Here is a 144,179-nt window from a genome sequence, read left to right as displayed (position 1 = left end):
AATCCCACTGGCCTTCAAAGTCAAATTCCCTGAGGGTTCTCAGTCCCTTTCCTAGATCCCCAGGTTGGGATATCTGTTGTGGGTCCTAGAACTTTCTTAACAGTGCAAGAATTTATTTGGTTTAAATTTTCTGCAGTTTGTGTGTTGTCTGCTTGGTAGCTCTATGGTGGGGTTAATAGCAACCTCCTCCAGAGGGCTTATGCCACATGCTGCATAACCAAGGTCTGTTGCACCCAGAGCCCCTGCCCTTGCAGCAGGCCACTGCTGACCTGTGCCTCCTCAGGAGGCACTCAAGCATAGTTCTGTCTCAGTTTCTGTGGGGTCTCTGGGTCCTGGTGCCCACAAGGTTTTGTTTGAGCCTTACAAGTGTCTCTGGCAGGTATGGTGTTTGATTCTAAATGTGATTTTGCCCCTCTTACCATCTTGCTGGGGCTTCTCCTTTGCTCTTGGATGTGGAGTATCTTTTTTGGTGGGATCCAACGTTCTCGTCAATAGTTGTTCAGCAGTGAGTTTTAAGTTTGGAGTTCTCACAGGAGAAAATGGGCACACATCCCTCTACTCCACCATCTTGTGTTTTTTGGATAAGTTTTAGAAGGATAAGTGTTCTTTTTGCTGCTGCTAAGTCACTTCAGTCGTGTCCGACTCTGTGCCACCCCATAGACGGCAGCCCTCCAGGCTCCCCTGTCCCTGGGATTCTCCAGGCAAGAATACTAGAGTGGGTTGCCATTTCCTTCGCCAATGCATGAAAGTGAAAAGTGAAAGAGAAGTTGCTCAGTTGTGTCTGACTCCTAGCGACCCCATGGACTGCCGCCTACCAGGCTCCTCCATCCATGGGATTTTCCAGGCAAAAGTACTGGAGTGGGGTGCCATTGCCTTCTCTGAAGTGTTCTTCTTAGCTCTTCTCTAAACATTTGATAATGCTCAAAATTCTTCAAGCCAGGCTTCAACAGTATGTGAACCGTGAACTTCCACATGTTCAAGCTGGAATTAGAAAAGGCAGAGGAAACAGAGATCAAATTGCCAACATCTGTTGGATCATCAAAAAAGAGAGTTACAGAAAAACATCTATTTTTGCTTTATTGACTATGCCAAAGCATTTGACTGTGTGGATCACAATAAACTGTGGAAAATTCTGAAAGAGATGGGAATGCCTGACTACCTGACCTGCCTCTTGAGAAACCTGTATGCAGGTCAGGGAGCAACAGTTAGAAGTGGACATGGAACAACAGACTGGTTCCAAACAGGAAGAGGAGTATGTCAAGGCTGTATAATGTCACCCTACTTATTTAACTTATATGCAGAGTACATCATGAGAAACACTGGGCTGGAAGAAGCACAAGCTGGAATCAAGATTGCTGGGAGAAATATCAATAACCTCAGATATGCAGATGACACCACCATTACGGCAGAAAGTGAAGAATTAAAGAGCCTCTTGATGAAAGTGAAAGAGGAGTGTGAAAAAGTTGGCTTAAAGCTCAGCATTCAGAAAACTAAGATCATGGCATCCGGTCCCGTAACTTTATGGCAAATAGATGGGGAAGCAATGGAAACAGTAACAGACTTTATTTTTGGGGGCTCCAAAATCACTGCAGATGGTGACTGCAGCCATGAAATTAAAAGATGGTTGCTCCTTCGAAGAAAAGCTATGACAAACCTAGACAGCATGTTAAAAAGTAGAGACATCACTTTGTCAACAAATGTCCATCTAGTCAAAGCTATTTTTTTCCAGTAGGCAATTGGAGATGTGAGTTGGACTATAAAGAAAGCTGAGTACCAAAGAATTGATGCTTTTGAAATGTGGTGTTGGAGAAGACTCTTGAGAGTCCCTTGGACTGCAAGGAGATCCCAACCAGTCCATCCTAAAGAAAATCAGTCCTGAAGGACTGATGCTGAAGCTTAAACTCCAATACTTTGGCCACCTGATGCAAAGAACTAACTCATTTGAAACGACCCTGATGCTGGGAAAGGTTGGAAGGTGGGAGGAGAAGGGGAAGTCAGAGGATGAGATGGTTGGATGGCATCACCAACTCAATGGACATGAGTTTGAGTAAACTCTGGGAGTTGGTTATGGACAGGGAGGCCTGGTGTGCTGCAGTCCATGGGGTCACAAAGAGTCAGACATGACTGAGTGGCTGAACTGACTGACTGAAACATTTGATAGAATTCGCCTGTGAAACCATCTGGTGCTGGACTTTTTCTTGTTGGTATATTGTTAATTACAGTTTCACTTTCATTACTTGTGATTGTTCTATTCTTATTTTCTATTTCTTCGTTGTTCAGTCTTTGAAGGTTGTATTTTTCTAATAAGTTTCATGTTTCTTCCAGACTTTCCAATTTATTGGCTTAGAGTTGCTTCAAGTAGTGTCTTATGATCCTTTGTATTTCTGTGGTGTCAGTTATGACTTTTGTAAGTTTTAATTTTATTGATGACTCTTAACTAAAGGTTTGTCAATTTTAACTTCTTAAAGAACCAGCTTTGAGTTTTATTCATCCTGCTATTGTTTTCTTCATTTCTATTTAATTTGTTTCTGCTCTGATCTTTTTGGTTTCTTTCCTTCTACTAAATTTGGGATTTTTGTTGTTGTTGTCGTTCTTGTTGCTTTAGATGTAAGGTTGAGATTTTTTGTTTCTTGAGCTGAGATTGAATTGCTGTAAACTTCCCGCCTCAAACTGCTTTTGCAGCATCACATAGCTTTTTTATGTGTTTAGCGGGCAGCTGTGGGCTCAGGAAGAGTTTTGGCAGCCTGTGTGCTGATGTCTGGGGCCGTGTTCTATTCCTGCTCTGTTGGTTATTTGCCTGAAGCCTCCTAGATCTGGAGCCTACAGGCTGTTGGGTGGGGCCAGGTCTTTGAGAAAATGGCAGCCTTCTGGAGGGCTTATGCCCGTGAGTACTCCCCAGAAGGACTGCCAGCAGTGTCTTTGTCCCTGCAGTGAGCCGTCACTGCCCCCCACTCTGCAGGCGGCCCTCCCAATCCCAGCAGGCATGTCTGGGCCAGGCTGTTATGAGTTCACTTTTTACCCCCTGTGTCCTGGGGCACCTGTGACCTCACGTGCTGCTCCCTCCAAGAGTGGTTTCTAGTTCCTCCAGTCCTCCGGAATTCCTGTGATCTAACCCTGCTGGACTTCAAAGCCAGATGCTCTGGGGGCTCTTCCTCCTGATGCCAGACCCCGGCTGTGGCACCTGATGTGGGGCTCAGAACATTTACTCCTGTGGGGGAAGCTCTGCAATATAATTATTTTCCAGTTTGTGGGTCACCCCCCCAGGCAGCAGGTATGGGATTTAATTTTATCATGACTCTGCTCCTGCTACCATCTCGTTGTGGTTTCCTCTTTGTCTTTGGATGTAGGATATCTTTTTTGGTAGTTTCCAGCATTTTTTTTTTTTTATGATTGATTACCAGTTCATTTTTATTTTGGTGTTTTCGTGAGAAGGGTTGAGCTCAACGTCCATCTTCTCTGCTGTCTTGTCTCCATCCCTTAATTTAACATTTTTATGTTTATTTTCACTAAGCAACTGATATTTCAAAAATATTATTATTATATGTATATATACATATACACATTCTTCTCATTATAAAGAAATGTTACTACTGACTGAAACTTTTGTGTGAAGAGCTGAGTCTTTATGGATGACTACCTATGGATGACTGAGTCCTTTCCACAGGGAGTCCATATGTAGATAATGCTTCAGTCTACAGCTGTTAACAGAGTTGTCACTGAGAATTTGCCCCTTAAAGTCATTCTTAGCCCCAGAAGTCACTTTCAGAAGCGCTGTTCTGATTTTTCCTGACTTTATGCCCTGTTGTGTTCTTCCTGCTTCTCTTTCCCATCTCAGAGTTTTCCAGCTACAGGACAATGTTGGGAAGTTCCCCTCAGTGCACACCTACAGAACTCATCAGCTTCTTTGTTGAGTTTCTGCTCACCTGGCTTGGTTGGGCTAGGGAATGATATCACTGCTCATGTGTTCTATATATATACACCTCATTGGTTTTCTTATAATTTACTCTTTCAAAGTACGTGTAAGAAAACTGCTCTAGAAGCAAAACATCAACTCCATTTCTGGTATGATTTAGGATTGGCAGTACAATATCATCATAATCTCACCAACTTCCAAATAACTTTTGGGCAAATATTTGTTTAAATTTATTCCAGTTGTTTAAATGATTATGGACACATTTTCTGTTAAGTAAAATTAAACTATGTATAGAGAAGCTGTTAGTGGGCTAAAAACAATCATATTGAAACCACATCTGTGTATCTTCCAAATAAAAATAGGACTTCACCGTGATGTTTTTCTGTTGCTGGGAAAGGAAGGTACATTTAAAGTAGCAGTTTTCATAGCTCCCCCAAAAGAAAAATGGAGGTATTACACAAAGGGGAGAAGGGAGAACTGATGTGTCCCACGGTGTAAGTGTGCGGTGTACGGAAAGACTTAATACTTTCTAACGAGATGACTTGTGAAGTTTTCAAAATTTGAGTAGTTGTGAGAAAAATATATTTAGAACATGGGTTCTGTATCTTAATCTAAATTTGTGAACCATCCAAAGTGGTATTAATCAGTTACCATCTCGAGGACATCTATACCTGGTTTATGTTGTGTGAACTAGTCATCTCTATTGAGAGTAGAATCTGCACTTAAAAAGGACATTGAGAAGGGGGAGACATTTGTATGTAGCTATTGCTTATGTTTTATAATCTAAAGGAAATCTTGTTTCTGTCCCCTTTTATTTGTGCAAGAGACTGAAAGCAAAGCAATAATTCTTTATTATTGTTACATAAAGTTAATGTAATAGACACAGACTCTTCTGGATATATTCTCTTTTCCCCTTCAGATCCTCTCTCCATTCTTCTCTACTCCTCTGTGGCCTGGAGCACTGGTCTCCAATGCACTGCACCATCAGGGCTGAGTCTGTTCTATGAGGTGTAGCAGCCAACAGGAGATCTCCTGGAGAGTAGGAGAACAGCAAAGTCAAAGTCTTTCTTCCCCTTCCTCCCTCCCTCTTCTACATCCTCCCTAGACCCAGCATTGTGGCAGATACCACCCATACCCACCACGGCTACTAGACCTGAGATGGACAGAATTCTTCCTTTGTTTCTTTCGGTGAAAGTGAAAGTCACTCAGTCATGTCTGACTCTTTGCGACCCCATGGACTGTATAGTCCATGGAATTCTCCAGGCCAGAATACTGGAATAGGTAGCCTTTCCCTTCTCCAGGGATCTTCCCAACCCAGGGATCGAACCCAGGTCTCTCGCACTGCAGGCAGATTCTTTACCAGCTGAGCCACAAGGGAAGCCCAAGAATACTGGAGTGGGTAGCCTATCCCTTCTCCAGGAGATCTTCCCGACCCAGGAATCAAACCAGTGCCTCCAGCACTGCAGGTGGATTCTTTACCAACTGAACTGTTCAGGGAAACCATCCCACTCTAGTGAGACATAGCTGTCCTGCATGAAGTCTGAATATTGAGCTAAATTTAATATCTGCAGGACAAAATCATAAAACAAAACAATTTCAATCTATTGATAAGATAATGCTTTCTTTGGGAATCAGTTTATAAGTAAAACTATAAAATATATGTAAATTTGATTTCCTTTTACAATAATGAATATATGTAAATAGCTAACTTTAACATATTTTTAAATAAAATAATCAAATATACTTAAACATGATAATCCTTTGTTTTAGAAAGTGTTGCATGAAAAAGCATCATGCTTGAAGTACATTTGTTTCAAGTGTCTACTTTCCAATAATAGTATGCTATTAATAAAACGATTTGCATGACTCTAAAAAATGCAGTTGATTCACAGAATGTGCATGTATGATTAATGCTCTTTATTTTCACCCTTTAAGTATATTCGTTAATTGTGACACTCCATAAAACTTAGTATACACAGGGTTTTTGTTGTTGTTGTCTGTCAGTAAAGGCACTTTATATATGTGTTGAAGATACTGAGATGAGCTAATTTCCTCCATCAAAAAACTCAGAGGCAAATGTGCTAAGGAGGGAAGCACATGAAGTAATACTTCAACTCAGGGACAGAGGTGCTGATTAGACATGAATGTCCATGGGTTGTGGCATCACAGCCCAAGAGTGGCAGCAATAACAAACAGCACCGTCTGTTACAGCTTCTGTCTCTGGTTCTTAGATCCATGAGGAAGCTGGAGTGATCTATTCCCCCCACAATCACTCTTCAGCTACTCTGCTTGTTTCTGTTGCTTGACAGCAGTTCATATTTATACCATCTTAAACAATGTCAGTTAAGGTATTATATCTATAGGAAAAGTCAAATCTATTAAAATTTTACCTCATAACTTCATCACAACAGGCATGAACATGTACTAAAATTCTTAAAGAGAGTATGTAAAAATAAAAGTAAATGACCAAAGAGAACCAGAAGGATTATTAAATGGCCACTTATCTATCAAAAATGCAAGTCATGTTTCTAAAAACTACTATTAATAGTGATTTACATTCAGTAGTACTTTGTTGTCATGTTTGAAATTACATTATTTTCTAAAATCACTATTAATGATAAACATAAAGCTTTCTAATGTAAAAATTTCATATGTAGAGTTTGTATTAATGTTCTAAATCAACATTTGGATACAGATCTATGCTTTAAATAAAATGTTGAAATACAACTTAAAAAGTACTTTAATCGTGCATGATTTAGGGATATGCTTGGATTTATGAGTTTATACCAATATCAGCAGTCATTAGGTTATTACTTAATTTAATTAAATTTAATGAACTCTCTGAAACCCAAATTAAGTATTATAAACATATTGAATAAAGAGGATTAGAAGAAGATTAATAACAGGGCTTTTAATAATTGATGTTTTCCTCTCATCTTTATTTCATAAGGTGACAAAATGATACCTTTGTCTCTAGCTTGCATAACTGGATGGGGAGTGCTGCCTTTTATTTGGATGCACAGTAAGTGGTGAGGGACAAATTTGGGAGTATGGAATGATGAGTTCAGTTTGGTCATGTAAACCATATAGTATGTGGAGGCTTTCTGGGAGAGTGTCAAACAGGCAGTTGAGGGCAGGTTCCTCATATGGGAGGAAACACTCCTAACCATCCTCATGCTGGTGAGTTTTGTTTTCAGTGTTGGCTTGTGTACATCTCCTTCAACTATGTTTAATCCCCAAATAAAGAGAATAACACAGTCATATTTTAGCCTAATATGATACAACTATCCTGAGTACAACAAACACATCACTGGGTGATGTTCACTCCCCTTGATGACCTGTAATTTAAATATTACGATGTAAAGCCAACATGTCTTATGTATCATGGTAGACAGAATTATGACCTTGTCTTTATTTGGGAATTATATATGGCTTGCTGCTGCTGCTGCTGCTAAGTCGCTTCAGTCGTGTCCGACTCTGGGCGACCCCATAGATGGCAGCCCATCAGGCTCCGCCGTCCCTGGGATTCTCCAGGCAAGAACACTGGAGTGGGTTGCCATTTCCTCCTGCAGTGCATGAAAGGGAAAAGTGAAAGTGAAGTTGCTCAGTCGTGTCCGACTCTTAGCGACCCCATGGACTGCAGCCTACCAGGCTCCTCCGTCCACGGGGTTTTCCCGGCAAGAGGACTGGAGTGGGGTGCCATTGACTTCTCCTATATATGGCTTAGGGAGATGTTTATGGGTAATAAGTTAACAAAGGGTACAACTTGCAGTGGTGAATTTTGTCTGTCAACTTGGCAAGCCATGGCACCAAGATATTTGGTCTACATGTTCTATGAAAGTGAGATTAACATTTGAATTGGTAGTTTTGAGCAAAGTAAATTACCTTCCATAATGTGGGTAGGCCTTATCCCATTCGTTGGAAGTCCTTAAGAGAAAAAAAAACAAAACAGCTAAGTCTTCCCTTCTCTTTTTCTCCATACACATACTCACTCCCTCTCTCCACCATTTTCACCTTTTTCTCTGGAGAAGCCTCATATAATCCTCTTCTTGTGCAGTGTCACGGCCATTCTATTTCACGTAGCATAGGTAGGGAGGAGTATGAAGTCTAAGTTCCATTCCATCTAGCCAGTTTTAACTACTATGTCTTGATATTAAACCGTCTTTTTCAAAACTGCCATGGCTATTTTTACTTTTACAACTCCATTAGGATTATAGTATCAGCTTGTCAAATTATGCTGAAATTCCTGGGGCAATTTTGATTAGAATGCCAATGGATTTTTTTACTGGGAGAGAAAACTCTCCCATTTCCTTCATCTGTTAGTTTTTCCTCATTGCAGGTCTACTTATATGGTTTGTAAACACTGACTGTGAGCTCATCCTCAGTGTGGTTTTTGTGATGGTCCCATGTGTCTTGGGCTTGGGAAAAGTCTCTAAAGGAAGCTTTATGTTTTTCTCTGAATGGGACCACTTGCTCTCGGTTTTCAAAATTTTAGGCTTTCACACTCACTGAGATTTACACATATTAGAGTGGTATGAATTTGATACATCTGTTTGAGGATCCTGACTTCTCAAGGATGTTTCTTATTAAGCCCAGCCCCTGAAGCAGTGCCAAGCTTCCTTGGTAGTTCCTTTATACACTCACTCTATGACTTCTGATTTCCTCAAGATAGCTTGGCCTCAGGTTCCATTTTTGTCTCGTGCTTCCTAAAATCCTTGTTCCATGTGAATATCAAAACCATAACTTCATGCCTTCACCTGATTCAGATAGTCCCCCAATACATTTACATCTCACCTCCTATGTACTAGACTTTATTTTTCCTTTGATTTAATGTATTGTAATTGCTAAAGATATACTTACCTTTTATAGTTTTCTATTTTGATTTTCCAAAATAAGTCAGTTCTTGAATTAATTATCAATACCAAGGCTTTTGGAGTGGTAACTTGGCATGGAAATTTAGAAAATGGCTGTGAAATGACCATGTTAGAGTACATAAAACAATCAGTATTCTAGTTAAAAAAACAAAAAACTTGTCTCCTCGACCTCCATTTTCTACCTATGAAATAGAAATAATGCCATAATAAAAGTCACGAGGATTGTTTTGGATACCATTTGTGGCACCTCACAAGTATTTTAGAACATATTATACTTAACAGGAAGCAATATAGTCTTCTTACTTTAACCATCTGTGCATGAAGAAGAGGAGAGAACAAACAGGAATTATTAAAAAAGTATTGATTAGTTAGTTTTGATGTTTCCATCATAGAGCCCATTCTCAAGAATGTGCTTGAGATAGGAGATGTGAATAATTAGGCTTATATAAAATAAATACACAAATAGAGAAGGAAAGGGTGTGAGAAAATGGCTTCTAGAAACAGTTAATTTATATTTTCTCCCTTATCCTCAACTGAGAAAAACTGAGTTGTTACAATCAAAAGGGAACACTAAAAAACTACTGTGTCAGCAAATCTCTGTGGGAAGTTCAGGTGTTTGAACATGTCTGATATTTCCTCTTTATAGCTGTCACCACAGAGAATGTTATTCTATTTATCAAAAAGCCAAAACTGAGCTCCTGTTTAACCTCCAAGCATCAGTTCCTTCTGAAAAGTGAAATATTGATGAATAATTACAGAGATGATCAAATTAGGTATTATTAAAATTAGTTTCTCTCATCTTCATAAATTACTAAGGTTAGAATTTTATGCAATCAAGAATTTCTTTTCCTCCCTCCTTCCCTGTCACTGTCTACTTATGTAGACACACTTCAGGTATAATTTTTTAATTTAACACTCCAATTTGCTGAGTTTAAATCTTACATCACTTTTTTGTCCTTTTTTCCTTTAAAATATAAGCATATAAAACTAATGAATATATCAACTGTATTATATAGTGTGTAAATTTATAATTTTATACCGTGTGTTTTGTTAATATAATTAATTTTGGCATTGATCACAAATTATATATTTTTTTAACTTTAAAATATTGTATTTGTTTTGCCATACATTGACATGAAACCACCATGGGTGTACATGATTTCCCGTTCCAGAAGCCCCCTCCCAGCCCGTCCCCATCCCATCCCTCTGGGTCATCCCGGAGCACCAGCCCCAAGCACCCTGTATCATGCATCGACCCTGGACTGGCGATTTGTTTCACATATGATAATTTACATGCTTCAATGCTATTCTCCCATATCCTCCCACCCTTGCCCTCTCCCATAGAGTCCATGATACTATTCTATTTATCTGTGTCTATTTTGATGTCTCGCATACAGGGTTATCTTTACCGATTGACTAAATACCATATATATGTGTTAGTATACTGTATTGGTGTTTTTCTTTCTGGCTTGCTTCACTCTGTATAATAGGCTCCAGTTTCATCCACCTCATTAGAACTGAGTCGAATGTATTCTTTTAACTGGCTGCGTAGTATTCCATTGTGTATATGTATCACTGCTTCCTTATCCATTCATCTGCTGATGGGCAGCTAGGCTGCTTCCATGTCCTGGCTATTACAAGCAGTGCTGCAGTGAACATTGGGGTACATGTGTCTCTTTCAATTCTGGTTTCCTCAGTGTGTATGCCCAGCAGTGGGATTGCTGGGTCATACGGCAGTTCTATTTCCAGTTTTTTGAGGAATCTCCACACTGTTCTCCATAGTGGCTGTACTAGTTTGCATTCCCACCAACAGTGTAAGAGGGTTCCCTTTTCTTCACACCCTCTCCAGCATTTATTGCTTGTAGACTTTTGGATAGCAGCCATTCTGACAGGCGTGAAATGGTACCTCATTGTGGTTTTGATTTGCATTTCTCTGATAATGAGTGATGTTGAGCATCTTTTCATGTGTTTGTTAGCCATCTGTATGTCTTCTTTGGAGAAGTGTCTGTTTAGTTCTTTGACCCACTTTTTGATTGGGTCGTTTATTTTCCTGGAATTGAGCTGCAGGAGTTGCTTGTATATTTTTGAGATTAATTCTTTGTCCATTGCTTCGTTTGCTATTATTTTCTCCCATTCTGAAGGCTGTATTTTCACCTTGCTTATAGTTTCCTTTGCTGTGCAGAAGCTTTTAATTTTAATTAGGTCCCATTTGTTTATTTTTGCTTTTATTTCCAATATTCTGGGAGGTGGGTCATAAGGATCCTGCTCTGGTTTATGTTGGAGAGTGTTTTGCCTATGTTTTCCTCTAGGAGTTTTATAGTTTCTGGTTTTACATTTAGATCTTTAATCCATTTTGAGTTTATTTTTGTGTGTGGTGTTAGAAAGTGTTCTAGTTTCATTCTTTTACACGTGGTTGACCAGTTTTCCCAGCACCACTTGTTAAAGAAATTGCCTTTTCTCCACTGTATATTCTTGCCTCCTTTGTCAAAGATAAGGTGTCCATAGGTGCGTGGATTTATCTCTGGGCTTTCTATTTTGTTCCATTGATCTATATTTCTGTCCTTGTGCCACTACCATACTGTCTTGATGACTGTGGCTTTGTAGTAGAGCCTGAAGTCAGGCAAGTTGATTCCTCCAGTTCCATTCTTCTTTCTCAAGATTGCTTTGGCTATTCGAGGTTTTTTGTATTTCCATACAAATTGTGAAATTATTTGTTCTAGTTCTCTGAAAAATACCATTGGTAGCTTGATAGGGATCGCATTGAATCTCTAAATTGCTTTGGGTAGTATACTCATTTTCAATATATTGATTCTTCCAATCTATGAACACGGTATATTTCTCCATCTATTTGTGTCCTCTTTGATTTCTTTCACCAGTGTTTTATAGTTTTCTATATATAGGTCTTTTGTTTCTTTAGGTAGATATATTCCTAAGTATTTTATTCTTTTCATCGCGATGGTGAATGGACTTATTTCCTTAATTTCTCTGTTTTCTCGTTGTTAGTATATAGCAAATGCAAGGGATTTCTGTGTGTTAATTTTATATCCTGCAACTTTACTGTATTCATTGATTAGCTCTAGTGATTTTCTGGTGGAGTCTTTAGGGTTTCTATGTAGAGGATCATGTCATCTGCAAACAGTGAGAGTTTTACTTCTTTTCCAATCTGGATTCCTTTGATTTCTTTTTCTGCTCTGATTGCTGTGGCCAAAACTTCCAAAACTATGTTGAATAGTGGTGGTGAGAGTGGGCACCCTTGTCTTGTTCCTGACTTTAGGGGAAATGCTTTCAGTTTTTCACCATTTAGGATAATGTTTGCTGTGGGTTTGTCATATATAGATTTTATTACATTGAGGTATGTTCCTTCTATTCCTGCTTTCTGGAGGGTTTTTATCATAAATGGATGTTGAATTTTGTCAAAGGCTTTCTCTGCATCTATTGAAATAATCATATGGTATTTATTTTTCAATTTGTTAATGTGGTGTATTACATTGATTGATTTGCGCATATTGAAGAATCCTTGCATCCCTGGGATAAAGCCCACTTGGTCATGATGTATGATCTTTTTAATATGTTGTGATTCTGTTTGCTAGGGTTTTATTAAGGATTTTTGCATCTATGTTCATCAATGATATTGGCGTGTAGTTTTCTTTTTTTGTGGCATCTTTGTCAGGTTTTGGTATTAGGGTGATGATGGCCTCATAGAATGAGTTTGGAAGTTGACCTTGCTCTGCAATTTTCTGGAAGAGTTTGAGTAGGATAGGTGTTAGCTCTTCTCTAGATTTTTGGTAGAATTCAGCTATGAAGCCATCTGGTCCTGGGCTTTTGTTTGCTGGAAGATTTCTGACCGTTTACAGTTTCAATTTCTGTGCTTGTGATGGGTCTGTTGAGATCTTCTATTTCTTCCTGGTTCAGTTTTGGGAAGTCGTACTTTTCTAAGAATTTATCCACTTCTTCCAAGTTGTCCATTTTATTTGCATATAGCTTCTGATAATATTTTCCTTTGTATTTCCGTGTTGTCTGTTGTGATCTCTCCATTTTCCTTTCTAATTTTGTTGTTCTGTTTCTTCTCCCTTTGTTTCTTGATGAGTCTGGCTAATGGCTTGTCAGTTTTATTTATCTTCTCAAAGAACCAGCTTTTGGCTTTGTTGATTTTTGCTATGGTCTCTTTTGTTTCTTTTGCATTTCTTTCTGCCCTAATTTTTAAGATTTCTTTCCTTCTGCTAACCCCAGGGTTATTCATTTCTTCCTTTTCTAGTTGCTTTAGGTGTAGAGTTAGGTTATTTATTTGACTTTTTTCTTGTTTCTTGAGGTGAGCCTGTATTGCTATGAATCTTCCCCTTAGCACTGCTTTTACAGTGTCCCACAGGTTTTGGGTTGTTGTGTTTTCATTTTCATTCATTTCTATGCATATTTTGATTTCTTCTGTGATTTGTTGGTTATTCAGCAGTGTGTTGTTCAGCCTCCATATGCTGGTATTTTTAATAGTTTTTCTCCTGTAATTGACATCTAATCTTACTGCATTGTGGTGATAAAAGATGCTTGGAATGATTTCAGTTTTTTTGAATTTACCAAGACTAGATTTATGGCCCAGGATGTGATCTGTTCTCGAGAAGGTTCCGTGTGTGCTTGAGAAAAAGGTGAAGTTCATTGTTTTGGGGTGAAATGACCTATAGATACCAATTAGGTCTAACTGATCTATTGTATCATTTAAAGTTTGTGTTTCCTTGTTAATTTTCTGTTTAGTTGATCTGTCCATAGGTGTGAGTGGGGTATTAAAGGCTCCCACTGTTATTGTGTTATTGTTAATTTCCCCTTTCATACTTGTTAGCATTTGCCTTACATATTGCAGTGCTCCTATGGTGAGTGCATATATAATTATAATTGTTATATCTTCTTCTTGGATTGATCCTTTGATCATTATGTAGTGTCCATCTTTGTCTCTTTTCACCGCCTTTGTTTTAAAGTCTATTTTATCTGATATGAGTATTGCTACTCCTGCTTTCTTTTGGTCTCTATTTGCATGAAGTATCTTTTCCCAGCCCTTCACTTTCAGTCTGTATGTGTCCCTTGTTTCGAGGTGGGTCTCTTGTAGACAACATATATAGGGGTCTTGTTTTTGTAACCATTCAGCCAGTCTTTGTCTTTTGGTTGGGGCATTCAACCCATTTACATTTAAGGTAATTATTAATAAGTATGATCCCGTTGCCATTTACTTTATTGTTTTGGGTTTGAGATTATACACCCTTTCTGTGTTTCTGGTCTAGAGAAGATCCTTTAGCATTTGTTGAAGAGCTGGTTTGGTGGTGCTGAATTCTCTGAGCTTTTGCTAGTCTGTAAAGCTTTTGATTTCTCCTTCGTATTTGAATGAGATTCCTGCAGGATACAGTAATCTGGGCTATAGATTATTTTCTTTCATCACTTTAAGTATGTCCTGCCATTCCCTTCTGGCCTGAAGATTTCCTATTGAAAGATCAGCTGTTATCCTTACGGGAATCCCCTTGTGTGTTATTTGTTGTTTTTCCCTTGCTGCTTTTAATATTTGCTCTTTGTGTTTGATCTTTGTTAGTTTGATTATTATTTGTCTTGGGGTGTTTCGCCTTGGGTTTATCCTGTTTGGGACTCCCTGGGTTTCTTGGACTTGGGTGATTATTTCCTTCCCCACTTTAGGGAAGTTTTCAACTATTACCTCCTTGAGTATTTTCTCATGGTCTTTCTTTTTGTCTTTCTCTGGGACTCCTATGATTCGTATGTTGGTGCATTTAACATTGTCCCAGAGGTCTCCGAGGTTATCCTCATTTTTTTTAATTTTCTTATTTTTTCCTCTTTGTTTCATTTATTTCTATCATTCTATCTTCTACCTCACTTATCCTATCTTCTACCTGTTATTCTACTGTTGGTTCTCTCTAGAGTGTTTTTGATCTCATTTATTGCATTATTCATTATATATTGACTCTTTTTTGTTTCTTCTAAGTCCTTGTTAAACCTTTCTTGCATCTTCTTCATCCTTGTCTCAAGGTTATTTATGTTTTTTAAAAAATTTGGTTTTGTTAATTTCTAAATATTTGTGATAGTTTATTTTTATATATTTATAATTTATTCTAATATTTATTCTATTTATTTTCACAATTTCACATTGAGAAAAAACTGTTTTATCTGTGTGCCACCCTTTTAGAAACTAGTTTTTCAAGTGTTCTATAAACTTGTAAGATCCTAAGTTACATTTTCTTTGCCATGTTCAATTTTCAACATATTAGTAAAACCAATCTTATGATACTGTTACCAACCTCTGTTTCCTACAGTGTGCTTCATAGATCTAAATTGGTTGTTAGAAGTGGACATTACTGGTACCTCTTCTGTTTCTACTGATTCAAAATCCATGGATATATTATGAATCACTATCATTATCCACATTCCTAAATAATTTCCATGGAAACTGAAGTTTGAAATTTGTGGTTCTCTGTCTCTTTTATATTTGACAGTTCGTTGTATAAACCCTAACACTTAAACCAGAACAAGCAGTAGTAGTAGGCACATTAAGGTATATTTTATTTAATCCACGATAACCTTATTGTGGTATTAAGAATTGGAGTGCTGAAGCAGTTTATACACACTCATACTGTGCTGTGCTTAGTTGCTCAGTCATGTCCAACTATTTGTGACCCCATGGACTGTAGCCCACCAGCTCCTCTGTCCATGGGGATTCCCCAGGCAAGAATACTGGAGTGGGTAGCCATGCCCTCCTCCAGGGGATCTTTTCAACCCAGGGAGTGAACCCAGGTCTCCTGCATTGCAGATGGATTCTTAACCATCTGAGCCTCCAGGGAAGCCCAAAAATACTGGAGTGGGTAGCCTATCCATCCACCAGGGTATCTTCCCAACCAAGGAATTGAACCAGGGTCTCCTGCATTGCAGGCAGATTGTTTACCAGCTGAGCTACCAGGGAAGCCCATACATACTTATCCCTTTAGTAAATTGAAGGTTCATTCCAGTCTCAGGTCGTATGGCTTCAGTGTCCTTGATCTTAATCACCATACACATATGGCTCTCATTTGAATAGTGCTGAAAACCATGCATCAAGTAGAATCACAGTAACTCTGACTCTGTCAAGGTGTTCCTGATTTTAAAATAGTAATTAATATTTTGTAGACAAGCCTGTTTTTAAGTGTATGCTTAATTAAAATAATATATAGTCTTTGCTCCATTTTACGCATTTCACACTGTTGTTTAATAGCTAAGTTCTGACTCTTTTCCAACTCCTATAGGAGGTATTTATATCACAGTGTCTGCCATTTTCATTTGCTTTTGACTGATCTCTATTTGTTCAAGCTATATTTGGTCATTTTGATTTCTCCCTCCTTCTTATAAACAGCATATGCCTGACTGGGTTCTCTACCTATAGTTTGCAAAAACCAAAAAGAAAAAAAAAAAAATACTGTCAGCTGAAAAAAATGTACCACCTGAAAGTTAGGAATAATGTTTTATTTGATTCACAAAACTGAGGTCTTAAGCATGGGACAGAGCATCTCAGGGAATTCTGGAAGACTGCTCTGAAGAGGCAAGCTGGGGAGCCAGGAGTTTTTGCAACAAAGACCAGGCAGTCAGAACATCAAAAGATGATTACTGTTCAAGAAAACTAGATACCTCAGTTATCTAGCGCTTTTCTGTGTTTGGGAAGATGCAAGAGTCTGGGCTCACAGAAATCATTCCTTTGATTCGTATCTCAGCTGTGTGAGGCCAGTATCCTGAGTCTCTTCGGGATGTGCTCTCCAGGGATGACTGCAGTGTCTGATGAGCACTGTGGTTGTGAGTCCTCTCAGGGCTCACTCAGGGGGGCTGTGATGTGACGACTTGGTGGTGGCATCATGCTGTTTACTGATAAGAGCAGGCTGTATTTTTCATTCGGAATACTTTTGTGTTTTATGTCTAGAGATTGGATTGGTGGGGAAAATGGACCTACTTTAGTTTGTTTTCTATGGAGTTTTGCACAGTTTTGCCATAGAGGTTTAGGTATTAATACAATTTGAGTGTGTTTTCGTGCATCCAGGATGATTGCCCAGTCACTTTTGTTAATGGTTGCCTTGAGATGTTGCCTCTTTCTATGTTTTGGAATTCATGAGTATTTTAACCAGACTATGACAGAGAAGTCAAAAATCACAAATAGTTTAATGCTAACAGTAAACTAGTATAGAATTAGTTCAGTTTTGTTCTTAAAAATAGGAAATATGACAGAAACGTAAATAATACATTTCTATCTTGAAGTTTAATTTTGAATACAAGGGAGAGAAGGAGTAGCTACTTCTAATTCTTAAATAACACAGACAGTATATGAAAGGGGAAGTAAAACAATCACAAGTCTCATCTTTATAGTATAAGGGGAAGCAGATTTCACTTCACTGATGCACCCTGGTTTTCATCATCCCTGGAAAGTTAAGCAAATTGACTGCTGAGGCTCTCTATTTGGAGAACCCCTTCGCTGATGAAGACAGACCCAATGTCTTGTTAAAGAGCCTTTTGAAGTATAGGTTTTTGCACAACAGGGGCTTATTCCTTTTTCCTTAAGGGTTTAGATAATGAAAATAAGAAATAATACTTCATGGGCTAATGAAAATAAGAAATAATACTTCATGGGCTAATTTTTATCTACCCAACTGAAGGTCATATATACATTCTGTTACCTACCAAATATAAATGGCGGAGTTTTATTTTGAATGTATAGCTTTCAAGTTAGAAAACGCATCAACACAGCTGGATTTGAAATGTAAAATCAGTTTTAAACAGTTGACTCAAATCAACTGCAAACTAGTAAACAATTGTTCCACAGGTATATCTATCTAATTCTTACAATTGGAACAAATTCTTCCTTCTCAGTTTTTATAGCCATGTCCTTCAGCCTCCCCATCTGATATCAGGAAGACCAACATAAATACCACTCTCTAACTTAGCTTTTAAAAGAGTACAAAGTGATATATCTGTTATTTCATTATGCTTCTATCATGTTCATTTTATTCAAGAGGTAAGAATTCAGGTCTGTCACTTAATGGATACCTGAAAAATGATTTTATTCCATAACAGTGTCTATTTCTTTAAATCTAAGAACATAGATGCAAAAATCCTAAACAAAATCCTAGCAAACAGAATCCAACAACATATTAAAAAGATCATACATCATGACCAAGTGGGCTTTATCCCGGGGATGCAAGGATTCTTCAATATCCACAAATCAATCAGTGTAATACACTACATAAACAAATTGAAAAATAAATACCATATGATTATTTCAATAGATGCAGAGAAAGCCTTTGACAAAATTCAACATCCATTTATGATAAAAACCCTCCAGAAAGCAGGAATAGAAGGAACATACCTCAATGTAATAAAATCTATATATGACAAACCCACAGCAAACATTATCCTAAATGGTGAAAAACTGAAAGCATTTCCCCTAAAGTCAGGAACAAGACAAGGGTGCCCACTCTCACCACCACTATTCAACATAGTTTTGGAAGTTTTGGCCACAGCAATCAGAGCAGAAAAAGAAATCAAAGGAATCCAGATTGGAAAAGAAGAAGTAAAACTCGCACTGTTTGCAGATGACATGATCCTCTACATAGAAACCCTAAAGACTCCACCAGAAAATCACTAGAGCTAATCAATGAATACAGTAAAGTTGCAGGATATAAAATTAATACACAGAAATCCCTTGCATTTCTATACACTAACAACGAGAAAATAGAAAGAGAAATTAAGGAAACAATTCCATTCACCATCACAACGAAAAGAATAAAATACTTAGGAATATATCTACCTAAAGAAACAAAAGAAACAAAAGACCTATATATAGAAAACTATAAAACACTGGTGAAAGAAATCAAAGAGGACACAAATAGATGGAGAAATATACCGTGTTCACAGATTGGAAGAATCAATATATTGAAAATGAGTATACTACCCAAAGCAATCTAGAGATTCAATGCAATCCCTATCAAGCTACCAACGGTATTTTTCAGAGAACTAGAACAAATAATTTCACAATTTGTATGGAAATACAAAAAACCTCGAATAGCCAAAGCAATCTTGAGAAAGAAGAATGGAACTGGAGGAATCAACCTGCCTGACTTCAGGCTCTACTACAAAGCCACAGTCATCAAGACAGTATGGTAGTGGCACAAAGACAGAATATAGATCAATGGAACAAAATAGAAAGCCCAGAGATAAATCCACGCACCTACGGGCACCTTATCTTTGACAAAGGAGGCAAGAATATATAATGAAGAAAAGACAATCTCTTTAACAAGTGGTGCTGGGAAAACTGGTCAACCACTTATAAAAGAAAGTGTTCTGGTTTCATTCTAACACCATGCACAAAAAATAAACTCAAAATAGATTAAAGATCTAAACGTAAGACCAGAAACTATAAAACTCCTAGAAGAAACCAGGCAAAACACTCTCCAGCATAAACCACAGCAGGATCCTCTATGACCCACCTCCCAGAATATTGGAAATAAAAGCAAAAATAAACAAATGGGACCTAATTAAAATTAAAAGCTTTTGCACAACAAAGGAAACTATAAGCAAGGTGAAAAGACAGCCTTCAGAATGGGAGAAAATAATAGGAAACAAAGCAACGGACAATTAATCTCAAAAATATACAAGCAACTCCTGCAGCTCAATTCCAGAAAAATAAACAACCCAGTCAAAAAGTGGGCCAAAGAACTAAACAGACATTTCTCCAAGAAGACATACAGATGGCTAACAAAGACATGAAAAGATGCTCAACATCACTCATTATCAGAGAAATGCAAATCAAAACCACAATGAGGTACCATTTCACGCCTGTCAGAATGGCTGCTATCCAAAAGTCTACAAGCAATAAATGCTGGAGAGGGTGTGGAGAAAAGGGAACCCTCTTACACTGTTGGTGGGAATGCAAACTAGTACAGCCACTATGGAGAACAGTGTGGAGATTCCTCAAAAAACTGGAAATAGAACTGCCGTATGACCCAGCAATCCCACTGCTGGGCATACACACTGAGGAAACCAGAATTGAAAGAGACACATGTACCCCAATGTTCGTCGCAGCACTGTTTATAATAGCCAGGACATGGAAGCAGCCTAGCTGCCCATCAGCAGATGAATGGATAAGGAAGCAGTGGTACATATACACAATGGAATATTACACAGCCATTAAAAAGAATACATTCGAATCAGTTCTAATGAGGTGGATGAAACTGGAGCCTATTATACAGTGTGAAGTAAGCCGGAAAGAAAAACAGCAATACAGTATACTAACACATATATATGGTATTTAGTTAATCGGTAAAGATAACCCTGTATGCGAGACATCAAAATAGACACAGATAAATAGAGCAGTATTATGGACTCTCTGGGAGAGGGCGAGGGCGGGAGGATATGGGAGAATGGCATGGAAGCATGTAAATTATCATATGTGAAACGAATCGCCAGTCCAGCTTCGATGCATGATATAGGGCACTCGGGGCTGGTGCACCGGGATGACCCAGAGGGATGGGATGGGGAGGGAGGTGGGAGGGAGGTTCTGGAAGGGGAAAACATGTACACCCATGGTGTATTTATGTGAATGTATGGCAAAATAAATACAATATTGTAAAGTTAAAAAAGAGATATCAAACTAATTTAAAAAAATAAATAAATCTAACTATCTTCTTCACATCTGTGAATCCTCAGACAACTAAATAAGGTAACAATATTGTCCCACCGTTATAGTTTGTGTTGTTTATACATAAGAGAACACATAAGAGAACGTGTTTTCTTTAGCACAGCAGCAAACTAATATTAACCTGCCCTTTGGAAGCATGGTGAGCAGTCCGGGAAACAACCACCTAACATCTTAGATTGGGTCCTATTCTTTTAACTCTGATGAAGTAAGATCTATTAAAAATAATGATACCATGATAACATTAATTTGGCTTGTACTGGTGTCCCAAATCAGAGCTCTAGCTAGCAGCAGCTGTACGTATTTTATTGAAAGCCAAAGTAAATTGGGGCAGTTCCCCTAGCAGTATAAATTAGTCAGAACCTTGGAGACATAAGTGTATTTTAGGAACGCAGTACTGAATTCTTTTTCTAAGAATTATGTCACCTTAATTCAGTAATTTGGTATGCCTCAGGGTTTGCATGTATTTTAGAGATACTGTAATGAAGCGTGTGAGTATTCATTTAAACACAGAGGTCCCCCAAGAATAAAAGCCATGCCTAATTCACTGGAAATGCTATCATTCTCAGAATGTTTCCAGGAGTAAAGCAAACTTGAACTAGCTAGGTTAGATAAGTTATTAGGAGCATATGGGGATGAAATAGGTAAATGTGCTTGAGAGATCATTGAAAATTAGGTCATTCTCAAATGAGTAAAAACTAGAGTTTACAAACTGAAAGACTGCACAGTGGTTTAGGTCCCTATGCTTTTTCATTCTGGTCTCTGGCTTGGATGGAATTACCTCACTGTTTCAAAGTTTTCAAATGCTATATGTTTTAGTGATCTGATCTAAATGCTATGCATGAGAATGGGATTTTGCACATTGGAGTAATATTGTCTCATATACTGGTCTGAGAATCAGTGAAGTATTTGTTCAGTGTTGAAGAAAATAGTGATACTGATATGGAGTAAAACCTTTTTTGTGTAACTACAGTTTAGTAAAATAATACAATGCCAAATAGGTTTTAAATACTCCATAAACTGTTTGCTTAAGATCCCTTTTTTCCTTGTTAAACTGCTTCAATCTAGGAAATGCTTTCTTTTGTCCTGCACCTGACCCATAAACTCCAGCTTTTACTATAATTGTAAATGTAATTTTGTATTTTTCTCCTTTTTATTAAATTTTAAACTAACAAAAAGAATTGTAATGTAATCAAGTAGCATAGGTTTTGGAGTTAATGCTTTTATATTGAAACCTTAATCTTCTCTTGCAGTGTTAACCTGGGTATTTTTCCTTAACTTAATGAAGCTTATTTTCTCCTTTCAGAAATGGACATTACATGTATGTGCTGAGAAAACTGGGTTGTAATGTTTTTATTATTATACACTTCCAAAGTTAAGTCTGCAAAATAAAATTCCCTTTTCTAATTGTGGGAGGGAGAGCATAATTAATGAGAAGAAAAGTCTTTGTCCCATTTTCACTATTTCTATTAAAAGCATATGTTCCTACTTTATAAACAATGCATACTTTTCACCACCCTACTAAAAATGCTTTGATGAGAATTTTAAACTTAACATTATCAAATAGATATTATATTATGCTTTTAAAACTCTGTTCAAGATGATTCAACCTTTTATGGTTTTAGAAAATAAAGATGAAGAAAACACCAGCAGTGGGCAGGTCTGTCACATTTACAACATCAAGGACCTGCATCAGTGCCAGAATGCTCCCTGATAGGTGGATGTTTATGCTGGAAAGAAATGGATAATGCTGCTGGCAAAAAATCTTCAGACTAGGTCCAAATGATACAAACATTTACGTAGTTAAAATGCAAGAATACAAGCCTGGTATTTTGATTTCTATTTAAGCAACTAGATAGCCGATTAATATATTTTCACTAATGTCATTGCAGTTTGTGTCATGTAGACACAGGCCATGTTAGGCCAGGAAAGAAAGCATCAGAAGTGTTACACTTGAAGCTTTTTCATCTATTTTAATTTTAGCCTAGCTCCCAGTAACCCAAGCTGGAAAAATTAAGCAACAAATTGTAGTAGTATAGGATTTTAACCCAAAATATAAAATAAATATCTGTGAGAGTTCATACTAACACAAATAATTATTTGAATGAATAAATAAGGGAGAATATACAAATATCCCATGGAGAATAACTCTAAGTCATTTATGCAAATACTCGGACACTAAAGGGATGGAGTATAAATTCTCTCTCCTTAAGCACAGGTGGCATGTATTAGTATTTTTCCAAACAGTACAATATGGAAGAGATAAAGCAGAGTAAGATTACAGTGAAGTAATCTTTCAAACACTATGTCAGCAAAGTGATCACAGCCTAGGTCAACACTGCAACTCATGTTGCTAGAACTTAAAGTGGTATGAGACAATAACACTTACCGAAAAATGAGAACTTTACTTCTGTGGTCTCCCTCCCCAAATACCCATATATAATCATGAGGAAAAGATACAAGATCAGAGAAATCCAAATGTGTTTTTCTACAAAATACCTGACCAGTACCCCTCAAAGCTGGCAAGGTCATTCATAGCAAGGAAACTTTGAGAAACTGACATAGCCAAGAAGAGCCCAAAGAGTCATGATGGCCAAATATCATGTGGTAACCTATACAGAACAGTAGAAGGACATAGATGAAATGTAAGAAAACCTCAGTAACAATGGACTTTAGTTAATGGTAAATATTGATACTGGTTCATTAATTATAACAAATGTGTTGTATAATTTAAGACGTTAATAACAGAGGAAATTGAGGGTTCAGGGAACTCCATTAAATCCTTGAAATTTTTCTGTTATATTTTAAAAATTTAGTCTATCCTTTTGTTCAATGTGCATATTAACAATGAAATAAGCTGAGCAGACAAATATGTGCATGCTTTTAACAATATAAATAAATTTTAATGTGCAACTTTTTCTTCAATTTCTTTACTTTCCTTTTTTATACAGGCCTAAAATGTGGTCAGTTGACCTAATTACTGCTAGAAGTGGAAGCAACTCTTATGCAGTGGTAAGTTCATTTCCCTTCAAGGAAAAAAGCTTTAAGAGGAGCTCATTAACAATTTCATTTCACCAAGTTTGTAGCTCATATGTAAGTTTCTCTTTCTTGCATTTGCCTAACCCATTAGAGAGGTAAAAAAAGGAAGAAAATATTGTGACAGCACTGTTTATCAACTGTGATGTGACAACATCCTGCCACCTGAGGCAAGATAGTGCTTAAAGACATGATTCTGTGGCAGTGATTGGGTCATTACTTTAATAAATTTTATTAGGTACCTAAAAGATACCTCCTGTGTGTTCTGCTTCTTAGAAGAGGAACCTAACTGAAAATACACACTTCAAGTTATTTCCCACAAGAGAAGTATGGATATTATCAATAAATTCAACACATTAATTGATGCCTCATGTGTGCCAGGCAATTCTAGCCCTAGGAATGCTTCAGTGAGCAGAAAGATGAAAATCATTGTCTTTGTGACTCATATCACTGTGTTTTTTATTTTGGTCTATTTTATATATGGCTTTTGAAAGCAAGAAGTTAGGGAAAACACTAGAAATTTAGGTTTCTTTGGTTCCTAACAGTAAGGAAAATAAGTAAGTAAAACCTTTCCCTCTAGAATGTAATGTGTGTGGTTTTTTTTTTAAATCTTTAACAAAGTTAAGAATTCAAAAACGAGAAAAGGTAGCAACAGGCTTGTTCCATGGTCTGTAGAAAATAAAAAACCAATTTTTTAAAGAGAGAGAAAAGAACATTTTTGCCTCCTCCCTCATTCCTTTCTTCAGGTTTGGTAACATTTTTTAAAAAATTCTTTAAACAAATACTTATTGAATACCAATATCATATAATTTGTGCACTGAACACTAGGAATAAAAGGCTAAAGATACTGTTTCTACATCAGATATTTTATGAACTGAATCAGAAATACTTTAATACATTGTAGATTAAAAATGCAATATGTTAAAAATGATAAATATTTGTCCCTCAGTTGTGTCTGACTCTGTGACACCATGGACTGCAGCCTGCCAGGCTCCTCTGTTCATGGAATTCTCCAGGCAATCATATGGGAGTGGGTAGCCATGCCCTTCTCCAGGGGATGCAATAAATGTTATTAAAGTCCATTCTAAATATTTTGGGGGCCAAGGAAAAGACAACAAATAAAATCCAACATATCACATGCCTAAAATTTATGTTATACTTTGCTTTTATTAATATTTAATTAATTGGAAAGCTTCATGCCTTTTTAAGGAAGCTGAAAAATATTTTTCTATGGGTTGATTTATTTCTGCTCCCCAAAATAGATATATTAAGTCCTAACCCATAGTCCCTATAAACTTTATTTGGAAATAGGGTCTTTGAATGCATACACAAGGAGACTTCCACGTAAAGACATGGAAACACACAAAGATAGAAGATGACCATGTGAGAATGGGCGATGAGTGGAGTTATGTGTTTGCAAGTCAAGGAGCAACTGGAGCTACCAGAAGTTAGAAGAGGCCAGGAAGGATCTTCTCTCCTAGACACTTTGGATGGAGCATAGTCTGCCGCCATCTTGATTTCAGACTTCTAGCCCCTAGAACTGTGAGAATAAATTTCTGTTGTTTTAAGCATCTAGCTTGTGGTATTTTGTAACAGCCATTCTAGGAGCTTAATGAATATGTATATAACTATTTTTTTGTTAAATGTCAAAAATTTAGCAACAAATCAAAGAAAATATGTCATTATTGTATGAGCTAAGCTGTTCTGTTAATGCATGGATGGTATTTGGATACAAATGAGAATTAACACTTTAATAATTCAAAAATTAACATTTTTTCAAGTTATAATTATTACAATATATTTCTCTTGCCTTTGACAAAAGTCACTTTATATATTTATAATCAAGATTTACTTAATTTGTACTCTATTAGCAATAGTTACTGCCATATACTTTTAAAATGATAAAAAAATCTTTATAAAACTATTCAAATTTTGTAATCTGAAATATATTTATATTCATAATCATTTATACCTAAATATTTTAAAGTATGTAAATTAAGTATAAATATTAAAAATTACTGCTTTTCAAAAACATTACTATTCTTTAATATTCGAAAATTATATATAAAATTTTTTAATGGATACAATTAATGACTTTTAAAATTTAAGTAAAAATTACCTAGATAAACATGAAATGTATATTTCATTTCTGGAAGAAATATTTCATAAAAATAAACTTATTTTTAATTCTGCTATTCAAGGTGAACCTAATGTGCTCATGTAAAGAATCAGTTCTACATGAATGTGAAATAGAAGGCTCAGCATATTTGAATAAAAATTTGTTTACTCTTGGACTGATATTCAGATAGTATCATCCAACAGAAGCTCATCAGAGAAATGATTGGATTATGTGTCAGGTGACTTGGCAGGTGGATTCACAGAGGGAGTTCAAGAACTACGCACTAGTTTCCCTTTTCCAATCCCTTTTACACAGTCTTCTACAATGATTATCTGGGCTTACCTCTTATAATTTTCATCATTACCATGATGTATAATATGCTGGAAATTATTTATGATTCATCAACTTTGATCCTCTATACATAGTTTAATGGCATTTCATAGCACTTAAAAAGTTCATGGTTTTCTTTTATGTTGGGATAAACCAATAAATTTCCAAATAGCATTCCTTAACAATAAAAAAACCCATGTGACATAGAAAAAAATATAGAAATATACTGTATAAGAAACTACCAATATTTCCTTTAAACAGGGATTTGTAAATACCTATCATAATACAAATAAGAGGATTGCTTTTTAAAGCAAATGTTTAATCATAAGAAACTAATTGAAAGCAAGTTAAATTTCATAAATTGGAACATTTTATAATGTATACAGTTTTACAGTGCAGCATTGTTCTAAATCCATATCACATAAAAAATGAAAAAAAAATACATTCTATTGGTTGGAGAAAAAGAAAATGACTAACAATAAAAAAAATTCTGTCTACTCAACTTTTGTCTCTTTCAGAGCAACAAATAGTTGGCAGTGATGCTAAATCTTTAATTTGCAGGTCTCCAATGGCCCATGTTACACATTTCAAAATACATACCAAACTCCTATAATGCAGAAGGAATTTCCATTCTATCCCTAGTACACTGTGATAAATTTCTTGAAACTGTTTCTTCTATTTTAGTTGTTTTTATTTTGTTTTCAAATTCATTCTGTAAGTCTCAGATATAAGAAAACAACAGCAGTAACTACTCTGTAGCTTGAAATGTTTTTACCCAAATCTGATAGATGAAGCTAGCTAGCAAGATTAAAATGAGTGAGATGTCTTTATGACCACATTTTGGAGTGGTCAAATTTTTTTCTGAAATATTTTGGCAAATTGTTAATTAAAACAATTGACACTATCCATTTTAACTGACACTATTAGAGATCTCCCGATAACAGCAATGCATTCTTAGAATATGTTGAGACAAGAGGAGAGAAGAATGGATAAGCCAGTCTGCCATGGTATACATTTAAAACTATGGAAAGGCACCTGGAGAAATAGTACTATTTATAATGAAATGTACAAATGTTTCCATTATGTTTACTGCAGCTACATATAACATCTGCCACATGGTTCTTTAATTCCTATTCTTAAAGTTATAATGATTCCAAGAATTGATTTTGTTGAACAGTTTGTTTATGGAAGTGGTAGTGTCTGCCAAATTAAACCATTTCTAAGAAGAGTGCTCATTTGTCTTCTTTGGATTTCAACCAAACACATTTCAGAGACAATAACATAATGTATGCATAAAAGTTTAACTTGACTGGCATAAGGTTTAAGTAGAAATATTCCATCTATATATTCATACTAAATCCATATCTACTAGGCATGCTGCCCATTAAAGACTTTCAATGCCTTAGGATAGTGGATCTCAACTTTGTCTGCATACTAGAATCATTTAGGGAGCATAAAAAGACACTGGTATCTGGGTTCCAACATCAGAAATTCAAATTGAATTGGTTATGGGCATTGACTCATGGATATTGAAATTTTTCAAAGCTCTCTTGGTGATTCTAATGCCCAGTGAAATAACAGAACCACTATCTTAGGATTTTAAGAAGGTTTGACATATCTTAGATTTTATAAAATTTCAAAGAATTTCGTTTCTTTGAAATAACTGTGTCTGAACACAAAATGCTACCTTTTTTCAACATGCCCTAAAACAGCAGATTTGATGATACAAGTGTATTATTTAGTTACTACAAATCCAAAGTTAAAATATGATTTAAAGTTGTCACTAATATTATTTTGGTTCCTAATCCATAATGCTGTTGTTACTTGAAAATTTTCTACCAGTTTATAATATATTCTTTGTAGTATTGCTATTAAAGAGGAATATTTATTAATGCAGGTTGGAATTCAGTGATAAATATCTAATAACCAGATCTTTAAAGACAAAATCGCCCTTATTTGTAGTAGTTTCTGATTTCCATGATGTACACCTACAAGCTGCAATGTGATGTCAACCAGTTCAGAAGATTTCTGAAAATTTAGTAGGTGTTGCAGCCTTGGAGCTGTCTCCAGAATACCACCACAGCATATTAGTTGCATATGTCTAGACTTTTGTAGAACACTAAATAATCTTATGTAAATATGTCAATTAATCCTCAGATCCACACAATGATAGATTTGCAATGCAATTAGTTCCAATTCAAGGAAATAAATAAAAAGCTTAAAGGAGATTTAAGCTTCTCAAGTCAAGTCAGACAGCAGCCACTGGCATGTGATTTTGAACACCTACTATGAATCAGGTGCTGTTCTTCCAGGTGTAAATTCATCACAGTAACCCTGCTCTCAAAGAGCCCAACTCAACTGTGGGATACCAGGAAAAAAATCAGACAGTAAATAAATAAAATAAGTTCACTGGTTGATAAGGAGCCATGAGAAAAATAAATTCAGTGATATGGTAGAGAGTGACTGGTACAGGAATCTATTTTGGTTGGACTGTTAAAAGGTTTTCTAAGGAGGCAACACTTGAATTTGAGCAAACTCTGGGAGACAGTGAAGGGCAGGGAAGCCTGGCGTGCTGCAGTCCATAGGGTCGCAAAGAGTTGGAGATGACTGAGTGACTCAACAACAACATCATCACTTGAATAAATGAGATACACAGTGTAGTGAGGCTGTGGGGAGAATGTTCTAAGGAAAAGAGCAGCTGAAAATGGACCCAACCAATATTAACCAAGGGATTTCTGAGTTACAATTAAGGATGTAGCAGTGTAGATGAGAAGCTCGGGAGAGCTGGCAGAAGACAAACCTTACAGTGGGTCTTGCAGTTTGGATTTTATTCCACCCATAATAGAAAGCCACTTGAGGCTCTTTTTAGGTCTTCAATGAAGAGACTGAAGCATGATTCAAATGATAACCTCAGTTCTTCTGACCAAGGGGATTCGAGGGGTCCAGGAGAGCATTTAGAAGGCTCTTGACATACATCACTGAAAATGATAGCTTAGACCAGGACAGCATTTCTCAGGTTATATGCAAAAGTATCAGCCCTCTGAGCCAGTGAGGGCAGTTTGATGGGTCTCAATGTCTCCTGTCCTCCGTGGCCTATCACTTCAGCTGGGAACAGCCTTGACCTTTTACCTCAGTGTCGATAAAAGTACCATCAATAACCTACTCCATGGCAAAAAAAGGGAAGCCCTGGAAAATGGTTAGCAGTGAATAAGATTAAGATTATGGATAAAATTTGAGAGGAGAAATGTCTGCATTTGCTGGTCCTTTCAGTGTGGGGCTTAAAGAAAAAGGGAAATCAAGGATTCTGAATCAGATAGGAAACAGATTAAACATTCAAAAGTGATGGACTGTTTCCTATTTACAAAGCTCTGGAAAATTTAAAATGATACCAAAAGGAATCATTAATTTCCTGGAACACTCAACAGTAGGAAGCTTTTACCAACCTTAGCTCTAAAATTGAAATGGAGTAATAATTTTCACTTTAAAATAACTATTTAGGGAAGTTATACAAAGTTCCAAATGAAAGTATATAATGCCCAAAATGCTTTGGATTTGATAGACAGGGAAATGAAGTAATCTTATTACTTCGTAATACAGTTTTTTCCTCTTTTCTTCATTCTCTTCCTAGTGGATAAGATATTTTGGCAAAACAATACATTGATGTGTTTATAGGAAAAGTAATCCATATTATCAAGAGAAAAGTTCGTTGTAGATGCTCTCAAAAGTGTCTCAAAAGCCCAAGTACACTTCTAGAAAGTACTTTAAGTCTCCGTTCTTCCCTTCCAGTAGCAGCTTGAAGTTTCAGTATCCTGAAAATTCTGCATTTCTTCTTAATGCAATCTTTGGACTCTACTTGTTAACAACCCAGGCCAAGGTCTTACCAAATCTCTATCTGGCCATGATGTTCTATTCATGTCCCTGAGCATTACTGCAACTACTTCCTTCTCCAAATCTCTCTTAAAAAAGAGGTCTAGGTAAAGAGGTTGAGCTAACCTGAAATTACAGCCTAGCTGGAGATCAATGGATTCCTCACTACTATGAAAATTATCATATTTTTCAACCCAAGGGTTACAGTAAGAAGACTTTGAAGACCTTTATTTTTCTGATTCTGTTACTTTTCAGTTTTTGGTATTTCCCACCTTTCAATGTGTGATGGAACTATTATTCACTAAAGTAAATTTAGCTGTAAGTGTATCAATATAGCATCTTAGATGTCTCAAGATATTTGAGATTCCCTTGTGTTTTTATGGTTTGCTGTTGCTCATTAAGATAGATCAATATATTCATATCAGTATAAAACCACATATACATACACACATAGGAATGCACATTGTGTCAGGTGTTAAGAAAAATCCAAATGTTGCTGATTTACAAAGGTTAGCATCAAATTATACTAATTTCACAGATGAAGAGCTAGATATAGGACAAGATAGAAGGTGAAGGAGAGGAAGAGAGATAGAAAATCTCTGAGTTAGTATTACCACCTTCAGAATGGAAATGGAAATAATAATCCAAATTTGAGTGAGTATACCACATGTGAAGCTCCTAGGTTTGTTATTCGGTCTTAATACTTAAAACCTTTTTCTTGGGTACTAAATGTTGTTAACTCTGGAGTCAAAATTTATGGTAGTCTGATTGTAATATGTGTTATATGAATAGTTCTTGAGTTTACTATATTAACATTGTCATACCTGAGATTGACATATGTATATATTGTCTTAGGCCTTTGCTATAAAACATATATTCAAAACAAATAGTTGATAGGCTAGCTACAAAATAAATTGATAGTATCCAGTTCTTTTAAGATAATTTTGAAATTATTGACTTAATTTAATTCTTCTTAGGCCCTTTTATGTTAACACTGATTTTATTCATCTGTTTTATCTGCTTTTCCTAGACTGTCTGACAAGAATATGATCACAATAGACTTAAAAATTGGACAGTTAAATTGCTTAGAAATTAAAATATTGCTTTTAATCCTGATTATTAATTATTTGTAAAGATAAACCCATTGCAAAAAGCCTCAGGGTACATGCCAATTAAGTATTTTTAAGCCATAAAATTAAAAATATCTACAGCATGAGAATTTTAATTATCAATTGATGTCTCTTGGTCTGAAAAGTTAAATTTTATAATATACCCTCAAGGTCATAAAAATAATGTCTCTATAGAGTAAGTAGACAGGTAGTCAACAACACTTATTGATTTCTCCTTCTGCGTAGAAGCTGCAGCCATGAACCTGGTAGCTTTGGAATCCTGAAAATGCAGTTTCTAGTTCTTAAACCTTATGTGGAATGGATGTTTGAGAGTCATACAGGAGAACTGCCAGCAGTGTGGCATGTTCCTGTACAGACAGGCAAAGTTTTCCTCCCTACTGAATCTTACAAAAAATTTTTTGCCCTGATTGGATGATACCTGGTACCACAATCCTAGTTATTAACTTATTTTTAAATTATTTGCCAAAAAGACCAGTTGATCACAGTTGCTAAAGTGGTATACATTTAACTGCAAATGTGGATCTAACGCCTTGTATTTTCTCTGGATGGCCTAGCTAGGGGGATTTTACATGGTATTTGAGTTAGTTTCCTAACTTGCCCCTCAGAAAGGAGCAGAAGATTCTGAATCTAATTTAAGCAAAAATCAGTACAAAAGTGAAATATATAATTGGATGCATACTGCTCACTATATCAAAGGAAGTCTAAAAACTAGGCTTTGGGTTGGAAAAAACCGAATGAGTTCATCAATCTCAGCTGTAGAACACAGTGCTGCTTTTCAGGCCATTGACATCATAATTAAATAGTTAGTTGTTCATCACATTCTGTCCTTGTATTAGTCCATGTAAGACTTGAATGCCCAGGGCTATAGTTTGATTAACATGGTTGGTGCACAGGCAAACATTTAATTGGGGCATGGCTTTGGAGCAGGTACGCTGATGCCATTCCCACAGAACTATGTGCAGTGGCAAATTGGTAGTTTAAACTTTACCAAGCAAAATCAAAGTGTGGCTACTAAAATATAATAGAAGAAAAAATTCAGAAATTTAGATAATCTCAATAATAATACCTTTTTTCTCAATATTTTCTTCCACGAAAAGCTGGAGTGAGCTGTAATATTCCTCTCAAGGAAAAATGTTCCATTTACTATGAGCTGGCAGCCCATGTGGAGCATTTTAGAAGTGTGCTTTATAGGAGTAGAAAAAAGTAAAAGTACTGATTCCATCCTTGCTTCTGGATAAGCATGGATAATTCTTAATATTAAATTATATTTACAGTGTTTTAAGCTGACATTTGTATACTGATTAACCTAAGCCAATGAAGCACAGATTTAACTTTTTCTAGGCCTAAAGCTGGACTATATTTCCTAGCCTCAGCCTCCTCTGCAATCAGGTGGGCCATGTGATTCCATTTCAGTCAATGGATCGTGAGTCAAATTGGTGGGGGCCACTTCCAAACTGGCCTCTTTAAATGCACCATATCTGTTCATCTGTGCTTTTCCCTCTCCTGACAGCAGTGAAGGCAACCCACAGAGAAGTTATGGAAACCACATGTTGAAGAGAGCAGACCGGCCCACCACCAGGATCCGTTAATGACCACACTGAGCAACAGATAATCCTCTTTTGCCAGCTCCTTGAGTTAATACGTGAACAAGAAACTGAGTATTTTTGTGCATAATTTTAGGCCTATTTGTTTCAACAGCAATAGTTAACCTACTTAATAGTCCTCATACAATTTTACACTGTGAATTTAACTTTTTTCTAAACACTGATCTTACTGTCATTATACGTCAAAGAACTTTGTGAGTTATGAGACTAACCCCACTGAAGCTAACTGCCAAACAATAGTGTCCAGACAATGCTTCATGAAGGAGGCTTCCTGAATGATGCCCATACTTGTGAGTAATGTATTACCCACAAGAGGAGGGGTCAATTTGTTATGAGCACCTTTTATTTGACAAAGTTCCAGAACCTACTCTGTAGTCAACAGAATCACTCCACTAAAGTTAGATTTACTTACTTTTCATAAGTAGCATTCATTCATAAGGTAGAATACAAGAGTAAAGGGGACAGACAGCTACACTGTATCTTGTGAACGAGTAATTCAGTCTCTCACCCTTTTGCAAAACCCTTCCCACCCTGCATCATTTTAGCCAAAAAAGAAAATACTCCCTTAGAAACAGTTTAGTTCAGTTCAGTCGCTCAGTCGTGTCCAACTCGTTGTGACCCTATGAACTACAGCACGCCAGGCCTCCTTGTCCATCACCAACTCCCTGAGTCCACCCAAACCCATGTCCATCGAGTTGGTGATGCCATCCAGACATCTCATCCTCTGTCGTCCCCTTCTCCTGCCCTCAATCTTTCCCAGCATCAGGGTCTTTTCCAATGAGTCAGCTCTTCGCATCAGGTGGCCAACCATACTTAGCTAAAATTTCAGTGCAGTATTATAAAGACTAAATATACCAATTCTTACATTCCTTCTTCATTCCTGTCTCTACCCCTAGCCCAACTGGTGTTGATAACAAAATGAGCAGACAACATGTGAAGCCTCAGAGGATGATACAGGAGTTTTCACATGATTTTTTTTTAAGAAAAACAGATTAAAATACTACTTATTTTAATATTTAGTATCGTGTTCCTGAATAACCATTTTTCATTATTTAAACAGTTAATTTTATGGGGAGAGATATTTTGGGGGGAAAAACATCCCCCTTTTTTCTATCTCTTATCTTCTCTGGGGTAATATGATAGTATTTTTAACATTAAAACTAGAGAGAGTGTTTGAGGCAGGAGGCTTCATTTGAATCCCCTGAAGCACAGGACTTAGCTCTGAATTGCGGACTAGAACAGGATCTCCTAGTAACCAGCACTGATTCGGTACAGAGATGCTTGAGAAAGAGCTGTACCTGCCAGCTCACAGAGAGAGTGTGGGCAGTTAAGAGATTGTCTCCTGCTTGGTCAGAGGCAGAGAAAAAGCTGCGCCTTCTGGTGAGTATCCCTCTGTCCAATCCAATCTGACAGTTTAATCTGATCACTAAGAGTGTGAAAGGGGAAGATTTTTTATAAAACTTTCTATGCTTGAGAGTGCAAGGAACCACAGAAAGGAATAACAGAACCCAGAGATCAAGTGGCTGATGCTAAAACAGTCACTCGAGTTGGCACACAACAACCTTAACAACATGATAATGTGAGCCCTTGAGGAGCACCAATTAAGTTATTAAAATCATGATATTAACATTTGAGAATTGATTTAAGCATTTGGAAAACTAGGTCATCAGTATTCAGCACAAAGTTAGTGGCTTGGCAGATCATGTGAAATTAATAGCACAGAACCCACAGGACAAAACAGTGAAGGCATGTAATGGAAACATAAGAAAGTTGTAGAACAGCTGCCAGGGATATAATAGAAAAAATAATATGTGTTTTAGAAAAGGAATAGATGATATAAAAGAAATGATTACATAAATCAAAGAGGACAGAGAAAGAATCTAATCCAAAGAAAGATTCAAAAATCTCATCACATTCAGGCAAGACTAATTAAAAAATGCCTTCACTAGCCTAGTGAATATCTTTAATTCCAAGCATATAGTATTCCAAGGTTGCCAGTAAATTACAAGTTACTTATAGAAGAAACAGCATTAGATAACAACAGCTGCTACCTGGTAGAACTCAGTGGGATGGAGAAAAACAGAAAACAGTATACTCACACAGAAAAAATTTTTTTCTTTTAGAGCAAAAGAAAAATATTTTAGGACAAGAAATTCTTTCATAGAGTTTATTATTCACTAGAGGAATACAGTTGAAAACCAGAAAACAGGGAAAAGTAAATTTTGACACAATATATTTATCTTAGTAGATGTTAATGAAAGCATGCTTGGGTATTTAAATACACACTACAGTGCCATGAGTGGATACTTTATGGGAAAAATCTAATGACCTGTACTAAGATTATTAAAGATAACACCAAGGAGCTAGATGGGGGAGATTAGGGTGGAGAAATGGAGAGTCTTTAAAGGTTCACTGTGAAAAGTGGGCTCAAAAGTAGATCAAAAAACCACAAGCGAACAGAATAGTTAATGGAGATATATGTAACAAAGTTGCCACTTTTTCCATTAAGAGTAATGTTAAATGGAAAATAATATTTAATGTTAAGGTGATACTGGAGAAGATGACTTTCATTACCATTAAAGATAGAAAATACTATATAATATAGGCAAGTAGGCTAATCGTAGCAATTACACTTTAAAATCTTCATATTTTAGGATCAGGACTTTTTTAGGCTACCTACTCTATAAAAGTGGAAGTCCAAGAAGGAAAATGCAAAACTGAGAATTTTTATTTCAGCTATGATCGTAGGAACAAATAAAACCTGGAAATATAAATGTCCATGAAGAGGGGGGTGGCTAAAATCATTATGAAATCATAATATTTAAGATTCATATAAAGCTCCTAAAATAAATCATAAACATTTTATTTTTACTTAAAGATACATGTCAGATAAAGATATGTACATACACTCTTGTTTCAAGGATTAAACAGAACCCAAAATGTATAGAGGTGTGTATTATGAATTTTGTTTTAAAGGGATCTAGGATGACCCAGATAACCACAATGGTGCGATCACTCACTTACAGCCAGACATCTTGGAGTGTGAAGTAAAGTGGGCCTGAGGAAGAATCACTTACAAACAAAGCTAGTGGAAGTTATGGAATTCCATCTGAGCTATTAAAAATCCTAAAAGATGATGCTGTGAAAGTGCTGCACTCAATATGCTAACAATTTGGCAAACTCAGCAGTGGCCACAGGACTCAAAAAGGTCAGTTTTCATCCCAATCCCAAAGAAGGGCAGTGCCAAAGGATATCCAAACTACCGCACAATTGCACTCATTTCACATGATAGCAAAGTAATGCTCAAAATTCTCCAAAGTAATGCTCAAAATAGGCTTCAACAGTACGTGAATCGAGAACTTCTAGATGCTTAAGCTGGATTTAGAAAAGGCGGAGGAACCAGAGATCAAACTGCCAACAGCTATTGGATTATAGAAACAGCAAGAGAATTCCAGAAAACATCTACTTCTGCTTCATTGACTGTGCTAAAGCCTTTGACTGTGTGGATCACAACAAACTGTGGAAAATTCTTAAAGAGATGGGAATACCAGACCACCTTACTTGACTCCTGTGAAACCTGTATGCAGGTGAAGAAACAATAGTTAGAACTGGACATGGAACAACAGGTTCCATATTGGGAAATGAGTATGTCAAGGCTGTATATTATCACCCAGCTTATTTAACTCCTATGCAGAGTACATCCTGTAAAATGCCAGGCTAGAATCAAGATTGCGGGAGAAATATCAATAAACTCAGATATGCAGATGACACCACCCTTATGGCAGAAAGTGAAGAAGAACTAAAGAGCCTCTTGATGAAAGTGAAAGGAGAGTGGAAAAGCTGCCTTAAAATTCAACATTCATAAAACTAAGATCATGGCATCCGGTCCCATAACTTCATGGCAAATAGATGGGGAAACAATGGAAACAATGACAGATTTTATTTTCTTGGGCTCTGAAATCACTACAGATGATGACTGCAATCATGAAATTGAAAGATGCTTGCTCCTTGGAAGAAAAGCTATGACAAATCTAGACAGCATATTAAAAAGCAGAGACATTATTTTGCCAACAAAGGTCCGTCTAGTCAAAGCAATGGTTTTTTTGCAATAGTCATGTATGGATGTGAGAGTTGGACCATAAGGAAGGCTGAGCACTGAAGAATTGATGCCTTCGAACTGTGGTGTTACAGAAGACTCTTGAGAGTCCCTTGGACTGCAAGGAGATCAAACCAGTCAATCCTAAAGGAAATCAGTCCTGAATATTCATTGGAAGCACTGATGCTGAGAGGCTGAAACTCCAATATTTTGGGCATCTGATGTGAAGAGCTGACTCTGGAAAAGACCCTGATGTTGGGAGTGACTAAAGACAGGAGAAGGGGACAGCAGAGGATGAGATGGTTGGATGGCATCACCGACTCAGTGGACATGAAACTGAGCAAGCTCTGGGAGATGGTGATGGACTGAGAAGCCTGGCTTGCTGCAGTTCATGAGGTTGCAAAGTTGTACACGACTGAGCAACTGAACAACAAGTTCTGGAAGAATGTTTTTCTGGCTTAAAACACATTTCCAGAATTTTCTAAAGCATTGTTCTGCTGCATTTCTACACAAACTTAGCACTAATAATGTGAAAACAGATATTTTTAGATGGTTTTCCATCATCAGATTTTCAGCTCAGTTCTTCCATATTTGTTACTGGTTTGTTAAATGTATGTGTGTGTGCGTGTTTGTTTCATATTTACACAAAACCACATTTTACTACTATTTGGAGTGAGCTAAATTCATTTATTGGTATTTACTAGAACAGTATTTACCAGGGCTTCTCTGGTGGCTCAGATGGTAAAGAATCTGCCTGGAATGCAGGAGATCTGGGCTCAATCCCTGGGTTGGGAAGAACCCCTCGAGAAGGAAATGGCAACCCACTCCAGTATTCTTGCCTAGAGAATTCCATGGGCAGAGGGGCCTGGCAGGCTATGGTCCATGGGGTCACAAAGAGTCAGACATGACTGAGCAACTAACAAACACCAGAACTGAAGAGTCTATTTGTGTTGTATACACAAGTATATATGTATATAAAACTGCAAAAACAACTATTGTCCTGCGTATGTTAGTCACTCAGTCATGTCGAACTTTTTGCAACCCCGTGGACTATAGCCTACCAGGCTCCTCGCTTCATGGAATTCTCCAGGCATCTTTCTGACCCAAGTATTGAATCCAGGTCTTCTATGTGGCAGGCAGATTCTTTACCATCTAAGACACAAGGGAATCCCAGGTATCACAGTAGTGCTACAAAACTGATTAGACTCAAAATCAGATAAATTCAAACAACAAAGAATTCCTGAAATTAGCAGGGAATTATCCAATTGTGTTTTTTTTTCCTTTACTTGTATATTATTCACCTATGTAAAATTTCCAGGAAGTTAAAAAGACAGTAATATTTTTTGAGGTTAACCAAGTGATCTGGTTTCCAGGTGGATGGATAATTGATTAAAATCTGTTTCAATTAATGAACTATAATTGAATTCTACATAATTCTACTTTCTATGTATAAGTGTTAACTCAACGTAACTATTTCTAATTTTTTGATAACAATGAAGCATGGTTCAACATATTCAGTCAAATTGATTGATCAAGCAAGTCAGTTTTATGAAGCAATGTGCACTAGATTCAGTAAAATTTGTTGTTATAAACTTTCCTCACAGGGAGTATCGGCTTCCTTAAACTCTATTTTACTGTCTCAGATTTATCCAGATTTTCCCACAAATCTTTCAGAGCTTCTTTCTGACTCCCTTTCATTACAGAACTGTTTCATTAGATTTTACAAATGAGTGAGCCAGTGATCAAGTGAACTGAAATAAATGTGATTTGTTTCACTACTTCTCTTTCATTAGGCTAACATGCATTAGATTACTTCTGTTAATCCAAGTATATAGAATTAAAGAAAGAAAAGACTTCTCTTTTAAAAAACTTGTGAAACTAAAAGTAGATTTGAACCAAACATCTATTATTATTCAAAGCATTGATGCAAATATGAAAGTGATATTTTCCCCCAATGTATTGTAACATATATGGTGAGATCCAGTATTTAAAGTTCATTTGTTAATGTCTGGATGCATATTTGTAAAAAGTGTCTAAATCAAATTTATTATTAGCAGAAACAATTGTTGCATGTTAACTCAGTTGCTACAGTAAGTGACTATTTTAAGGCACATGTGAACATGTTTAGATATAATTAGGAACAAGTAAATCTTTTGAAAGGGCAAAAACTATCAAATAACACTTTTTACAAATTTTAAATATGGTTTAGCTCTCTTATTTGGAAACAGGAAAAACACAGTGATCTCAAAATTAATTGAAGAAATTTTATTTTTATCAGTTTAGTAAAGTTCTTCTGCTTTTCTGGTATTTCCCTAAATATTTTAATATTTGCAAATCATATCTGAAGGGTAGATGATGTGTTTCTAGAAAATGAATAGATACTCATTGCTTTTTGTTCATTTTACTTTGAGAGGCCATTATAAATTTCAGTGCACAATTTTATATACATTTATAATGAGATGCATATTTTGAAGTTAAGTTTGTTTCCTTTTCCATCATTATAGCTCCCTAAGTAGTCTATGTTGGCAATTCAGTTTTAGAATAATGTAATTTTATTTAAGCCGATGGAATTATAAAAACTTTTATAATTGATATTTATACTATTGTAATAGGTTCACTTATCTGATTATAGGGCTGAAATTTTTGTTTTTGCTTTACAAAAATAATACTTCACAAATACATATGCTAATCTCAACTTTATTCTATGAACTGGAAGTAAACAACTATACCTATCAATCCCAGTTTACAATGGATACATGGTATTCCATGGCATGGATGTACTTTGATTTATGTATTTTATTAATTATACATTTATTTATAATTATTTTATTAATTATACATTTGTTCTCTTATGAACAAACATCCTTAAATAAATGTCCCTGCATACTACATTTTTTTCTGAGTCATAGGTTTTTAATTTCTTAATTACAAGTATTAATCCTTAGTATTCTTAATTTAATATTGCCAGATAACATCCAAGATGGCTATTGCATTTTATATTAGCCTCTGCTCTAAGTGAGTATTCCCTTCTCCTTCAATCCCTGAGAGCAATAGATGTTTTAACTCATTTTCACTTTTGCCTTTCTGATGGGTGCTCAGTGATGTGTCATTATCCTGTAAGTAATGTGTCATCATCAAATAGTCATTCCTTGGGTAACTGTGAGTTTGAATATTTTGGGCATTTATTAGCTTTTGATACTTGCTCATCTGTGAATGCTCAGTTAACTGTTTTTGGTATTACTTTCCCATTTATCAGTTTGTATTAGTTCTGGGATTATTATCCATATTACCCCCTTTTCTACCATATACACAATTATTTAAGTAATTTTTGACTACTTACTTTAGTAAACAAAGTGAAGAAACAATATAGTACTGGCAGAAAAGCAGAAATACAGATTAAAGGAAGAGAGCAGAAAGTCCAGAGATAAACCCATGCACCAGTGGTCATCTAATCTCTGACAAAGGAGGCAAGAATATATAATGGAGGAAAGACAGTTTCTTCCATAAGTGGTTCTGGGAAAGTTGGACAGCTACATGTGACAAAATGAAATTAGAACACTCCATAACATCATACACAAAAGTAGGCTCAAAATAGACTAAAGACCTAAATGTAAAGATGGACTGTATAAAGTCTTAGAAGAAAACACAGGCAGAACTCTGACATAAACTGCAGCAAAGTCTTTCTGGACCCACCTCCTAGAGTAATGAAAATAAAAACAAGAATAATAAAATGGTATCAAATTAAAAGATCTTATTCAGCAAAGGAAACCATAAACAAAACAAGACAACCCTCAGAATGGGAGCAAATATATGCAAACATTTGTAGCAACATGGAATAGACTCAGAATGTGTTATGCCAAGTGAAATAAGTCAGAGAAAGACAAATACCATATATCACTTATGTGTGGAATCTAAAAAATACAACAAGCCAGTGAATATAAGGAAAAAAGAGGCAGACTCACACATAAAGAGAACAAATCAGCAGTTACCACTGAGAATGGGTAATAAAGGAATTGGAGAACAGGATGTACAAACTATTGGGTGTAAGGCCCAAGGATGTACTGTACAACATGATGAATATAGCCAGCATTTTGTAATAACTAAATGGAGTGTAATCTTTAAAAATTGTATAAAAATAAAAAACACTTATGAATATAAAATACCACTTTAAGTTTGTATGCTCCATGTTAAAATGCAATGTTCAATAAAAATTATACAATTTTTATTTAAAAAATAGTATTTCACATACTTACCTCCAAAAACATTTTTCAGAATATGAGTTTGAATAGATTAAGCATTCAGAAAAGTTTATACATTTTTTAATCATGTAATTCAAAGTCAAAAGGTAGTAAGTGAAAGGTAAGTAAAAGGAATGAATCTATACTATTGCATGCCCAGTCACTTCAGTCGTGTCTGACTCTTTGCAACCCTGTGGACTGTATCCCTCCATACTCCCCTGTCCATGGGATTCTCCAGGCAAGAATACTGGAATGGGTTGGCATTCTCTTCTCCAAGGAATCTTCCCAACCCAGGGATCAAACCCACATCTCTTACGTCTCCTGCATTGGCAGGTGAGTTCTTTACCACTAGTGCCACCTGGGAAGCCCTTAATTTTTTTTTAAATACTTTTTAAGTATTATTACTTAAAAATTTTTACATTCAATTTTATGGGCTTAGGCAAATAAACATGTTATAGGAAAAATACTCTGATAAATTTAATAATCATATTGGAAGAAGCAATGTGTTCAATTTTAAACTCACAGTAATTAAACTTTCCATTTATCGCTTTGGAATTTTAAACTGTTGAGCTTACTATAATTATAGTGAAACATTGGACACAATTATATGTACTTTAATAATTGATATCAGTGTATCCTCTGTAACTTTATGGAATGTTGAAGCAAGTAGAAGAAATAGTTCATATTGGGAGCTTCATGCTTATAAATCTATATAAAAGATGAAATTTCAGGACAGTTGTTATTTGACCTTGAATACTGAGAGTATTATTTTATGCTGATTTTACTTACTGGAGAAAAACTTTCAACTTAGAAGTTGATGCAGTTCATTTTAGTAGCCGTTAGTGACAGTCTGCTACAGCCTGAACCTTCCAAGAACATCTACCTCAAATTTTGAGCAGTATTTTATTGATCCGATCTTCAAAATAAGAAATATCATTTAGTAACAAAAGGTATTTCAAAGAACACTATGTTTCTTGATATTTCTAGATGATATATAAATACAGTGATTTATTTGACACAAAAGAAGGCATCAATAACAAGGTGACTTAGAGACCAGGTGACTAGAAACACGAAGTGGTAGTCATTGTTGGAAAAATTTCTAAAATTATTCATATTATTGTTCTTCATACATCTGGTCAAACAAAACATTTTTTAGACTTGATTAAGATTGGAGACAGGCTTTCCAGGTGGCAATGCAGAAGACTTAAGAGACAAGAGTTCGATCCCTGGATTGGGAAGATCCCCTGGAGCAGGGGGTGGCAACCCACTCCTGTATTCTTGCTTGGAGAATCCCATGGACAGAGGAACCTGACAGGCCTTAGTCCACAGGGATGCAAAGAGTCAAACACACTGAAGCAACTTAGTAAGCACGCATGCATGCACCTACTTAAGATTGAAGAAATAATCATTTTTATAGGGACAAGAAAAGTCCCAACGACCAGTGGAATCACTAGTAAAATGCAACACACTGCCATCAATACTCTAAATATTATTTTATTCTATTCAAATTTTTATATAGATGTTCACATATATGTGTATAAAGAAATTCATGGTATCCTTGTTTGTAATAGCAAAAAAAAAAATTATACTATATCCATGATATAAAACTTTACACATCTATAATGTGGACAAATATGGACATAGAAAAGGTATTAAATGCTTAGGATGACTGGGTATGTAAGGAAGATGATGAATAGCAGAGAAGCCTTACATTAATTTTTCTGATTCATGATTTGTATTACTTACGAATGTAAAGAATGAGTTGGCTACAATTATATATCTATAATATCCATATATCCATATATATATATATATATGTATATATATATATATATATATATAATCTGGCTATGAAAATGCAGACACCTATTTTGTTGATTATTTTGTTCCCTAATATTAAGAGCTGTAATCTGTATGTTAATGGTATTTTAATAAAGTGCGGAGTATGGACTACTCTGCAGATTTATTCCTTTACCAGAGTCTAAGACATACATCATCATTGTGCTCAGCAAGACCTATGGGTTTTAGTAGATCACAGTATAAACAGAATTTGTGAAAATATAGATGTCACAACAATAATAAATGATAGACACAGACAACGGGATTATGGGTTACAAAGAAAAGGTTTACATTTTCCCCTAAACTCGAGGCGACTACAATGCCCACTATGATCCATACTTAGCTCCCATTGCCATGTCATCCATAAGCTGTAGTGATAAACAGTTTTCTATTCCTCAACACAATATGATCACATTTTATATCTTTGACCTAAGCTGCCTATGCTAACATTTCAGAAAATCTCCTCCTCCTCCTACTTCTTCACACTGAAGTTGAGTGTTCTTTTTTCTCTGAACTCTACTCTGATTCCAGGATAGAAATGCTTGCCTAGGCAGGATGCTCCCTCCCATTCCACCCTGTGCATACACGAACTGTATTGTAATTAACTGTAATAGATTTAACAGTTATTTAGGGACAGAGATGATCTTCCAGTTTATTGCTTCTCAGAAAACGTCACAGTACCTAATACACAATTTTCATTCATAAAATCAAACAATCAAATCAAGTAGATTGAATGAATAAAAGAACATTATTACTGATTACCATCTTCTCAATGTTCACAACTTTGGTTGTATTTGAGCTACATGGCTGTTAGCGTAGAATACCTTTCTTGTTTACTGGTACATGAATATATACAAACTCCTCTGTCCAGATCAAAAATGTGTTTAAGGAGATTAAAAAAAAACAATTTGTACAAGATCACAGTTTGATGCCAGAATTGGGTGTTCATTTTAGTATGTTTTAAGTATTCTACCAAACATCTGCCTTTATTTCTGGTTAGTAGAATTTTAAATTAATACAGAATTAAAATAAAACCTTTCCTTTACTAATATGCGTTATCACAATGGTGTGATCACTCACCTAGAGCCAGACATCCTGGAATGTGAAGTCAAGTGGGCCTTAGAAAGCATCACTACGAACAAAGCTAGTGGAGGTGATGGAATTCCAGTTGAGCTATTTCAAATCCTAAAAGATGATGCTGTGAAAGTGCTGCACTCAACATGTCAGCAAATTTGGAAAACTCAGCAACGGCCACAGGACTGGAAAAGGTCAGTTTTCATTCCAATCCCAAAGAAAGGCAATGCCAAAGAATGCTCAAACTACCCCACAATTGCATTCATATCACACACTAGTAAAATAATGTTCAAAATTCTTCAAGCCAGGCTTCCGCAATACGTGAACAGCGAACTTCCAGATGTTCAAGCGGGTTTTAGAAAAGGCAGAGGAACCAGAGGTCAAATTGCCAACATCCGCTGGATCATCGAAAAAGCAAGAGAGTTCCAGAAAAACATCTATTTCTGCTTTATTGACTATGCCAAAGCCTTTGACTGTGTGGATCACAATAAACTGTGGAAAATTCTTAAAAAATGGGAATACCAGACTATCTGACCTGTCTCTTGAGAAACCTGTATGCAGGTCAGGAAGCAACAGTTAGAACTGGACATGGAACAACAGACTGGTTCCAAATAGGAAAAGGAGTACGTCAAGGCTATATATTGTCATCCTGCTTATTTAACTTATATGCAGAGTACATCATGCGAAATGCTGGGCTGGAAGAAACACAAGCTGGAATCAAGATTGCCGGGAGAAATATCAATAACCTCAGATATGCAGATGACACCACCCTTATGGCAGAAAGTGAAGAAGAACTAAAGAGCCTCTTGATGAAAGTGAAAGAGGAGAGTGAAAAGGTTTGCTTAAAGCTCAACGTTCAGAAAACTAAGATCATGGCATCTGGTCCCATCACTTCATGGTAAATAGATGGGGAAACAGTGGAAACAGTGTCCGACTTTATTTTGGGGGGCTCCAAAACCACTGCTGATGGTGACTGCAGCCATGAAATTAAAAGACACTTACTCCTTGGAAGGAAGGTTATGACCAACCTAGATAGCATATTTAAAAGCAGAGACATTACTTTGCCAACAAAGGTCAGTCTAGTCAAGGCTATGGTTTTTCCAGTAGTCATGTATGGATGTGAGAGTTGGATGGTGAAGAAAGCTGAGTGCCGAAGAATTGATACTTTTGAACTGTGGTGCTGGAGAAGACTCTCTGTAAACTGAATATTTGTTATATCCAATATAGGTTCTGGTTGCTCGTATAACTGAACTGGTTATTCAGAATCATAAGCTTAATATAAAATATATTCCATGATTTAATTTTTTCCAGAGAAAATTGCACAATTTCTGATATAGTTTCTAGAAAAATGTTAATTTCTAAGAATGTTACAAATAGTGTTGCCATGTTAGAAAGCTGGTAATTTTTGAAATTAATAAACCATGATATTGCAATGGATTAACAATATATATTAAACTTTGTGTGTGTATGAGAGAGAGAGTGTGTGTGTACTGTAGGTTTTCTTACCTGTTGTAACTTTCCTCTGTATGATGTTTTAGGAACTAGACTCATTTCTTCTAGTGGGTCCTATAAACACTTAATATTTGTAGTTTTAATTTTCAGAAGTGAGATAAACATCATTAATAATAACAAATACTACTCATTGCTTTTACTTCATTTACTAATCTTTTCTTCTGCAATATTGTTTTTTATCTCAGTTTATTTTTCACCTCAGGTATTATTGTTTTCATGTCAAAAATTCCCATTTGTATTTTTTTGGACATCTTACATGGCTCTACTTACATCTTAAAATACATGGGGTGCAATCTAATACTTGTTTTAATATCCATTCCTGCTAATTCTAACAGCCCTGTCAGTCTTAACTGTTTGCCTTTTCTCATCATACATTATATTTTCCTATGCCTTTAAGTGCCTGGTAATTTTTTACAGGGATCCAGTCATTATATTTTGCCTTGTTTGTGTGGAATATTTTTGTATTTCTATGTTTTGAAGCCTTGTTCTGATATACAGTTAAACTACTTGGAAACAGTTTGAACATTTCAGATCTTGCTTATCAAGATGCATTAGGCAAGTCAACAACAGCATTTAATTCAGAGCTGATTATTCCCCCATGACCTCAGTAAGACACTTCTATGTACTCTACTCAGATGCCCTTGACTTATGAGGTCTTCCCACCTGGCAGGTAGGAACAGGCACAGGTCCTATGTCATGCCACATACTTTTCCTCTAACGCTTTGGATGGTTCTTCAACCACAGACAGTTTCCCCACAGGCATGTTCTGATGACTCTATGATAAAAACTTGAGTGGAGACCCTGTGCATATCTTGAATATCACTGTTTATATATTTTATCTTTTTATTTCAGGTCTAGGACAGTTGTTTTCTCGGCACAGTATATCCACTCCTTAATGCTCCACTTTTGCTGGTAGCCCAAATAATATTGAAGTGCTCGAGTATCTATAGTTGCTAACAAGCATCTACATTAGAGATCTATTACAATAACAGATAGGTACCTTGGTGGTATCTTTTTTCAGGGAAACTGGCTGAGCTGTGTGATAATATGGATCTGGTGGGAGGAAGGCCATCACCATAGTGCCATGTGGTCAGTTTCCTGACTGTAGTTTACTCAGCTATTAGAAGTAATGTTTTTAAGAATGTCATCTGTGAGATCCAACTAAGATATAGCTCTTAAAATATTAGATTTGGTTTAGTCTTTGCTCTACCAGTCTGTCTGTCTATCTTCTACCTTTTTGGTCCAAAGATGTATAATTTTGCTTCTCTGGTCATTGGCTTTCTCATATGTAAATATGGGAGGTTGAATTTTATGATCTGAGATTTCATATTAGTTTTAAATATTTTACTAATTCTGACAGTTTTCCAAAGCATCTGGCTGAAATATCTAAAGTAATTCTATTTCGAAAATGTAGCATTTTTAAAAGTTGGCTTTAAATGCTGTATTTTCAGTAATAATCGTTTTATTGAAAGGCAGTATCTATGTCTCCTGCCATTGTGTGTGAATGGACTTACAACCTTCTCAAGCAATAGGATGTGACAGAAGTTATACTGTGTAATTTTTAAGGCCAGGTCATAAAAGGCCATGCACATTCAGCCCCCATGTTATTTGTGGTAGCATTTATGCTGTAGCCTTCAGCTGCTATGTAAGACATTTGACCACCTTGAGGCTAACGACCTGTGAGGGCTCCAAGCCACATAGCAAAGTCTTGTATAGATAGTCTTACTGAGAATTTTAGCAGAGTTAAACCTTTGTATTATTCTAGCCTGGGCACTAAACATGTGAATGAAGTTAATTCCAGATGATTTCAGATTTCATAGGTTCCCAGTTGAGGTTCCAGACACAGTAGGGAGTAAATAGGTTTCACTGGTTTCCTGTCCAAATCCCAGACCCACAAAATTTATGAGAATAAAACTTTATGCCAGAAATTTCTGGGTCTTTTGCTATACAATAGTAATTGGAAGAACAGTTATGAAAGAAATTAGTATTATCACTTTACTGAATTGATACATTATATAGAGTTAAATTTAAAGTAAAGTTTCTCCTTTCAACTGAAACCTACAAATTTTTATATAATTAAGATAAGCTTATGGATAGCCCTTAAGGGCTTTATATTGCAAAATTCAAACGTTCACTTTTAGATTAAAAATAATAGCATAATGAAAGGGAAATAGCTTACAGGCAGTGTAAGCATTTTTTATCCTCAAAGTTTCAAGACATGATATGACTGTTAAATACAATATTGTGTTGAGCTAGAAAGTACAATATACATTGTGGCTATCATGAAAGTTTGGGTGGATTACAGCTGGAAATTCATTAGGAAAAACAAAGTGAAATAGTATATTATTACATGTATTATCTAGGAACTGATAAACAGCTGGTGCTTCATTTTAAAAAAATAACATAGTCTAAAAAAGCAGGAACCACACCAATGCAATGAGAAAACATGGAGCATAGTTACTATAGCATAGCCAACTGAAGAGAGAGTGATTTTATATTAGGAATTTTTTATTCATCTCTTAGGGGTTTTTTAAATTTGAAAAATGTCTCTCAATAATTTCCCTAGTAACTTTACATGGAAATTGAAATTGAGATGTTTAACTTGATGAATTTATTTTGTGCATATGACTCACAAAATTAACAAGTAGATGTAGAGTCACCTAAAATCTCAGTGTGATGATATATGCAGGGCTGAAAAATAAACGGAAACCTTTCATGAATTTGTGTTTATTACCAGATAACACTGACTTTTGCTAAATCATGTATGTCAGGCTTTGAAATTATCAATACCAAGGAATATTTTTTGAGGCTGTTGGAGACCCCTTACTTGTACACATTTTCACTTTGGCAAGCTTTTTTTTTTATTAGATTGACTATCTTATAGAGTATGAAATGTTTACTAGCTTATTTAGTTTCTAGTACTTCACCTCGCTACAACATGTTAACTTGCAGTCATAGAGTTTCTATTAATTCCACATATACTAACATATTTAGATCTAAAGTATGACATTAGATTTTGAGACATTCATGGGCACAGCTTGTCTCATGCATCTTTTGGATCCCATAGAATAAAAAAAAACATTGTGTCTTCCCCATTTAGGGACTAAAAATTAAGTATTTGAAGGAAGGAAGGAGTATATAAATTCAAAATATACTATATTATTTTTTAACCACATTTTTAGTTGATGTATAGTTAATTTACAGTGTTGTGCTAGTTTCAGCTGTATAGCAAAGTGATCTGATTTATTTATATATATGTACACACACACACATATATTTTATATTCTTTTCCATTATAGGTATTACAAGATATTGAGTACAGTTTCCTGTGCTATACAATAGGTCTTTGTTGTTTACTTCACATATAGCAGTGTGCACACATAAATCCCAAAAGCCTAATTTATGCTCCCCACCTGCTGCTATCTCCTTTGATAAACATAAGTGTGTTTTCTATGTCTGTAAGTCTATTTGTTTTGTAAATAAATTTATCTGTATCATTTTTTAGATTCCATTTATAAGTAGTATCATATCATATTTGTCTTTCTGTGTATGACTTATTTCACTTATAATGGTCATCTATACACCCATCCATGTTTGCTGAAAATGGCATTATTTCACACTTTTTTCGGCTGAGCATTTATTCCCACCATCTGCTTTTGTATTTGAATATTTCTTTGATGTGTGTCATGTTTTATAATGTAATGTAAATGTTTTATAACATAATATTAAATGTGAACCTATGAAAGCCAGCTCTATGATACCCAGATTAGAGACTGAGAAAAATGGGCTATATCTGTAAGGCAGGAGGAATTTAGAGAGAAGCCAGAAGAATTTATTTTTCTCTATATGAGTATATAAGCTGCCCAGCATACTTCCCAAAAGAGAGGTTAAATTTATGTTAAATCACATGTACCCATTCTTTTGATCTCATTTGTAATTAAGAAAGATGTCTAACAGTTGTAAACTTGGAAAATAAAATGCCTTAGCATCTAAGGCTTTTGCTTCTTCCTATTGCCAGCCAATGACTTACGTTAAACTGCAACAAGGTTGAAAGAGAAATCATAGTACTATTATGTATTATGCATTAATCATAATACTGTCATTTTAAAACTTATTTAAAATAACTTAAAAAATAGAGTCAGCAAAAATAAGTCCTGGAGCTAACTGTAGTTCAGATCATGAGCTCCTTATTGCAAAATTCAGAATTAAATTGAAGAAAGTAGGGAAAATCAATAGGCTATTCAGATATGACCTTAATCAAATCCTTTATGATTATACAGTGGTGGTGACTAATAGATTCAAGAGATTGGATCTGGCAGACAGAGTGTACAAAGAACTATGGATGGAGGTTCATAACACTGTATAGGAGGTAGTTACCAAAATGATCCCAAAGAAAAAGAAATACAGACAGCAAAGTGGTTGTCTGAGGAGGCTTTACAAATAGCTGAGGAGAGAAGAGAAGTGAAAGGCAAGGGAGAAAGGGAAAGATACACCCAACTAAATGCAGAGTTCCAGAGAATAGCAAGGAGATAAGAAAGCGTTCTTAAGTGAACAATGCAAAGATAGAGGAAAATAGCAAAATGGAAAAGACTAGAGATTGCCTTAAGAAAACTGGAGATAACAAAGGAACATTTCACGAATAAATGGGCACAATAAAGGACAAAAACTGTAAGGACCTAACATAAGCAGAGCTTAGGAAGAGGTGGCTTTAGAAATCTTAAAAATTAGGGCAGTAATAAATGCAAAAGAAACAAAAGAGACCATAGCAAAAATCAACATAGCCAAAAGCTGGTTCTTTGAGAAGATAAATAAGACAAGCCATTAGCCAGACTCATCAAGAAACAAAGGGATAAAAATCAAATCAACAAAATCAGAAATGAAAATGGAGAGATCACAACAGACAACACAGAAATACAAAGGATCATAAGAGACTATTATCAGCAACTATATGCAAATAAAATGGACAACTTGGAAGAAATGGAGAAATTCTTAGAAAAGTACAACTTTCCAAAACTGAACCAGGAAGAAACAGAAAATCTCAACAGACCCATCACAAGCATGGCAATTGAAACTGTAATCAGAAATCTCCCAACAAACAAAAGCCCAGGACCAGAAGGCTTCACACCTCAATTCTACCAAAAATTTAGAGAAGACCTAACACCTAAACTACTCAAACTCTTCCAGAAAACTGCAGAGGACGGTGAACTTCCAAACTCATTCTGTGAGGCCACCATCACCCTAATAACAAAACCTGACAAAGATGCCACAAAAAAAGAAAACTGCATGCCAATATCATTGATGAACATAGATGCAAAAATCCTTAATAAAACCCTAGCAAACAGAATCCAACAACATATTAAAAAGATCATACATCATGACCAAGTGGGCTTTATCCCAGGGATGCAAGGATTCTTCAATATCTACAAATAAATCAATGTAATACATACATTAACAAATTGAAAAATAAAAACCATATGATTATCTCAATAGATGCAGAGAAAGCCATTGTCAAAAATCAACATCCATTTATGATAAAAACCCTCCAGAAAGCAGGAATAGAAGGAACATACCTCAATGTAATAAAATCTATATATGACAAACCCACGGCAAACATTATCCTAAATGGTGAAAAACTGAAAGCATTTCCCCTAAAGTCAGGAACAAGACAAGGGTGCCCACTCTCAACACTACTATTCAACATAGTTTTGGAATTTTTGGCCACAGCCATCAGAGCAGAAAAAGAAATCAAAGGAATCCAGATTGGAAAAGAAGAAGTAAAACTCTCACTGTTTGCAGATGGCATGATCCTCTACATAGAAAACCCTAAAGACTCCACCAGAAAATTCCTAGAGCTAATCAATGAATATGATAAAGTTGCAGGATATAAAATCAGCACACAGAAAGCCCTTGCATTCCTATACACTAACAATGAGAAAACAGAAAGAGAAATTAAGGAAACAATTCCATTCACCATCACAACAAAAAGAATAAAATACTTAGGAATATATCTACTTAAAGAAACAAAAGACCTATATATAGAAAACTATAAACACTGATGAAAGAAATCAAAGAGAACATAAATAGATGGAGAAATATACCATGTTCATGGATCAGAAGAATCAATATACTGAAAATGAGTATACTACCCAAAGCAATCTAGAGATTCAATGCAATCCCTATCAAGCTACCAACGGTATTCTTCAGAGAACTAGAACAAATAATATCACATTTTGTATGGAAATACAAAAAACCTCGAATAGCCAAAACAATCTTGAGAAAGAAGAATGGAACTGGAGGAATCAACCTGCCTGACTTTAGGCTCTACTGCAAAGCCACAGTCATCAAGACAGTATGGTACTGGCACAAGGACAGAAATATAGATCAATGGAACAAAATAGAAAGCCCAGAGATAAATCCACGCACCTATGGACACCTTAGCTTTGACAAAGGAGGCAAGAATATACAGTGGAGAAAAGGCAATCTCTTTAACAAATGGTGCTGGGAAAACTGGTCAACCACGTGTAAAAGAATGAAACTAGAACAATTTCTAATACCATACACAAAAATAAACTCAAAATGGATTAAAGATCTAAATGTAAAACCAGAAACTATAAAACTCCTAGAGGAAAACATAGGCAAAACACTCTCCAACATAAACCACAGCAGGATCCTCCATGACCCACCTCCCAGAATATTGGAAATAAAAGCAAAAATAAACAAATGGGACCTAATTAAAATTAAAAGCTTTTGCACAACAAAGGAAACTATAAGCAAGGTGAAAATACAGCCTTCAGAATGGGAGAAAATAATAGCAAATGAAGCAATGGACAAACAATTAATCTCAAAAATATACAAGCAACACCTGCAGCTAAACTCCAGAAAAATAAACGACCCAGTCAAAAAATGGGCCAAAGAACTAAACAGACATTTCTCCAAAGAAGACATACAGATGGCTAACAAACACATGAAAAGATGCTCAACATCACTCATGATCAGAGAAATTCAAATAAAAACCACAATGAGGTACCATTTCATGCCCATCAGAATGGCTACTATCCAAAAGTCTACAAGCAATAAATGCTGGAGAGGGTGTGGAGAAAAGGGAACCCTCTTACACTGTTGGTAGGAATGCAAACTAGGACAGCCACTATGGAGAACAATGTGGAGATTCCTTAAAAAACTGGGAATAGAACTGCCATATGACCCAGCAATCCCACTGCTGGGCATACACACTGAGGAAACCAAAATTGAAAGAGACACTTGAACCCCAATATTCATCGAAGCACTGTTTATAGTAGCCAGGAAATGGAAGCAACCTAGATGCCCATCAGCAGATGAATGGATAAGGAAGCTGTGGTACATATACACAATGGAATATACTCAGCCATTAAAAAGAATACATTCGAATCAGTTATAATGAGGTGGATGAAACTGGAGCCTTTTATACAGAGTGAAGTAAGCCAGAAAGAAAAACACCAATACAGTATTCTAACACATATATATGGAATTTAGTAAATCGGTAAAGATAACCCTGTATGCGAGACAGCAAAAGAGACACAGATGTATAGAATAGTCTTTTGTACTCTATGGGAGAGGACGAGGGCAGGATGATATGGGAGAATGGCATTAAGCATGTAAATTAGCATATGTGAAACGAATTGCCAGTCCAGGTTCAATGCATGATACGGAGTGCTTGGGGCTGGTGCACCAGGATGACCCAGAGGGATGGCATGGGGAGGGAGGTGGGAGGGGAGTTCTGGAAGGGGAACACATGTACACCCATGGTAGATTCATGTCAATGTATGGCAAAACCAATACAATATTGTAAAGTAAAAAACTAGATAAATAAATTTAAAAAAAAGAAGAGGTGGCAAGAATACACGGGAGAACTAAACAAAAAAGGTCTTTATGACCTAGATAACCACAATGGTGTGGTCACTCACCTAGAGCCAGCCATCCTGGAACATGAAGTCAACTGGGTCTTAGGAAGTGTTACTACAACCAAGGCTAGTGGAAGTGACAGAATATCAGCTGAAGTATTTAAAATCCTAAAAGATGCTGCTGCTAAAGTGCTGTACTCAATATATCAGAAAATTTGGAAAACTCAGCACGGAACAAGGACTGGAAAAGCTCAGTTTTCATCCTAAACCCAAAGAAGAACAATACCAAAGAATGTTCAAACTACTGTACAAATGCACTCAATTTCACATGCTAGCAAGATAATGTTCAATATCCCTCAAACTAGGCTTCGACAGCACATGAACCGAGAACTCCCAGATGTACAAGCTAGATTTAGAAAAGGCAGAAGAACCAGCGATCAAATTGCCAACATTCACTGGATCATAGAAAAAATAAGAGAATTCCAGAAAAACATCTACTTCTGCTTCACTGACTATGCTAAAGCCTTTGACTGTGTGGATCACAACAAACTAGAAAATTCTTAAAGAGATGGGAATACTAGACCACCTTATCTGCCTCCTGAGAAACCTGTATGCAGGTAAAGAAGCAATAGTTAGAACCAGATATGGGGCAATGGACTGGTTTAAAACTGGGAAAGGAGTACGTCAAGGCTGTACGTTGTCACCCTGCTTATTTAACTTATACGCAGAGTACATCATGTGAAATGCAAAGCTGGATGAATTTCAAGCCAGAATCAATATTGCCAAGAGAAGTATCAACAACCTCAGATACGTAGATTGCACCACTGTAATGGCTGAAAGGAAAGAGGAACTAAAATCCTCTTGATGAGGATGAAAGAGGAGAGTGAAAAAGTTGGTTTAAAACTCAACATTGCAAAAACTAAGATCATGGCATCTGGTCCTATCACTTCATGGCAAATAGAAGGGGAGAAAGTGGAAACAGTGACAGATTTTATTTTCTTGGGCTCCAAAATCAGTGCAGACTGTGACTGCAGCTATGAAATTAAAAGACACTTGTTCCTTGGAAGAAAAGCTATGACAAACCTAGACAGTGTATTAAAAAGCAGAAACATCACTTTGTCAAAAAAGGTCTGTAAAGTCAATGCCATAGTTTTTCCAGTAGTCATGTATACATGTAAGAGTTGGACCCTAAAGCAGGCTGGGTGTCAAAGAATTGACACTTTCCAACTGTGGTGCTGGAGCAGACTCTTGAGAGTCTCTTGGATTGCATGGAGATCAAACCAGTCAATCCTAAAGGAAATCAACCCTGAATATTCATTGGAAGGACTGATGCTTAAGCTGAAGCTCCAATACTTTGACTATCTGATGGGAAAGTCTCTGATGCTGGAAAAGATTGAGGGCAGGAGGAGAAGGGGCGACAGAGGATGAGGTGGCTGTATGGCATCACCAACTCAACAGACGAAAACACTGGGAGATAGTGAAGGACAGGGAAACCTGCCATGCTGAATTCCATGGGGTTGCAAAGAGTTGGACACAACTTAGTATCTAAACAACAATCCTTTTTAAATAATTAGTATGAATTTTTTGTTTATATGTAGATTGGCCAAATTTAGCATGTAAAATAAGACAAGTCTGAGAGTGCTTTTAATGATCACACTAGAGAAGAAGTAAAAACAAAGTCTGTACAGAACCTACCAGGAAACATGTTCTTATGTGGCCCACCCATAAGACCACAAAAATTTGTTACTAAATATCATGAACATTTTTCCATTGTAAGAACATGAGTTAATTTTATAGTACTGCTTTAAATGTACCTAAATTTATTTCAACAAACATCATTATTGGTCATTAATGTAATTTCCATTTCATGGCATTACAAATGACACTGCAGTAAAGATAATTTCCTTATTAGTTACTTGTCCATGTGATTATTTCCTGTGAATAAATTCTTAGTAGACCTTAACACTGACAAAATTCTGCACATGTTGAATGCACTTCATATTTAACCAAAGAGATCTTCAAAAGAGCCATGCCAGTTTGTCATTCCCAAAGCAATATATGAGAAGCCCATTCTACAATTTGTGTAGACATACAGGTGGCCACAAGACACATGAAAGGATGCTCAACATCGCTGATTATTACAGAAATGAGAATCAAAACTACAATGAGGTATCACCTCACAGTGGTCACAATGGCTGCTGTCAAAAAATCCACAAACAATAAATGCTAGAGAGGGTGTGGAGATAAGGGAACCCTCCTGTACTGTTGGTGGGAAGGTGAATTGGTGCAGCCACTATGGAGAGCAGTATGGCGGTTCCTTACAAAACTAAAAATAAGACTACCATATGACCTGGAAATCCCACTCCTGCATATATACCAGAGAAAACCATTATTCCAAAAGATACGTGCACCCAATGTTTATTGCAGCAGTATTTACAGTAGCTAGAACATGGAAGCAACCCAGATGCCCATCAACAGAGGAATGGAAAAAGAAGATGTGGCATATATATAAAATGGAGTATCATTCAGGCATAAAAAGAACAAAATTGTGCCATTTGAAGAGATGTGGATGGACCTGGCATATTCACTTTTATTTTGAAGTGTTCAATTATTATTAAGAATTTGGGTCTGAGGAAGATTATTTTGAGATTTGTGTGTATGCATTTAGTATAAGGAAACAAAGAGGGAGAGACTGAGAAATACCAAATGATCATGGATTAACAGAAATCAGGCAAACAGGCAATCCAATAAAGTTTTGCCATGGTTATTTATCATAAACCTTGGAAAAGTCTGAATCTTCTGGAGCTTATATAGGAGCAAGTTCCTCAAGCCTACATCTAGTAACAACAAAAGTATTTGATCGCATTCTTTTAGGAATGTATCAATAAAGAGTAAGAATACAGAAATAGACATACATCTTACTTTGTAAAGAAAATTAGCTATAAAAAAGCAAAATACAGTCAACAATAATTTGAACAAAAACACTATACATGGTATGTTTATTGTGAAGGAGAGTAGACTATGCCACTGCAAAATGTGCCACTTGGGTTTGTGAATTATTTTGAGATGAAGGTAATCAAGGCCCAGCAGACTTAGGAAAAGCTTTTTACCTCCCCACCCTTAACGTTTTAAAATAGTTCAGATAGGGGGTCTGAACCTCCTCCCCTACAATTAGCTCTACTGAAAAAAGTTCTTTCCTTGACTGAAACAAAATCAAGATAAAATTATGTCTAGGTAACAAGAAAATCTTGTTGATGCAAGTTTGGCTATGTCCTCTGTCTTAGCACAATTTAGAGTTCTTTGGAGTATTTGCATATGTTTAACGTAAGGAAATTTGGACTCTCTCAATGTCATTTTGTCCTAACACAAAGCCCATCTTAGCAATGAGAAATATAATGACAACTTCGATGTTCACATAGAATTCATGTTACAAAACATGAGTTATTGGAGTGGATTTGTTAAATATCATAAATGTAGGAAATAATGATTTGTAATCAAAACTACAACTATTGTTTATAACAAGATATAAATGAACTTTCAGTGAACTTATTTGTTTATTCATTATTTTTAATCCTTTTGCTTTCTAGCCTGTAACTGTACTCTTTACTTACTTATTATAAAAGTCCCCTGTAACTTTGACTGTTTCAAATAAAACTTCATAATATATTTCTTCTTCTTCTTTCAATGGAGAGACTAAAGAGCTACATACAGATTCTGAACTTAAACCCAACGTGAAGCTCGTTTTCATAGGGGTTGAGGGAAAGAAGCAACAGAAACAGCAGTGTTGGCCTTTGGATTCTATCTTCCATCCTCTTTGGCTATTCCTTGTTTCTCAACTACTGGCAAGCTGACTGGGTGAGTTGGTAGGACCTAATCATCTTCTTCACTGGGAAAAAGGAAAGCAACACAAGACTTCCTCTTGATGGTGGTGGCAGGCCAGCCTATGTTTTCGCTTCAAAGTTCAATTCCTTTGCCATACTCCTTTATGGTCTGTGTAAATCCAGGCTTTTAGCATCTCTACACATGTTGTTATGGAACATGTAGACTCTTTAAGGAAATGCTGAATTTTTATTTACCCTTTCATACATTGACAAGTTTCTGTGAGTTTAGTATATGGAAGGATCCTCAACCCACAGGCCATGGACTAGTACCCACCCAGGGGGAAGTAGTGGGCTAGCGAGCAAAGCTTCATCTGCATTTACAGCTCTTCCCATCGCTCACATTACAGCCTGAGCTCCGCCTCCTGTCAGGTCTGTGGCAGTATAGGAGTATGAACTGTAGCCCTGAAATCAAGGAGGGATATCCTGATATTGCCACAAAATAGAAATGAAGTGCACAATAAATAAAATGTTCTCGAATCATCCTGAAACTATCCCCCCCGCTCCCATACATGGAAAAATTGTCTTCCACAAAACCAGACCCTGGTGCCAGAAAGGTTGGGCACCACTGGTATATAGCATATTTATTCCTGCAGTAATGCATTAAGAATAGAAAACCAGTATCCTACAGTCTAACTGAAGAGATAAGTCATTTGATAGCTGTTAAGAGCAAGGACTCTGAATTCAAACTACCTGGGTTGATACAGAAACATTTCCTTCCCTTTTGACTTAGCAAAAATTATTTCCAGCACCTCACTTTATAACCATAAACTGGTCATAAGTTAATTCTTATCTCATGTGATCACTGTGAAGATTTAGTCAGATAATACACATAAGGCATTTTAAAATTGTTTGGCACTCTTAACAGTATCATAAATAAGAGTATTGATAGCTACTAGCTATTTATCAACTAATTATAAACTCATATAATGTTTTTACTATGATTAGATGTGTAAAGAGACATGCAAGAACATTTGGGGATGTCAAATATGTGAATTTTACCTATTTGAGGTGGCTAGGAAATTTTTCTATAGTATAAGTGCTGCTGCTGCTAAGTCGCTTCAGTCTTGTCCAACTGTGCAACCCCATAGATGGCAGCGCACCAGGCTCCGCCATCCCTGGGATTCTCCAGGCAAGAACACTGGAGTGGGTTGCCATTTCCTTCTCCAATGCATGAAAGAGAAAAGTGAAAGTGAAGCCGCTCAGCCGTGTCCGACTCTCAGCGACCCCATGGACTGCAGTCTACCAGGCTCCTCCGTCCATGGGACTTTCCAGGCAAGAGTACTGGAGTGGGTTGCCATTGCCTTCTCCTATAGTATAACTGAGCTAATTTCAAAAGGATGCCAAAATGCTTGTTAGGAAGAAGAATGTAGAAGATTGTCCCAGGAAGAGGATGTGCATAATTGCTGTGGTGCAAAAGAAGGCCAGAAAGGCTGAAGAGGAGATGGGCATGGTGCAACTGGGGTTAGTATGGATAAGTCCGGAAGAACATGCTGGGCTTTTTGGTCAGATCAAGATGTTTGAGTATATCTTGAGAGAAATGAAAGGACATTTAAGGGCTCTGCAGAGAGTAAATTTACATTTCAAAATCTCTTCTTTGTATTGATGGATTCAGTAGGTCATTTTCTGGGAACTGGCACAACTGCAGCTCATCAAATTTACCTGGTTTTTTAAGTAAAGCTTTACTGGTACACATACATGGCTTTGTTTATTTATATACTTGTTGTCTGTGACTGCTTCTGTGTTACAACAGTTGTGACAATGACAATCTGACCAAATAGCTGAATATATTTACTATCTGGCTCTTTACAGAAAAAAGTTCAACATTTTAGTTAAGGTACAATTTTAATGGTACAGGTAAGTTACAATGGTTGTTGGGGTTGAGGGGGAAAATGATTCAATTTATGTGGTATTTAAATGGTAAAGAATACATGATGAACAGACTGAACATAGAGGATAATAGTGACCACGGTGTCATAGTTTATTCCTACGTTTCAGGCTTACATAATTAGATAGATCATGGAATTAATGTTTGAGACAAGTGGACACTGAAATAAGGCCTGCACTATTATGTGGGTCAATGTTCAAATATTTAAGCTTCAGAAAAGGAAGAACAGAAAGCTTATACTCCAGTTTCACCATGTGGTGTCTACTGAGAAAAACGATAAAGGTATCATTAGGCCACTAGCTAGCATGGGTCTTTGCAATGCCGTTGACTGACTTTATTTTCAACATTTTATTGTAAAACCCCAAAATTAGGTTGGGGAATAACCACTCCTTTAACCCTATCAATGTTGTTACATTTAAGGTGTTTCTCTTGTGATTATATATAATTGTGGGGCACATTTCTTTGTGTTTTAGTTGGAATGTTTAATCCGTTTGTAGTTAATGAAATTATTCCTATGTTTGGGTTTAAGCATTCTTATTATGCTATTATTTTTTTTTTGTCTCATCTAATTGTTTTCTTTTTCTAATTATTTTCTTTCCAGCCTTATTTTGGGTTAACTGAATATTTTTATATATCCTTTTAATTCCTCTAATTGCTTTTTAGCTCTATCTCTTTGTACTGTTTACTTAAGCATTTGCTCTAGGGATTACATTGTGCATTATTAACATATGAATCTATTTAGACTTATAATTGTTCTCTACTTCATGTAAAATACAAGAACCTTAAATGATATAATTCTACTTACTGTTCTTGTCATTTATGAAATGCTTGTCATAAATTTTAGGTGTATTATGTTCATCATAAATTATAGAATAATTATTTTTGCTTCATTTACCTGGTGTTTTACATTTGTTTTTGAAATCCACATTTTTATTTCATTCTAAAATTCTTCTAAGCATGTCTTATGTTATAGATCTACTACAGTCAAATTCTGTCAGCTTTATCAATAAAAATTTTATTTTAGAAGCTGATAAAAGAAATTGAGGAAGATATAAACAAAAAGAAAGATATTCTGCACTCATGGAAAATTAATATTGTTAAAATGCCCATACTACCCAAAGTAATCTACAGATTCAATGCTATTCCTATCTAAATTCCAATGACATTTTTCACAGAAATAGAACAAACTATATCCAAATTTCTAGAGCACCACAAAGCTCTGGAATAGCCAAAGCAATCTTGAGAAAGAAACAAAGCTGGAGACATTACACATCCTGATTTCAAACTGTATTATAGAACTATTGTAATCAAAACAGTATGGTACTGACATAAAAACAGACTCATATTATCAGGGAAACAGAATACAGAGCCCAGATATAAACCCACACATATATGGCCAAGTAACTTATAAAAAAGGAGCCAAGAATATACAACGAGTAAAGGACAGTCTCTTCAACAACTGGTGTTGTGAAAACTGGATAGCCACATGCAAAAGACAGAAACAGAACTAGTATCTATACCATATAGAAAATCAACCTCAAAATCGATTAAAGGCCTAAACATAAGATCTCAAACCATAAAACACCCAGAAGAAAACACATTATTGGCAATAATTTTGTGAATTTGACCCCAGAAGCAATGGCAACAAAAGCAAAAGTCAAGTGGTAATACAACAAATTAAACAGCTCTCCACAACAAATGGACCAACAAACAAAAATGAAAAAAAGCAACCTACAGGAGAAAATATTTGCAAACCATATATCTGATAAGGGTTTAATACCTGAAGTATTAAAGAACTCATACAACTCAATTTAACAAATTAAAAGTAGCCAAAGGATCTGAAGGGACATATTTTCAGAGAAGACATACAGAGGCCAACAAGTACCAATCCTGAGGGAAATGCAAATCACCTTACACCTGTTAGAATTTTTGTTGTTGTTCAGTCGCTCAGTCATGTCTAACTCTTTGCGACCCCATGGACTGTAGCACGCCAGGCTTCCCTGTCCGTCACCATCTCCTGGAGCTGTTAGAGTGGTAGTCATCAAATAGGACATAACTTTCAGGGAGGATTTGGAAAAATGGAAACCCTCATGCCCTGTTGGTGGGAACACAAATTGGTGTAGCCACTATAGAAAACAGTATGGTGGTTTCTCAGAAAATTGAAAATAGAACTACTGTACAATCAAACAATTCCACTTCTAAGTTATCTGAAGAAAATGATATCAGTATCTCAAAAAGATACCTGTGCCCATGTTTACTTCAGCATTATTTATGATAGCTAAGTGTCCATGGATATATTAATGGATAAAGAAAATGTGGCATACACACACACACATATATACAAATTAAATATTACTCAGCCACAAGAAAAATAATGAAGTCCCTTCATTTACCACAAGATGAATGGCCATTGAGGCTGTTATTCTTAGGGAAGTAAATAAAAGAACATGAAATACGGTATGATTTCACTTATAAGTAGAACTTGAAAAAGAAAAAGAAAACCTCATAGATACAGAGAACATGTTGGTGGTTTCCAGAGGTGAATAAAATGCATAATGGTAGTGAAAAGGTACAGAATTCATGTTATTAAGGAAAATAAACCCTGGGGATGTAAATGTATAGCATGGTGATTAAAGTTAACAGTACTGTATTAGATATTTGAAAGTTGCTGAGAGAGGAACTAGAGGCCAACCTAGGTAGCATATTTAAAAGCAGAGACATTACTTTGCCAACAAAAGTCCGTCTAGTCAAGGCTATGGTTTTTCCAGTGGTCAGGTATCGATGTGAGAGTTGGATGGTAAAGAAAGCTGAGCACCGCAGAATTGATGCTTTTGAGTTGTGGTGTTGGAGAAGACTCTTGAGAGTCCCTTGGACTGCAAGGAGATCCAATCAATCCATCCTAAAGGAGATCAGTCCTGGGTGTTCATTGGAAGGACTGATGTTGAAGCTGAAACTCCAATACTTTGGCCACCTCATGTGAAGAGTTGACTCATTGGAAAAGACCTTAATGCTGGGCAGGCTTGGGGGCAGGAGGAGAAGGGGACGACAGAGGATGAGATGGTTGGATGGCATCACTGACTCGATAGACATGGGTTTGGGTAGACTCCGGGAGTTGGTGATGGACAGAGAGGCCTGGCGTGCTGCAATTCATGGGGTCGCAAAGAGTCAGACACGACTGAGCGACTGAACTGATCTGAACTGAACGAAGAAGGCTACAGTCCATGGGGTCTAAAAGAGTTGGACATGACTCAGTGACTGAACAGCAAGAAGAGAGTACATCTTAAAAGCCATCACAAGAAAAAAAATGTACAATAATGTGGTGGTGGTGGTTTAGTTGCTAAGTCATGTCCAGCTCTTGCAACCCTATGAACTCATCAGGCTCCTCTGTCCATGAGATTTCCCAAGCAATAATACTGGAGTGGATGGCTTCTCCAGGGGATCTTCCTGACTCAGGGATCAAACCCAGGTGTCCTGCCTTGCAGGCAGTCTCCTGCATTGTGGGTGGATTCTTTACTGACTGAACCACCAGGCAAGCCTGCAACACTGTTAACTAAATTTATTTATTTTTTATTGTTAAATAAATTTATTATAACTTAACAGTGTACACATATATTAAATCATTACTTGTACACCTAAATCTAATGTGATTATATATCAGTTATATCTCAAAATATAATTTTTTTTTTTTTTTTTTTTTTACTAATTTTGGAATGATATTTTCACTAGATGGAGAATCCTGGTTTACGAGTTGTTTTTGTTTTAAGCATATTAAATATATCATTGCAATGTTTTTGGCCTTTGTTTCTGAAGAGAATGTCTGCCTTTATCGATATTTTTCTTCTGCTGAATATCGTTTTTGTCTTATTTCAAGATGTTTTTTCTTTGATTTTCATCAATTCAGTCTGCATTGATGTGCTTTTTTAAAAAATACTTTTTGACTTTCCTTGGTTTTCTTGCTTTTTTAAATTAGTGTTTTTAACCAAATTCATCAAACCTTAGAAATTGTTCTTCAAATATTATTTCATCTTACTTTCTTTTCTGTTTTGGGGGAAAAGGCAGTTGTTTATGTTAGTCTGTTTGATGTTTAATCAGAAGTCACTGCAGTGTGTTCTTTTCACCCAAAATTTTTCTCTATTCTTTCATTTTTGAAGAAGGTCTTGAACTGAAAAAGGTCCATATTTACTCACCATTTATTCTACTCTGTTCATTTTGCTTTATAACTATCTAGTAAATTTTTAACTTCACATGTTATACTTTTTATTTCTATAAATTCAAATCTTTTGGTTTCTATTTCTCTAATGAGATACAGAATATCTACTCGTTCATTTTTATCATTTATGTTCTTTAACATATTCAATATATGGAATCAATATGGCAGAGTAGTAGGACTTGGAACTCACTTCTTTCCACAAATATATCAAAAATATATCTACAACTGGAACAACCCTCATAGAACACAAGCAGAAGACCTCAAACACCTGAAAGGACAAGAAAGCTCTAAACATAACAATGTAGGATGAAAGAAAAATTTTTTCAAAAAGAGAGAAGATGAAGCAAAACAAGACCTGCACCCCTGGGAGGGAGCTGAAGAAAGGAGAAGACCTGTACCCTGGGAAGACCCTCACTGGTAGGGAGACCAGCTGGGACAGAAAAAGAACTTCAGAGGCTCAGAGAAGAGCATAACAACTGGTCGGTGGCGGGTAGAACAGAATGAGACCTAAGGAGAAGGTCTGTGCCACTGCCCTATGCACCCCAGCCTGAAATATGCATCTGCTGGTACAAGCAGGAGCTTTTTGCTGGAATGCAGGTTTAGAGAACAGACTCTTGAAGAGAAGTCTGCTGTGGCTACACAAAGACAGCCCTAAGGGGCTGCAGTATAGGGCAGCACAAATGGGAGCATTCTCAGAAGCCTAAGTCACCACAGAAGTGAAGCACCATTGTTAAGTGGTAAGAAAAGGAGGAGTGGGACCACTGTAGCAGCCTCTTTCCACACGTGCCAGCCCCTGCCTCTGCAGGCTCCAGGAGAGTCACCTACCTGGGCAAACTTGCATGCCCTGGCCACTGCTTCGGCAGCTGTGGTAGCACCAATGGGTTGCCTACATGCAAGGGTAGGGCTGATATTACAGTTGAGCCTCAGGAACTGTGCAATGTAGAAAGCAGAGGTGAACTCTTTCCCCATAGCTGCATGAACCACAGATTTACACCTTTGCTGTCAGAGCTGTAAATTTAGCACCCACAGGACATCCAAACAGACGATGTGTGCTTTGGCAGCTGGGACAGTCTGACCTTAGCAACTCTGGGCTTAGTGGATGAGTACATGTGGGGGGCTGGGCCAGGTCAGTGTCAGTTGCCTCCACAGCTCCCACGGTGGGTCCAGATGCACCACTACTATAATCCTGGGACCTCATTTCAACAGATCTGTGCTGGTGGCCTGATGAAAACAATGTCTGAGAGATACCAGGGTCAACTGCCAGCATACCTATGACTGAGGTGGGGCTAAGGGCTGTGCCAACAGCGTACACTCTGTGAGACCACACAACAGGTGAAAGGTGGCATGACAGAGAACACCAACACGCGAATGGTTCCAGCAGAGGAGTATTCAGATGCTCCTCTCCCACTGGGAGCCCTACAATACTAGCTGTGTCAACTGCGATTAGAAACGCAGCTCAGGAAAAAATCTTGGGGTGTATACTCCAACAACTATGGAGCAGACCCTGCCCCTGCCAGGGAAGTGACAGAGCAAAAAAGGAGGCCTTGTTCAAAATCCAGTGCAATCTCTGATCACTGCAACAACAGTCACACCTCCTGTCAAGGCAATAATAGCTGACATTTACTGAGGACAGAGGTGGATGGGCATCCATACTAAAAACAGCCCTTACACAAAAAAGATTAAACCCATGCAGGCTAAACAGAGATGTTCCCACATAAAAATAGCCCTCTATGACCACAGTAGGTAATTGTTTCTCCTAATCTCATAAAGCAAGAGAAGTACAAATAAAATGAAGAAGCAAGGAATCACTCACAATTAAAATGATCAAGAGAATTCCCCTGAAAGAACAATGAAACAGACCTCTTCAGTCTAACAGACACTGAATTCAAAAAGAGATAATGAAACTACTGAAGGAATTAAGAAAAACTCTGAACAGAAAAGCAGATGACTGTAAAAAGGAACTGGAAACTATAAGGGGGAGACAAAAAATTTAGAGAATTCATTCAAAGAGATGAAAGTTGAATGAAAGGCTATGACTATCAGAATGAGTAATGGAGAATAACAAATACTTGTTTGGAAGCCAAAATAATGGAAACTACCCAATCAGAATGGGTCATGCGTTCTCAGTCGCTTCAGTCATGTCTGACTCTGTGTGACCCTATGGACTGTAGCCTGCCAGGCTCCTCTGTACTAGGGATTCTCCAGGCAAGAATACTGGAGTGGGTTGCTATGCTCTCCTCCAGGGGATCTTCCATATGCAGGGATCGAACCTGTGTCTCCTGCATTGCAGGATTCTTTACCCACTGAGTCACCTGGGAATCCCAGAACAACAGATAGAAACTCAATTTTTTTTAAAAAATGAAAGCAATATAAGAGACCTATGGGACAATATAAAGCCTGCCAATCTGTGCATAACAGGGATCCTAGAAACAGAGAAAGAGAAAAGGGAATTGAAAATGTATTTGAAGAAACTGTAGCTAAAAACTTCCCAAAGTTAAAGAAGAAAACGATATCCAGATATAGGAAACACAGAGGACTCCAAACAAGATAAACCCAAACAGACCTACACTGAAACATATTATATAAAAATGGCAAAAGTTATAGGTAAAGAGAGAATTCTAAAGGCATCAAAAGAAAAACAAAGAGTTAATTACAAGGGAACCCCCATAAGGCTGTCAGCTAATTTTCTACAGAAATGTTGCAGGCCAGAAGGGAGTGGCAAGATACATTCAAAGTCCAGAAAGGGAAAAATCTGCAACTTAGGATACTCTAGGCAGCAAGATCATCATTTTGAATAGAAAGAAAGAACTCAGATGAGCAAAAGGTAAATACAGCAATATATTAAACCTATCCTAAAGAAAATATTTAAAGATCTTCTCTAAACAGAAATGAAGAATATATATGAAAGAGAAAATCAAAATTGGAAAGTAAATCACTTAAATAAGCCAGACACAGATTTTTCAACATTTAAAAATTTATGTGGAAGCAATGTTAATCACCATGAACACCAAAATGAACATGAAGATGCAGAAGAGGACATCAAAATCATAAAATGTGGGGGAGCAGAGTAAGACAACAGATTTTTTTTTTTTTTGTAGAATGTGTTTGAGCCTATATGACTACCAGTCTAAATCAAGTAGATATAGGAAGGTGTTAACATACTTTAAAAACAGCAACCACAAAGGAAAAACATACAGTATATTCACAAAAAAACAAGGAGAGAACATCAGTTTAATATATAAAAAAGTCATCAAACCACAAAAAGAAAACTAAAAAGAAAGGGACAAAAGAAATATAAAATCACTGGGAAAACAAGGTTTAAAGTGGCAATACATATGTATCAATAATTACCTTAAATGTCTATGGATTAAATGCTTCAATCAAAAGACAGAGTGGCTGTTTGGGGGGGGGGGGGGAAACTATAGTCTACAACATTCTGCCTACAAGAGGCCTGTTTTAGGGCAAAGGACACATACAGATTGAACGTGAGGGGAGATGGAAAAAGTATTTCATGCAAATGGAAATGACAAAAAATCAAGAGTTGTAATATTCACATCAGACAAAATAGACTACAAAATAAAAGACACAAAGATAAAAAAGAACACTACCTAAAGGTAAAAGGATCAATATAAGAAGAGGATATTACATTTGTCAACATATATGCACTCAATATAGGAGTACTCAAATATATAAAACAAATACTAACAAACATAAAGGGAGAAATTAACAGGAATACAGTAACAATAGGAGACTTAAACACTCCCCCCACATTAATGGATATATCTTTAAGACAGAAAATCAATAAGTCAGCAGTGATCCTAAATGAAACAATAAGACATTTAGACTTAATTGCTATTTTTAGGAGTTAACATCCAAAGAATCAGAATATACATTCTTTTTAAGTACACATAGAACATTCTCTAGGACTGACCACATACTAGGACAGAACACAAGCCTAAACAAATTTAAGGGCAGAGAAATTATTTCAAGCATCTTTTCTGACTGAAAGTCATTAAACTAGAAATCAACCACAGAAAATCAAAGATAAAAAATTACATAGAGACTAAACAACATGCTACTAAAAAACCAATGGATCAATGATGAGATCAAAGAAATGTTTAAAAATACCTTGAGCAAATGACAAAACAACAATGGAAAATCTATGGGATGCAGCAAAAGCAGTCCTTAGAGGGAAGTTCATAGGGATACAAAAATCTCAAATAAACAACTTAACCCACCGCCTAAAAGAATTAGAAAAAGAAGAACAAACAAAACCTAAAGCTAGCAGAAAGAAAAAGATTATAATAAATGTAAGAGAGGAAATAAAATAGAGATTAAAACAACAGAAAAAAAAATCAATAAAACCAAGAGCACATTCTCTGAAAGATGGGTAAACAAAATTGACAAACCTCTGGCCAGGTTCACCAAAAAGAAAAGAGAGAAGACTCAAAATAAGAAATAAAAGAGGAGAAATCAGAACTGATACCAAAGAAATAGAATATTACGAACAATTATATGCCAACAAATTTAACAACCTAGAAGAAATGGACAACTTTCTAGAAACATACAACCCACCAAAACTGAATCAACAAAAAACAGATAACTTGATCAGATCAATCACTAGAAATGAAATAAAATCCGTAAGAAAAAAAAAAAAAAAATACTTCCTACAAACAAAAGTTCAGACCCAGATGGCTTCACTGGGGAAATCTATGAAACATACAAAGATGAAATTATACCAATCCTCCTCAAACTCTTCCAAAACACTGAAGAGGAAAGAACACTCCCAAAAACATCCTATGAAGCAAACATCACCCTGATACCAAAACCAGACAAAGGCACTACCAAAAAACAAAATCATAGGTCAATATCTACAATGAGTATGCTGCTGCTGCTGCTGCTGCTACTGCTGCTAAGTCGCTTCAGTCGTGTCCGACTCTGTGTGACCCCATAGACGGCAGCCCACCAGGCTCCACCGTCCCTGGGATTCTCCAGGCAAGAACACTGGAGTGGGCTGCCATTTCCTTCTCCAATGCATGAAAGTGAAAAGTGAAAGTGAAGTTGCTCAGTCTTGTCCGACTCTTTGCGACCCCATGGGCTGCAGCCTACCAGGCATAAAAATTCTTAACAAAATATTAGCAAACTGAATCCAGCAACACATAAAAAAGGTCACACACCACAACCAAGTAAGATTCATCCCAGGTCACAAGGATGGTTCAATATAGCAAATCAATGTGATATACTACATTAACAAAGTAAAGGACAAACAAAACAAAACAAAACACATGATCATCTCAATAGATGCATTTGATAAAATTCAACAACCATTCATGATAAAAAAAATCCTTACAAAAACAGGTATAGAGGGCACATATCTCAAAAATAATAAAAGTTATTTATGACAATTCCACAGCCAATATGGGATTTCCAGATGGCACTAGTGGTAAAGAACCCGCCTGCCAACCTAGGAGACATAAGAGACGTGAGTTCAATCCCTGCGTCAGGAAGATCCCCTGGAAGAGGGCATGGCAACCTACTTCAGTGTTCTTGCCTGGAGAACTCTACAGACAGAGGACCCTGGCAACTACAGTCCACAGGGTCACAGAGAGTCAGAAATGACTAAGTCTGAAGAAAGTTAGTATGCACAGCCAATATAATACTCAATGGTGAAAAGCTGAAAGTCTTTCTGCTAAAATCTGAAACAAATCAAGAATGCCCACCTTCACCACATCTCTTCAATATAGGAAGTCCTAATCACGGCAGTCAGACATGAAGTAGAAATAAATGGTATTCAAATTGATAGGAAGTGGTGAAACTGTCATTATACACAGATGGCATGATACTATAATATATATAGAAAACCCAAAAGATTCACCAAGGTAGCAGGATACAAGATCAACAGAAATCAGTTGCATTTCTTTATACTAATGAAATATCAGAAAGGGGAAGTAAAAAAAAAAAAAATCCCATTTAAAATAGCATCATAAAAAGAAAACACTTAGGAATAAACAACCAAGGTGGTGAAAGACTTCTATGCTGAGAACTACAAAATACTGATAAAGGAAAGTGAAGATGATTCACAGAAATGAAAAGATATCCTGGACTCTTTGTTTGGAAGAATTATTATTCTTAAAATGGCAATAATTCCCAAGGCAATCTACATATTTAATGTGAGCCCTATCAAATTACCTGTAACATTTTTCACAGAACAAGAACAAATAATCCTAAATGTAGATATACGTATAGATATATAGAATCATAATAGATGCAAAATTGCCAAAGCAATCCTGAGGAAAAAGAACAAAGCAGGAGGCATTAACCCTCCTAGGCTTCATTCAATACTGCAAAGCCACAGTAATTGAAACAGTGTGGTATTTGAACAAAAACAGTCCTACAGATCAATGGAACAGAATAGAGAGCCCAGAGTAAACGTCACACACCGATGGTCAATTAGGTGTCAATACAAGAGGTGAGAATACACACTAGGAAAGAGACAGTCTCTTCAGTACACGGTGCTGGGAAAGTTGGACAGCTGCGTTTAAACTGATGAAGTTAGAACACACCTTCACACCAAATAATCTCAAAATGGCTTAAAGATGAAACATAAACTATAACAGCATAAAACTCTTAGACAGGATCATAAGCAAAACATTCTCAGAAATAAATTGTACCAATGCTTTCTTAGGTAAGTCTTCCAAGGTAACAGAAATAAAAACAAAAATAAACAAATAGGACCTAAGCAAACTTCCAAGCTTTTGCATAGCAAAGGACATCTTAAACAAAATGAAAGACTACCTATGCAATGGGAGAAATTTTTGCAAATGATGAAGCTGACAGTGACTTAATTTCCAAAATATACAAACAGCTCCAGGTGGCAGTAGTGGTAAAGAATTCACCTCCCAATGCAGGAGACACAAGAGACATGAATTTGACCCCTGGGTCTGGAAGATCCCCTGGAATAGGAAATGGCAACTCACTTCAGTATTCTTACCTAAAAAATCCCATGGACAGAGGAACCAGGTGGGCTACAGTCCATTGGGTCTCAAAGAGTCAGACATGACTGAGCACACAGACACACAATAAACAACCCAACAGAAAATGGGCAGAAGACCTAAATAGACATTTTTCCAAAGAAGACAGAGATGGCCCACAGACACATGAAAAGATGCTCAACATTACTACTAGAGAAACTAAAGTCAAAACTAATACAATGAGGTACTACCACACATAGATCTGAATAGCCATCATTAAAAAGTCTACAAATAACAAATGCTGGATAAAGAGTAGAGAAAAGGGAACCTCTTACACCGTTGGTGGGAATGTAAATTAGTGCAACCACTATGGAACACATTATGGAGGTTCCTCAATAAACTAAAAGAGTTGTCACAAGATACAGCAATCCTGCTCCCAGAGAAATATATAATGCAAAAAGATATATGCACCACTATGTTTATAGCAGCAGTATTCACGATAGCCAAGACACAGAAACAGTAAAATGTCTGACAAAGGAACGGATAAAGATGTAGTATGTGTGTGTACGTATATATATGCACACAGTGGAATCTTACTCAGCCATAAGAAGAATGAAATAGTGCCACATGTAGCCACATGGATAGATCTAGAGATTATCATACTCAGCGAAGTAAGTTAGAGAAAGGCAAATATCATATGATATCACTTATATGTGGAATCTATTAATAAAATACCATACAAATAAATGTATCTAAGAAACAAAATCAAAACAGACTGACAGATACAGAGAACAGATGTGGTTGCCAAGAGGGAATAGGAGAGGAAAGGAATGGAAGTTTGGGATTAACAGACAAACTATTATGTAAGGGATGGATAAACAAAAGGTCTTACTGTATAGGGAACTATATCCAATATCCTATGTCAAACCATAGTGATGGAAAAGAATATAAAAATAATATATATATATATGACTGAGTCACTTTGCTATACAGAGGAAATCAACACACCATTGCAAATAAACTATACTTCAATAACAATTAAAAATACATATATATTCATACATATATACATATATTCATTGTACCTGTTTACAAGTGCTAGTCTATTAATTCTAAATCAATTTGTATTGAGTAGCCCTCATGCTTCATTATATATCACACTTTCCTGTTTCTTCAGATGACTAGGAATTTTTATGTTATACTTAACATTTTGCTTGATATCTTGTATGGCATCATGGTTATGCCTCCATCGTTGAATGATGTTGAATTTTGTTCCATCATGCAGTTAACTCACTGGCACGTCCCTTTAACTCTTTGGTTTGGTTTTATTCTTTCATGAGTTAGTTCTGTTTCACTTTGTGTCAGCCTACCCCAGAGCAGCTGGGTTCTGGCAGGACTCACAGAACCTCATCCTGAATATACACAGCTCAAACCTTAACCAAAGACTCAGTGTAGTTCCCCATTCAGATTCCTAGGGATCCTCTCTGTTCAAGCAGAATCCTGTCAGGCCCCCAAGTGTAAAGACTCCTTCCTCATGTCCCCTGTCTCTTGTCTGGGAAAAAAAAAAAAAAACTGAAATCTCCCAGGCCTCACTGAGCCACAAAAGAACAGTGTCAAGCAGTTAATGATTCAGACAACAGAGACACAGAGTCAGTGTCTGATGAACATTCTTGAGTTTTTTTTTTTTTTTACAGAAACTACAACTCCATTAGACATCAAAACCTTAACCGCATGACGAGTCAAAAGCTAACTGCATGATGACCAGACTGTAGCCATGCCATAAGCTGCCCCATCTTGAGCAATACTGAATATATCGCTAGCACAGTTCCAAGAACTGGCCTCAGGAGAATGGGATTAACACTTTTACTCATAATAATCTATAGCCTCATGGGATCAAAATAATCATAGCTTGCTCTTCCCACATATGTAAGCGAGCAAATAAAAATTTCAAAGAGATGTTATATACCCATGTCAACATGTTCCAGTCTGAGAATACAGTGCCCTATGTCAGAATGAAGTTACAGAAGTCAGATCTTCAGGCCTAATTCCACAGAAATGAAGCGATGTTTGACAGTGAGGAACTAAAAGCAGCTCTTTTGCCCCTTTGCTCTTTTCTCATTTCTTTCCCCCTCTAGCCTTAAAAGAACCTAATTATAGGAATGAGCTCACTAGACAATTTAACGTAACTCCTGACTTAAACTCTCCTGAATGCACACTATGCCTTGCTGAAACTGTTAATTTTTCATCCTCTTTCTCTAGGCAAAGAAATCAAGTAGTTAAAAAATGACTAGCTGTCTACACCTAACAGTTCCATTAGCAATCCTGTAGACAGATCACATAGGCAAGGTAACATTCAAAAAAAGAGTGAGCCTGTCTGCATGCAATGGAAAATGATGCAGAATCCAGCCTCCTACCTCGATGATTCCCTGAGATTCTTTTCCCATTTCCTTTTAAAAACTGTCATGATTGAGCAGGATCTTCAGAGTTTGTCCAGGACATGAGTTCACCTTCTCCACCAACTGCTACTTTTCTGATTAAAGTACTTTTCCTTTTTACTGACACTTGCCTCTCAATTATTGGCTTTTCAGTGGTGAGCAGCTGAACCTTAGTTCAGTAACATTCACTTTCCTCTTTGAGGATCAAGCAGCATGAATTCCAGTCTCTTCAAAAGCTCTGATCTTTCATTCCTGTCACAATAGGGTATATACCCTCAATAAGAGAGTTGGATAAGTTATAGGGCTTCCTCATGGATTTTTCACTTTCTAGGAACCACAGTGACATTCTGCCTGTTTTTTTTTTTTTTTTTTTTTTTAATGTCCAAAACCATTATGTCATATTTTGTCTAGTTTCATAATTGTTTAAAGTGAGAAAGAAAGTCAAGAACTACATACTGTATCTTAATTGAAAGTGGAAGAATAAACGCTTTTTAAAAACTTGATTTACTTAGATTTCTCATGATTCTATTTTAGGATATATTTTACAAATAGTTTATGTCACAGTCTATTAATTATGGAGACACAAGCTAAAGTTTTCTCTTCTTTATATCTTAAACTGTTTCAAACTAATTTTAGAGAAGTTGCAAAAATAGTCCAGAAAATTCTCCTATTCCCTATTTCCTCTAATGTTGACACGTTATGTAACCATAGTATAATTATCAAGAATAAGAAATCAATATTGGTATTGAAGAATAATAGTGTACTATCCCAAAATGTATCTTTTTGGAATAAGGATTGTTTTGAGATGATTATTTTTGAGACACTGCAAACACAGGAGAATCCTTGAAAACAGAGTAGGAATTACCCTTTTGTCAGCGAAATTTACTTTTAACAGGGAAATCTCCTTTGTATTAGAGTCCTTTTCCATATCAGAGACAAAATAACTCTAAATATCCAGAAACTCGTCAATGGCAAATGAATCATCTTAAACCTGCACAATAAACCTTATCCATATTAATCATGTTTATCCTGGTATCCTCCCATAACTGGCCTCCAACCAATTTAAAATCTTTTGTTTTTAGCTAAAGATGATATTTAAGATTGGGAGGGAGTTTTAGTTTTCCTAAGTATCTTCCATGTATACATGAGGCAGCAATGTTAATTTAACTTCTGTTTGCTTTTTTCCTATTAATCTATCTTTTATAACAAGGTTATCTCAGCCATGGAATCTAGAAGGGTAGAGGAAAAATTTTCTCCTCCCCCAGCACACATTATTTTTAACCAGAGAAAAGGTCTTATAAATTATCTCCACAGGAAAATAACTCCAGCTATATATGTGAAAATACTACAGTCTTAGATATTGTTACTTAAGTCAGTATTTTCTGTTAAAATTCTCCATACTTGTCCAGAACTACATTCAAAAAGTTCACTAAGGAAAAGTAGAATTCAAATCAAATTTTGCTCCTGTTAGAGTCTGGTTTGCTGCAGAGGCAATCTTTTAACAAACAAAACTGGCAAGAGAAATACATTTTACAAATATTTTAGTTAACACATTTAAATATACCTTATACTTTAAATATACCTTAATATACCTTAATACTTTTAATACTTTTGAATATACACCATTTTCATAAAGGATGAGAGCTAGTTTTTGCAAAATAATATTTCAAAGAGGCATACAGTTTGAACTGATCTGTTTAGTTCTGGAAAAAAGGAAGTCTCCAGCTGATCTCTTTTATTTCCCTAGATAGTTTGTTTCATTACCCTCATATGGATAATTCAAAAACCATATGGGGAATTTTCTCCTTTTGTATTTGCAACTAAAACCTGCTGGGATACTTAGATCTTACAGTCTATAAGCAAACAAGGGGGAAAGACATATAATTTTTATTTCAGGACAAGGAATGAACTTTGTAAAACTCAAAGTGAAAGGAAGAACATTTAGGGAACACATAAAATATTTTTATTCAAAGATATTTGGCCTTTCTTCTTTGATTGTATAAATTTAGATTCTCAGTTGGTGTACAAAATAAATAATTTTTCATCCTTCATTTAAAATTTCTTCCAAAGGCTAAGGGAACCGTGTAACATATATGCTTGTTTTTTAATATATTTATTATATCCCACGTGACCAATGATAAAAGAAATATCAACACAGTAGTCCATTGTCAGATAGCAGTTACACATTCATTCATATATTAATTTGCAAATTTTATTGCATGCCTAATATATGCAAAGTACTATTTCTGGTTTCAAGGATTCTATAATGAACATGACAGAAATGTCACTTGTTATCATGGGTCTGTGGGAAACAAAGTATTTCTGTTGCAGAATATAAGTTCCTGTGCCCAATGCACAGTGACACCAAAGAAATCAAAATGTTTAACTCTGGAGTACAGAAAAGTTTTTTCCAGGGCTATACAATGAAAATGGGAAGCTCATTCCCCAAAACCCAAACTCCCAGATAGTTTTCAGGGAAGAGTTCTCATAGGAAAAATTTGGGAGGTCTGCAGGGTGTGTGACCTTCCTCTGATTGGTTTCTAGTGAGTTAACAGGGTGGTGTTCCCAGAATCTCAATAATCACCTTCTAGTTCCAACCAGTCTTGGGTCCCTGTACTTGTGTTCAGCCTGAAGTTACCATCTGCCACCTGGGTAGGGGCCTTAGTTTCTCTAGAACAACTCAGATATATATATATATATAGTAATCTAGATCTGCTGAGGAGGAGTCAGGACCCTGCCCCATCACTGCACTATGGTTTCTTGACTGTTCCTCCTCTGTTTCTGTACCTCCTCTGTTCCCTAATTAGTAACTGTTTGACTCTGTCCTTCATAACTCTGGGAATGTCTAGGAGGCTGAAGCCTTTTTCCTACAAACAAGAAACAGGGACACATAGAAAGTCTTTTGCAATGGGGAGAGCCCCACAAGGTCCTGCTCAGTTTTAATCTCCCCTCTTCTTTGATGCTTCTCAATACTGAGGATAACAGATATTGGACAAGAAAGAGAGTAACCTTTTGGAAGCAGAGGTTAATTATAAATGAGATGACAGAGAAATATGTTCCAGACAAAGAACATTATAAAAACCAACAAGAACAACAAAGTGAAGTGGAGATAGGCAATCTACCTAAAAAATATTGAATTATGATAGTAAAGATGATCCAAGACACAGGAAAAATAATGGAAGCATAGTCCAAAAAGACAAAATAAATGTTTAACAAAGAGCTAGAAGGTTTAAAGAACAGAGTTAAATAATACAATAACTAAATGAAAAGCACACTAAAAGAATCAATAGCAGAATCAATGAGGAAGAAGAATGAATAAATGAGCTAGAAGAGAGTAGTAGAAATCACTACCATGAAACAGGTAAAGAAAAAATAATAAAAAGTAAGGACAGTAACAGAGACCTCTGGGGCAACTTTAAAAGCACATTCACATTATAGGGGCTGCAGAAAGAGAGGAGAGAAGAGACAGAAGGGGCCTAAGAAAGTATTTGAAGAGATTATTGCTGAAAACATCAGTAACATGAGAAAGAAAACGGACACTTAAGGAAGCACAGAGGGTCCCACACAGGGTGAACCCGAGGAGAAACAAGGTGAGACACATGTTAATCAAACTGACAAAAATTAAAGACAAAGAAAAATATTAAAAGCAACAAATAACAAACAAGGAATCCCCTTAAGGTTATAAGCATATTTTTTTAGCAGAAATTCTGCAGGCCAGAAGGAAGTGGCACGATCCACTTAAAGTGATGAAAAGGAAGAACCTACAACCAAGAATACTCAGCGAAGCTCTCATTCAGATTTGATGGAGAAACTAAAAGCTTCACAGAGAAGCAAAAGCTAAGATAATTCAGGACTACCAAACCAGCTTTACATCAAATGCTAAAGGAACTTCTTTAGATAAAAAGGCCACAAGTAGAAATAAGAAATTTCCAAATGGGGAATCTCACCAGTAAAGGAAAACAAAGTAAAGGTAGGAATCATCCACATACAAATACAGTATCAAAACCAGCAACTGTGAGAAGACATCACAGATATAGGATATTGGAAATACATTTGAAATTGAGACTAACAACTGAAAACAATTTTGCATGTATATAGACTGCTATATCAAACCCGCAAGGGAATCAAAAAATAAAAACCCACAATGAATACATATACAGTAAGAAAAAGCAATGCAACCACAACACTAAATATAGTCATCATATCAGGAGAGGAAAAAAGAAAAAAAAAAAAAAAAGACAAACACAAATTCAAAACAAGTAACAAAATGACAGTAAGAATATACATATTGATAGTTACCTTACACATGAATAGATTAAATGCTCCAACCAGAAGATATAGACTGGCTGACTGGATACAAAAACAAAAACAAGATGTATATATGTTATATATGAGACCCAGTTCAGACTTAGGGATATAGGCAGACTGAAAGGGAGGGAATGGAAATGATACTCCATGACAATGGAAATCAAAAGAAAGCTGCAGTAGCAGTACTCATATCAGACAGAGTAGCCTACATCTTGTAAAGATTGTTACAAGAGACAAAAAAGGACACTATAGAATGATTTAGGGATCAATCCAGGAAGATATAAAAATATTAAGTATATATGCACCCAACATAGAAACATCTCAACATGTAAAGCACATTCTAAAAGCCATAAAAGGAGAAATAGTAACAATAATTGTGGGGGATTATAAAACCCCACTTACGTCAATGGGCAGATCATCTAGACAGAAAATCAATTAAGAAACATAGGCCTTAACTGACATATAGCACAATGACTAACTGATATTTATAGAACATTTCATCTGAAAGCAGCAAAATAAACTTTCTTCTTAAGTGTACATGGTCGGTAAATTTAAGAAAATTGAAATCATATCAGGCATCTTTTCCAAACCACAATGCTGTGAGATTAGAAATCAATGATAGAAAGAAAACTGTAAAATGCACAAACATATGGAGGCTAAACAACATTTTACTAACCGATCAACGGATCACTGAAGAAATAAAAAAAAGAAATTAGAAAATACATAGACAAATGACAGTATAGTGATCCAAAACGTCCATGGCTGTGGGGCAAAGCAAAAGCAGTTTTAAGAGGAAAGTTTACAGCACAAAAATCTTACCTCAGGAAACAAGAAAAACTTCAAACAACCTAACCTTACACCTAAAGCAACTAGAGAAAGAAGAACAAAGAAAACCCAATGTCAGAAGAAGGAAAGAAATAATAAAGATCAGAGCAGAAATAAAGGAAATAGAGACAAAGAAAATAATAGCAAAGATCAATGTAACTAAAACCTGGTTCTTTGGAAAGATAACCAAAATTGATCAACCTTTAACCAGAATTAAAGAAAAACTGGAGATGGCTCAAATCAATAAAATTAAAAATGAAAACAAAGTTACAACTGACACCACAGAAATAAAAAAGGATCATAAAAGAATACTACAAACAACTATATGCCCATAACATGGGCAACCAAAAAAAAAATGGATAAATTCTTAGAAAAGTACAATCTTCCAATACTGAGCCAGGAAGAAACAGAAAATATCCACAGACTACTCACATGTACTGAAATTGAAACAGTAATTAAAAAACTTCCAACAAACAAAAGTCCAGGACCAGACAGCTTCACAGGTGAATTCTATCAAACATTTAGTGAAGAGTTAAGACCAATCCTTCTGAAACTCTTCCAAAGATTTGAAGAGGAAGGTATACTCCCAAACTCATCTATGAGGCCACCATCACCGTGATACCAAAACCAAAGTACCACAAACACAGAAAATTATAGGCCAATATCACTGATGAACATAGATGCAAAAATACTCAACAAAATACTCGCAAACCAAATTCAACAACACATTAAAAGGATCATATGATAGAGTCAAAAGGGATTTATCTCAGGGAGGCAAGGATTTTTCAATATCCACAAAGCAATTGGTGTGATACACCACAATAGCAAACTGAAATATAAAAATCACACAATGATTTCAATAGATACAGAAAGGCCTTTGACAAAATTCAACACCCATTTATAATGAAAACTCTCCAGAAAGTGGGCACAGAGGGGACTTCCTCAACATAACAAAGACAATGTATGACAGACAGACAGCTAACATTATTCTCAATGGTGAAAAGCTGAAAGCATTCCCTCTAAGATCAGTAATAAGACAAGGATGTCCACTATAGCCACCTTTATTCAACATAGTTTTGGAAGTCCCAGCCATGGCAATTGTAAATGAAAAGAAGTAAAAGGAATCCAATTTGGAAAAGAAGTAAAACTGTCACTGTCTGCAGATGACATGACACTATGCATAGAAAATCCTAAAGATGCTACCAGAGAACTACTAGAGCTCATCAATTTGGTAAAGTTTCAAAATACAAAGTGAATACAGAGAAATCTCTTGCATTTCTATACACTAACAATGAAAGATCACAATGAGAGATTAAGGAAATAATCACATTTAGCATCCCATCAAAATTAATAAAATAGCTAGGATGGCACCCCACTCCAGTACTCTTGCCTGGAAAATCCCATGGACGGAGGAGCCAGGTAGGCTACGGTCCACGGGGTCGCAAAGAGTCGGACATGACTGAGCGACTTCACTTTCACACCTACCTAAAGAGGAAAAAACCTGTACTCCAAAAACTATAAAACACTGATGAAAGAAATCAAAGATGACATGAACACGTGGAAAGATATACCATATTCTTGATTGGAAGACTCAATATTGTTAAAATGACTATACTACTCAAGGTAATCTACAGATTCAGTGCAATCTGTATCAAATTACCAATGGCATTTTTCACAGAACTAGGGAAAAAATCTTAAAATTTATATGTAAACAAAAAAAAAACATGAGTAATCAAAGCAATCTTAAGAAAGAAAAATAGAGCTGGAGGAATCAGGCTCCCTGCCTTCAGATTATACTAGGAAGCAACTGTTACCAAAACAGTTAAGGTACTAGTACAAAAACATAAATACAGATAAATGGAACAAGATAAAAGTCCAGAGATAAACCCACACACTGATGGTCAATGAGTCCACAACAAAGTAGGTAAGAGTATACAATAAAGACAGTCTCTTCAATAAAAATGGTGTTCAGAAAATTGAACAGCTATGTGTAAAAGAATAAAATTACATTCTCTAATACCATACAAAAAAATTTCCTTAACATGAATTAAAGACCTAACTAACTGTAAGGCCATGGAGAAATGCATATCAACACTACAACAAGGTATCACCTCATACCAGTCAGAATGGACATCATCAAAAAGTCTACAAATAATAAATACTGGAGAGGGCGTGGAAAAAAAGGGAACCCCCCCCCACACACACACACTGCTGGTGGGAGTGTAAATTGGTATAGCCACTATGGAGCACAGTATGGAGGTTCCTTAAAAAACTAAAAATTGAGCTACCATTCAATACAGCAACCCCACTCCTGGGCATATATCTGTAGAAAACCATACTTTGAAAATATGCATGAATCCCAAGGTACAATGCAGCATTATTCACAATAGCCAAGAAATGGGAGCAACATAAATGTCCAGTGACTGATGAATGAATAAAGATGTGGTATATACATATATACAATGAAATATTTCTCAGCCACCAAAAGGAATAAAATAATGCCATTTGCAGCAACACAAATGGACCTAGAGATTGTCACATTGAGTGAAGTAAGTCAGACAGCAAAAGACAAATGTATGATATCGTTTATAAGTAGAATCTGGGGTGTCCCAGGTGGCACAGTGGTAAAGAATCTGCCTGCCAATGCAGATTGGATCCCTGGGTCAGAAGAACCTCTGGAGTAGAAAATGACAACCCACTCTAATATTCATGTCTGGAAAATTCCATGGACAGAGGAGCCTTGTAGGCTTTAGTCAATGGGGTCACCAAGAGTCAGACACAATTGAGCCTGCACACACACATACGTAGAATACAAAAAAAAAAAAAGGACACACATGAACTTATCTATAAAGCAGAAACAGAGTTATAGATGTAGAAAACATGGTTACGAGAAGGGTAAGAAGGGTGGAGGGATAAATTGAGAGCTTGAGATATAGATATACATTCTTCTACAGATAAAATAGATATCTAACAGGGACCTACTGTATAGCATAAGGAACTCTACTCAATATCTGTAAAGGCCTATATGGGAAAACAACTGAAACAGTGGATATATCTGTAACTGGTTCACTTTACACCTGAAACTAACAATATTGTAAATTTTAAAAAAAAATTAAACAACTGAACTTATCCATAAAACAGAAACAGATTCACAGATTTCAAAAACAATGTAACAGTTACCAAGGGAAAACAGGTACATAAGGGATAAATTAGGAGTTTGGAATTAACAAACATACATACTACTATATAGTAGTGTATGTTTATATATATATATATATATATGTATATATATATATATCAAGTTATATACATATATCATATATGTTTGTTTTTTATATATATATAACTTGTACATATATCAAGTTATATAACCAACAAGGACCTATTGTGAGCACATGTAACTCTACTCAATATTCTTTAATAACCTATATGGGTAAAGAATCTCAAAATAGAATATATATGTATAACTGAAATACTTTGCTGTATACCTGTAACTAACACAACACTGTAAATCAACTATATTCCAAAAAAAAAAACACAAAACAACAAAAATACAATAGAAAATAAAGTCAGCATAGTAATACGGTTTTAGGTGAACTTGGTTTCACTTTTACTATAATTTTAGGTAAAGACATATACTTCAGAGAAAACAAAACAGATTAAAAGGAATATATAACAAACACATCTGTGATTTTGACACCAATGGGTCATCTACTAGTTTAATTAAATGTTGACACTATTTTGAGTTAATGCATCCCCACAAGTTATGGACTCAGTCCCAGAAGCCTGCCCTCACTTCAGACACTAATCTCAGGTCCAAGGTAACCTGTACTTCTGCCCAGCTGGCTATAAATGAGGAATTTTCACAACCCCCTCCTCAGGTTCAATAATTTGCTAGAATGACTCACAGAATTCAGGAAAACAATAATCTTATGTTTACTAGCTTATCATAAATGATAATTAATACAACTCAGAACTCCAAAATGGGGGTAGTGCACAGGGCAAGGTATGGGAGGGTATGGGCAGTTTGCCCAGAGCCTCCATGCTCTCTTCAGGTCTCTGCCCTTTCTGCAAACTCTGCAGGTTCATCTACATTGAAACTTGCTGAATCCTGAAGTACAGGAGGTTTTAGGGAGGTTTCATTACATTGGCGTGATTCATTGAATTCAATCACCAATGGCTAGTGACTTAATCTCTATTACCTCTCCCCTCCTGGTAGGTTGGGGTTGAGGTTGAACATTCCAACCCTGGAATCCTGGTTTAGTCTTTCTGGATCCCAGCCCCATGACCAAGGCTGTCTGGAGGCTCCCACCATCTCTGCAGCAACAAAAGACACCCATCATCCAGAAGCCCTTGTGGGGTTCATTAGCTCTGTGCCAGGAGATGGGGACCAAGACCAAATACTTATTTTTCATTAAAATGCAATAGGCTAGAAGATGCAATTTTTCACAGGGTGACCAGTAAAGTTCTTTCTCTCTCAAAATTAGGTTTGAGTAGATACTGGAATAAAGGATTAACATATCTGATGCCTTCACAAAGTGTTTTTAAATGCATGGGACAAGGGCAGTATAGGCATGTCTAGAGGAAAGACTCAAGGAAGAGTGGGGAGAGTTGAGGTCATATAATCATCAAGAATGTGATGCAAGTTCAGCTTTATGAATCATAGTATGAGAGCCAGACCTTTTAAGCAAAAGAATGGCTTGCTTAGGATGACATTTTGAAGAGATTACTCAGGACTGCTCTGTAGAAATGGGCTGCGAGGGGCACAAAGGTAAAAGCTGTGAAATCCTTCTTTTTTATCAATATTAAACTTATGGACACATAGATTTACCATGTGGGGAGATCTGAATAACGGAAACAAAACTTTTAGCTGAAATGATAGTGCCTCTGGGAATCTACCCTGAATTATTATGCAGAGTTAAGTGCTTTCTTCTCTGGGTCCACAGAACATCATTTTCAAATGTCTACTAAAAACAGAACCTACTGCATTTTTATGGTTATTTGATTATCTGTCTACAACCACCATTAGTAGATGATAAGCCCCCAGAGAACTGATTCCGAGTTAGTACATCTTTCTGCCTGGTGCATATTGTAAGTAATCAATACATTTTATTAAATGTGTGAATGGACCCAAGTTCTTAAATATGTTTCTTTTGAGACTTCAATATCCAGCCTTACTGCTTGCTTTATTATGAATTGTTTTTTTGCATAAGAAAAGCATCTCTCAAAAATATTTTAAATCTATGTATTTAGTGCACATATTGAAATGTATATCATTATATTTGCAAGATGACTTACACAGTAACAACTTCTTTTTCTGTGTGGTACATTACAATTTTATGACCTTTATAGCCAAGTTTCCTTTCCTTATGGCTTTAATACAACATATTGTAGCATGCTAAAATGAAATCTTCATTTTACACCATATGGTAGTCTTCCAATAGCAGTCAACAACTAGTAAAAATCTGAGGAGGAAAAAAGTAACATATTCCATTCCCCACAGTATTATGCTGTTAAGCACTTGCTGAGAGATAAACAAACTTAAATAGAGATCAAGCACAGTCAATAGAGAGTGCAGAAAACAAATACTCCTTTGTACTTGTGTTTTATAATCCCATACAACTAGAAGGTTTTTTAATACTAAAATGTATAGTACTGTGTAACCTTCTAGAAAAGTAGTAAAAAAAAAAAAAAAAAAAAAAGTTTTACTAAGTGATGACATGAAATAGGTGATTATATATATATATAGCAGTTATACTCCAGTTGTTCATGTAAATATTTGTTTATGCACATATACAATTGTAACATTTCAGTCTTCTCTGCTGACACTTCTCATCTGTTTCTAAATAACTAAAACAAGAAGAATAAAAAACATCTACCCATTAATTTTAAATTACCCATTTAGGTATTTTCCTAACATGTAGTTGTGATACTTAAGGTCAAATTAGAAGCAATTTCTATTTTAAGATCCTGTTACTTTTTTTGTTTGTAAAATAAACAAACAAAAAGATTTACAGCAGACTAAATTTTACTTTTCAAAGACAAGACTGAGGTAACACTTTCAGTGTCCCTAACACTCATAACACTATTTTCTCTTTTTCAAAATCAATTATAAACTAGTGTAGAGTTAGAATGCCTGTGATGAATTTTTAATAATCTGAATAAAAAAGAATATATTTTAAGAAGCATTTAAAATATTGAATCAGAATGTTTTCAAAGAGTATTCTTGAATTAGACCAGTTGCAATTATTACTATAGTTCAATAGCAGGTATAGTTTCTGCTAGTTTATATAATTTCTGTAACATCCTGAGTTTGGAACAAACAGCATTTAAGCAGGCATGTATTTTTAAGTAACAAAGATCAAGTCAGAAGGGAAACTATCACTAATAAAGGAAATTTAGAGCATCAATCTGTTTACATAAATGCCTCTCCTCAGATTTTAATTCATTTCTTAGCAGGAAATAGGACAGGGAAGTCTGGTGTGCTGCAGTCCATGGGAGTTACAAAGAGTTGGACACGACTGAGCGACCGAACTGAACTGAAAGTTAAATGCAGGAGTTATAATCTTCCAGGCACCAGAATACAACTGGGTGACAAATGTTACATTTTCCTATAGCTTCGAGTAAGTAAATGTCACTGTGTGCTTTTGAAATATGTGATCACTACTAGTCAGTTATCACATTTATTTGATGTTATATTAAATTAAACAGAAAGTATTAGATCTATTCTATTTGATTGTTTTTAGCAAAGAAACCTTTAGGCAGAATTATAAATTAAACTATTGCTTTCTTTAGGACATTCATTTCATGAGGCTTATCGACATTGGTCTAATTTAGTTTTAATGCAGTGGGGTCACTCAAGTTGAAATCACATGGTTTGCTTTTGCATCTTGTTCTGCAGGAGTTTACGCCTGAGATTAAGAAATCAATGCTTCTACTAGGTATTCAGTTTATTCTCTCCCTTGAGTCCAGGAGAGCTTATACATTTCTACTTAGTGAAGCCTGCTGAGAGGGGGCGAGTAGTTAGTTCTACTTCAAAGTAATCAGAAGTATCCCTCTGAAGCAGTTCTTCCCTAGGGCACAATTAAGATGATTCTTCCCTTTTGCACAGAACTGCTTTTAATCACTTTGAAGTGGTAGTAATTATTTCTATCTGACCATTGTTGCGCCTGGATGCACAAAGGTTAGGAGCAGTGCCTCAGTGTTCTCTCTTCCAACCCATGTTAAACAATGAATGAGAGACTCATAACATCATGTTCTCTATTTCAGTGCTGGTGGGGGTGGGTAGAGGGCAAGGCAGGAGGCAGAAGATAACCATGGCCTTCTGGGCAACAAAGGGATAGAGTTGACTCAGGCTGTATAATTCTCTTAATCTTATGTGAGATTCAACGAAATCACCATAAATAAATAAACAAACCTGCCTAAACACTATCCCAACCTCACTTTCAGAAAAAGTCTATTAATAAACAAACATCAATGATTTACTTTTAATGCCAAATTTTAGTACAAATGTTTTTTAATATTGGCCTAAAAAATTATTTTTAATGCTTAGAAGTGAAGGTCTATCCTTAATGTAACTAATAGGTCAAAATAACTATGAAATGCTATTATAGTTCTTAAAAGGCTTAAAAATACTTTTAATGAATTCCTTACACATTTTTCCTTGAAATCTTATTTACATGCTTGTATGTGTGCTAAATCGCTTCAGTCATGTCTAACTCGTTGCAGCCCCAAGGACTGTAGCCCACCAGGCTCCTCTGTGCACGGAATTCTCCAAGCTAGAATACTGGAGCGGGTTGCCAAGCCCTTCTCCAAAGGATCTTCCTGAACCAGGGATCAAACCTGCATCTCTTATGTCTCCTGCATTGGCAGGCGGGTTCTTATGCAATCTTGCATAAAACTGTCCTTTGATTCAGTGAATGGAGGGTACAACATAAGTCACATATATAATGGTTTACACAGCAAGAGAGTGCTTTGATTTTATTTTCTGTCTATATCAACAATTTAAGGTTTAATTGATGTTTCTATTTAATGTCATAAGAGTTATACATTTGATTATACTAGAAAAAATACATACAGCCAAAATGAGACTATGTAGAATTCAAAGTTTTATAATTTATAATTATATTCATGTAGTAATCTTTAGTGTCTTTCATAAAATTTGCCTTGTTCTCATCCTGTCACCATGGTTGAGAAAGCATCTTTGAAATAAGGTCAACAGCATCCACTACATTACTAAAACCAGTGGTCAACCTGAAACCTTCCTTGTACATGACTTAACAGCACTGGACAGAGTTGACAATCCTGGTTCTTTTGAAATATTTTTCGAGGCTAAAAATTACCATAAATACCTGGCTTTCCCCCCACCAACCCTCCTGGTTGCTCTTAGTTTTCTTTGGTTCCTTTCCATTTCTCTAATTCCTTAATAACTGCCATGCCCTCTGGATTCCTTCCTTGATTCTTGTAATTACTCTGGAGTAATGTTGTTGTTCAGTCACCAAGTCATGTTTGACTTTTTGTGAACCCATGGACTGCAGCATGCCAGGCTTCCTTGTCCCTCACCATTTCCCAGAGCTTGCCCAAGTTCTTGTCCATTCAACCATCTCATCTGGAGTAATAAGCTATCCCAAAATTCAGTGGCTTAAAACAATACTTATTACTGCCCAAGAATCCATATGTCCTCTGAGTGGTTCTGCTGACCTGGGACAGGCTCTGTTGATTTTACTGCTTATTCGTACTCATGAGTTCAGCTGCTGTGTTGTCTGAAGTATGGTTGGTTCGAATAGCCTCGCTCACATTTCTGGCTGGGTGGCTAGTTGGCCTGGACAATAGAGGTGACCAAGGCACATGATTTTGCACACCCAGCAGGCTAGCCTAGGTTTGTTCATGTGACACTGGCAAACTTCAGAAAGAGAAATCAGAAGCACATGAGGTTTTCTAGAGGCTACTTTAACATTTCCACTTCAATCTACTGGCCAAAGCATGTCACAAGGGTGGCCTAGATTCAAAAGGGTTTCAACAGAAGCTACTTCTTGAAGAAATAAGAAGTCACATTGGGAAGGATGTGAATCAAAGGAGAGAAAAGAATTGGGGACACATTTTTAAACAACATTCCCAAATACTTCTTACCTTTGTTTGTTTATCCTCAGCGATCTTACCCAGTTGCAAAGATAGTTTTAAAATACCACCCACATACTGATAATTTCCAAATTTATATGTATAACTAGTACATCTCCCTGAAACCCCAGACTATTTTCTTACCTGACATTTTTAACTAGATGCCAAATAATCATCTTGTTCAACCTACCATCCTGCTTCTGCAAAATTCTTCCACATCTCAGGTGTTTACATCTGCCTACTTCAGTTTACCAGGCCAAAAAACTTAATGTTAAAGCCCTCTTTTTTCCCCTCATATCCCGTATCCAATCCATGAATATACTTCCTCTATCTGTGAAATGTCCAGGAGGAAAAAAAATGTGTTCTCTACCCATCTTAGGTCCTCATCGGGGGTTCTGTACCAAAAGACAGAATAACAATGATGAAGACAATAAGTTTATTAACATGTATATCTCATATATTGGAGAAGGGAATGGCAACCCACTCCAGTATTCTTGCCTGGAGAATTCCATGGACGGAAGAACCTAGTGGGCTACAGTCCCTGGGATCGCAAAGAGTCAGACATGACTGAGCAACTACCCCACACGCACACATATCTCATATATACATGGAAGAAACTCAGGAATGAGTAACTCAAGAGGTGGCTTAGAACTCTGGTTTTCAAAAAATGCTTAACAACAGCAAAAAGTACATTTGTAAAGAAACAACATTTTAGACTTCCAAGGTCTACAAGAAGGTAAATATGTGGGGGAAAACTAAGGGCAGTTAAAGGCTAGTTTGTGAAGTTTGTTACATGGGCTCCTCTGTTGCTATCTTTGGATTCATAAGGGTCTAAAGTTGTCTCTGGTGATAAACTCTTGTTCTTCATTATAGAGAGGAGTGGAAGGACACAGTTGTAAATTTATGTCCTACTTTAGGAAAATAGGGTAAAGGTAGAAAGCTATTCTTGTAGTTGCTCTCAATTACTTTCAGTTGAAAATAATCTTTATGGAAGTGGCATATTTTGGGTGGCAAATGTTACTATGCTACCAAAGCTTATCCTGTGTCTGACAACTTCTCACCAACTTCATCACTTCCACATTCAAAATGCCATTATCTCCCAATTGTATTATTACAATACCTTCTGTTTTCTTAATTCTGCCCTAGTTCTCCTAAAATTTAATTTACCTCAGCAGCCAGAGTAATTCTATTTAAACTTAAATCAATTTCATCAGTATTGTACTCAAAATCTTTCTATAGATCTCTGACTCTTACAGTTTAAAACCCAATATTTCCAGTGAGTCCTTCCCCACATCTTGTTTGATTCTTCACATGTTGTGTTATCTCTCATTGAAGTAATCATACCCAAACTACTAAATTTATGCTTTCTCCTCAGATTATCCGAATTTAAAGAAAATATTATATTCTTTTAGTAATTTATTATTGTTAGTTTGCAATGTTGGAAAGTAAATTTACATCAACCAGAGCCTAAAAGTATCTTCAGTATTTTTTACACACAATTTTCACAAAGTTATCAAAATCCTCATGCATAGAAGACGTGATTTTTAATAAAAGATAAAGGAATCAAAAGAAAGATACTCATAAGAGATCCACATAAGGGACTTACCAGCTATTAGCATTAAAATAATAATACTTAATAGCCAATGAAATAGAAGGTGAGATTGGGAAAATTTCCAAAGAAGTAGAAACCTTAAAATAACTACAAGGAAAGTCTAGCACTAGAAACACAAGAGCTAAATTATCAAAATCAGTAGCTATTTTTAAAATAGAGAAGACTGAGAGGTGGGTCAGGAGAAAAGACACAGACTGAAGAAAGGAAGACAAAAAGATAAAATGCAACCAAGTATATTAAAAGACATATGGCGGATAATAAAAAGTTATAAAAATGGATTGCCAGCAGATGAGAAAAGCAATATCTGAAGACATAATGGTTCATATTTTTTCTAAAACTTGAAAGGCACCTAACCACAAAGTCAAGAAATCCGATAAACTCCAAACAAGAAAAATAGAAGAAAATCACACAAAGGCACATCGTGGTATCACTGTTGAAAACCAATAACTAATGTTAAAAGCCATCTGAAAAAAAGACCAGTGTTGTTAAATGAGCAACCAGACACACTGGGAGCTGGCAACAGCAATAAACAAGGAAGAACAGAATAAACATGCAAGGCCAGAAAACAAGGAAATGATATGTTCAAATTGCTGGGGGAAAAAATGCCAACCTAGAAGTCCATATCCAATAAAAATAGCCTTCAAAAATAACAATGAAATAAATGCTAGTCAGGAAAAGAAAAGAAAGACTATTAGTGAACTAAAGGAAATATAAAGAATGTTCTTTAGGGAAAGGGAAGAATAAGAGGGTCCTAATCTAGGAGAAACATTTATCAAAATTGCCACAAAATATATCTAAACTGCTTGTCATATATATACATATATGCATATAGGCATGTGTATTCATAAACTCACATGATATTATAAGAAACAAAACCTACAGAATATAAATGCAGAAATTCTACTAAAATATTTACAAACACATTGAAGCAATACATAAAAACAGAAAAAAAATATTGCAAACTCTCTGGGTTTATTCTAGAAATACAATACTAGCTTAACAATGTAATTCACCACTTTAACAAATGACAAAACAAAGAAGCATATGTTTACTCAATATACAAAGAAAAGGTAGTGAATACAATTCAATATTAATTCATGTTGAAAGAACCTCACATTTATTAAGAAATGGAAATATTATTTTAAAGTTTTCAGTTAAGAAAATCTATAGATCATATGGAGGTACCATACTTGACAGTAAAATATTGAAATAATTTCTTCTGAAGAATGCCTGCCATGACTTCTGTGTCACATTTTACAGAGATCTAGTCCACTGCAATACAATAGAATAATATTAAAAACAATATGTATAAGAAATGATTTGTAGCCACATCATGGCATACCTAGGAAACTCCAAAGAATCTAAAGGTAAGCTGCTAAAATCTAAAAACAAATATTAACAATTTTACAACACCGAGGAACACTATATAAATACAAACACACACAAGCAAAAATTTCTACAAAGTGTATAATTTACCCTAACTTCAGAATACTAGGACATGTTATCCTGCTGAATTATCACAAAGTTATTTTTTGTATTTACTTTTCTAAGTACGTCACCTCTAAAAATCACTGAACATGTTTGCGCTTTCTTGTCACTATGCTGCTGTGCCCAGTGATTATCTGGAGTCTTTATTCAATAATGCACTTTTCTTTTACTATGTGAGATACAGATAGCAGAAATTATACTGCTAGTAAAAAAAAAATAGATGAGAAAAGTCACTAATAGCCTGGTAAGAGTTATTATATATTACACAAAGACATGTTCATTTTCCTTTGTTCTTTGTTACAACAGCAAATTCACTGAACTCATCAGTTTATTGTTGCTTTTTCTGTCAAGCCCCTTGTTACTTCCAATCATAGATGTAGTCTGGCTTCTTCATGTCCCCTCTACATATTTGAGTTGACAAAAATTACACTAGTCAGGGAAACTAATTTGTATAATATCATATTTTATTAATGCTTGGTTTAATACTTTCTACATCCACATTTGGTTTGGATAGACCTTCAGTAATGAAGAGCCATACAGTCTGTTGTAAATATTGCATTCTATTATTCTTTGAAGAGTTATTTCTTGAGTGACTATGCATTCTCTAACAGGTACAGATAGTAACTGTGGACTACATTAACAAAATATATAATAGTAGATATAATAAGATGTGGCTTATAGTCAAGAGCCAAAAAATGCCTTGGATGTTAAAATGGCTTCATAATTTCACTGGACATTACAAGACTTTATCTATACATGTACCTTTTTATGCCATGTATTAATAATTACTTTCAAGATCAAATTATTTTATGGCAGCCTCATTTCACACAGTTCCTCATTAGAGTTATGATAACCTTTACCAATAGTGTATTATTTTAAACTACATAGGGTCATAAAATATTTATGAGAAGATAATAAAATGTTCACTTTGTACTCCACTTCAAAAATACCTAGCTATTTTAGCAGCCTATTTATGTAATCATGCCCATATTTTACCACTAAGTGTCACAAAAATAATTTGTAACATTAAGGAGACAAAGGATCTCAACAAGTTTTCTATTCATTTCCCAGTTTTCTACCAGTATTACATCTAAATTATAGAAAGGGAAATAGAAGGTCAGTCTTCACTTCTGTTTTCTCTGAAGAAGACATGATGAAGCCTCAAACAGCCATCTATTCTAATAACTATTAATGATACTTAACAAAAATGTCTTTTAGTTTTAGTAACTCTAGATTCTTCTTTCTGCAGTTTAAGCGTGTGACTTAATTTCTCAAGCTTTGGACAGGGAAGGGTGAATGGGAGACACATTGAGTGCTGTGGTTGAGGGATTAAAAAAAACAATGAAGGAAAGAGGGATAGCAAGAGCAGGGACAAGAGGAAAGCCTCTTGTTTGTCTCCTTTTTACATAAATTGTTTTAAATATATCACTACTTATCTTCTTTCTGGCTCTTTTAATCTGAGATTTCACTTAATTAAGTATTCTCTTCTAACCTTAACTACCTAATTCCAGTATATCACAATCAAAGTTTTGTTTTGTTTTGAACAGTAGAAACAAACTCATCACTACAGAAAACTTGGTGCATATTCCATATTACAAACTGATAGGCTGCATCTTCATTTTCAGTTTTAAAGTATATAGTGGTGTTATCATCATCATGTCTTGAATATGAAAGCAAGCTTTGTTACCCCCCGCCTTCTTTTTTCCCCAGAATAGCCAGTGTGGGGAATATAGAAACTGTTTACCCTCATCTTTCTGACAGCAGTGCCGCCAATAAATCAGCCATTTTCTGTTTCTAGATATAGCAGCTGACTCTTCACTGGGTAGATTTTTTTCTCTGACATGTAAACAACTTTCTGGAGCCTTTTAAGGACTGGAATATATTAACATATGTGTGTTGCTGAACTGTTTGGGCCATGTCATTTTAACCCTCCTTCTGTACTTGAAACAAAGTGTCCTATCTCTTTGATTTTCCCATGTGTTGAATTTAGCTGGGAGACTTTTCTCACAAGCTCTATTTTCAACCATCACAGCATAATTCAGTAGATTGGGACTCAGTAGGACATTTCTCCAGAACATTATTTTTTTATTGAATGCAAAGTTATATGCTCAAATTACTCCAATTTTTAATTGTTATTGGACAGATAGAATCTGCCTTAAGTATATGTCCTCATTCTTAACCAGGCTGACAGAAATTATTCCTCCTAAACAAAGACGAAACAGATTTCAATTTAATATTTACACATTTGAATGTTTAACAACTTTAAAGTGTTAAAGAAGCAATGATAACTATGTAGCTACTTAGTTGAAAATTCTGTATCTTATTACATACAGAATTTGTATGGAATTCTGCTGAAGATAGTTCCTTTAAAAAAAAAATGAAGCCAATTTTAGACTACTCTAGGATGTAATTATGCACTGTCATATGATTCTCTTTTACATTTAATGTCTGTCTCCATGACTAGTCTGTAATGACAATGACAATGAAAGCATTTTGTATGCTTCAGTTCTCCTGCAGTTTCCAAAATTGTGTTTGTTCTTATTTTCATGTTATAAAAGAATCTACCTGCAATGCAGGAGACCCTGGTTCAATTCCTGTGTCAGGAAGATCCCATGGAGAAGGGATAAGCTACCCACTCCAGTATTCTTGGACTTCCCTGGTGGCTCAACTAGTAAAGGATCCGCCCACAAAGCAGGAGACCTGGGTTCGATGGGTTGGATCCCTGGGTTGGGAAGATCCACAGGAGAAGGGAAACGCTATCCTTTGACATCAAAGTTTTTCAAGTCTTTTTAAAAATGTTATTTATTTGTATTTATTTAAATGAAATATAGTTGATATATAATATTACATTAGTTTTCAATGTAAAACATAGTGATTCAATATTTTTATAGATTATATTACATTAAAAATTACATGATAAAGGCTATATTTCCATGTTTTATACAATACATGGACAGCTCTAGGCAATTAGATTTTCTTTTTTTTATCTAATAACTGCTATAGACACTTGTCTGCTTGTCAGGCCATCCATACAGCATTGCTGATCGTTGTGCTGCTATATGTGAAAAATCTCCATCTGTAGTTCCCTTTCAACATAATGGTTAATGGTCTCTCTAGTTTGTAAATACTATCACTGGTTTTCTAAGTGGGCATTGCAATAGCCTGACAGAAAAATGTCCAGCATTATAATTCAGTAGAACAAATTTATTTTCTTGAACTTCACTAGTTACTTACGAGTTATTCTTAATAATTCTGAGTATTAGGGCAAAATGTCATCTGGGACTCAGGGGCTGTCACGGGTTGAAATGTGTCCTCCAAAATGATATGTTAACATCCTAAATCGTGTACCTCTGATTAAGTGATTAATGTGATTAAGTTTGGAAACAGGATCTTTGCAGAGGTAATCAAGTCAAGATGAGGTCACTGGGGTGGGCCCTAACCCAGTATAACTGGTTTATCTGTAAGAAGAGGAGAAGAACATAGTATGATGACAGATTGGAGAGATGCCCCTGGAAGCCGGGGATTCCTGGCCACAACAAGAAGCTAGAAAGAGGCAAGGAAGGATCCTACCCAGAGTCTCAAAGGGAGTCCAGCTGTGCAGACACCTGATTGTATGTGTCTAGCCTCCAGAACTGTGAAAACATAAATTTTGATATTTTAAGCCACCCTGTTGGTATTACCTTTTTATAGCAGCCCTAGGAAATTAATACAGGTACAAAGTGCATTAGCATCATTAAATTCAAATCAATGACATGAGGAGCTTAAACCAACTGGAGACAATACAATCCTAGGTGTTAAGTTTCTCCAATTATGTACCAAGTTAACTTTCAAAAATAAACGGAGGTTAACACACACTTACTATATATTTACTATGTGCACAGGTTTACTCTTATGCTAGGGGACAGAAAGAGGTGAGCAGAAGAGCAAAAGGAATATAAGGGAAAAGATTTATTCATTCTCTTAATGAGCTAAGGACTTAAAGGGATATTAGACATGTAAATTTTTAAATACTGTGTACTTCAGGAGTACACAATTTCTAAATAACACTCATATGAGGAGTTTAATTTAAAATGATTGTTGGAGTAGCAGAAAGATTTCAAAAGACAAAAAAGTGGTCATAAAGTTTTGCAAATTAGTGGAAAACATGAGTACAAGCTAAAGGAACATATTCTGAAAGTAAATGGAATTTTTTGGCAATGCTGAGACTACTACTATATTTCATAAATACAAAAATATTGTATTTTTGTGTGATTTATCTTCTCTAAAGAATTAGATCTCTAATAACACATATAGTCATAAACGAGAGCTGTGTGCCAAAATGTTAATTTAGAAGCATAAAAAGAGAAATGAAACAAATATCATTGGGATATATCCATGTATACTGCTCTGGGTGAGGACACCTTTGGGGCTTCCCAGGTGCCTCAGTGGTAAAGAATCCACCCGCCAAGCAGGAAATGCGGGTTCAATTTCTGGATCAGGAAGATTCCCCTGGAGGAGGAAATGGCAATGCACTCCAGTATTCTTGCCTGAGAAATCCCATGAATCGAGAAGCCTGGTGGGCTACAGTCCATGGGGTCGCAAAAGAGTTGGACACAACTTAATGACTAAACAACAGCAACAAGGACATCTCAAGCCAGTATAGTCCAAAAGCATATGCAGAGCCACTGTCATATTGAGACAGATGCAAGAGCATGTGCTCAAAAGCATGCTTGTTTTAACTGGAGTCTTTAGAACAGTGTAACCTGGTTCTGTTCAATAACGTATCAGTTAATAATCAAATATTACCACAACCATGCTGCTCAGTGGCATATGACAGTAAGAGTTTCTGCTCTTGTGTCTGATAATCTTGGCTGGACTTGCTCGCAAGTCCTGGGATCAGTGATCTGTCGGTCGACCTAGGCTGGCCTCAGATTTTGTCTACAGTCACTCATCTTCTGGCTGGCGAGACCCTCCCCAATTCTATTATCCCAGTGAAGGTGGAGGCACAAATGAAAACCACACCATGTTTCTTGAAGCCTGGCCTTGGGACAAGTACTCCATTGTTTTTACTTCAATCACTTATCTAAGGCAAATTGAAAGAGTACCACCAACACAAGTCTTAGGGATAAAAACACTACCTTACTGTGAGAAACTATAATACAACATGACAAAGAGCAGATATAAGTGAAAATTAAAAAATGAGGTCACCACTGCAATCTAACACAAACATTCAATTAACTTCTATAGTTGCCCCTTGGTATTCCTATTGCAACCTTATTTTGTTTCCATGCAATTTATATATGATTTTAGGGATCTAAATCTATGACAACAATTCCTAGATACAATTTAGTAAATAGTCAGTTACACTGTACAGAGTAGTTTTATGAGCTTAGTTAATATGCATCTTCTGAGAGATAGACTTTACATTTGGATATTGAAAGAAAATTAGCCATCTATTTTTGAAAAGCTGAGGGAAGAAACTATCTCGTAAACACAAGGTGATTAATGTGGCCTTGGGAGTTCCAAATAGGAAAAGGAGTACGTCAAGGCTGTATATTGTCACCCTGCTTATTTAACTTATATGCAGAGTACATCATGAGAAATGCTGGGCTGGAAGAAACACAAGCTGGAATCAAGATTGCCGGGAGAAATATCAATAACCTCAGATATGCGGATGACACCACCCTTATGGCGGAGAGTGAAGAAGAACTAAAGAGCCTCTTGATGAAGGTGAAGGAGGAGAGTGAAAAAGTTGGCTTAAAGCTCAACGTTCAGAAAACCAAGATCATGGCATCTGGTCCCATCACTCCATGGGAAATAGATGGGGAAACAGTGGAAACAGTGTCAGACTTTACTTTTTTGGGCTCCAAAATCACTGCTGATGGTGACTGCAGCCATGAAATTAAAAGACGCTTACTCCTTGGAAGGAAGGTTATGGCCAACCTAGATAGCATATTTAAAAGCAGACACATTGCCAACAAAAGTCCGTCTAGTCAAGACTATGGTTTTTCCAGTGGTCATGTATGGATGTGAGAGTTGGACGGTGAAGAAAGCTGAGCGCCGAAGAATTGATGCTTTTGAACTGTGGTGTTGGAGAAGACTCTTCAGAGTCCCTTGGATGGCAAGGAGATCCAATCAATCCATCCTAAAAGAGATCAATCCTGGATGTTCACTGGAAGGTCTGATGTTGAAGCTGAAGCTCCAATACTTTGGCCACCTCATGCGAAGGGCTGACTCATTGGAAAAGACCGTAATGCTGGGTAGGATTGGGGGCGGGAGGAGAAGGGGACGACAGAGGATGAGATGGTTGGATGGCATCACCGACTCGATGAACATGGGTTTGGGTAGACTCCGGGAGTTGGTGATGGACAGAGAGGCCTGGCGTGCTGCAATTCATGGGGTCGCAGAGAGTCGGACACGACTGAGCGACTGAACTGAACTGAACTGAACTGGGAGTCCCTTGGGGTTGGCTAGCTGGTCTCAGGCAAACACATCCCACTCTACCAAGGCTTTTGAATGACTGAAAGTAAATTTACCCGTATAAAATTTCAACATGCTTCTGAAATTTAATTAAGATTATTTTGACTACAGAATATTTTGTGAAAATTTTGGCACCATTATGTATTAGTCTTGACTTATGAAATGACAATCACAAATGAAAATTAAAAAAAATAAGCTATGATAATCTGCAACTTTATGAGTCTATTTTTACCCTTGATCTCTGATTTAATTCATCACCTTTTCCTGGTCTCCTTACCAACGTGCCCTTTCTTAAACTCATGCTTGTTTTGCAAATAGCTCATTAGAAAGATCTTTCTAAGATCATAGTGACATTTTTCTAAATAATGTCTGTTTGATAAAAATTCTAACAACTGAAGTTTTATTACGACGGGGGGGGGTGGTTAGGTTTACGAGGAAAAAGTTTTATTGAAGTTTAGTTGATTTAATATATTAGTTTCAAGTGTACAGCATAAAGATTCAGTATTTTTACAGATTTTACATTAAAAGTTATTACATGGTAATGTCTATAATTACCTATGCTAAAGAATATATCCTTCTTGCTTATATATTTTATACATAATAGTTTGTATCTCTTAATCTCATACCCTAATTTGCCCTTCCATTTCCTCTCTGGTAGCCATTAGTTTGTTTTCTGTATCCATTAACCTGTTTCTGTCTTACATATACATTCATTTATTTTTTAGATTCCATGTATAAGGGATGTCAGGTAGTATTTTTCTCTTTCTGACTTACTGTCCTAAGCATAATATTCTATTGGTCCACCCACGTTGCTGCAAATAGCAAAATTTCATTCTTTTCTAAGTTTGAGTAATATTTTATCATATATATTGTTTCCATTTGTCTGTTGATAAACACATGGGTTGCTTCAATAACTTGACTATTGTAAATAGTGCTGCTATGAATATGGGGTGCATGCATCTTTCTGAACTAGTTTTTTTGTTATTTTCCAGATATATTCCAAGCACTGGAATTGTTGGATTATATGGCAGTTCTGTTTTGTTTTGTTTTTTTTTTGAGGGACCTCCATACTGTTTTCTATAGTGACTGCATCAATTTACATTCCCACCAACAGTATATAGGCTTCCCTCTTCCTCATTATTTGTAGACTTTTTGATGATCAATATTCTGACAGGTGTGATGTGATTATCTCATTGCTGTGATCTGCATTTTGCTAATAGTGATGCTAAGTATCTCTTCATGTGGTCCCTTAGCCAACCATCTGTATGTCTTCTTTGGAGAAACATCTACTCATGTCTTCTGCCCATTTTTTGATTGGTTTGTTTAATATTGAGTTATAATAAGCTGTTCATATATTTGGAGTATTATCCTCTGTTCGTCATAATATTTGCAAATATTTTCTCCCATTCAGTAGGTTGTCTTTTCATTTTGTCAATGGTTTCCATTGCAAAAAATATTTAAATTTTAGTTGGGTCCTATTCATTCATATTTGCTTTTTTTCTTCTTTTGCCTTAGGAGGTAGACCTAAAAAAGCATTGTTAGGATTTATGTCAAAGAGTATTCTATGTTTTCTTCTAGGAGATTTATGGTTTCAGTTATAACATTTAGGGCTTCAATATCTTTTAAATTTACTTTTGTGTATGGTATGAGAAAATGTTCTAGTCTCATTTTTTCACATGTAGTTGTCCATTTTTTCCCAGCCGCACTTATTGAAGAGACTATACTGTCTTTCCTCCATAGTATATTTTTGCTTTTGTCATAGATTAATTGACCACAGTTGCATGGGTTTGTTTATGGGCTCTCTGTTCTGTTTCATTGATCTGTATGTCTATTTTTGTACCAATTTCATGCTGTTTTAATTATTGTAGCTTTGTAGTATGGCTTGAAGTATGGGAGGATACCTCTAGGTTTGTTCTTTTTGCTCAAGATTGATTTGGCAACTTGGGATCTTTTGTGGTTCAATATGAATTATAGATTTGCTCTAGTGATGTGAAAATGTCACTAGTATTTTGATAGAAATTGTGTTAATTTGTAGATTGCTCTGGATAGTAAAGCCATTTTAATAATATTAATTCTTCCAATCTGAGACCATAGTATATCTTTCCATTTCTTTATCTTATCTTCAATTTTCTTCATCAATATTTTATAGTTTATCGGAGTATAGGTATGTCACCTCCTTGGTTAAGTTTACTTTTAGCTATTTTATTCTCTTTGATGTGATTTTAAATGAGACTTAAAATTTTTCTCTTCCTGATAGTTCATTATTAGTGTTTAGAAAAACAACAGATTTCTGTACATTAATCTTGTATTTTACTTTACTGAATTTACTTATTAGTTCTAAGAGCTTTTAGGTGGAAATTTTAGCGTGTTCTATACAGAGTATCATGTTATTTGCAAATAGTTTTACCTCTTCCCTTTCAATTTGGATTTCTTTTTTTCTTGTCTGATTGCTGTGGCTAGGACTCCCAATATGGTGTTAAATAGCAGCACTGATGGTCATTCTTGCCCTGCCCCTGAATTAAGTTGGAAGGATTTAAACTTTCATACTTTTCAGTAGTATGTTGGCTATGGGTTTGTCATAAATGACCTTTATTTTATTGAAATATGTTCCCACTGTGATGACAGTTTTTATCAAGAATGAATGTTGAATTTTCTCAAGGGCTTTTTCTGCATATATTGAGATGGTCATGTGATTTTTATTGTTAATTTTGTTAATGTAGTGTGTCACACTGATTTTTAAATGTTGAACCATTCTTATGCCTCTGGAATAAATCCAATTGGATCATTGGATTTAGGTCCTTTTTATATATTGTTGAATTCAGTTTGCTAATATTTGTTGAAGATCTTTGCATGTATATTCAAACATATTGACCTGTAATTTTCTGTTTTTTTGTGGTGTGTTTGTCTGGTTTTGATATCAGGGTAATGGTGCCCAGGTAGAATGAATCTAGAAGTGTTCTTTTCTCTTCAATTTTTCTGGAATAGTTTTTAAAGGATGGATGTTAGTTGTTTATATGTTTTAAATCTTTTTTTTAATAATTTCAATTTCCTTACTAGTGATCAGCCTGCTTCAATTGTCTGTTTCTTCTTGATTCAGGCTTGCCAGATTGTATGTTTCTAGAAATATATCCATTTCTTGTTAAGTTGTCTACATTACTGGCATATAACTGTTCAGAGTAGTCTTATGAGTTCTTGCATTTCTGTGACATCGGTTGTTATTTCTCTGCTGTCGTTTCTTAATTTGTTTATTTGGCTCATCTCAGTTTTCATTTTGGTGAGCCTGGCTAAAGGTGGATCATTTTTGTTTATTCTTTCAAAAAGCCAGCTCTTTGTTTCATGGATCTGCTCTCATATTCTTTTTAATCTCTATTTCCTTTCTCATATTTACTATTCCCTTCCTTCTGCTGACTTTGAGTTTTTGTTTTTTCCATCCTTTTCTAAGTTATTTGATATTTTTCTTGTTTCCTAAGGAAGGCCTGTATCACGCTAAACATCCTTAGAAATATTTTTGCTGCATCTCATAGATTTCGCATTTCCATTTTCATTTGTCTCAAGGTATTTTCTGAATTTCTTGTTGATTTCTTCAGTGACCCACTGGGTTTTACCAGCATGTTGTTCAGTTTCCATGAGTATGTTCTTTTCCTGTTTTTCTTTCTGTAACTGATTTTTAGTTTTATTCCACTGTGGTGCAAAAAGCTTGATGTTAATTTCTATCCTCTTACATTTATTGAGAGTATTTTGTGGCCTAGTACGTGATCTGATCTACCACTGGTATTCATAAGTCATTTTTTTTTAAGAAAAAGAAATGTGTATATTATATTCAACTTTATATCATGTTGACTAACTCAGATTAATTTTTCTGATTATAGCATATTTTGCTGGTTGTAGAACCAGCAACTGATAATGGGAACAGGAGAGATGAGAAAGCCTTCCTAAGTGATCAATGCAAAGAAATAGAGGAAGACAATAGAATGGGAAAGACTAGAGATCTCAAGAAAATCGCAGATAGCAAGGTAATATTTCATGCAAAGATGAGCAAAATAAAGGACAGAAACAGTATGAATCTAACAGAAGCAGAAGTTATTAAGAAGAGGTGGCAAGAATATACAGAAAAACTATACAAAAAAGATCTTAATGGCCCACGATGGTGAAATCACTCACTTAGAGCCAGAAATCCTACAATGTGAAGTCAAGTGGGCATTAGGAAGCATCACTATCAACAAAGCTAGTGGAGGTGATGGAATTCCAGTTGAGCTATTTCAAATTCTAAAATATGATGCAGTGAAAATGCTGCACTCAATATGCCAGCAAATTTTGAAAACTCAGCACTGGCCACAGGACTGGTAAAGGTCAGTTTTCATTCCAATCCCAAAGAAAGGCAATGCCAAAGAATGTTCAAACGACCACACAATTGCACTCATCTCACACACGAGTAAAGTAATGGTCAAAATTCTCCAAGTGAGGCTTCAACAGTACATGAACTGAGAACCTCCAGATGTTCAAGTTGGATTTAGAAAAGGCAGAGGAACCAGAGATCAAATTGCCAACATCTGTTGGATCATAGAAAAAGCAAGAGAATTCCAGAAATACATCTACTTCTGCTTTATTGACTACAGCAAAGCCTTTGACTGTGTGGATCACAATAAACTGTGAAAATTCTTATGAGATGGGAATACCAGACCACCTTACTTGCTTCCTGTATGAAGCAACAGTTAGAACCAGACTTGTAATAACAGACTAGTTCCAAATAGGGAAAGGAGTATGTCAAGGCTGTATATTGTTACCCTGCTTATTAACTTATATGCAGAGGACATCAAGCGAAACGCCAGGCTGGATGAAGCACAAGCTGGAATCAAGATAGCCAGGAGGAATATCAATAACCTCAGAGATGCAGATGACACCATCCTTATGGCAGAAAGTGAAGAGGAACTAAAGAGCTTCTTGATGAAAGTGAAAGAGGAGAGTGAAAAAGTTGGCTTAAAACTCAACATTCAGAAAACTAAGATCATGGCATCTGGTCCCAACACTTCATGGCAAATAGATGGGGAAATAATAGTAACAGTGTCAGACTTTATTTTCTTGGGCTCCAAAATCACTGCAGATGGTGACTGCAGCCATGAAATTAAAAGATGCTTGCTCCTTGGAAGAAAAGCTATGACAAACCTAGACACCATATAAAAAGCAGAGACATTACTTTACCAACAAAGACCCATCTAGTCAAAGCTATGGTTTTTCCAGTAGTCATGTATGGATGTGAGAGTTGGAATATAAAGAAAGCTGACTGCCGAAGAATTGATGGTTTTGAACTATCGTGTTGGAGAAGACTCTTGAGAGTCCCCTGGACTGCAAGGAGATCAAACCAGTCAATTCTAAAGGAAATAAGTCCTGAATATTCACTGGAAGGACTGATGCTGAAGCTGAAGCTTCAATAATTTGACCACCTGATGCGAAGAAGTGATTATTTGGAAAAGCCCCCGATGCTAGGAAAGATTGAAGGCAGGAAGAGAAGGGGATGATAGAGGATAAGATGGCTGGATGGCATCATCAACTCGATGGACACGAGTCTGAGCAGGCTCCGGGAGCTGGTGATGGACCGGGAAGCCTGGCGTGCTATACTCCTTAGGGCTGCAAAGAGCCGGACACAACTGAGTGACTGAACTGAACTGATCCAGAAATATTAAACATTTTTCCCTAATTAAAAAAATAAAATACAAAGCGAATGTTAAAAATATGTTCCCAATGTAAATCCCTTCTACTCCCAACTCTTTAAAAATAATTCTTTAAAGCATCATTCATTCACTTATTGGAACAATACTTTGAGATCTCATTATATGCCATGCACTTCATAGATGCTCAATAATTGTAGGCACAAGCAAATTTCAATTCTATTTTTGTGCTCTGCATACAGTTTCAGAAATATCCAATCCAGTTTTTGAACTTGCTGCTTGTAACCTCTGGATTAACGACTTCCCTTTTTCTAAAAGTTTTCTGCTCTTTTTGTATAAAGCACATAAAAATATTTAATTGTTCTTCACTTATCTCATCTGTTCAGCGGGCGGTGCCCAGAACACAGTGGGTATCTAGTAAACAATAAATAAATGAGAAGTTGAACTGTGTTTATAAGTAACTTTTTACACGCTGCTCTTCTCCCTGGTGGCTTAGCAGTAAAGAATACGCAACAATGCAGGAGATACGGGAAGTGTGGGTTCAATCCTTGGGTTGGAAGATCCCCTGGAGGAGGGGATAGACTGAGGAGCCTGGTGGGCTACAGTTCCTAGGGTCACCAAGAGTCGGACACAACTGAAGAGACTGAGCACTCACACATGCACTTCTCCATTATATTAGAGCCAAAAGCAGAAGCTCTGTCTTTCAATTTTGTATGAAGTTTTCCATTGCCAGTTCAGTATTTCACACATAGTTATAATTTAACAAATGATTGATAAGTAACTGGATAAATATAAGAATTTCACAAAAGCATAAAAATTAGATGCATTTATTTAGTTGTATATTTTGGATTTTAAAAGCTGTACTTCCTCAAAGAAAACATTAAAAACAAAAAAGTTACACCTCTCCCTGAAGTCCACAGCACACTGTGGTTGAAACCTAGGATTCTAGGATCAAACTGCATAGATTTTAAATGGTGTTTTCTCGTTTTATTAATACACTTAATTTTTCAAAAATTATTTGAGTACTGACTCACTGCATAGCTTTCAGGCACTAAGATACACCAATGGAACAATGAAAAAAGAAAAAATTATTTTTATCTTCCTAAAGATTCTATGGGGTATAAAACATTATCTCATCGATCTTTTTTGCTAGTATGCAGTTTATTAATATACCTGGAAGGTTAGGTTTTTTATTATTATTATTACCTAGAAGTTGCATTTAGCATTTCCCTCACATATATCTGACAACATCCCTCAAAGGTATGTATAATTTAAAATTTTTTATTAATTAGGCAATAAGCTTAAATAAATTAAAATTTTCATCCAAGGTAATCTGCTATACAACAGATCTGGAATTTATAAAGCCTGACCTTATCTTTTCAAAGCTTCCCTTATATAACATTCCTCATTGGTTTCTCCACATTTTCTGTCTTGCTATCTTTTTATATGGGCTCAAATTGTTTATTTAAAGCTCAAAGAAGATCTGAATGAAAGAAACTTGTTTACTTTTAATAAACTCAGTGTTTCCTAAATCTATTTGACCTTTCATCCTTTGATATCTCCTCACATAGTTTACAGCACTTAAAGGTATCTTTCTATACCAAGTTTCTCACAGTAAGATGCTGAAACCTTCCACCCCAAAATTCAAAAATTCCCCTTCTACAGCATTTCCTGGAGCACCACCTCATCGTTATTATTTGCACTAAGTAATGGAAACGATCTTTAAAAAACCAAATTGTTGCATTAAAACCAATTTGTTGCATTTTTCCTAAATGATGTTTTATTTGTTCAAATAGCTTAATTATATGTAAGAAAATAAAAAGCTGAACTGTTATTACCAAGTGAACATGAAAATGAAATAATAAAAATAAAATTGAATACACTTTTTATGTTGATTCTCCCCCCTCCTTTTTTTTAGTTGTGGAATCCAAGCGCCTCTCATCTGTGACAATGAAGTTAAGAGCTACTACATGATGAGTAGATGAATACAGTAACAGCCTCCTCACTAAGAAATTTACTAAGTGATTCCCTGGAAGGATGTACAATAGTATATGTTATTTAGAAGTAAGTGTCAAATATATCTCCCTCTTGACATTCTTTTGTGTTTTGCCTGGCATTCTCTCTTTTATCTATGAGTGAGCCATTATCACTTTAAGTCTGAAAATCAGAATTAGAACACTACAAAAAACTTACTCTTTCTCCCTCATTATAGAGTGGAGATATTCTAAGTTCCTTCCTGATCATAAGTCAAAGAATGGAGGGAATTACACATCCGTGTGAAAAATATCAAATATGAAATTTTACCTTTTAGATTATACCTTAACAGAATTATACCTGATGGCAACAAATAGTTACATGTGCAGATTGACTTGTTCTGCCTTTGTACCTGGAAGTCGATTATGGAACAAAAACATGCCAAATATTGTCCCATTATTAAAATAAATTTGCAAGATAAGAGGATGACAACCATCATCCATCAAGTCATTCTGTACTAAGAAAACTATGGGCAGTTAATGTCTCACCAACTAGTACAAGGAATGCATATTACTACCTGTTAAAGTTCATTGCTTATGATAAGCTAAACGAGTTTGAGATTCAGTTATATTCTTGGGCAGCAATAAGGACTAGAACTTATTGTAGAAATTAGCTGAGATTATTGATGATAGATTAATTAGAATAGCTGAAATAGATTAGCTGGGGTTGAAATTTCAATTCTCAACTTTGGTGGTCACTTCAGGGGCTTCCCTGTTGGCTCAGAGGGTAAAGCATCTGCCTACAATGCAGGAGACCAGAGTTCAATCCCTGGGTCGGGAAGATCCCCTGGAGAAGGAAATGGCAACCCACTCCAGTACTCTTGCCTGGAAAATCCCATGGACAGAGGAACCTGGTAGGCTACCGTCTATGGGGTCACAAAGAGTCGGACATGACTGAGTGACTTCACTTTCACCTTCAGATGGTCAGGAGGAGTAAAAATACATACATTACTCCAGTACCTGCTGACAATCTCCATTGGCTGCACTGTATCCAAAATACAGGGAGCGGCTGAAAGACATTGTAACATAGTTTGCCATAGAATGCCCAGTTTTATATCTATCCCTATTTCCTTTCTGAAAGAACAGTCATTTAGGTCACTTGATACCATGCTACTTTTGTTTTGTACAGCCCTGTAATTTGCAACATTAATTTAGGATTTTATAAATACCTCAAAGATTTTGCTTTCATAGGATCTACTTTTGTGTTTGTTTGGTTTGCAGTGAAAGGTAAATAGTGCATTATATTAATTAAACTCAACAAAACTCCGTATGAGTTAATATACAAAACCTTTTGCTATCTTTGTCCTAAGAGGATACCTGATGAAAGCATCCATTTTTACACACTGTAGGAAAAATTTGTCCTGTAATTAAAGATGATATGGCTCAATTATGTGGCCACTGAGAGAAGAAGAAAGAAAATTATAATATTTCTTTCATGTGAAAAAATATGGTTCTCATGTAATGGAAACTTACGTAAAGCTAAATTCAAAGTATTCACAAATAGATATCTGGGGTGACTTCAAATTACAATTAAACATCAGATGGTGGTGCTTTGTTAGAGCTACTCAGCAAGGAACTATATTTTAATAGTTAGAAATATTCTCTTAACTAAGTCACATATTAGAAAATAAAAGGATGGTTAGTCCAAGGAAAATTCTGCACCCTTACTAATTTTCATGACACAGTCAAAAATGTTTGAAGACAGTAAATTGTGCCTCTTGGTTTTGGTCCTTCAGTTCCCTCCTATGCACTTTCCAAGTTCTCTTCTGAAGAAATTGACTGTTGCTATGGCTTTATAAATGATGAAGCTTGTTATGATTTATCCACTTTTAATATTCTGACAGTTTAATAACTAGGTGGCATTTCTTCTTGGTTATATAATGTTGAACAATAACTACCGATGAACATTTGCATTTGAGACAGTGTATTAAAAGGAAATATATGCCTTAGGGCAATTTGTAATAATGCCAGAGTCAAAGGCAGAAATCAGAGAGTAAGAATTGATCTGACACCTTTTCATTTCAGGTGGAAAACTAAATACATTCATGTTACTTCAGTGATAAGGTAGATCCAATTTAGAATCAAATCATATAGTGTGTATAATGTAGACTTTTAGTAATTGCTGTGCTTGTGGTACCAACGTGGAGACATGCTTTGAGAAAGGGTAAGAAAGGTCCCTAGAGATAGTCATATTTTTGGAAAGAAAACACTTTTAATTTGTTGTGCGATTTGTTGTTTATATTGTACATGTATATGTTGTATATGTAGTTGTTTCTTAGACTTTTGTCACTTTTGTGAAATGTTAGTGAACTCACTAGAAATAATGATATTTTACCAAATTGGTATTTTTTGTTTTGCTTTGCAGAAAATAATTTAATGTGTTTTCTATCTCCTTCTCTGTAATAATGCATTTATAGGAAAATATTGGCACAGAGACTTGGCGGTTATAAATAAAAAAAAAGAATTCTGTAAGATGGAAGGCCTTGTGTAAAATGCATGAAAATATTTGCTAACTGTTGGTGGGTAGTCCAATCTGTATTACTGTCAGGGTTTTACGTTTCCCCTAGAGTTGCTGAGTCAGCACAATGATTTAGCATGAACTGTGTAGTCCAAAACAAGAACCATAGAACAAGTGTCTCCTCATCAATACATACAAAGAGTATATTAAATGCTTTTTATTCCCTATTAAATATTTAAGATAATTTTAATGTAAATGTTATATAAACATTTTCATATAGCATTTTCCTCACATGCTGCCTATAAGATGTCTTCTCTGTCCTGGCAAAGTATAACTTTGTGATTTCTCATGGTTAATTTAATCAAACAGTCTCTTACCAACACCAACTGGTGAGAATAAAAACTAGAGCCATAACAAATCCTAACTTTAATGTTTAACGCCTTTAATGTGAAGTGTTAGGATTTAAAAATGACATGTTACTTTAAAACTGCCAGACTCTGTTGCATTTAACTTTCTCTTTTTTAGATAATTTCATTGAAAAAGCATTGTGTGTAAGAAAGGAAAAGATGTAAGAAAATGTTGAATAAATAATAATATTGAATATGCTGTAAAACACACTAAAAGAAAAATAACTGCAAGTTTTGCACTCTATTTTGTAAGTGTTTTTCACAGTTTTAGGATACCAATTCTGACACTGCTTTAACTTCGGCTGCAAAAATCAGTAAATATATTGTAGACAATAAAATTCAGCTTGCTGTTGTCAGAGAAAGGAATTGCAAATAAAGGGTGAATGGCCTGAGAGAACTCTATGGTGTTGGAGATACCAGGATGAATGAATGGGGTTTGATCAATATACAGACTGCAATTAAAATAGATATGGATACACATGTGTGTGTGTCTACATATAATTCATATACTTCCTAGCTCTGTACGTTGAAAAGGCTTAGGTGCAATGGACACCCCAGTAGAATAAGCATACCTTTGCTTGGTATATGTTTTCTCTAATAAAAGAAATCAGGGATTCTTAGGGAAATAATTGATTCACAGTTATTATTGTGCTTAGACAAAATTATTCTAATATGCATATGGGAACTAAAGGACCATAGAACACCCAAGGTTTCTGCAAATGAGAACAACTTAGATATCAAGAAATTATAAACTGAAGTAAGAGAGCTTATATTTATATTGACAATAAATAGATGAAGAAAATAGAGAGTAAAGGAAAAGAATACATGTATATACATGTACATGTATATGTAAACACACATACATATACACAGGCATTTTTACAGGCATATATATGTGCCTGTGTATATATATATATGTATATATACATATACATTTATCTGGTATATATCTGGTATTACCTGCCGCAGGGAAGAACTAATCTAATCTACATAATCTTTACAGATGAACACATATCATCTTATTAATTTGAAAATTAATTTATAGTCCAAACATTTATTGAAACACACACCATGGGAACTGTAATTGAGATACAAAAACATAGTTTCTATTGAGGGCCAATTATGGGCTAAATACACATCAAAAGCGTTTTCAGTGTAGCATACTATTAGAAAATGCGTATGTGGTTTGAGACTTAGTCAAGTATATGAAAGTGAAATATATTATCAGATTCATAATGTCAAAATCAAAAGAGTTCCAGGCACCTATTTTAGTGAAGAAACTAGACTTGTGGTATATAAGACAAAAAAGCAACTGCATTTTTAAGACACCTCCTTTTAACCACCCTGTCCTGGAGATATATCATACGAATCCTGAAGCACTTTTATTTACTTTTGCATCTTATTGGACAGTCTAATTATTACAGTTTATTTTTTTAAAATAACAACAGAATACGGTCAAATCTAAACACACCATACTGTGTGATACAAACTAGAATTTCCGCCTAATTTCCATAATCTCAAAACCCTTCCATGAGCAAGGTAGGGGAGTGGTAAATAAGGCCAAGTGGTTTTTATTGGTCAGTCAGTTTTGGTATTTGATTTACTCTTCCTCCTTGATTCTGACTTTTCTTCCTCAACCCCCACCATTCTGTATACTTCATGCTTTTTTAAGCTTCTGAAAATTGGAGGCTAAATGGGCGATGTAACAAAGGTGGACAGGTCTTACACGGTTGATGATGTTGAATTGCTTCATCTACATTTAGTTATTTCATTTTTGACTGTTTTGTAAGGACTTCACCCATCTCTGCTCTGCATTTTCCAGTTGAGGTCAGACTGCTGCTAAGCAGCAGCTTACACCTCCGCTATCAGTCCCTGACTTCCAGTGATCCACTTCATATTACATCTTTCTAAGGAACTTTGACCTTCCAATCTGGCCTCGTGACCACAGTTCTTTCCAAAGGACTCAAGTCCTGGTCTCTTTCCACTAGGTATGCATGTGGTCAACAGGACCAAACAGCTCTCCGCACCACTTGTGTGAGTGGAGCTTGCTCAAACACTGCACCGTTCTCTGCATTTAGCCATTGGAGGCAGCTGCAGTCATTGTTGTGCCTTTGGAATTTTCACAGGAAAGACAGACTTTCTCATGAAGCTTTTTCATCTCTAAAATCTCCAGGAGACACAAGTCAAGATCTCTCAACGTATTTTCCACTCCTTTCTTCTGGAAGCACCAGAGCCAGACTAATAATGTGGGCTGAGCAAATAAAACTTAAGGGTTGACAAGTCAATGTCGACTCCCTACAAGCAGCCCCATGCCCTACACATGCTTTTCTTGGAAACAAACCAGCTAAAAGGACAATCCTACTCTACATCACATTATTGATACAAAGGTATTTTACTATTATTATGTTAGTAATGGGAACGTGAAGATTTTGAACAGAATAGTGACATAACCAGAGGAAGGCCTTTAAGAACAGTATTAAGCACCTTTGCTATTCTTACACTTTTATGGATCAGTAAACTCAATCTGTCTTTGACTGAAGAGTAGCAGTTTGTTATTTTCAGTCAGTTGTTGGGTTATAGTGAACTCTAAGGTGTAAGAATGTCAGAAGCTGTGCAAAACAAGAGAGAAATCTAAGATTGGTCATCTTGTTTTCTGAGGAGGACCAAATATATTTTATTTTCATATATAATTCCCAGTTCAATACAGCTGCAATAATCTAAATGATGTGACTTGCTACATATTTTCCTTTTATAGATCCACTGGATTTTGCAAGTTTTTATTTGCCAGAGGTTAGACTTTTAATGTTTTAATTATGTTTGCTAAAATATTCTAATTCATATGAACATTACTGAATTGACTGGTTTTCTAAGATTAGCTTAGTCTATAATCCTGCATTAAAGCTTTTTGATTTTAATCTCCAGAAGGCTTGAAAAATAATCAATAAAAGCAAGAACTCTTATGGCTTGGGTTTAAATCTTGTTATTATAATTGAATTAGTTCCCCTATCTTGGCCCAGAGAAGCCTTTGTAATTTTCTGTTAAGCTTTCAGAAGTGGCTTGCATTATGTAATAAGATAAGAAATAAAATAGACCCTTTACTTAACAATATTTTTTTTAAAAAGCACCACTGATTTAGTCTATAATACACTGTTGACAAAATAAATTAATAACAATGAAAAACAGTGGTTTGAAAGGAGTGATTGCTGAGCTTTCATTTAAATTTAGACAAAAATAGCTAAAGTAGTCTTGTTGCCTAAAATTACCTTGTTCAAATCTTTCCCATTAGAAAGAATGATATTTGCAAATCAAACAGATTAGTTTGCAGCACACAGAGATGAGTCCACTTCTTTAAAAATTTCTCATTATTTTAAAAATATGATACTCTAAACACAGCAATGGAATTCCACTTTGCATCTTGTTCTTTACTTGATGAAGGAGATTTTACTGTAACATGCTTTTCAGACTTCAAAAGTTGGTAGGAAAACTAAATTAGCCTGAGGATAGTCAGGTTAAAAGTGGTATTTTTTGGTTCTATCTGTGCCCAATGAAAACTATGTCCAGTTGGACTTAAACTGGACATTGTAATTCCCACTGAGTTTCCTCAAATTCTCAATTTCCTGATCAGCCTCACAATTAAGAGGATATGCACCAGACCCCTATGCTTATTAAAAACCCAAAGGCAGTGAGATGTTAATACCTGCTAAGTATCAAAATGGGTTAAAATAGTCAGAGAAGCTAATTTCATAAAACAGAACTGAACTGAGCATCAAAGGAAAGCAGGCTATGTCAAAGAGCCAGACTAGAGGAGTACAGCTGGCCCCACGTGGCTCTCTCTTCAATCTGCCACCAGAGGCAGCCAAAGCCTCTATAGGCATGTGCAAGGAGACTTACATGGGAATTGGATGACATGTTCAGAAGAACAATGAAAAAGTTACATTTTAGGGAAAAGTGTGCATACTAGGGAAGTATCAGTTCAGTTCATTCACTCAGATCAGTGGCTCTGTCGTGTCCAACTCTTTGTGACCCCATGAACCACAGCACACCAGGCCTCCCTGTCCATCACCAACTCCTGGAGTTTACCCAAACTCATTTCCATTGAGTCGGTGATGCCATCCAGCCATCTCATCCTCTGTCGTCCTCCTCCTGCGCTCAATCTTTCCCAGCATCAGGGTCTTTTCAAAGGAGTCAGCTCTTCGCATCAGGTGGCCAAATTACTGGAGTTTCAGCTTCAACATCAGACCTTCCAATGAACACCCAGGACTGATCTCCTTTAGGATGGACTGGTTGGATCTCCTTGCAGTCCAAGGGACTCTCAAGAGTCTTCTCCAACACCACAGTTCAAAAGCATCAATTCTTTGGCGTTCAGCTTTCTTTATAGTCCAGCTCTCACATCCATACATGACTACTGGGCTTCCCTTGTGGTTCGGCTGGCAAAGAATCTGCCTGGAATGCATGAGACCTGAGTTCGATCCCTGGGTTGGGAAAGGCTATACCCACTCCAGTATTCTGGCCTGGAGAATTCCATGGACTGTATAGTTCATGGGGTCACAGAGTCAGACACGACTGAGTGACTTTCACTTTAGGAAAGTATAGAGACTGGTTAAATAGATCAAGTGGGAGAAAAATTTCAGGAGGTTCTGAAGTCAGGTATGATACAGAAGTATGAATAACAGCACCAACATCAATGTCAACACATACTGAGGCTCTACAATGGATCCAATAATATGTGTGTGGCTCAATTCCTTCAGTCATGTCCAACTCTTTGCAACTCTATGGACTATAGCCCACTAGATTCCTCTGTCCATAGGATTCTCCAGGCAAGAATACTGGAGTGGGTTGCCATTGCCTGCTCCAGTCAACACACTACTAAGATTGAATATAAATTATATCATTTCATTCCCCACTACCTAAGAGAATAAGAATTGTTATAATCTCATTTTATTAGTGAAGAAAGAGAGTCTGGAGGTGGTTAAATATTTTCCAAGGATAAAATGTTAATATATGCTCAGTATGACCTCAAGAGGAGGTGATGAATTCCAGTTAAGGTATTTAACAGCATCATCTTTAGGATTTTAAAGTGCTGCATTCAATATGCCAGCTAATTTGAAAAACTCAGCAGTGGCCACAGGACTAGAAAAAGTCAGTTTTCATTACAATGCCAAAGAAGGGCAATGTCAAAAAACATTCAAACAACTGCAATACTGTGCTCACTTCATATGCTAGAAAGGTTATGCTCAAAATCCTTCAAGCTAGGTTTCAGGAGTACATGAACCAAGAACATCTATATGTACAAGCTGGATTTTGAAAAGGCAGAAGAACCAGAGATCAAATTGCCAACACTCACTGAATCATAGAGAAAGCAAAGGAATTCCAGAAAAACGTCAAGTTCTGCTTCATTGACTATGTGGATCACAACAAACTGAAAATTCTTAAAGAGACAGGAATACCAGACTACTTCATCCATCTCCCAAAAAACCTGAATGCAGGTCAAGAAGCAACAGTTACAACGGGACATGGAACAACTGGTTCAAAATTGGGAAAGGAGCACAATAAGGCCGAATATTGCCACCTGGCTTATTTAACTTATATTCAGAGTGCATCATGTGAAATGCCAGGCTGGATGAATCACAAGTTGGAATCAAACACTGGGAGAAAAATCAACAACCTCAGATATGCAGATAATGCCACTCTAATGACAGAAAGTGAAGAGGAACTAAAGACCCTCTTGATGAGGGTGAAAAAGCTGCCTTGAAACTCAATATTCAAAAAACTAAGATCATGACACCCAGCCTCATTACTTCATGGCAAATAGAAGGGGAAAAAGTGAATCAGTGACAGATTTTATTTTCCTGGGCTCCAAAATCACTGCAGATGGTGACTGCAGCCATGAAATTAAAAGACACTTGCCCCTTGGAAGAAAAGCTACGACAAACCTAGACAGCATATTAAAAAGCACAGATATCACTTTGCTGACAAAGATTCGCAAAGTCAAAGCTGTAGTTTTTCCAGTAGTCATGTATGGATGTCAGAACTGGACCATGAGAAAGAATTTATGTTTTTGAACTGTGGTGCTAGAGAAGACTCTTGAGTGTCCCTTGGACAGCAAGTAAATCAAACCAGTCAATCTTAAAGGAAACCAACTCTGAATATTCACTGGAAGGACTGATGCTGAAGCTCCAATACTTTGGCCACCTGATGTGAGGAATCACTTCATTAGAAAAGACCCTGATGCTAGGAAAGATGGCAGACAAAGGAGGAGGTGGTGGCAGAGGATGAGATAGTTAGATGGAACTCACCAACTCAGTGGAGATGGATTTGAGCAAACTCCAGGAGATAGTGAAGGACAGGGAAGCCTGGGATGCTGCAGTCCATGGCGTCACAAAGAACACAACTTAGCAACTGAACAATAACAATGAGCTCAAGATCTTGTCTGACTAACCACTTAGGGTTACTTTTGATAGCTTTTGGCACATGGTAGACCTTCCATATAAACAGTAGTTCTATTGTTATAATTAATGCTGTTATCACTATTACTCCATTGCTAATTAGTGATACTTAATGGCAAAACCAAAAATACAACCTTCAGTCTGATAACATCTCCAGCGACTACATTTTCACCTAACAATAAAGACAGTTCCCTACAATGAAGACTGCTCCTATCATACAAAACTACTATAATTTTAATGTATTGTGATTCACCTATTAAAGGTGAATCTATGCAATCTATACATTGCATAGATTTTATTATTTAAAATGTAATTATCACAGCAACTATGTTAGGTTATTACCTCCATTAAAATAAAAAGAGAAAAATATAACCTTTATTGAGCACTTATCAAGTACAAGGCAGTATGGTAATCAGTTCATATTAATTTTTAGCCTCCAAATAACACTGTATCCTATTCCTATGACAATGGTGACTAAGGAGGATCTAAATTCTCCACAAGTTATGCTGCTAATAAATGATTAAACTGAAGCTTAGCAAATTACATATATAGCTTAAAGTAACATAGCTATTAAGTGAATTAGGATACTGAAGTACAGAGATGGAATGACTTTCCCAAGGTGGAGAAAGACAACAGAAAATCAAGCTAGAATTCAAACTGTCAACTAACAGGGAGATTTCATGGTGAGAATAACAACAAAAATGATCAAATGAATGGTTTCATAGTCCTGGAATTTACAGCTAAGTTGTGGGGACAACCTCAGATTCAATAATCATACAAATAACTATAAAATTACATCACGATAGCAGGAAAAAAAGACCCATGGTTCTGTGAAATGTTTGGGTGGAGGTGTACACCTAATCCGGAGAAGGCAATGGCACCCCACTCCAGTCTTCTTGCCTGGAAAATCCCATGGACGGAGGAGCCTGGTAGGCTACAGTCCATGGGGTCGCTAAGAGTCGGACACGACTAAGCAACTTCACTTTCACTTTTCCCTTTCATGCACTGGAGAAGGAAATGGCAACCCACTCCAGTACTCTTGCCTGGAGAATCCCAGGGATGGCGGAGCCTGGTGGGCTGCCGTCCATGGGGTCGCACAGAGACGGACACAACTGAAGCGACGCAGCAGCAGCAGCAGCAGCAGTACACCTAATCAGAAAGGTCAGGGAAGATTTCCATGAAGAAAGGGTAAGCTTTGAGGGAACAAGTAAAATAGGCAAGAGGTGGGGTGGAGGAGATTTGATATTTAAAGTTTTCAATTTAGGAACAAAATTTGAAGAACTCAGAGAATGTGTGACTGCTTTGTCCCACTCTGACATTATTTGAGCTAAAAAGAACTCATGTTGCTCTAGAAACAGGATAAGCAGGTGGCAGCTGGCACCTGGGGAGCATCTCTTCCTTCAATATGACCTAACGTGTTCTTGTCCTCAGGTAAGTTCCTGTCAACAGAAAACAAATTTGTCAGATTATGACAAATTTGTCAAAATATGTATTAAAACAGCTGTGTCAAGAAAATATGTTTCTACCTTCGGGGTTGGACAGGGAAGCTTCTTCAAACTGATTTTCAGGGGGCATTTAACCAAGTATCAGTCAGGGACTGGTCAGAACGCTATGAACCTACTCTTGACATTTATTTCATGCACGGAAATTTAATGCGATGAGTTGGGTGGCAAAATTATCCGAAAAGTTAGAGGTAAGGGTTAAAAAAGGGCCTGGGGTAGTCTTATCTAAAGATCAGAAAATACAAGAAAGAAGGTCCTTCTACTGTTTCAGGAGGCCATAGCCATCTGTATCAAAGATGCTCTTGGCCTTTGCAAGAGCATCATGGTTTTTCTTGCTGTCACTGAAGGAGTGAATCAACGCAGTGTCAGAGCCTGACACTGCACTCAGTGAAGGAGTTAGAAGTAGAATGGGGTTGTCTTGTCCCAGCCCTCCAACACTGCACTAGTGGCTCTCACTGGCACAGCCAACAGGACACTGCTGGCAAAGATCATATCCTTTTCCATGTCCTTGATATTTAAGTCAGCAGCAACACTGATAACCAACAATTTCCAGGGGAAACACCAATAGTCCAAAAGCAGAAATGTTCTTCAGGAACAGCAACTGCTACTTACCACAAAACTAAAGTGTCATGTGATTCAATATTCTTTATGTTGTTGTTTAGTTGCTCAGTTGTATCTGACTCTTTACCACCTCCATGGACTATAGCCAGCCAGGCTCCTCTGTCCATGGAATTTCCCCAGGCAAGAATACTGGAGTGGGTTGCTATTTCCTTCTCTAGGGAATCTTCCTGAACCAGGGATCAAACCCACATTTCCTGCACTGGCAGGTAGATTCTCTACCACTGAGCCACCAGGGAAGAATATTCTTTATATGAGTTAGCAACAAGTAAGATTTTATGGGACATAATGATATTTAAAGCCAGGTTTATATACATATATTTACTCATGATACTCTAAATTGGACTGAGCTCAGCTTGGAAGGTTTATGCTCAACTTGCTCGCACAGCTGCAGTCACCTGATGTACTGACTTATGCTGCATGATCTAAGGTAGTCATGCAGATGCCTGGCAGTTAACTGGGTCAGTTGGTGGGGACTTGTTCTCCATTTGGTTTCTACCACTAGATAACCTTGGAACCTTCATATCTTTCAGGTAAGAACAGAAAAATGAAGCAGCCACTTTGGAAAAGAAAGTTTGACAGTTTCTTTAAAAAAATACATATACATTTAGTATACAACAAAGCAATTCCATCTTTAGGATCCACCTAGAAAAAATCAAAACATATGTCCACACAAGTATCTTTACAGGAATGTTTTTAGCAGAATTACTCATAAAAATCCAAAAAACAGGAATAATTCAGATCTCCATCTATTAAACAGATAAATCAGTGTGGTGGTATTTCTAAGCAATGAAATACTATTCAACAATAAAGATCAAAAAAGCATGTCTATAACACAGATCTTAAAAACATAATGTTTATGAAAGAAATCTGACACAAAACAGCACATATTGTATGACTGCATTTATATGAAAAAGCAAATCTCTAGATATATAAAATATTAATAGGTTAGTAGTTGCCTGCAGCCAAGGTAGAGACAAACAGTAACTGCGAACAGACACAAATGATATTTTTTAAATGATGAAAGTATTTAAAATTGGACTGTCATACTGGTTGTACAACACTACATTTATTTAAAATCATTGAATTATACACATAAAACAGTGAATTTGATTGATTGTTGTTGTTTAGTTGCTCAGTTGTGTCTGACTCTTTGCAAGCCTATGGACTGTAGCCCTCCAGGCCCTTTTGTCCATGAGATTTCCCAGGCAAGAATGCTGGAGTGGGTTGCCATTTCCTCCTCAAGGGGATCTTCCCAACCCAGGGAACAAACCCATGTCTTCTGCATTGGCAGATGAATTCTTTACCACTGAGCCACTAGGAAAACCCTTTTATTGTATGTAAATTGTACCTAAATAAAACTGTGTAAAATATCACTTTGTAAAAGTTAAAAGACTGGTTTGAAAAAAAATCAAGGTTCACTATTAGAAGATTTAAGTAACTTGATTAATCAAACATTTAATAGAATTCAGTTAGGTCATTTAGATATTGTAAAAACTGAAAAAAAATAACTTTAATCCTTACTACTGTACAAAGTAAGTGAATGTATAAAGTTTTGTGACTATAATAGCCAGATAGGCCCCATCTTTTAGCACAAGAAGTCCACTTAATGGCATTTCATAGGAAATGTCAAGGTTCCTGTGATTTGTGAACCGTCGGAAAGCTTCTTTTCTACTTGGATTTAAATCACACTTGCCACTACAATGTAATCAGAGTCCTGGCATTGTTAGAGAAAGCAGCCATCCAGAGACTAAGGTGAGAGAGCGTGAACTGCATTAATTGGTCTATTTTATTGGCCTGAATCAGAGCAACCATCTATGATCAAAGCTCCAAACATATGTGGGATAAAAGCAAAATGAGATTCTGAAAAGAGTGTTTAGGCTGGCTTGTTACGATGATCTTAAATTGCATGGATTAAGGGCTATACTACACACAAACACACACACAATGTGTGCATGCACACTCTTAAAGGCAATATATATTGTTTTGGAAGGAAATTCCTTTGATATTTAAATAAAGCACTAATTTAGAGAAGTAGTCTAAAGATATTGTTACATACTCCCCTGGACCAGGTAAACTCTTAAATTGTGGTGTCAAGACTCAAGAAAATTGAAGAAGCAAGCACCATTATCCAATTTTGTCTTATACAGTCACATTTCTCACATATTTTACTAATAAGGAGCTAAAGTCTTCAGAGGTTGCACCATAAACAGTAACACTCATTTTAGGTTGGTGTCTATGCTGTGTAAAATTTCAGGAGTATAGAGACAGTATACTCAGTGTTTTTCTTCTTTTATTACCAAGATATTTATGCCTTTCTTATATTTTTCATCTGAAATAATGAATTGCTACCTCATCAAGTTAGTGAAAATAATCAATAGATCACACTGTCATAGGTATGTATTGAATTGAAGTAAGATCATTTCAATAATGTTTTGTCAAAACTACCCAAAGATAAGTCAGCTAGAGCTTACACATAACATATAAAATGTTCCAAATTTTCAATAGAAATATTTTAAATAAAAATAACCTAGTTTTCTTTAAAAAAATAAAAGTATTTTGTGAAAGTTGAAACTACCAGTCTCACATATAAAGGTAAATCGTATTTCATTTTATGAAAAAATGATTAAAAAAATTTTTTTTGGCCATACCACATGGCCTGTGGAATCTTATTTCACTGACCAGGGATCAAAACTGTGCCCCCTACACTGGAAGCATGGAGTGTTAACTATGGGACCACCAAGGAAGTTCTTAATTATTTTTTCAATTGCTATTTTTCTTTCATATGAGTGAAAACAAAGGAATACAACTTTAGAACACGTGATAGAAAATAACAGCATATGAACTTATTTGTATGTCTCTTCATAATTATTAGAGAGAGGCAAATCAAAACTACAATGAGGTATCACCTCACACTGGTCAGAATGGCCTATAATCAAACAAAAAAATCTACAAACAATAAGTGCTGGAAAGGGTGTGGAGAAAAGGGAGCCCTCATGTACTGTTGGTGGGAATATAAATTGATATAGGGACTATGGAGAACAGTATTGAGGTTCCTTAAAAAACTAAAAATAGAACTAACATATGACCCAGTAATCCCACTACTGGGCATATACCCAGAGAAAACCTCAATTCAAAAAGATGCATGCACCCCAATGTTCATAGCATCACTATTTATAACAGACAGACCTAAACATCCATCAGCAGAGGCATGGATGAAGATGTGATACGTGTGTACACAGTGAAGATTTATTCCATCATTAAAAGGAACAAAATTGGGTCATTTGCAGAGACATGGGTGGATCTAGAGAATGTCATATAGAGTGAAGTAAGTCACAAAGAGAAAAACATGTATCATACATTAATGTATATATGTGGAATCTAGAAAAATGGATACAAATCAGAAATGGATACCCAGGGGGAAGAGGGGTGGTGAAAAGAACTGAGAGATTCAGATGGACACATTTATACTACTGGTACCATGTATAACACAGATAACTAATGAGAACACACCCTATAGCAGAGGGAACTCTTCTTACTGCATTGTGGTGACCTGAATGGGAAGGAAATCCAAAACGGAGGGGAAATACGTGCATGCAGAATTGATTCCCTTTGCTGAAGCAACTATACTCCAGTAAAAATTAATTTTAAAGAAACAGTAGCATATGCAATGTGAAATACAAAGTGAAGGAAATTTTGGAAAGCTAGAATTCAAAATGTTATTTTAGAAAAAAGGTAGAAATATAATAGCGATGAGGGTATTGAATTAGGATCATTGTGGGGAGCTTTGCAAAAATACTGAGCCTCAGTTCATATACAAGACTATTTTAACAAGGTTTCCTTAAGTGTGGCCACAGTAATAGAATATTATAAATATTCCCAGAAGAATTATGACGTTAACTGTGTTCAGACTCACTTTTTAATCTAGATGATACAGTATTCAACAACTTGGAATGATATAGCAGAATAGATTTACTTTATCTAAGGTGCATTTTATTATATAAATCTTATTATCTTTTATGCTTACTTTTCAGCAAACTTTGTTACATTACCTTGCCTTTTATATGTAATAGTTACCTATTTTTATGATGGGGATTTTGAGATATCACCTTACCTAAACTTTAAATGACATGATATGATGGTGATGATATATGTAGGATATATGTATGTCCTTGGTCTTTCAAAAATGTAAGTTTAAATTAGAGGACATTAACAGCAGTAATTCAATTTTATGAAAAAATTAAAATATAACTTGGGAAATATTCCTTACTTCATTCAAAACCATTTTAGAATACTTAGCTCTACTTGTAGAGATAGAGATGAATGCCACTCTCTGAGTCAAAACAATGGCAATCTTTCAGAAAATGAACTTCACTATGATTCAAAAACTTATTTCTGAAATCAAGACAAAGCTATTTTGATGGATTTTTAAAGAACATGTTAAGATGAAGTTAGGGCCTTTGTGTTGATCTGAAACTCTAGTAGCTTTTGGTAATTTTCAATTTGCCTTCCAGGCCTTCTATTCTACTGTAAGGTGTAATGGCATTAGCCCAGTTTCCTTACGCCTTTTCAGTGGGCAGTTTTCCAGGGAATGGTAGAAAACAGTGAGGAATATTGGAGAAAGGATGAAGTGAAAAGCACAGCCATTAATATTTAAATAATATTCTATTCCATGACAATCTCACCCTAAAAATATGTAGTTTATGCTACTGTTGCTTAGGTGGTATAGTTTGAGTTGAAAATAAAATGGAAAATACTTGTGCTGGTCATAATAATGTGCCTACATTATTAACAACTATATTAGCTAAATTAATGTACACAAATCTGCTCAATTTGAATGATACAAGGAATGCAGCATGATCAATCTAATTCAAAATGTATAGATTAATTACATTTTCTTCCTATTTTCCAAATGATTATCAAATAAAATGAATTTGGTATTCTGGTATCTTTTCTTATAAATTATGGAGATAAGTCAGATAAGTTTGAAAATTCAACAAATTTAACATTTCAATTTAAGGTTAATTGCAATGATTTATGCTTTAGGCAAGCAGTGGTGGTGGTTGGTGGTTTAGTCGCTAAGTCATGTCCAACTGTTGCAACCCCATGGACTGTAGCCCACCAGGCTCCTCTGTCCATGGAATTTTCCAGGCAAGAATACTGGAGTGGGTTGCCGTTTCCTTCTTCAGGGGATCTTCCTGACCCAGAGATCAAACTCAGGGCTTCTGCACTGTAGGTGGTCTCCTGCATTGTAGGCAGATTCTTTACTGACTGAGCCACCAGGGAAGCCTTTAAGCAAGTAATGTGGTATTAAAAAGTGCAGTCTTCAAAATGAAATGAAAAATTTTTAGAATAATTAAATATGAGATGAGAAAAGGACCATAATAACTTTTCATTGCTAAATTTATTTGAGGTTAAAATTTTTGAATAAACAGAACTGGTAATGATTAGATGATGGCAGTGAGAAATGTAAGTATACATAAATGGCCATGAAATGTTTTTAGGAAGATGTGCATGCATGCTCAGTTGCTCTGTCGGGTCTGACTCTGTGACGCAATGGACTGTAGGCCATCAGGCCTCTGTCCATGGGATTACTCAGGCAAGAATACTGGAGTGAGTAGCCATTTCCTCTTTCAGAGGATCTTCCTGACTTAGGGATCAAGTCCACTTCTGTGTTTTATCAGGACACTTTAAAAAAAAATAGTGGAATAAAATGAAATTGGCAATCTGAAGAGCAAGCTGATTTAGAATGTGGAAGAGAGAAGGAAAATTAGTTCCCAGTTTATATGTATTCCATGTTGAATGATTCTGGCTTCAATTCTGGTGCAAATGAATAAGGTAGAAAGAAATTCATACTGAAATTTGAAGTATTAAATATCTGATCTGATATTTTGTGATTTAAACATGTGAGTTAATCTTAAAGACAAAGATGAAGTCAGCAGTCTACAAGACTAGAACAGACATTGAGGATGATGTGCCTCTCATAATTAGGGAATGGGAGAAATAAGGAGTTCTTGAAGAAAATAGAGAATAGTCTGAGACGGTGGAGAACCAGAATAATGTGCTGCTGGGAAAAGGAAAGGGTCCCATGAACTTTGTGGCAAATAGTTACAAAATCACCAAACTGCAATTAGATGATTGATTTTCATCTGAAAAAATGCCAATCACTTAGAAAATTTCTGAAGTAGATATCATTTATATATGTTGCTATCTTCCTTTTAAGAAAAGCAAAATTAATTTTGTATAGTAAATTTAGCCCGTCTTCTTATTCTTAATATTTTAATCAAATAACTATAAATATAAAATTATCAATAGGATAACCCATAATCCATATTATAGCATGACCCATGATAGTCTGATTATTCCTTTTCAAACATATTTCTAAGAAATTACCAGATTAACAAAACATTTCCAAGAAAAGAAAAACATCTAGGTAGGTAAAAAGGGAGAGAACAAGTATATTCATAACTTTTGTTTTCACACCCCGTTTTCTGAAACATTGCAAAGTATATTAACTATGTTTTTGCAAATTAAATAATCAAGAATTGTGTAATTTCACTACTGCATTTGAATAACCAGTAGTTTTTACATAATAAATATAATTAAATATGAAAATAAATAGTTAAGAATTGTGTCACTATCTTACAAGATTTTTGATCTAATTAAAGAACTTGCTGTCAGAATTTGGAAAAAGTCCCTGTATTTATGATCTGGGGAAATGGAGCCTCAGAAGAGGCCTGAACTTTAATTGCCAAGGATAAAATGCTTATTTTAATTTTATCTGTTATGTCAATTATTAATGGCACAATATTAAATGAATTTCTCCTCATCACACCCCTGCCTTTGGCTTGCATATAGATATGAATTACCTATAAACTAGAGCGAAGCTACAATTTAAATTCCCATTTTAGTACTTGTAAGGTTGTTCCCAAATAATAACCCCTATCTACCAAAGAATTGCTAGTTAACATGCTAGAAAACCACTGTATAATTATGTTTGCAACTTTAATCTAATTTAATTGCACTGGTAACAGCCAGAACTAGCAAAGAACTTCACTACATGATTTATTTCTAAGAGAATTTCAGTGGTGGCAATTCACTCTCATTCTTTCAGTGACAAATGTAAACACTGGGTTCTGATTTACATTTAAATTTAAAAAGTAATATTTAATTGAAAATAGATCTGAAAAAAGCCATTCATTTGAATATTTTAGTCTGCTGTGTTTCATGAAATGTTACAGTCTTGAAGGATAAGTAATGAGGACAGGCAAATTTGGCCTTGGAGTACAGAATGAAGCGGGGGAAAGACTAATAGAGTTTTGCCAAGAGAACAAACTGGTCATAGCAAACACCCTCTTCCAACAACACAAAAGAATCTACACATGGAATTCACCAGATGGTCAACACCGAAATCAGATTGATTATGTTCTTTGCAGCCGAAGATGGAGAAGCTCTATACAGTCAGCAAAAACAAGACTGGGAGCTAACTGTGGCTCAGATCATTAACTCCTCATTGCCAAATTCAGACTTAAATTGAAGAAAGTAGGGGCAACCACTAGACCATTCAGGTATGACCTAGATCAAATCCCTTATGAGAATACAGTAGAAGTGACAAATAGATTTAAGGGACTAGATCTGATAGACAGAGTGTCTGATGAACTATGGAAAGAGGTTTGTGACATTGTACAGGAGATAGGGATCAACCATCCCCATGGAAAAGAAATGCAAAAAAGCAAAATGGCTGTCTGAAGAGGCCTTGCAGATAGCTGGGAAGAGAAGAGAAGCGAAAAGAAAAGGAGAAAAGGAAAGATATTTCCATCCGAATGCAGAGTTCCAAAGAATAGCAAGGAGAAATAACAAAGCCTTCCTCAGCGATCAATGCAAAGAAATAGAGGAAAACAAGAGATTGGGAAAGACTAGAGATCTCTTCAAGAAAATTAGAGATACCAAAGGAACATTTCATGTAAAGATAGGCTCAATAAAGGACAGAAATGGTATGGCCCTAACAGAAGCAGAAGCTATTAAGAAGAGGTGGCAAGAATACACAGAACTGTACAAAAAAGATCTTCACGACCCAGATAATCACGATGCTGTGATCACTCACCTAGAGCCAGACATCCTGGAATGTGAAGTCAAGTGGGCCTTAGAAAGCATCACTACGAACAAAGCTAGTGGAGGTAATGGAATTCCAGTTGAGCTATTTCAAATCCTCAGAGATGATGCTGTAAAAGAGCTGCACTCGATATGCCAGCCAATTTGGAAAACTCAGCAGTGGCCACAGGACTGGAAAAGGTCAGTTTTCGTTCCAATCCCAAAGAAAGCCAATGCCAAAGAATGCTCAAACTACCGTGCAATTGCACTCGTCTCACATGCTACTAAAGTAATGCTCAAAATTCTCCCAGCGAGGCTTCAGCAATACGTGAATGGAGAACTTCCAAATGTTCCAGCTGGTTTTAGAAAAGGCAGAGGAACCAGAGATCAAATTTCCAATATCCAATGGATCATCGAAAAAGCAAGCAAGTTCCAGAAAAACATCTATTTCTGCTTTATTGACTATGCCAAAGCCTTTGACTGTGTGGATCACAATAAACTGTGGAAAATTCTGAAAGAGATGGGAATACCAGACCATCTGACCTGTCTCTTGGGAAACCTGTATGCAGGTCAGGAAGCAACAGTTAGAACTGGACATGGAGCAACAGACTGATTCCAAATAGGAAAAGGAGTACATCAAGGCTGTATATTGTCATCCTGCTTATTTAACTTATATGCAGAGTACATCATGAGAAATGCTGGGCTGGAAGAAGCACAAGCTGGAATCAAGATTGCTGGGAGAAATATCAATCACCTCAGATATGTGGATGACACCACACTTATGGCAGAAAGTGAAGAAGAACTAAAGAGCCTCTTGATGAAAGTGAAAGAGGAGAGTGAAAAGGGTGGCTTAAAGCTCAACGTTCAGAAAACTAAGATCATGGCATCTGGTCCCATCACTTCATGGGAAATAGATGGGGAAACAGTGGAAACAGTGTCAGATTTTTTTGGGGGGGCTCCAAAATCACTGCTGATGGTGATTGCAGCCATGAAATTAAAAGACGCTTACTCCTTGGAAGGAAGGTTATGGCCCACCTAGATAGCATATTTAAAAGCAGAGACATTACTTTGCCAACAAAAGTCCATCTAGTCAAGGCTATGGTTTTTCCAGTGGTCATGTACGGATGTGAGAGTTGGACAGTGAAGAAAGCTGAGCACTGCAGAATTGATGCTTTTGAACTGTGGTGTTGGAGAAGACTCTTGAGAGTCCCTTGGACTGCAAGGAGATCCAATCAATCCATCCTAAAGGAGATCAGTCCTGGGTGTTCATTGGAAGGACTGATGTTGAAGCTGAAACTCCAATACTTTGGCCACCTCATGTGAAGAATTGACTCATTGGAAAAGACCCTAATGCTGGGAAGGATTGGGGGTGGGAGGAGAAGGGGACGACAGAGGATGAGATGGTTGCATGGCATCACTGACTCAATGGACATGCGTTTGGGTAGACTCCGGGAGTTGGTGATAGACAGCGAGGCCTGGCGTGCTGCGATTCATGGGGTCACAAAGAGTCGGACACGACTGAGCGACTGAACTGAACTAATGAGGACATAAACACTTTCAGAATCTCCATGTCCAAGAAGCCTGACATCTAATGCATTCGTTACATGCAACTCCAATCAAAGACTATGACTGGCCATTTGAATGCAAATTTTGAGGCAAAATTTGGACAATATTTAGTTACAAGTCTTCAACCCTTTCATGGATGTTGGGACACAGAGTCTTTATGCTAAGCAATCTAAATCAATATAAAATCCCGGGTGAGTTTTCTAAGGAATAAACGTACTGTGGATACTGGGGTCAATGGGCAATCTCTACCTTGTTATCTAATGTGAGCTGCATTTGAGGACTACGTGACCCAAGAGATAAAAGAATTAGGAAAAGAAGAGCCATTGCTTATTTAGAAATTCTTTTGATCTTCATGACATTTGATTTTATATCCAGAATTATACTGAATGTCCTGAAAAGACACTGACATTTAACTTTCTTTCCTAAGAATCCACTCAACCTAGTGGCACAGAACCTAGAGGACTCTTTTTCCAACTCTGCAGATTTCTGGTGGTATCATCACAGTTACTTGATAAAAATAATTTACAAATTTTATCCCCAACTGTGGAACTACTAAATAAGAATCTTTCAGGACAGGGCAAGCTCTCAAGGTGATTCTTACATATATTTATTTTAAGACTAAGGGAATACCAAAATCAGAATGATTATATTCTTTGCAGCCAAAGATGGAGAAGCTCTAGACAGTCAGCAAAAAAAAAAGATCAGGAGCAGACTGTGGCACAGACCATTAACTCCTTATTGCCAAATTCACATGTAAACTGAAGAAAGTAGGGAAAACCCCTAGACCATTCAGGTGTGACCTAAATCAAATCCCTTACGATTATACAGTGGAAGTGAGAAATACATTCAAGGGATTAGATCTGATAGACAGAGTGCCTGAAGAACTATGGACAGAGGTTTGTGATATTGTACAGGAGGCAGGGATCAAGATCATCGCCAAGGAAAAGAAATGCAAAAAGGAAAAATGGTTCTCTCAGGAGACCTTACAAATAGCTGTGAATAGAAGAGAAGCAAAAGGCAAAGGAGAAAAGGAAAGATATACCCATTTGAGTGCAGAGTTCCAAAGAATAGCAAGGAGAGATAACAAAGCCTTCCTAAGCAATCAATGCAAAGAAATAGAGGGAAGAAATAGAATGGGAAAGACTAGAGATATCTTCAAGAAAATTAGAGATACCAAGGGAATATTTCATGGAAAGATGGGCACAATGAAGGACAGAAATGGTATGGACTTAACAGAAGCAGAAGCTATTAAGAAGAGGTGGTAAGAATACATAGAACAACTATACAAAAAAGATCAACATAATCATATAATCACTATGGTGTGATCATCAACCTAGAGCCGGACATCCTGGAATGTGAAGTCAAGTGGGCCTTAGGAAGCATCACTACGGACAGAGCTAGTGGAGGTGACAGAATTCCAGTTGAGCTATTTCAAATCCTGAAAGATGATGCTGTGAAAATGCTGCAGTCAATACGCCAGCAAATCTGGAAAACTCAGCAGTGGCCACAGGACTGGAAAAGGTCAGTTTTCATTCCAGTGCCAAAGAAGGGCAATGCCAAAGAATTCTCAAACTACCACACAATTGCACTCATCTCACACACAAGTAAAGTAATGCTTAAAATTCTCTAAGCCAGGCTTCAACAGTATTTAAACCGTGAACTTCCAGATGTTCAAGCTGGAATTAGAAAAGGCAGAGGACCAGAGATCAAATTGCCAACATCTGTTGGACCATCAAAAAAGCAAGAGAGTTCCTGAAAGACATGTACTACTGCTTTATTGACTATGCCAAAGCCTTTGACTGTGTGGTTCACAATAAACTGTGGAAAATTCTGAAAGAGATGGGAATACCAGACTACCTGACCTGCCTCCTGAGAAATTTGTATGCAGGTCAGGAAGCAACAGTTAGAACTGGACATGGAACAACAGACTGGTTCCAAATAGGAAAAGGAGTACATCAAGGCTGTATATTGTCATCCTGCTTATTTAACTTATATGCAGAGTACATCATGAGAAATTCTGGGTTGGATGAAGCACAAACTGGAATCAAGATTGCTGGGAGAAATATCAATAAACTCAGATATGCAGATGACACCACCCTTATGGCAGAAAGCGAAGAAGATCTAAAGAGCCTCTTGATGAAAGTGAAAGATGAGAGTGAAAAAGTTGGCTTAAAGCTCAACACTAAGAAAATTAAGTGAAGTGAAGTGAAAGTCACTCAGTCATGTCTGACATGGACTATACAGTCTGTGGTATTCTCTAGGCCAGAATACTGGAGTGGGTAGCCTTTCCCTTCTCCAGGGGATTTTCCCAACCCAGGGATCAAACCTAGGTCTTCCAAACTGCAGGCAGATTCTATACCTTCTGAGCCACAAGGGAAGCCCATGTGAAAATTAAGATCATGGCATCTGGTCCCATCACTTCATGGGAAATAGCTGGGGAAACAGTGGAAGTGACAGACTTTATATTTTTGGGTTCCAACATCACTGCAGATGGTGACTGAAGCCATGAAATTAAAAGATGTTTGCTCCTTGGAAGAAAAGTTATGACCAACCTAGACAGCATATTCAAAAGTAGAGGCATTACTTTGCCAACAAAGGTCTGTCTAGTCAAAGCTATCGTTTTTCCAGTGGTCATGTATGCATGTGAGATTTGGACTATAAAGGAAGCTGAGCACCGAAAAATTGATGCTTTTGAACTGTGGTGTTGGAGAAGACTCTTGAGAGTCCCTTGGACTGCAAGGAGATCCAACCAGTCCATCCTAAAGGAAATCAGTCCTGAATGTTCATTGGAAGGACTTATGTTAAAGCTGAAACTCCAGTACTTTGGCTACCTGATACAAAGAATTCACTCATTGGAAAAGACCCTGATGCTGGGAAAGATTGAAGGAAGGAGGAGAAAGGGATGATAGAGGATGAGATGGCTGGATGGCATCACCGACTCAGTGACATGAGTTTGAGTAAACTGAGCAACTGAACTGAAGGGAGTTTTAGACAAGCTGGGTATGAAAAGCCTGGATTCCAGAATTTTACTTAATTATACTCAATTACTATATTAAGCTTAAATAATTATATTAATTACATTCCATAAGCAAATCACTGAATTTCATTCACTGCTTCATAATCTGGCTTTGGAGATCTGTTATGTCCAGAGAATAACGATATAAGTGTTCATATATCTAGCAATCTGTTTTGTTCTAAGGGAAAACATATTGAACAATTTCAGTTTCCTAAAATATTAAAAGATGTTTGCTTTTTAAAATAAGGACATGTTAATGATAACTCATTTATTTAAAATGGAAGTGGCTAGTGCATGATACAGAACATAAATTTATCAGTTTTCCATATGCCTTCATTAGAATCTAATGTCTAAATAATTCTCAACATATATCTCTCACCTCTCACCATGAGCTTATAATAGAAATGAGCAATATAAAGGTTATACCCAAAGGTTCTGAGAATACTGGATAATTGGATTGTTAGATATCAAGCCTTTCACCTCCATATTTGGACTCACCTAGGTTTCTGTAAAACGACACCTTTCTAAGCTGTACATTTGTCTTGAAATGTTTCATTGCTGGAACCTGACTGCTTTTTAAGATAAGGCCAAACTGGACACCTTGAAGCTGCTGGTGCCAGCAACAGGAACATTCTAATTGAATGTCTTTGTTCCCTTTTCCCAATGAAACAGGTGAGGTTTTGTTCATTTATACATGCATGTAAAGTCATTTGTCCTCATTTATAGCAATTGTTAGAGGCAGCTATTTGTGAAATACTGTTGATAAAATTTAAATAAAATTTATCTCTTGCTACAGATGACCACAATTCTGGTGAAATCCTTTTATTCACTACATTATGATTTAGCTTTTTATTCATTTTCATTCCTTTAGCTAGACTAGATTTCTTGACAGTCATTTCAAATTCCATTTAGGGAATAACACCAGGGGGCATGACGAAGATGAATAAGACTTCCCATTTGTGCTCTGAAGGGCCTGCATTCTGTAGCTTTGAAAGGAAGAACAGATTTCGAGAAAGTTACTAAGTCACAGGGTACATTTACAATGAAACCATACCATAAAGTTCTTGAGAAAAGTACAACCAAATATTAAAAATTTTAAACTATTACTAATTTTAACTTGATTTTTTTTTTTCTTTCAAGGGAATAATGGTCCCATATATGCAGGGAATAAAACTTCACCTTTATTCTATACATCTGTTCCCTTGCCTTATAACTGGATGAAGAGAGTAAGTGAAAATTCTACAGAAAATACATTTTTAACACCACCAGCATACTAGCTAGATCTTACATTTCGTGAAGGTACAGTCAGAAACCAACAGTATCAGGGGAAACACTGAATAAATAACTTCAGCTTCACCATGCTGTGTCTCCCACTGGTGTTTTATTCATAAGACTTAACGCCAAAAAAGGGATGGTTGTTTATTTCTCCTCCCTGAATCAAGCAGGTGCTGAGGGCACCTAATTCATTTCTTTTTTCATCTAGACATATGCCCATCAAAAATATGTTAGAATATAGGATAGTCAGAAAAAGAAAAATCGATTATATTATACAGGAAAAAAGAATTCCATTCTTAATGAAAATGCACATAAATTGTCTTCCATGGAATTATTCTGAAAGAAGTCAACTCATTATATATCACACAGACTTTTTTTTAAAGGTAGACATGACGATTACTAATGCTTAAACAGATTACTTAAAAGTTTTCAGTAAATGTTTACCAATCCACTGACTGTATGGAAGTACCTCACCTCATTACAAAAGGATGTATACACATAATAGGCAAACAGGAGATTCAGAGGTGAGAAAACTAAGCCATCTCTTGAAAACAACTTTGAATAATTTAAATTTCAGTTAATCATTGCAGAGATATTACCTCCCTCATTAACCTGAACATTCAGTAAAATGGGTGAATTTAACTCAGATGACCATTATATCTACTACTGTGGGCAAGAATCCCTTAGAAGAAATGGAGTAGCCATCATGGTCAATAAGAGAGTCCAAAATGCAGTACTTGGATGCAATCTCAAAAACGACAGAATGATCTCCGTTCATTTCCAAGGCAAACCATTCCACATCACGGTAATCCAAGCCTATGCACCAACCAGTAATGCTGAAGAAGCTGAAGTTGAATGGTTCTATGAAGACCTACAAGACCTTTTAGAACTAACACCCAAAAAAGATGTCTTCTTCGTTATAGGGGACTGGAATGCAAAAGTAGGAAATCAAGAAACACCTGGAGTAACAGGCACATTTGGCCTTGGAGTACAGAATGAAGCAGGGAAAAAGCTAATAGACTTTTGTCAAGACAATGCACTGGTCATAGAAAACACCCTCTTCCAACAACACGAGAGAAGACTGCACATGGACATCACCAGACGGTCAACAACGAAATCAGATTGATCATATTATTTAAAGCCAAATGTGAAGAAGCTCTATACAGTCAGCAAAAACAAGACCAGGAGCTGACTGTGGCTCAGATCCTGAACTCCTTATTGCCAAATTCAGACTTAAATTGAAGAAAGTAGGGAAAACCACTAGACCATTCAGGTATGACCTAGAGCAAATCCCTTATGATTATACAGTGGAAGAAATAGATTTAAGGGACTAGATCTGATAGACAGAGTGCCTGATGAACTATGGACAGAGGTTCGTGACATTGTACAGGAGACAGGGATCAAGACCATACCCATGGAAAAGAAATTCAAAAAAGCAAAATGGCTGTCTGAGGTGGCCTTACAAATAGCTGGAAAAAGAAGAGAAGTGAAAAGCAAAGGAGAAAAGGAAAGATATACCCATTTGAGTGCAGAGTTCCAAAGAATAGCAAGTAGAGATAAGAAAGCCTTCCTCAGTGATCAATAAGAAATAGATGAAAACAACAGAATGGGAAAGACTAGAGATCTCTTCAAGAAAATCAGAGATACCAAGGGAACATTTCATGCAAAGATGGGCTCAATAAAGACAGAAATGGTAGGGACCTAACAGAAGTAGAAGATATTAAGAAGAGGTAACAAGAATACACAGAAGAACTGTACAAAAAAGATCTCCACGACCCAGTTAATAACGATGGAGTGATCACTCACCTAGAGCCAGATATCCTGGAATGTGAAGTCAAGTGGGCCTTAGAAAGCATCACTATGAACAAAGCTAGTGGAGATGATGAAATTCCAGTTGAGCTATTTCAAATCCTCAAAGATGATGCTGTGAAAGTGCTGCACTCAATACACCAGCAAATTTGGAAAACTCAGCAGTGGGCATAGGACTGGAAAAGGTCAGTTTTCACTCCAATCCCATAGAAAGGCAATGCCAAAGAATGCTCAAACAACTGCACAACTGCACTCATCTCACACGCTAGCAAAGTAATGCCCAAAATTCTGCAAGGCAGGCTTCAGTAATACGTGAACTGTGAACTTCCGGAAGTTCATGCTGGCATTAGAAAAGGCAGAGGAACCAGAGATCAAATTGCCAACATCTGCTGGATTATTGAAAAAGCAAGAGAGTTCCAGAAAAACATCTATTTCTGCTTTATTGACTATGCCAAAGCCTTTGACTATGCGGATCACAATAAACTATGGACAATTCTGAAAGAGATGGGAATACCAGACTACCTGACTTGCCTCTTGAGAAACCTGTATGCAGGTCAGGAAGCAACAGTTAGAAGTGGACATGGAACAACAGACTGGTTCCAAATAGGAAAAGAAGTACATCAAGACTGTATATTGTCACCCTGATTATTTAACTTATATGCAGAGTACATCATGAGAAACGCTGGGCTGAAAGAAGCACAAGCTGGAATATAGATTGCCGAGAGAAATATCAATAACCTCAGATGCAGATGACACCACCCTTATGGCAGAAAGTGAAGAGGAACAAAAGAGCCTCTTGATGAAAGTGAAAGAGGAGAGTGAAAAAGTTGGCTTAAAGCTCAACATTCAGAAAACTAAGATCATGGCATCTGGTCCCATCACTTCATGGCAAATAGATGGGGAAACAGTGGAAAGAGTGTCAGACTTCATTTTTTTTGGCTCCAAAATCACTGCAGATGGTGATTGCAACCATGAAATTAAAAGACGCTTAATCCTTGTAGAAGGAAATGGCAACCCACTCCAGTATTCTTGCCTGGAGAATCTCAGGGATGGCAGAGCCTGGTGGGCGGCCGTCTATGGGGTCGCACAGAGTTGGACACGACTGAAGCGACTTAGCAGCAGCTGCAGCATTCCTTGGAAGGAAAGTTATGACCAACCAAGACAGCATATTAAAAAGCAGAGACATTAGTTTGTCAACAAAGGTCCGTTTAGTCAAGGCTATGGTTTTTCCAGTAGTCATATATGGATGTGAAATTTGGAGTATAAAGAAACCTAAGTGCCGAAGAATTGATGCTTTTGAACTGTGATGTTGGAGAAGACTCTTGAGAGTCCCTTGAACTGCAAGGAGATCCAACCAGTCCATCCTAAAGAGATCAGTCCTGGGTGTTCATTGGAAGGACTGATGTTGAAGCTGAAACTCTAATACTTTGGCCACGTCATGTGAAAAGTTGACTCACTAGAAAAGCCCCTGATGCTGGGAAGGATTGGGGGCAGGAGGAGAAGGGGACGACAGAGGATGAGATGGCTGGATGGCATCACCAACTCAATGGACATGAGTTTGGGTAAAGTCTGGGAGTTGGTGATGGACAGGGAGGCCTGGCATGCTGCAGTTCATTGGGTCGCGGGGAATCGGACATGACTGAGTGACTGAACTGAACTGAACTGAGAGCAAAAGGATCAGCAAAATCCCACAAAGAACATCCTTAAGTGATACATTGTTTAAGTACCTTACATAAAAAATTGTGTCACTTATTCTGTACAGAAGTAGGTGTTTTCTCTGTTAATAAATAAACGTCCTCCAAATGAGTCACTTGTGCAAAGCCCCATGTCAGCAAGCCAAGACCTAATTAATGGCAGTTTCGGTCTCTCCCTGGAATGTGACTTTTAACCAGTCATACTTTTAACCTGGGATTATCTGATCATCACTAGCAAGGTAATCCATTGGAAAGACCCCAGGTTTCCCCCTAGGAAGATGTTTTTGTCTGAAACCAGCCACTCTTTGTTAGAACTTCCTTTTCCCCTCTTTCTGATTATAAAAGCCTTCTACTTTGTATAGCTCCTTAGAGCTGCTTTCTATCTGCTAGATGGGATGCTGCCTGATTCATCAATCATTGAATAAAGCCAATTTCATTTTTAAATTTACTGAGCTGAATTTTATTTAACACCTCAAAGTACCAATATTTGTGGCATTTCTCGTGTTACTATTATTGTATAAGCACCTATCTCTTCTAAATAGACTAAATTTTCTTGAGGAATAAAGATCAAATTGGATAATTTTTTTCCATTCCTCAACTATTCTTGTTACATAATGAATATAAGAGAAACTTAAAACATTTTCTTGAATTAAATTCATTAAGATAATCAAACCCTGAAGTAATTAAAATGTTGTTTGAAAGCTTAACTTCTTATATGTAAATAACTGTCAAACTTCTTGATTCACTATTCATTCACAGTTTAATTATTATGTTTTCAGTAACTGGGATTAATCTTTTATCAGCACAAGTTGTAGAATACTACATAATTATTCCATGATTTTTTTTCAATTTCAAAATAAATCTGTTCATGGTATACTAATGTGTCCAGATACATACTTTCAAAACTAAATTCTGGGTTTTTAATGGGGATGTGATAAATAAATAAATGTACATTTCCTATAGGAATAATTATTTTTTTAAGTATAATAATAATTTTACCATTATAAGTCAGTTGCTGTGTCAGGCATACTTCTAAATCTTTCATAAATATAATAATCTTAGGTCACAGACTTCTCTGGCCTACTCTCTTGAGGTTATCTTTCAAACTAGAAAGGCATAGATGCGCTTTTAAAATTTAGAACAGAATTACCTATTCTGTCACCAGAACATCTGGTGTCTAAACCATATGGATTATTTTAAATAAACAACCAAAACATTTGCATTTCAGACATGCAAAGCATTTAATTATGAATTAATTATAATTAAGACTTTTGTAAACCTCACTTAGACAAAGAATCTGTAACCATTTACCTGGCTATTTAGTCTTGATCTTTTCCAATCCACATACCTAGAATGAATTAGCATCTCTTACAGGCTCAGCTACATTCAAGATCCTGAAACAAATCCCTTTCTTAATCCTGGGAGATTTAATTTGCTCTGCTTCAGATGACTGACATTCTAGCATTTGTAACTCATGTTCTAATTTGTTACTATATTAAGATTTTAAGAACAACAACAAAAATCATTTTAGTTCTCTGTAGAAATACTTTTGGGGGGCTTCCCTGGTAGCTCAGCTGGTAAAGAACCTGCCTGCAATGCAGTAAAAAGAAATACTTTTTTATTTACTCAGTTGAATTTATCTTACATCTTCAATCTACAAACTTCTATTAAAGAAAATATCTAATCATTTTATGTGTGTATGCTCAGTCATGTGCAACTGTTTGTAACCCCATGGACTGTAGCCTGCCAGGCTCCTCTGTCCATGGAATTTCCCAGGCAAGAATCCTGAAGTGGGTTGCCATTTCCTTCTCCAGGGATAGAACTTGGGCCTCCTGCAATGACAGGCAGATTCTTTACCACTGAGCCACCAGGGAAGCCCCAATCCTAGACCACAGAAAAACTGTCTTCCATGAAACCAGTCCCTGCTACCAAAAAGTTGGGGCTGCTGAGTTAAAAGTCAATAAGTTAGAATAGCAGGAGGGTGAGTTGGCTTCTTGAACTAGCATGATGTCAGTGGAAAGAAATAGGGTTTTTTTAGTAGATTTTTAGAGATAGTCAGGACTTATTGGTAAAAGAATGTAATAGGTGAGGGTGAGTACATGTGACTTCTCAGTATCAGTCATATTCATAAAGATGAATAGTGGTACCGGTCACTGGGATACCAACACTGGAAGAGATACAGTCAATTTTCTTGCTGGGGAGGAAAAGGGGAAGAGATATAAATTTATTTGGAATATGTTCAATTTGAGGCAACTTTTGGCCTTTATTTAACATATTTTCATTACTCTACTTTGTGCCAAGAAAAGCTTTAGTTCTTTAGGTATTATGTGGACAATTAGAGATATGAGTCTGGAGCTCAATGAAGAAGTTTAAATACAAATTTGCAAAGAACTGGCATATAGATGATGCATAGATAACAATGAAAGCTTTTAATACAAATAAAATGAGGGTTAGAAGAGAAAAGATACACCACTAAGTCTTGAGGAACTCCAGTGTTGTAAGGGAGAGAGGTGAGGATCTAGAAAAAAAGATTGAGAAACAAGGGCCAGGTATAGTAGAATGAGATAAATAAAGCTTGAATGGCAAAAGCCAAGGGAAATGCTTTTAAAAGGAAGTAATTCACCAGTCAATTAAGAAACCTAAAAATATGCCTCCAAATTAACCTCCAGAAGGTCCTGAGTAATTACAGTAACTGTTGTTTTGATGGAATGATTGGAGCGCAAGATAGCTGAATGGGTCTGAGGAGTAAAAAAAGAAGTGAGGAACTAGATGCAGCACATGTCAACCACTCTAGAGAAATATCATTGTGAAGGGGCTTCACTGGTGGCTCAGATGGTAAAGAATCTGCTTGCAATGCGGGAGACCTGGGTTCGATCCCTGGGTTGGAAAGATGCCCTGGAAGAGGGCATGGCAACCTATTCCAGTATTGTTGCGCAGAGAATCCCCATGGACAGAGGATCCTGGTGGGCTACAGTCCATGGGGTCACAAAGAGTCGGACATGACTGAGCAACTAAGCATACTATGGTCTAATAGACAATTTTAAAAATAATTTGATAAGCATGCTTCATTGACCACTGAAAGGTTTTATTATAAAGATAGTAGCTGACAAAATAGGTTATGTAGGATTCCTAAAAAGGAGGGTGGAGATGACATTGTTGAGGTTCTGAAAAGTATGTATAGTGCTAATGCACAAATACATTGAGTGCTGTTTCTCCAGTAGTACATATGACCTTGTTTGGAATGTAGAAAAAAAAAAGATAATTATGATTTAGAATTTGCCCTGTGGGTGCAATGAGAATAAAAAAAAAATGAATGAGGATTAGGGTGTTGGCATGAGAGTTATTAAAATAATCAAATAGGGAGCAAAGACTGAATATGGAGGGGTAAATGATGAGGGCCAAGAAATGGAAATATAGGAAAGTGGAGATTAACCTGGGATCAAAAGAATGTATGGATGGAAGTAATTCACAAGTGAGCTGAAGGCTGGTATCAAGAGCAAAAGGTGAGTGGTAGGAACACTAATGGGTGAAGTAAGATCTAATTTATGATGTAGGATTATGTGGCTGAGGAAGGAGAAGGAAAAAATCATTGGAGATAAAGATATTAAAGAACAGAGAGACTGAGTGTTGAGATCGTCATCTATATGGAAAGTGTGGTCACCCAGAATACTGGCAATAAATAGGATGGAGAGGAATACTTAAATGAGATGCCTACATGTTATCGATCATAACAAGAAGAGGAAATGTTGGATAATATAGGGTAAAGACACATGTCTCAAAGTGCAGAATATCTACCAGATTAGTGAGTATAGATCTGGACCTTATAACAAGGAACAAACAACATCAAGCACAGCAAACAAAGTGCATAAGGGGTGAGTGAACAGTTACCACTGGGTAGGGTTACAGATACAGTAATTCTCAAGGAAGGAGATATGCTTCACTTAAGGCATGAAACACTTAAGAACACATAGATATTGGTTAACGCGTATAGTTCTAAAAGGTAGAATGGACAGCATATAACATATTTGTGACCCCATGGACTGTAGCCCACCAGGCTCCTCTGTCCATGGGATTCTCCAAGCAAGAATACTGGAATGGGTTGCCATGCTCTCCTAAAGGGGATTTTACTGACCCAGGGATCAAACCAGAGTCTCTTGCTGCTGCTGCTGCTGCTAAGTTGCTTCAGTTGTGCCTGACTCTGTGCAACCCCAAAGACGGAAGCCCACCAGGCTCCCCCATCCCTGGGATTCTCCAGGCAAGAACACTGGAATGGGTTGCCATTTCCTTCTCCAATGCATGAAAGTGAAAAGTGAAAGTGAAGTTGCTCAGTCGTGTCTGACTCTCAGCGACCCCATGGACTGCAGCCTATCAGGCTCCTCCATCCATGGGATTTTCCAGGCAAGAGTGCTGGAGTGGGGTGCCATTGCCTTCTCCCCAGAGTCTCTTACATCCCCTTAATTGGCAGGTGGGTTCTTTACCACTAGCACCACCTGGGAAGCCCATATAACATATAGATGAAGGGCAGTAAGGTCACTAAATCTTACTGAGATGAAGGAAGTTGCAGTAGATGATAGATTACAAGGGTAAAATATGGGGAGGGTATGGGAATTTGAGTGAGGAAGACAGGACACTATGATTTTCAGTGCAAACTCTTTTGGTAGTGTGCATAAAATTTAAATAAGAGGTTACTCTCTTTTTACATTCCATTCTGTGGTTCAAAATCATATAGGGACAATAGGCTCATTGTTCCTACTACTCCCTTAACTCCTATCTACTCCCTTAACTTTGACAAAATATCAACTATAATGATCAGTTTTTTTTTTTCCTTTTGGTTTTGGTTTTTCTTTCTTAAGCTAACAGAGGTGAGGATAATTGATCAATATGGTAGCAATCTGTATCCACTGCCTGCAAATATAATCCCTCTTTCATTATTTCAAAAATTATTGATCATTTTATGAATATATCAGATACTATGCTGGGGTACTGTAAGACTGGGAGCAAGTTAAAACACAGATGGCATGATTTGTGCATATTCATGATCATTTCTCATTACTGGAGGCTGCCCATCATTGTATTTTCAAACACATCAGCTTGAAACATTTGGTATTTGCATAAATACTGTTCATCACGAAAGCATTAATATTGTGTTAGAGGTGAAGTAAGTGCAATAAATGCATCTATTTTAACATTATGATCCTTCAATTTATGTTAATTTCAGAAGACATTAAACAGTATCTTATATATCTGAAAAATCTGTAAGAGGTTGTAATTTTAATTTATCTGTGAGTGTTTCTACATTAATTAAAATGCACAGGTTTTTAAAATAGGGATTAAAATATGAAAGAGATCAAGCTATTTACAATCTAATTAGCTCAAAATTGGATGAGTAATATAAATGCATAATTTATCTGGTTTGACTATGACAAACTTGAAAGGGAGATTATGGAATTAATAACAGAAAAAAGTATCTAAAAAAACTTTGTATTCAAAGTAAGAGGAATTTCCTGACATCTTTAAAATAATTCTTCCATACTCTTATTTTCTGAAAAGTATCTTATATTGGGTGAATAAATACAGAGTGAAAAATGAAAATATTTTACTTTCTCCAGAATTCCTAAAAAGATACCTTTCGTTGCAAAATACTTACAAAGTAGATAAGTAACACTTTTTATATAACCTTAATACATTTATCTTTTACGCATGCTCTTTTTCTTCCTATCTTTTTCTTTCACTCTGAACAGAGTAAGCTGTATACGTCATTTCCCTGTATCCCTAACACTTCAGTATGTATTTTCTAAAAATAAGGATATTCTTTTATATAACCTCAGTGAATTTACAAACATGTAATAGTGACTTTTATCTAAATTGCTTTCCATATTCCAGTTTGTTGATTGCTACAATAATCCACTGTATTATATAGCAATTTTTTTCTCTAGTAAAGAAATTAGTCTAGCTTATGAAAGAATTTAAAGGTGACACAAAGAGATGGAAAAACATACCATATTCTTGGGCTGATATTGCCAAATGACCACACTACCCAGGGAAATCTACAAATTCAAAGCAATCCCTATTAAATTACTAATAGCATTTTTCACAAAGCTAAAAGTTAATTTTTTAATTTGTATAGAAACATTAAAGACCCTAAATAGCCAACACAATCCTGAGAAAGAAATGGAGCTGGAGGAATCAGGTTCTCTAACCTCAGACTAAAGCTACAGTAATCCAAACAGTATGGTGGTGCTGTTGTTTAGTCACTAAGTCATGTCCAACTCTTTGAAACCCCATGGACTGTAGCCCATCAGGCTCCTCTGTCCATGGAATTCTCCAGGCAAGAATACTGGAGTGGGTTGCCGTGCCCTCTTCCAGGGGATCTTCCCAACACAGAGATCAAATTCATGTGTCCTGCATTGGTAGGCGGATTCTTTACCACTGAGCCACCAGGGAAGCCCAATTCAAACAGTAGGGTACTGGCACAAAAACAGAAATATTGATCAGTGGAACAGGCGAGAAAGCTCAAAAATAAAGCTTGACCATACATTTATGGTATATTAATCTATGACAAAGGAGGCAAGAATATACAGTGAAGACAAGACAGTCTCTTCAATAAACATTGCTGGGAAAACTGGACAGCTTCATTTGAAAGAATGAAATTAGAACATCCTCTAACACCATACACAAAAATAAAGTCATTATGGATTAAAGACCTAAATGTAAGACTGTATACTGTAAAACTTTTAGAGGAAAACAGAGGCAGAATGTTCTTTGATACAAATTATAGCAAAATCCTTTTGGATCCATCTCCTAAGGTAATGGAAATAAAAACTAAAATAAACAAATGGGACCTGATTAAACTAAAAACTTTTGCACAGCAAAAGAAACCTAAATAAAATGAAAAGACAACCTACAGCATGGAAGAAAATATTTGCAAATGAAGCAAGTGACAAGATTAACCTCCAAAATATACAAACAGTTCACGCCTCAATATTAAAAAAAAAAAAAAAAAAAGACAACCCAATCAAAAAACAGGCAGAAGCTCTATAAAGACATTTTCCCAAAGAAGATATGGCCAAAAGGCACACGAAAAGATGTTCAGCACTCACTAATTATCAGACAAATGCAAATCATAACTACACTGAGTTATCACCTCACACCAGTCAGAATGGCCATCATCAAAAAGTCTACAAATAATAAATGCTGGAGAGGGTGTAGAAAGAAAGGAACCCTTCTACACTGTTAGTGGGAATGTAAATTGCTATAGTCATTATGGAAAACAGTATGGACGTTCCTTAAAAAAATAAGGTCAGAGATACCATATGATACTGCAATCCTACTCCTGAGCATGTACCCAGAGAAAACCATAATTCAAAAATACACACACACTCCAATGTTCACTGTAGCACTATTTACAATAGCCAAGACATGGAAGCAACCTAAATGTCCATGGACAAAGAAATGGATAAAGAAGTGATATGTCTATAAAATGGAATATTACTCAGCCATAAAAAGAATGAAATAATGCCATTTGCAGCAACATGGATGTTCCTAGAAATCATCATACTACTTAAGCCAAACATATAAATATTAAATATTGCTTATGTGTGGAATTAAAAAAAAAAGGTATAAATGAACTTATTTCCAAAAGAGAAAGGATCCACTATATGGCACAAGAACTATATTCAATAATTTTTAATAACCTATAAGGGAAAAGAATCTGAAGAAGTATGTAACTGAACCACTGTACAATATACTTGAAACTAATGATATCATAAATCAACTATACTTCAATTAAAAAAATAGTGTATGATGCCAGATGTTATCTACACTCATTGTGATGATCATTTCACAATATATATAAGTATCAAATAATCATCATGTACATCTGAAGCTAATATGCTATCAATTATACTTCAAAAAAAACCCCAAAATTTTATAGAAAAAAATTTAAAGAGAAATTCAGTCTAGGATCAGGTATTATATTAAGTTGTCATTTCTCTTCAGTCTCCTTGGATCTAGAAAAAATTGTCAGCTTTTATTTAATGTTTTATATATTGGCATTACTGAAAATTATCATCCCTCTGGTTGTTGCTTTAACTTCTATTTAAAAACAAAACTTTTTTAGTTTGTCTTGCTTTCTTATCATTAGATTCAGGTTCTATATCCCTAGCTTGAATATTCTGTATTTTGTCCCTCTCAGTGTATAGGTACCATATCTGAGGCACACAATGTCTACCTGCCCCGTGTTAATAACGTTAATTTTTATCATAATGTCAAAGCGTTATCCGATATGTTCATTATAAACAGGGTTCTCACCCTAGGGTCCCATGATGAACACATAGAGTGACCAAGGGTAATTTTAATTTTTGAAGGAACCACAGCAACACTTGTTATCTGCCGATAACTGCATAAACTATTAGTTAAATTATTAGCTTGAGGTCAGCTCACAGTTAGCTTAGCTCATCCTGTGTTATTCTCAAGATGTCATAATACTGCAAACCTAGGTATTCAATATTCACTCTGATGAAAAGAAGAACAGAGGAAAGCAATGTAAATGCTCCGTGTCTAATCTGACTTCAAATCTGAGAATTTGTTCAAGTGTCCAAAATCTCCATACATCCCATTAGGAATTTATTAAGGAAAGAAAGGAAATGATTTTATGTTTCTTTCCTCATTTTGCATATTTTAAATTGTTATTAAGCCTTCATATATAACTATTATTAAATTGCTTGAAAATAGAACTGTTTGGTATTTATTTTGGACCAGTAGAATTATTTTAAAAATTACTCAGATATTGTACTTAGGGTTGTAAGGTTCTCTGCTGTATAGTTACTATTATTTTCCATTGTAATTAAAAGGAAAATTATGCTGAGACACTAAGATACTCATTTTATCTTCAATATTTAATCTATGAGGAAACACTTTAAGATCCTCACCGACATTTACCAGTGATGATTACAACATGATTATTTATCTCTGTCATTTCCTCCAAAATTAGTGGTCTACATTTGGCCTTTTTACTGAATGAGTGTACTTTTTCCTTCTTAACCATCCAACTAACCAGCATTTATTATAGGTGTGGTCTCATGAATTACATCTCATTTCAAAATTGATAATTCATCACCCTCCTTAATTATTTTGTAGATCAAATTGCCCCAGATTTGGCCACTGGAAGCCTATTCAGGTGGTGAGCTTGCCTATACGCGTGCATGCTCAGTCGTGTCTGAATCTTTGCGACTCCAAGGACATGCACATACATTATTTTAGAAATGATCAGTCCATATGAACACCTTCGATTCAACCTGGCCAATAATTTTCTTTCTTTACCCCTTTGAATATTTGCTATTTTTTCTTCCAAAGTGAGATTTCTGGCTTCCAATACATCAAAATATTCACTCATTTTCTAAACAAAAATACTGTATTCATATTCAATTAATTATTTCAATTTTGGTATCTTATTCATTTGAATACAGTTGGCTTAATTTGCTTCTGTTTTTCATTTTTAGTTTATCCTTCTTCCCATTTTATTGCAACCATAAAAAATATAAATAGCATTCACATGCTTGCAGAAATCAGTTCAGTTCAGTCGCTCAGTCGTGTCCGACTCTTTGCGACCCCATGAATTGCAGCACGCCAGGCCTCCCTGTCCATCAGCATTTTACAAATATTATTTATAGAAATATCACTTGCTCTTATCCACTTTCTCAACCCCAGCTCTTGTTGGTGACATCATTTTGCATGCTTTATTCTTTTTGTGTTTCTTTTCAGAGACAAGCAAAAATATGGTTATTATTTACTGTTTCTCCTTTCTTATACAAAATATGGCATAATACATATTCTATTTTTCAATTGCTTGTTCATATAAAAATAACTCTGAGAAATTGTTCTGTTTCAGGTCACTGCTATCTTCCTTAATCTTTTTTACAGTTGTATAAACACTCTAGTAAGTTTATGTATCATGGTTTATTATTTCTTATGTTTGACATACAAGTAATTCTGAATGTTGCAATTAATCAGTTTGTACATATATGCTTTTGTATTATTGAAGGTGTATATTTAGGATATCTTCCTAATAGTGAGATTGGTTGCTTGAAGGGTAGATTCATATTTTTGTAAAATATTGCCCCAAATCTACTCTTAGGTACATTCATTTTACATTACCAAAATATGAGATTATTTCTCCACACCTCACCAAGTGACTAAATTTTTTCTGTCCATATTCCTGTTTTGTGTGGTCTACATTTTAATTTAGTCATTTTATTAACTTTTTAAATAAGTGTTCTTCATGTAGAGCACAGAATTATCTTTCTTTGAAATATCTTTCTTGAAATATCTTTCTTTTAATAGGTGAATTAACCTCAATCTCCTATTAAAGCTTTAATTTTCAGTAGATTCTATTTTATATTGGAGGATTCTGTATCATTTGGTTCATAGTCATTCACAAATGATGTATCTTCATCTTGAAATGTAGTTTTTAGCATTATAAGTGATCCCTCTTTGTGTAATTTATTGCTGTGGTACTGAATTTGATTTTATCTGGTATCAGGATTGCAACCTCAGGTTCTTCATTGTAAACTTGTCAGTGTTTGCCTCAATTCTGTATTATGCCTTTCACAGAGATAAATATACTAAAGATACTGATTATAAAACTAAATACACTTGGTAAAATTACAAGTAATGATTCAAGTAAGAGAAATAAAGATCAGCTTTTCAAAAACAAAAGGAGAAATGTAAAAAACAGAAAGGATGTAAACAGAAACTCTCAATAAATCTACAAGTTGTTGAGAAAAAGTGAAGGCCAGAGAATATGAGAAAATAAAAGCAAAAACACAACAGGAGAAGTAAAACTCTATCTATAAATAATCACATTAAATTTAATGTATCTAGTTCCAGTTAAATACAAGCAATGGCATATCTCCTTCTATCTCTAGCTCCTCCCCTGTGCTCTCCTATCTTTTCCTCTAATATCAGTAACAAAGCAAGGATGCCTCCTTTCACAATTTCTATCCAACATATTATTGGAAGTCCTAGCCAGAGCAATCAGGAAAAAATAAAAGGCACCCAGCTGGCCAAGCAGAAAAGGAAGAAGGGAAGTTATGCTTGCAATGTGCACGTGCACACAAACAAAACACTTGCTAGAACTAATAAACCAATTAAGCAAAGTTACAGGACACCAAATTAATGTATAAAAATCAGAGGCATTTATAAA

Source organism: Giraffa tippelskirchi, chromosome 11 (genome assembly GCF_054371585.1).
Source record: "Giraffa tippelskirchi isolate mGirTip1 chromosome 11, T2T-mGirTip1v1.2.pri, whole genome shotgun sequence".
Lineage (NCBI taxonomy): Eukaryota > Metazoa > Chordata > Mammalia > Artiodactyla > Giraffidae > Giraffa > Giraffa tippelskirchi.
The sequence above is the reverse complement of the archived record's forward strand: the minus strand, read 5'-3'. Positions refer to the sequence as shown.